Raw genomic sequence first — 144,179 nt, forward strand, 5'->3', positions numbered from 1 at the left:
TTGCTCCTTTATCAGAAAAGCTAATAGATTTAGCACCAACTATAGTTGATAAGGATAGACCCTCAAGAAATCATGGTAGATCAAAAAGATGCAAAAGAGACAGAGGGAAGACCAAGTAAAGTACATTGTATGTTCCCTCTTAAAGATCTTACTTTATAGATGCCAACCACAAGAATCCTCACAGATCTACCGCTTTTATCCCCATGCCACACAAAGCCTCATCTTCTCAATTACATGTCAGCTTTAGAACATTGCATGTGATAGAAGTACAGAGATGCAGAATCCTACATGAAACCCCCAACAAAGGAAGATGATAACAATTAGAAGCTAGTATCTGACTACCACATGTTGACTAGATATATATTGGATAGGAACCTACATAGGAGAAGAATACCATCTTGTGATGAGGAAGATCTAACATATATATTGGATAGGAACCTACATAGGAGAAGAATACCATCTTGGGATGAGGAAGATCTAACAAGAAAAAAAGAAGTAAAGTCGAGCAAAAACTCCATGAACAATAGCAAAAATATCAAGCTACACTGGAGGAGATGAATGCCCAACTTGATGTTATGAAAGCAACGTTTAACAAAATGTTATAAGAAAGTCTAGCCCACGAGGAAAAAATCCGAAGGCTGCAGGGATAGGTAAGCCAACATGTCAGGAAATTACAAGACATTAAGGAGGAGTATGAATAGAGATTATAAAAGGAGGTAGAGCAAGCTAATGAACTAAAGCAAAAGCTTCAGTAGACAGAACATGACTTTGAAGTAAGTAAAAAGTTTGTAGAAAGAGTATATCACGGAGCTCCGCGAAGCTGAAGGAATCGAAAAGGAAAGATCTGGAGAAGGAAAGAGAAGAATTGAACAAACATGCCCAAGCCATCTGAGCCCATCATGCAGAAATCTAGGTAGGTAAAGAGTAGTCAGAGTTGGAAATCAATAGCTACCATCAAGTTGTATCACACTTCACAGCCTCCATCCAAGATATGAAGACAAAAATGCAAAGAAAAGAGGAATTGCTTCAACGAACTATGCTACAAGTTCCAAGAAAGGACAAAGGCCAATGCCAATGCCCAAGGATGGGTCTATATTTTGATACTACTATTGCTGCTGCTGATGATGATGAGAAACTGCCAATAAAGAGGCTTTGTTTGATAAGCAATAGCTACCTCACTCACCCTCTGTTTTTCAAGGTATGGTCGGTGATTTGTTGTTGCTTTGAATGCTGAGATTTATGAGGATATTGATGTTGATTGGTATCATTTTGTTGTTCGCATACAAGGAGTTGTGACTGATTATGGAAAATGATACTTAGGGGAAGAATGACACAAAATATGTGGGTTGAAAAGATAACTGGAAGCTCTTGAAGAACCCACCCATATTTATATGTTATCCCCTCAACAAGAAGAAAGAATGCACTATGCTAGGCATCATCTAGAAAGAAATGCTCAAAGAAAGTTGGGAAAGTGGCAGGTCTGATCGACAAAAAACCATTTTTGGATAAGAGACGTTTCTCAAAAGCTTACATACATCAAGGAAAAATCAATGCATTTCTCAACTACAAAGGACAAAATGGTGAATGGATACATAATACCATGCAGTTAGAACAAGAATGTGTGACACATTTCCAACATGCTTTTGCAACACTCGCTCCATTAACACACAATGCTTCTACTGCTCGTACTGACATACTTTCTCATATGATAGGAATTATTGATGCACAAGAAGCACAAGACCTTGAACTTCCTTTTTTGGATTTGGAGCTTGACAATGCAGTTAAATCTTTGGATAAATGGAAATCCTCAAGATGGGATGGCTTAATTTCTTTCTGTAGTTTTCTGGGATATACTTAAATAGTTGCTCTTGCTTATGATCGATCAATCATGGTTACAAAGAATTATGCCATCCTCATGGCAAGAGGCTCTAGTTAAGTTGGTGCCAAAAAAACAAATATGTTAAAATATTACATATTCGAGACCTATTACATTGATAATGGTGGTCTACAAATTAAATACTAAAATGATCACTCATAGAATCAAAAACATCTTGAATAGGGGTCTTCATTTGGCACAATATGGTTCTGTCCCTAGAAGACAAATCACAGACAACATTTGCAATGTATATGTGGTGATAGAATATGTAAAATACACAAAGCAGGATGTATTGTTACTAAAGTTGCTAAAGCTTTTGATACTGTTCACTGGGATTATATTGCAGCAATAATGAAAAAACTTGGATTTGGAGAAAAAATGTGTAATGGCATTTACTGGCTATATAAAGATAGCACGCCAAGATGTATTTTGAGAAAAGGATTATCCTCTCTTTCGCAGTTGGGGAAATCAGCTAGCCAAGGAGGATGCCCTTTGACTGCCTGGTTATATGTGATAGCGCCTCATCCATTGTTGCTTTATATGCCTCACAATGGACATTTACATGGATTGCAATTGCCACATGGTTGGTTTCTCAAGCTTATGTTGATGATTCCTTCTTTTTCCCAAAAAATAACCCAAATGATCTATGTATACTTTATGCAGAATTTGGAGGTATTTGGTGAGGCTGCATGGCTGTTTATAAATTTTAAGAAAGCAAAATTGTTGCCTTTAAAGCAAGAAGACTGGGACAGTAATTTATGGCCTGGGAAAATTCTTCCACCCATTGAAATTATCAAATATTTGGGATATCCATTGGGTTGGAATCTCTTTCGCTGAGATGCTACTAAATGCGTAATGCAAAAAATACAAATAAAGCTAGATTATGAGAAATTGCCTACATGGCCACTTCATGTTAGGCTTTGCATTGTGCAATCTATTCTCATAGCATACATCCACCACTGTTGATATGGTCAAAAAAGTGAATTTCTTCTTTCATGTTACAGACAATGGAAGTATTATGGAGATAAAAAATCACAAAAAAGTATTGAGAGTGTTGAGGTATGAGGTGTGCTCACCTAAAATTCATGGTGGACTGAATGTCCTAAATATTCATCATGTGTCACTTTTCTATCTCAAGAACAACCTTGAATGCTCATGGTAGCGAAAATGTACAAAAAAATTTAAAACATCTTTCTTTGGTAAATTGGAGCTACAATAATGGGATATAGTCTTTGGGCATATACAAGGCAAGATTCCAAAGTGCTCATACACAAGCAAATTGATTGGTGATTGAAAAGAAGTGTTGCAATACTTACATTGGTCTTGGAGACCTCCACAAAGACAAAATTCTCTGAGGTAAGAAAATATACATTGGAGTAAAGTCTTTACTGTTCCATTGGCGATTACAACTCCTAGAAGAGCTTATTTTCTATCTACTAAAGGTATAAACACTGTGCAAGATATGATATCTCATGATGGAAGGGTCTTGTTATTTCCACAAACACAAATAAGATGAGGATTGGGTATGCATTATAGGACTACGTGGCAACAAATAAACGACCAAATGCAACCCTTTCAAGATGTATTACATGACCCTCAAGAGAATAGATTGCAAGATTGGGAATTACATAGAGAAGATCTTCATGCTTCTACTACAATTCGTTTTGCTCAAAATACATCATCAAAGTTATACATTCATCATCCCTTAGCCATGGTTGTCAAAGCATGTAAATAGGATATGGCAACAACTGAATAAAACAAAAAAAATAGTGGAAGATAAATTTGCAAGCGATATGAAATAGTAAACTCCCCCTCAAATAGAGACTATTTCTATGGAGTTGTATTGGAGGAGTACTCCTTGTTAGCACATATTCGACAAAAAGAAAAATTGCTACTATTAATACATACAATACTCATGCTTGAATGAGACTATTCCACTTGTTATGGAATTGCACAAATACCAAGGAGTTTTTACATCGCTTATTAGTGTGTAATTGCCAAATTTCCAAGCGTATATTTTTCTAGAAACTTCACGATGTTTGGCAAATTGGCAAGAAAATTGATAGACAAAGCTTCTTTCTTTGCATGGACAAGATTTTAGACACTTTGGACAATCTAGATTACTCGCAATCGGCTCGTTTTCTAATCGCCTCAAATTGACAAGTATTACTACTTCCATCAATCGTTTGATGACTATGTTCAGCTACAATAGCTACACCAATTGCTCTGGACTTATTTTTCCATAGTTTTCAATTGTACATATGAGAAGTGCCCTGATCTTGGGGGGTCTTCTCTTTATACATTAAAGAAATAGAAAGTGTGGTTTTATGAGGAAACAAAAGAGGGTAAGGTTTGTGTGTGCCCACACGTGTGCGCGCATGTAGTTTCAATATATTGAATACTCCTCAAGATCAAAGGTGGTGTTGCCTTCAAATATATTTTGTTTGTTGTTTAGTGAGTTTATGTCTACTCTCTTTCTTAGGGTTGAAATTGACATTCACTCATTCATGTTAGAAGTCAACAATAAAAATTCAAAACAATTCCAAGGCTTAAAAACATGGAAGGAGAGAGGCATGTACACACTGATGCAGAGATTTGTCCACTAACAACTCAGCTTTCAAACCACTCAATATGGTGGAAGGCCTATATTCTTGTGAGATTTAGTGATAATAGTTCTTTTCTCATAGTCATTGCCGTGGAAACATCTAGATCCAACAATTGGTAATTAGAATATGAAGCCTTGAATGGTAGATAAACTTGCTCTTGAAAAGGTGGTGCAACTTGCTCCACAATGTTCCCACCCACAAATGATTTCTCTCAAGTAAATCATGTTAGTGGTATAATATAATATAATGCTCATATTGACAACTATTTTTGTTTGGTGTGCATTAATTTGCTGCAAGATTGCAACAAATTAATGCAAGTACAGAACTGGAGTAAGGTTTCATAGTACAGTTTAGAAATAATTAACATTAATTCTTTGATTTTGGTCACTTTCCAAAAATTAATGAACAACGAGGACAAGAGTGAGCAACAAAAATAGATACGTTTTGAAAACCAAATTTATTAATGGAGAAATTTACATGTGGCAACACAAGATTACATCAGTAAAGAAACAAAACGAACAGGACAGTGAAAGCACACAACCTACACAAAGCATGCCTCTTCCACTATAAGGCGAACATACTTACAAACAAACGGTGATAGAGGCACAAACTCATCATCATTTATGATGGCTTTTTTAAAATTGTGCCAAACAAAAAGAAAAGATGCACTGTAGTGGGAGCTGTCATCATCATCATCTATAATGATAAGGCTACTGTAAGTTCAAGGCTATGTATCACTGTGTGTTTCATCATTCATTCCATTGTCGTCTTCATTGTTGCGTGGATGTCAGTATAGATCCAAATATCTACCAGGAGAAGTGTTTGCAAACAAAAACTCCTCAATGTCAATTGACTGCATAAGGTGAGATATTTTCGTTACTTTCCAAACTGATGCCGACCTTTTCTTACTCATCCCGTTTCCCGTCTTCGGTATTATCCACGACGCAGCGGGATAATACTTGCCTTTGCGGACCATTCTGAAAAGTGTGCTTTGAAGCGATGCACCCAGTTTATTAGCTACATAGTTGTCCATGAAGACATGCTCTCTCAAAAAGATTTATTGGCGACAAGCAAACTTTATTTTTTAAATCAGCTTGTCTGTACAATGCATAGAGTTGTCGCCCTCTAGTTATCTCTTCTGCGGAGATGATGTGCGAGAAGAATTTGAAATGTGCTTTATGCAGATCCTTCATGCAATAACTGACCATACCTTTGAATGTATGAATTCGAATCTGGCATAGACCTCTACACATGACAATAGCGCCTTCTGGTTTACAGAAGTCCCACCCCAGTTAACGTCTAATGACTTTGCCAATGCTGATGAATGAAGGAGCCATGAGAGTAATGACCATTTGAAAATGGAGATGATTTAGAGTACCTCCTCTCTATAGCGCGAACAAGCCCTTGAGGCATTCCATCCTCACGAATTCTTCAAGTGGTTCCCATGAGCAAACATTGATATCTCTATTTCCGATAGCAATAGTCAAAGAGACTTCGAATAGTTTAGTTCTTTTCTCTGCAAAGAAAATGCAAACTGATGGCTTAGATTCAGTGTTTTTTTCATTGGCCAATGGGTCCACAGAAGATGTTGGTGCTGCCTTATTGTCTTTCTTTGCAGCTTCAGATGACCCTGCGAAATATGCATCCAAAATATGCACCGAAAGTAATAAATACCCAACAAAAACAAGAAACATGCAGATTTAAAAAAATGCAATTTAAGTGTTGAAGACCTTCACAGACAATAGATATCTGAGGAGCGGGCTTTCTGCTTCACTGCACGGAGATTGCGAACTGCAAAGGATCCTTCTGGAGGTGTTACAATTTTGGAAGGCACAGGATAGCAGTCAACCCTCGGTACAGTGGATGTAGAAGGTTCACCCTCATCACACAGTAACGGGGTAGAAGAAGGACGACTGTTTGATTCACGACATAGCATAGATGAACTAAAGGGTCGCCTGTCAATTTTCGTAACATTACTAATGTCATTATATGGTCTTCTTCTTGATGAACGCAGAAAACAAATACCAGTACTGCAGAAAGAAGCACTGGAGCTCATTAAATAAGTAGGAGAGCCTCCAAGAAAAGAATATGCCACAGCTGAGCATGATCACATGCTGCATATAGCATATAATCATAAGCACACGAGTACTAGAAGCCACGTCCAGGAAAAGAAATACGTATGGTGAAGAGACATCACAGCAACGCACGTACATGAACCTTTTGAAAAGGCGATTAATGTACATATTTGCTCGTAATTGGATGTCATTAATTATTAATGCTATAGGACTATTTCCTCCCTGCCAACATGGAGCCAGTTGCCCCTTCCCCAAATCCTTTGAACTAGATCAAATGATGACAGATAGGCTGTCTAGGAAAAGCTTTCTACGTCCCTTAGCAAAGTTGGATAGGGAGTGTTCCACTGTCCTCATGGACTTGAGTATGTTCAAGTGGCCTTACACCAGCTTGCTTCACTCTGTTTCTGGCGCTCGTCCCCTAGTGGCTGATCTCCCACCCTTATAGCTCTTGTGTGTTGCTTGTATGGTGCCCACATGACATCCCATAATTCACCTTTGAAATAGTAACTATCTCTCACATGAACTCATATATATACCTAGATGAATCCAAGAACATGCCCAAATTCACCTTATAAGAATATGCCCAAATTCACCTTATAAGAAAGTGCAATTTATAACCTCATGGTAGTCATCCCCACAAGAGAATAAACCATCAACTCCATCATGCATAGTATAGACTAGATACTACGACATCCCCACTAACGTAATCAATGCTCAATAGTGGGTGTAGAATTTGGTATTAACATATGCTCCCAAACACACTCCATGCACGCGCGCACACACACACACACACATATAAGAGCATACATTTATACAGAGGTCTGTGTATTGAGTTTCTGTTAGAGCTCTGGAGACAAGGCAGACTCAGCCATAATGAAGCCTAGCACTAAGGATCATAACAAATAGAAAGAATTATTACAACCAAAAGGTAGTTGATAGGGCATATGCACCACTAAACATAGAAAGAATTAACACAACAACAATTGGCTGCAACTTGGACGAGAACTTCACAATGTGAAATTCGCATGTCCGCTAATACAGCATAAAGATATACCTAGATGAACATGACCATAGGACTGCATTTTTGGCTAAGGATGCTATGACGTACATGACTGATTGCCGATAGACTATGAGACATGAAAGCATAAATCTTTCAACATGAGAAACCTGACCTTCAATATGTGCCTCCTCAAGGACTTATATGTCAGATTTGTTGCTTCCATGAGCCGAGGAGCCTTTGAAAAAATCGCCGATGGTAGATCTCTTCACTACCCGCTGTCGTTTGAATCCAAAGCTCCTGCAAAGCTCTTCTTGTATTTCCTCTGGCAGCTCAGAGAGCACTGCCTCATCAATCTCTCCCTGCTTATAACCCCACACAGTAGTATTGACAGATGGATTGGATCTGACACACTCTGAAGCACTCCATCCTTTACAGTCCCATACATTTTTTAGTTTCAGAAAACCTGATGGCTGTTGATGGCTTCCTACTGCAGTGCTGGACAGCTGAGGCTCCTTCATTTTTTGAAGAAGAGATGGGTTTCCACTCCCAAGTGTGTTTATTGCTTCGAATGGCAGAGACTCCTTCGTTCTTTGAAGAAGAGATGGGTTTCCACTTCCAACTGTGTCAGATGTGTTCTTATCAATGGCTACAACACATGTGGCAGCAGCTTCCTGTTCAACTGGTGAACAATGTATAACAAGATGTGGATCTTGTGAACTCTTCTCGACTGAATCCATTTGCGATGGATTTGAGCTTGGACACAACAAATTCACCTCCGGAATGCATGGACCAGATGCTGAGAGCTGGAGAGTACACTCCATTGTGTTAACGTGCCCAAAATTACTGAAGGTTGGAGTACATATGACTTCACTCTCCCCAACACTATCAGAAGCATCCATTGCCATTTCACCATGGTTTCCAAGCCTTGTATCATAAGTTTGTTCATCATCACCTCTTCTGCCATGTACATCACCAATGCCTACATACAAAACACACGTAAAAAAAGTTATCAAAAAAGCTTTACCTCCAGTCAAGTGTGAGATTGCAAGTTGCTAATTTTCGGTATCAGGAATCAAGTGAACTCGCTGCCTTGTGATAAGAGGAAACAGGTGTACCGTTTTGAGGAACACAAGAGCTATCGTACGATAACCTTGTTGTTGCTGACTTTTCCATCAACTGATCAGACTGGTCCTCTTTTGAGGGCTGCATTGAGCTGTTGGATTCTGAACCCATTCCCATTCCCTTCATGTCAAAATAATACCTGTTTTTGGAAGCTTTTATCATGGTTTCATCCTCTGAACTTCGGTTTTCGTATGGAGACAAAGGCTCATCCAAGCTAAATGATTTGGAAGGTGATGCTGAAGGAGAACTAGGACTAACTCTGTCTTGCAAAGAGCTGGTGGAAGGCGAAGTTGGAGACGAGAAAAAGCGTGTTATGGGGTTCACACCCTGCCAATACAATAAAGAAAACAGATAAAACCTCCCAATAGTTATCATCTTAGTTTCACATATGCATGTGACATTATCACCATTTCAAACTTACCGCAGGTGTTGCCCAAATGTTGGAAGCTCCAATAAACAATGAAGTGATGGCCCAAGAGCTAGAGCTAGTGCCACATTTTTTTCGTGGTGACAAATTGTATGGAGCCAAATAGTCTTTCAACCCACGCTCAAAAAGCTTCAAAGCATCTTGAGCGATTTTTTCCTTCCCATAGCGTAAGACACATGATTTGGATGGAAATTTTCGGTCTTGGTTTATTTTATATCCCTGCAGACACCATTCAACTCTCTACATTATGCATGCCAAACGGCCCCTTGCAATGCAATAGCCACCTTTCACATTCACAATGTGTGTGTGTGTGTGTGCGCGCGCGCGCGCTGTGTATGTATGTATGTATGTACAGATAGAGAGAGAGAGAGATATTTACGTATATATCTACATTATGCATGCCATAAGGCCCCTTGCAATGCCATAACCACCTTTCGTCATTCATGATAATGTGTGCGCGCGCACAAGTATGCATGTATGTATAGATAGATAGATAGATAATGTGTGCGTGCGCACAAGTATGCGTGTATGTATAGATAGATAGATAGATAGATATGTATAAATATACATATAATATATACATACATATTACATACTTTTTTTTAGTGAAACTACATACATATATACATATATCATCTATACACACACACACACACACACATACATGGTACATACATGCATATATATATGCAATACTCTGGGCTTGTCCTACTGCTCGAGATTTCCTAGCTTGTTTGACAACTCTTCTCCATGCCTGGTTTCCCAAGCTTTCCTTTGGCAGGCACTTTTGGCTGTTTGGTAGATATCCCTCTACCCCCGATTATGCTCTCTTTTTTCCATGGTGCTGTTATTGTGCCTTATGGAGTTTATATCATGCCCGCAACACTCAGTTGTTTGGGCACACTTAGGATGTCTTCGCCTTTTTCAGATTCTCCTTGCTCCAGTCTCTCCAAGATGCCCACTTTCTTGGAGACCTTTCCATGGCCCAGTTGACGTGTTTTATCACTGTTTCTAGTTTTCCGTAGTAGCAGCTCCATGTTGGGGCAGCTATAAATGTACATTGCATTTATAATGAAACAGTGGTTTTCACAAAAAAAGTGTATATATATATATATCATGATGAATGCACCTATAAAATATGTACCATACAATGTACAAGGTTTGCGTTTCTCTGACAAACGGAGACTTGTTTGGGAATATGTACATAAGATGCATCATGATATCATGTTTCTTCAAGAACATAACGAGCATGAATTTGTTGGCAAGACAACTTTGTTTGGTGGTTACTGTATACACTACTGGCTTGAGTTTTTTCTCATGTTTGTGTGCTGGTCAAGCAAATTTTATAGCCTACAGTGGCTTATAATGATCCACATGGCAAACTAATTATTTTGCTGTGCATGCTCAATGGGGAGCTCTATGAGTTTGGCACTGTATATGCCCCTACAATTTCAGCCCATCGAACTCATTTGTGGCATTTTATGAGTCAGTACCCTTGGTTGTCCAATGTGCTTATTTGTGGGGATTTTAACAACTCCCCTTCTCCTCAAGACAACACTCGGGTTCATTCACATATGCTTGCTTCTCAAAAAGTGGCCTGGATAAATGTCGTGGTTGATCTTGGATTGAGAGATTTATGGACAGCCACTTCTCCTGATAAGAGAGGTTTTACTTTTCACCATAATGTGCACTCGGATTATCGTGCAAGATTAGATCGTTGGAACCTCTTGCATACAAATCATTTTGACACTTTTCCATGTCGTATGTGGATTGATTACTCTTTGAACCTTTCTAATCATGCACTCGTTTGGTTGGGTTTGTACTTTGATATGCCTCTTGATGAAACCGGCCTCTGATAGAAAACCAGAGTGCAGTAGGAGCAATCACCCGTCCACTTGTAGTCTAGATGAGAAACAAAACACAGATTGGAGCTAGAGTGCCCAAATCTGATAACACAACGACACCTGTTGGCCCCAAAGCTTGGCGCCCCTTGCGGTATTTCTTTATTCAATTAAAAATAATATGTATGGCTGAGTACAACACAAAGACCAGCCAAGAGTTTACACCTGTAAGTCCAATCTGACGGCCCACAAATCCTTCTCAACACAGAGGATCTATGCACACAGATCTGTGTCCTCAAGCAACACACTGTGCCTCCCTCTGATCAGCCAAGATCACAAAGCAGGCCAGCCATGGGCATACATCTGGCATATCTCAAGAGCATGATACATCTTCTCAGCTCAAACATACATGTGCTGTCCAATCTCTGTCTTAATCCCTTGTCAATCTGCCATACCCCTCCTCTCACAAGGGGGCCAGATAACACATATCTGCAACAGACATCAAGCAGTAGAAAGAGAGATAGATGAACAGAAACAGAGCTTACCAAGTTCAGCTCGTGAAACAACACTGGACGAAGCAACAGCACCAATCTGTGCCTGCAGGCACTTGAATCCACAACCCTCCTTCACACGTGTGCTTGCACTTGCTTGTATCCTCCTCCTGATGCTCACTCCTATGCTGTCCTTGAAAATACAGATCTGAAAATCAGCACTGTACCCGTCTGTACCGCCTCGGGATACGTGCCAAGAGTTGTACTTGCATAAACAGCCTGCTGTCCACTCCTGTACCAACCTGAATCAGAGTATTCAGGTCTGTCCAGCCACCTGACAAGCGCCGCCTGCAGCTTCAGAACCCAGAAAAGCATGCGTCAGCCCTGTCCGTACACTGTACGGCTGTCGTACAGGGCTGTACGGCCTGTGTACTTGCTGGTACAGCCTGTACTGGCCTGTGCGCAGAGTTTCCAGCAGCAGTTTCTGTGCGCAGCCAGCAACAGAGGAGAAAGAGAGAGAATGTTTGCCCAGTTCTGGCCGTACAGTGCTGTACGGCTGATTCCACTCAGAAAAACAGCAACCAGACTGGTCTTCAGCAGCCGCCTTCAGCTTCCCTGCTTTTCCACGCTAGTATTCAAGCGCATGAAGGAAACTCCTCTTTTGCTACACGATTCCCCAAAAAGGGAAGAGAGAGAGAGAAGAGAGAGAAAACTCCTCCCCAAATTAATCCCTAGGGCCCCAACTTTAATAAGTTCCTAGGGCCACTAAGGCCTAGGGGCAAACTCCAATAAACATTAAAACTTAATGTTTCTAGTTCCCCCCTTCACACCTAGGGTTGTCCACACATCTTAAACACTGTCCGGGCACCCCCCATGTGAATCATAAAATATTCTGACCCTGCAACCACCATGCCCACACTTGTCCTGCTCCATTTTCACAGGGCCATGACATACCCCCCTCTTGAAAGATGGCAAGTGTCCTCGATTGCATTCTGGTGATGCATCAAAATATCCAAAGTGAAATATACAATATGGCAAGATCAGCGTCCCAATCTCTCTGAGCCATACACATGTATCAATATTCACTGCAAACCAATGGCATAGTAATAGTCCAAGTTGTATACCACTGTGAACCATACATATCCACAAAAATTTCCATGTGACTAGTACACATATATCATAGAAGTCCCATAAACAGATGTACTGTCAGCCTCAGTACCTTCGGATGAGATAAAATCTGCACCAAGCGACCTCTAGATGTCATCTGAGCCTGTCTGTGTCAAGGGAGTGGAGGTGCTACCCCCCTCTTGAGCATCAGGTAATGCTCCAGACCCATGCTCTGCTGAACCTGAATGAGCCACAATAAGAGTCGGCTCTTAACTCAAAGGCATCGAGATAAAGCTCCAAAACCTGAGGTGAATCTGTTAAGTCACCTTCCTCCATCCACTTCGCATCCATCGGTGAATAGTTCGTGAACTTCACAAGATAGCGACGGGAAACTTTACCTCGTACCTTCCTTTCTTTATGTGCCAGTATCTGCTCTGGAATCAGAACCTCATCAAGTTCCTCAACTTCCGGCTGAGCCTCATCTGATACATCCTCAGGCACATCCCCACGGAAAGGTCTAAGAAGACTCACGTGAAAAGCATTGTGAATCCTCCAGTGATCTGGTAACTTCAAACGATAGGTTACCTCACCAATCTTTTCCAAAACCTGAAAAGGCCCATAATATCGCATGCTCAACTTAGGGAATAAGCGCTCTTTACCCTTCATCTTCTTGAGTCTAGCCTTTTCAAAGCGCAAAAGAACCCAATCACCCAATGCAAACTGTAAATCACGTCTGTGACGGTCTGCGGCTTTCTTTTGCTTCTGCTGAGTTTTCTGGAGGGCCAACTTAACTCTCCGATAAGCCTCATCCAAGCTCTCCACATACTGATCAGCCTCAAAGATCTTATCCTTTGTATGCAAAATGGGTGGTATCTTCTTCCCTCCTTCTACAATCTCAAAAGGCGCCTTGCCTGTCGAGCTATGTACAGTGTTGTTATATGCAAACTCCACCAAAGGAAGATACTTTTCCCATTGTTGCTTGTGCTCTGACACATAACACTTGAGAAGATCCAACACTGTAAAGTTAGCCTCTTCTGACTGACCATCTGTCTGTGGATGAAATGACGATGAAAACTTGAGAGTTGTACCCATGTTGTCAAACAACCCTCTCCAAAACAAACTCGTCATCCGTGGATCACGGTCACTAATGATAGACGTAGGCAAGCCATGATACTTGAAGATGTTCGCCATGAACAACTTCACCATATGATCCACTTTAATTGTCTTCCGCACGGGAATGAAATGAGCCTGCTTACTGAACCTGCATATGATTGTCCAGAGGCCATCATTTCCGGTTTGTGTCCGTGGAAGATCAAATACAAAATCCATGGCAATGCTCTCCCAAGGTCTATCCGGAATAGGTAAAGGCTGTAATAACCCTGGTGTCTTCTGACGGTCAAACTTTACCTTCTGACATACGATACATTGCCTCACAAAGGCATCAACATCTCTTCTCAGGGTTGGCCAATAAAAGAAAGTCTCCACTGCTTTGACCGTGGCGTCAATACCTCTATGACCTGCATACGGTGGAGCATGACTTTCAATCATAACCTTGAGTCGCAATAGCCTGGTAACACACAGTCTGCCATGCATCAATAAAAACCCATCTCTGAGAGTGTAATGCTCATGCCGCTGACCCTCAGACATCTGATCATGCAACCTTTCAAAATCCTCATCATGGGCATACTGCTCTTTCATTTCATCAAGCTCATGATGATAAGCAAGTGAAACTGCAGAGACCTGTGGCTTGCGTGACAAAGCATCTGCCACTACATTCTTTTTGCCTTCCACATGCACAATCTGGAAGTGAAACATTGACAAAAAGTTTGCCCAACGCATATGCTTCTCTGAAAGCTTAGTCTGCGTGAGGAAATAACGCAAGGTCTGATGATCTGTCTGCACAGTGAAATCAGCCCCAAGCAAGTAGTGTTTCCATGTAGAAAGAGCATGAATTACAGCCAACATCTCTTTCTCATACACCTGTAAATGCTTCTCAGCATCTTGCAAAACTCTACTCTCATAGGCTATCACATGTCCCTCTTGCATGAGAACTGCACCAATGCTACTTCCACATGCATCACACTGGACAACAAAAGCCTTTCGGAGGTCCGGTAACACCAATACTGGGTCCGAAGTAAGCTTTTCTTTGAGCTTTTTGAATGCTGTAATTTCCCGATCAGCCCATCTAAACGGAGTTGCTTTCTTCGTCAAAGCATGAAGAGGCGAAGCAATTTCAGCAAAGTGCCGTATGTAACGCCTGTAATAGGAACACAATCCTAGAAAGCTGCGTACATCATGCACGGTCCTCAAAGCTAAGTATTGCTTCTACCTTGGCTGGATCCATACGGACTCCATGACCAGACACAATATGCCCCAAGAAATGTATATCCTGCAAGAAAAACTCACTCTTCTTGCCATTAACCACCAACCTATGGTTTCTGAGTTCTGCAAACACAATGGCCAAATGCCTTCTATGCTCTTCCTCATTTTGTGAATGCACAATCATATCATCAAAGAATGTGCCCACAAACTCTCTATGAGGCCTGAAAATCCTGTCCATCATTCTGTTAAATGTGGCAGGCGCATTTGTCAAACCAAAGGGCATAACCAAGAACTCATACAACCCAAATGTGGTTCGGAATGCTGTCTTATACACATCCTCGGGTCTAATGCGTATCTGATGATACCCGCTTTTCAAGTCAATACGACTAAAAACTGTGGAGCCCTGTAAGCGATCCAAGATGTCATCGATCCTCGGTATGGGGAATCGATTCTTGATGGTATTCTTATTCAGCGCCCTGTAATCAATACACATGCGCCAAGAACCATCCTTCTTCTGCACTAAGAGCACAGGTGAGCAAAAGGGTGATGAGCTAGGCTGAATCAACCCCTTATTCAATAGTTCCTGCACCTGACTCATAATCTCTTCCTGTTGGGCTGCACTAACACGATACGGCGGTCTATTCGGTGGAGTACTACCAGGAATCAGATCTATGGCATGATCTTCTGGCCTCTCAGGAGGTAATTCTCCTGGCAATGACTCGGAAAAACAATCGTGAAACCCACTTAAGAAATCAGCCCTGTCCTTATCTAACATTGACAAATTAGACTTAGACTCATCATCCTGTGCATCCTTTACATAAATCAAGTACGCGGAAAGATGCTTTTTCATTACTGATGAAATCGCCGAAGCGGATACAATAGGAACAGATTCCCCTTTGAGTTTTACATCCAATACATGCTCTTTCCCTCTATGAGTCAGAGTAATTTTCCTATTGTAAGTATCCACCACCGCATGTACCCTGTGGCACCATGGCATCCCCAACAAAACATCACAGCCATCCAAAGGCATGATGAAGAACTCCTCGCTGTCCACGTAACCCTGCAAATGAAGCCGAAGCTTCCCAATGATAGGAGTGACGGGTTCTGCATACCCTGGACAAGCCATGTTAGCCTCATGTAACGGCCCCATCTCCTCTGCGCGAATCCCCAATCGGCCAGCCAAATCCGGTGAAATGAAGTTGGCTCTAGCACCTGTGTGTCAAAGAAGATCAAGGCATTCTAATCTCTCACTTTGCCCCATGCCCTGCACAACTCTGTAGCTTCACCACCTAGCTGCTCCCCCACAAGATCAGGAACTAAGCCTGCAGAAGGCTTTGGTTTCTTTGGCTTGGGCTCTCCTTTATTGTCAGGGTCCTTTTTGGACGTTCTTTTGGGACAATTGAATGACATATGTCCCTCTTCAGTACAGTAAAAACACTTTTGAGCATCTCTCAAAGCCTGTCTTTCCTCAGAAGTCCTCTTGGGCATTGGCAACTTCTTATACTTTGTCTCTGTAGACCCTTTAGCATCACGAGAAGCATGCCCAAATTTTTCAGCTTTCTTGCTCAATTTCTTACTGCCTTTAAATCCAGATGAACCACCTGTGAGTAACGCATTAGCTGTCATAGCATTTTCAATCATCTGTGACATGTTCGTTACTCTTGTCTTTATACAGTAATCTCGTACCTCCTTGGGCAGCCCACAACAATATTTCTCAACCTGCTCAGATAATGGCACAGCACGATAAGAAGTCACTGGGAGTAGAGCTTCCCAAAACTTCTTGTTATAATCCTCCAAACTATCACACTTTGAAGCATCCAGCTTGTGCCATGCGGTCATAACATCCACCTCAAATGTAGATGTGAGCCATACGGAAGAGAAAACCTGTTTGAATTGAACCCATGTGGTGGGTGCTATGCCCTGCAAAAGAAGAGTAGACCACCACTGCAAAGCATTGCCCTTGAGAAAAGTGGCAGCTTTCCTCACCTTCGAGGACTCTGTGTAATTCCCACCAGAAAAAGCAGCATCAAACTGCTGTAAAAAGGTAAGTGCTTTCAATTTATCCTTGGCCCCACTGAAAGTGTCAAACTTCACTGCAGCTCCCCCTTCCTTGTAATCCTTCGCCTTTCCCATAGGCGTTAGATTATCATATGGAAGTGGTTTCGTAAGATTGCTGCCCCCAACATTCATACCCATCATTGGGTCAACATTTCCCATTCCAACACCAGGCATACCATACATCCCAGCCATGTTTCCATACATTCCATGCTGCATACCTGGCTGCATGCCACCAAACATATTGCCTTGCATCCCAGGTTGCATGCTTCCAAACACATTTCCTTGCATACCGGACTGCATACCACCATACATATTCCCTTGCATGCCAGGCTGAAAATTAGCTCCAAAAGGCCCATACATACCCATGCCTCCCTGAGGATATCCCCAAGTCATGGATTGGAACACCGAGCCACCACCAAAATAACCTGGATGCATGTTCTGCTGAGGAATAGGTGGCTGTCCATAGTAGGAACTCTGTGGGTTTGCACCAAAAGCATGCTGCATATTCGGAAACTGTGCAGGAGATGGATCCTGTGGAGTGGTACCACTATGACGTTGAGGAAGATTCTTCGAACGAACCTTCTTCTTCTTTTTCTGGGGCTCTGTGCGGGGCTCTGAGCGAGATCTCAAAAATTCAGCAAATCTCTCACTCTGAGTGAGCTGCATAAAAGTATCCATAACACTAGCCAAGCGATCTTTGAACCGAGCATCATCATCCTCTTTACCATGCACATCTTCTGGCTGTGTTACATCTTCATAAGGCTCATCATCTGCAGCCTGTTCTCCTGCAAAAATATCCTCAGATAGATCTCTTTCAGGAGAAGACTCTTGCTCTTCTTCTTCATGATAGAAGTACTCTTCCTCTGTATCAGACATGATTGCTGAATTTTCAGCGATGGCTTTCTTCAAAGCAACCACGAGCTCACCCCCTTCAGAAAGTTGATGATTGGTCCCGGCGACGGAACCTTGAAACCGGCCTCTGATAGAAAACCAGAGTGCGGTAGGAGCAATCACCCGTCCACTTGTAGTCTAGATGAGAAACAAAACACAGATTGGAGCTAGAGTGCCCAAATCTGATAACACAACGACACCTGTTGGCCCCAAAGCTTGGCGCCCCTTGCGGTATTTCTTTATTCAATTAAAAATAATATGTATGGCTGAGTACAACACAAAGACCAGCCAAGAGTTTACACCTGTAAGTCCAATCTGACGGCCCACAAATCCTTCTCAGCACAGAGGATCTATGCACACAGATCTGTGTCCTCAAGCAACACATTGTGCCTCCCTCAGATCAGCCAAGATCACAAAGCAGGCCAGCCATGGGCATACATCTGGCATATCTCAAGAGCATGATACATCTTCTCAGCTCAAACATACATGTGCTGTCCAATCTCTGTCTTAATCCCTTGTCAATCTGCCATACCCCTCCTCTCACAAGGGGGCCAGATAACACATATCTGCAACAGACATCAAGCAGTAGAAAGAGAGATAGATGAACAGAAACAGAGCTTACCAAGTTCAGCTCGTGAAACAACACTGGAGGAAGCAACAGCACCAATCTGTGCCTGCAGGCACTTGAATCCACAACCCTGCTTCACACGTGTGCTTGCACTTGCTTGTATCCTCCTCCTGATGCTCACTCCTATGCTGTCCTTGAAAATACAGATCTGAAAATCAGCACTGTACCCGTCTGTACCGCCTCGGGATACGTGCCAAGAGTTGTACTTGCATAAACAGCCTGCTGTCCACTCCTGTACCAACCTGAATCAGAGTATTCAGGTCTGTCCAGCCACCTGACAAGCGCCGCCTGCAGCTTCAGAACCCAGAAAAGCATGCGTCAGCCCTGTCCGTATACTGTATGGCTGTCGTACAGGGCTGTACGGCCTGTGTACTTGCTGGTACAGCCTGTGGCCTATGCGCAGAGTTTCCAGCAGCAGTTTCTGTGCGCAGCCAGCAACAGAGGAGAAAGAGAGAGAATGTTTGCCCAGTTCTGGCCGTACAGTGCTGTACGGCTGATTCCACTCAGAAAAACAGCAACCAGACTGGTCTTCAGCAGCCGCCTTCAGCTTCCCTGCTTTTCCACGCTAGTATTCAAGCGCATGAAGGAAACTCCTCTTTTGCTACACGATTCCCCAAAAAGGGAAGAGAGAGAGAGAAGAGAGAGAAAACTCCTCCCCAAATTAATCCCTAGGGCCCCAACTTTAATAAGTTCCTAGGGCCACTAAGGCCTAGGGGCAAACTCCAATAAACATTAAAACTTAATGTTTCTAGTTCCCCCCTTCACACCTAGGATTGTCCACACATCTTAAACACTGTCCGGGCACCCCCCATGTGAATCATAAAATATTCTGACCCTGCAACCACCATGCCCACACTTGTCCTGCTCCATTTTCACAGGGCCATGACACTTGATGAGGTTTCCTTATCCACAAAACGGCTTCTATTGGTGAACAATTCCCATCTCTCACATGCATTGTTTCAAGATATGACTATCGATGTTATTGACGCCTTACAGGCTGAAATGTATGAGAACATAGACATTGCATGGTATCATTTTGCTGCCCATATGCAAACGGTTATCAATGAATATGGTAAATGGTATTTGGGGGATGAAAGACAACGTATATATCAGCTGAAAAAAATGCTGCACTTTCTGGAGGAGAACAATCATACTCGCATGCTATCTTAGCAAGAGGAGGATCATATTGTCTATGCAAAGCATGCATTGCCTCTCAATACTCTAGGATATTTAAAGGTTTGTTCAGTCCCCGAATGAACCTGGCCATCAGTTGTTCTTCATCCAGCGGTGGGAAAGCTTTCTTCAAAAGCTTGCATGTTTCGAGACAAAAACAATGTATATCTAGAGTGATGAAAGAGGATGACCATTGGACACAGGACATACGCCAACTAGAGTATGAATGTGTGATGCATTTTCAGTATGTTTTTGCAACACCGCCACAGATGACTCCTGAAGGAGCTTCTATCTCATGTTTCTAACATTCTGGACATAGATGAAGTGGTTGATTTGAGCCTATCTTTTCAGGTATGGAACTAAACAGGGCACACTTGGTAAATGGAAGACTCCAAGATGGGATGGATTGACCATGGAGTTCTTTTTGCAATTTTGGCCTATGCTTGAAGAATCACTTTTGCTTATGATCAATGAGGTTTGGAATTCGGGCGTCATAACTTTTTCTTGGCACGAAGGACTGATAAGATTGGTGACAAAAAAGAATTTGTGTCAAGACTCAAAAACTTTTTGATTGGCGCCCTATTACCTTGATGCCAGTGATTTATAAATTGATCACTAACATGACCACTAATCGACTCAAAACCATTTTGAATAGGGGTATCCATCCAACGTAATATGGTTTTGTGTCTCGTAGTAGACAAATAACAAATAACATTGCTAATGTCTATGTTGGCATAGAGTATGCAAAATATACCAAGCACAATGTGATCTTATTATTGCAAGTTGATATTGCTAACGCTTTTGATATAGTCCAGTGGGATTACATTGCAAAAGTTATGGCAAAGTTGGGCTTGAGTCGAAAAATGCAGAACATAATTTACTGGCTATATCGAGATAGCACTGCAAAATGCATTTTGGGAAGAGGCTTATCCCCTCGATGGGTTTTGGGTAGATCTATTCGACAAGGTTGGTTAGGTAGACTGCAAGCTTATTCTACAATATATTCAATGGTTAGGTAAACCTCCTGAGATTGTTAATACTTTGAGACAAGAAAGAAATTTTGGAGCCATGCATTCCCTACTCCTTTGGCTCTCTGTTCCCCTCGGCGAGCTTACTTTCTTTCTATAAAAGGCATTTGGGTTTGCCAAGATGTTGTTGATGTTGAAGGAAATGCTTTGTCCTTTCCTCAAGCTCAAAGTCGTTGGCAGTTGCGTATGCACTATAGACCTTCATGGCGCATGTTACAAGAACAATTGTAGCCTTTTACTCCTCTTACGGTTGTTCCCAATGGTGAAAGAACGGAGGATTTGATTTTCTATAGGGCAGATCCTGGACCTTCTCCTAGATTCTCTTTCCTCGGGCTTCGGCTGCTCTATAAGTTGATTATTCCTGCGCCTTGGTTTGTCGATCGAGTTAATAAGATTTGGCTTCTCACTAAGACAACCCATTGGTGGAAACAAAATCTAAACAAAATTTTCCATAGTAAATTGCCACTCAAATCTGGATTGTTTTTATGGCGATGCTTGTTGGGAGTGCTCACAGTGGGAGAACTTCTTGAAAAAAGACACATAGCTGTAGCAAAATGCACTTCTTGTCATTGCATAAAGGAAACAATGATGCATCTTCTTTGGTCCGCAGACCAAAAGTTTCCTTTGCTAAATTTTCCATTTTTTCAACTCAGATTTCCAAGGTATTCGTTCTCTAGATTTTTTTGGCTCTTTGGCCGGTGGCCTTCTACATTGGATCATGCACAGCCCTTTCTAATCTGGACTAGATATTGGGCTTTGTGGACAATATGGCATGCAAGAAATCAGTGGGTTTTTCATTCCATAGGATTGCACACTATCCCTACTTTTGTCAATCCTTGCATCAGTCTTTGTTTGACACCATCCACCCAGATGGGCAACTGGCTTTGTTTTTTTAGTGCTTTTAACTTCTGTGACTGCTCTTTAAGAAGTTTACATCTTTTTTGAGGACTTCTTTCTTTGCACAGTGAAGAAATAGAACATAGCTTTTTTTTCAAAGATATATGTATGTGTGTGTGTGTGTGTGTGTGTGTATTTGGTACAAGAGCTAAAAGTAGCAAGAAAAAAATTGATAATTTTTGTTTTGTTTTGATTTACATGATTTGTTCCCGCATGCACGGTCAGAAGATGGGCCATCCGATGATTCTGCTCGAGATCGACATCAAGCCGTTCTTGTAGCTCTGTTGCTAATTCTGACATCCAATGCTCGACCTGCAGAAAAAAAAAACTTTTTCACTCCACTAAGTACTTTAAGAATCTCTCTCTCTCTCTCTCTCTCTCTCTCTCTCCAGTTTCACGTTCTTTTTTATTTTTTCCATGGCACAGTATACCCACAGTATCATTGTACTATTCATGGTCTCATAGGCCCTTCAAGTCTTTTGTAGACATTAATCTCTCTCTCTCTCTCTCTCTCTCTCTCTCTCTCTCTCTCTCTCCATGGGCTGTATGATGATGGCGATCCCATTTTGTATCATGTGGCTCGGATTTGATGTTCCCAACTCATAGCTCTAGTCTTTGTTTTGTTTTGTACGATGATGAGATTACATGGACACTATTGTATCACTTTTCGTCTCATAGACCCATTGGGTCTTTTGAAGATGTTTAATATAACTCTCTCTCTCTCTCTCTACCATCATCGAGGAGAGTAGAGTACAACATCAGAGGATTTACTACTGCTTTGTGGATTTCCGCAAAGCTTTTGATACTGTAACATGAGCCTATCTTCTACGGCATCTACTGGAGATAGGAATCCCATCTGCCATGGTTTGGAGCATCATCGCCCTCTATGAATCTGTCATTGGACGAGTGAGAGCCCTAGTAGGTACATTGTAGGAGATTTCCAACACTATTGGGGTAAAACAGGGCTGCCATCTATCACCCACTCTTTTTGGCCTCTACATTGATGGGATCTCCACCTTCATTGACAGATTAGGCAGGGCGGGTCCCACATTCGCAAGCATATTGATCCCCCTACTATGTTCAGCAGATGACATCCTCCTCCTTTCAGATTCAGCCGAGGGGCTTCAAAGACATGAGATGCCTTACAGGACCTTTTCAGTCAGTGGGACCTCACTATTAACCTAGTAAAACCAAGGTAATGGTCTTCAATACCTCCCACGCCTTCACATCCAGATTGAGCTTCACATAGAGAGGGGATCCTGTGGAGATTGTCTCATCCTATGTCTACCTTGGTGTCACTTTCAGTGGCCCACACTTCACCATGCTTCCCGTAGCACATGCCAAAGTGACACGGGGATATGTAGCCTTGAGCTTACTTGAGTAGTAGTGCTTCCAACGACATTTCTAGGAGCCCAATATGAAGGGTTGGCTTTTTGACACCCTCGTCACACTAGCCTTGATGTATGGAGCAGTCTTCTGGGGGGCAAATTTATCCGATGAGGATTTCTCTGTCTTACAACACCCCATGAGAGAGATACTGAGATGAACAGATTACATCAGTCTTATGCTAGTTGTAGATAATGTAACAAAGTATTTTTAGGATGCACATGCACATGGGCTTAGGGTCATTTACATGTGGGATCAGGGCACATGGGCATTGGGACTATAAAATGCATGTGCTCTAGGACTATTGTACTTGTTGGATATAACCTTGATAAAGCTTTGCCTCAGAGTAGAGATTGGCAGAGCTAAGGATATCCCACATGAGGAGAGGACATGCACAGTATGCATCACAGAAGCAGTAGAGGATGAGGCCCATTATGTGCTCAATTGCCCGGCTTACTATGAGATATAGGGGAGATTCCATTGCCTCTTCCGAGAGGTATTCGGACCACTCACACGGGTGATACAGTTTGAGAATCAGCGGTGCGTGGGCATGTACTTGATGGAGCTCAGACGACACAAGGATGTAGTGTTGAGGCAGCATGCTCAGAGACAGCCCCGGCTCCGATAGGACACCTCACAGAGAGCCATCACAGATTTCTTTGTGGTACATACATCCACATCGGAATCTACTGCCCACAATAGTTCCTCTACTACAACATCAGAGCCCACCACCCATACCCACACTCCAACTCCACGCCCCAGAGGAGTTCTTAGTGAGAGAGCTCAATCCATTCTGCGAGCTAGATGTCCCCGACCCAGAGCATCAGGACCCTCTACCACACAGAGACGGATTTGTGAGGTTCTCCGCCGACATGTCACGCTCCCATCATAGAGGCCTGACATTCACTTCACCAAGGTTGCATCCAAACGCAGTTTGGATAGGATCCAAACGTTTACAACGATTGAAACGTTCACTAATGTTTGGAAACGTTAGTGAACGTGAGAGCTACTATGGCATATGCACAAAAAGCAATCAAGAAAATGGAGAAATGTCAAGACGAGTCACGACTCGAGGGTTTTAAAATATATTTCAAAATTCAAGCACAATACAAATAAAATTTCAGCCTGTGTGTAAGGGTCCGAGGAGGTGCAGCAGAGAGAGTCAGAGCCTTGTGGGGGTGAGAGAGAGAGTCTAGAGAGAGAGAGAGAGAGAGAGAGTGGTGGGGAGAGAGAGAGAGTGGCCGCTGGCGGGGGGAGAGAGAAAGAAAGAAAGATATATTAACGTCTACGAGAGGCCAAAGTCGGCCTATGAGACAAAAAATAATACAACTGTGTTCTTCCGGTCATCGGAAGAAAAGAAAAAGAAAGAAAAGGAAAAGAAAGAAAAGAAAAAGTGTGCATGTGTCTGGATACAACTATGAATCATCATGGATCGGTGGAGCCCATATACATACAAGAGAGAGAGAGAGAGAGAGAGAGAGAGAGAGAGAGACTCTTACGATGAGCGAGCGCCGAGCACGACCAAGCTACTAGCAAGCAGCGAAGCCCAACACGACCAGCCCACAAGTGCCCACCGCCGAAGAGAGAGAGAGAGAGAGCCGCACGCACGTAAGAAACAAAAGAAAAAAAAACGTGATGTTGACGTGCGTTCGCCTTTCATTTTTTTAACAAATAATATGGAGGAATATTTACTAGCACATCCACTCGTGTTATTTATCATGTTGGCCAAGGTACGGGGGGCGGCGTTGGACCATGTGCAAATGCACCACAAGAGGCGGTTGATGAGATTCGGCAGGAGAACCCACGGATCTTCATCGGATCACAACTTGGTAGGGATAGTAGAGTCATCATTGAGGATGAGCAGCTAGATACACCTGCGCATATGGGCCCCTCAGTTGTTGGGGGGCCAGCATGTTCATATGTGGGTGGACAGATGTCACAGTTAGCAGGCTCAGTGGAAGAGCCATCCACAGGTTCAGGTTCAAGTGCACGTCCTAGCCGAAAGAGGGCTAGAGTAGATGATGGACAGTCTCATGTGGAGAATATTGCAGCAGGTGGTAGTGCAAGACGACACCATCAGACCACTCTATGTGGTACATTGAACCAACCTCATGGGTGAAGAAGAGGCAGCGGAAGGCAGAGATAGAGATAGAGCGCACTCTCATTGAGTGCAATATCTCTTTCAATGTCCTTCGCACAGATCAGTGGAAGAGAATGATTAAAGCCGTCTCTGATGTAGGTCCATGTGAGAACTGGACTGGATTAGACTACCAGAAGATGCGGACAACCATGCTAGAGGATGAGAAACAATGCATAGAGAATGCATTAGAGCCAATAAGATCATCTTGAAAGAAGCATGGTTGTAGTATCATTTCAAATGGATAGAGTGATGTGCAGAGAAGACATATCATCAACATCCTTGTTTCTAGTTGCATGGGCACATATTTCTTGCGTGCAGTGGATTCAGGCAAGGCAGGGGAGAGGATCATTGCAGCATTCATCTTCCAGCACATCAGGCGGGCTGTTATTGATATTGGCCCAAAGAATGTGGTGCAGGTCATTACGGACAATGCGTCCAACTGCAAGAGCATGGGAGAGATGATTGAGGCAATGTTCCCATCCATTGTGTGGACTCCATGTGCTGCACACTGCTTGGACCTCATGATGGAGGACATAGGGAAGCTTTGATGGGTGAATCCGGTTGTGGATGAGGCCGTACGCATCACTACCTTCTTCAGGAAGAAACACCAGGCATTATCTATCTTCCGATCCCACTCACACTTGGACATGGTGCGGCCATCCAAGACAATTTGCCTATATCTATCTTGTGCTTAGCAGGCTACATGAGGTATAGGATGCACTTCGAGCCTCCGTGGTATCACCGGCATGGAGGGAGATGCGTGATTCGACCAGCGAGCCCACTCGATACATCCAACGCAAATTGTTGGATGAGTCCTTTTGGTTTGATATTGAGGGCTTAGCAAAGCTCCTCAAACCCATGCATATCTTCATCCGATTCAGTGACATGGAGGGCTCTACATTGGGACTCCTCTATCATCATTTTCATCGGATGAGAGAGATGGTGTCATTAGTCACCTCGCTGACTATCACTCCTACTAGGTATATCTAATATCTATTATGTAATATGATTTATGGTATGTGCTGTAATTTTGGTTATATGATGTACTTACTATTGGATATCTAATTTGGAATTTGGAATGTCAGATGTGGCGAGGTGATGGCCATTGTTGACTCGCGATGGACTTACATGCGTCATCCCATTCATGGGATTGTAGCATTACTCCATCCGATGTTCAACAAGGTCGAGCTCCAAACAGACACGCAACTCAATTTGCTCAAGGATGCTTATGTGTCTCAAGTGCTTAGCTACGATGACATGGTGACCTTCGATGAGGAGTTGGTCGTCTACCGCAATCAGGTGGGAGTTGCCTTTGGCAAGTTGAGTGCCTCAGCAGTTCAAGAAGGGCGGGCGAAACCACTTACGTGGTGGGACATCCATGGATACCAAGCCAAAACTGTCCAAAAAGTGGCCTTTAGACTGCTATCTCAGGTTGTCCCACCACTTACGTGGTGGGACATCCATGGATACCAGGCCAAAACTGTCCAGAAAGTGGTCTTTAGACTGCTATCTCAGGTTTGTAACTTTAAAGTTCTTAGTTTGTATAATGCAGCCAATGTGTAATCTTGTCTTTTGACATTTGCCAGTGGCAAGTGCTATGTGGCATGTGCAGAGTTGCTCTCCTGGTGCATGCGAACGGAATTGGAGTGCATACTCTCTTGTGCACACCAAGATCCGTAATCACTTGAGTACTTAGCAGATAGAGAGGTTGGTGTTTTGTCGATCCAACCTCCGTCTTTTGCGCACACTCAAGACAGCCACTGGTGTGAAGGAGGTAAATTACTTGCCAACTTGAAATGTTTATTATTAAATAATAAACTTCATGAGTAACCTCATGAGTATTGACTCTTGATACGTGTTATGTGCCATGTCACATCAGGTGGATCCCTTTATCTTTAATAGGCTCCTTGCTCATAGTATTGATGCGGAGACTCAGCTTCGGGAGGACTGGTTGTGAGACGAGCAGGAGGAGAGATACCGAGAGCTCCACAGAGAGCTACACGTGCTTGATCATGAGCTATGAGTATTCTAGATGCTGATGGCCCATAGATACGAGTGACACCATTCCTGAGTACCGGTGGTCAGAGAGCCTGACTATGTGTCGGATGGCAACATGTTGACGGATGGAGATGTTTCTTTAGAGTCCTCATCTGGTTTAGATGAGTAGCTAGATGCTACTATAGTTTATAGTTTATAGTTTTTTTTTTGGTGACTAGCCTCTAGGAATCATCATTCATGTATCATTGTATGACATATGTCTACAATCTTATGATTTCAGATTTATCATTTATCCATGATGATTGATCCATCTCACTTTCATTTATGTTCATTGTTTAATTATTTTATTTGATTATTGATATTTGCATTTACCATTGTCACTTGTGACTTGTAAGGTACTAAGTTGTAAGTTGTGCAAAATTGAAATTAAAGGTTGTATAGTATTAGTAAGTGCTTTAATGTTCATTGACGAATCTTCAAACTTCATGTTTCAAAAGTTTATAAGTATTAAGTATATATATCGGGGGGCAACGTTCACTACGTTTGGAATCTTTTCAACACGTTTTCCAAACGTACTGTACGTATCGTTCACTACGTTTGGAACCACCTTGCACTCCACCATCAGATTAGTTCTGGCCAAGGCGGGTATCAACATTAGCTGATCACAGCATATCTCACTCTATACAGGATCATCTGTTAATCACATGTACTGTCAGATGTTTTCATTTTACTTTTTCTTTCAGTTTTCCATGGCTCAGTATATCCATGGTACCATTGTATTACTTTTGGTCTCATAGGCCCTTGGGGTCTTTCTTTCTTTCTTTCTTTCTCTCTCTCCCGAGGGCTTAACGCCCCCGACCACGGTGACATAGCTGAGGGAGACCTCTCGGCCATACTCGTCAACCCCATGCTTGACATTTTGGAGAGTGGTATACCATCTACTCGGAGCTGATGTTGCTCCCATGTTTTTATGCTTTTAGTATTTTCCTTGGACAGTTTTGTATCACCCCAGTGAGATAGCTATATTTATGTTTTCATTCTGTTTTATTTTCCATTCCATGATGAGATATGCCATGGACATTATTGTACCACTTTGGTCTCATAGGCCCATTGGGTCTTTAGTAGACGCTTAATATATCTTTCTTTCAGGAGCAGATGCCCGACTGGCAAGGAGTCCACACAAAGACAGATTACTGACTTCTTTAGAGGGACTACCCGGGAGGGCACACAGTCGACAGCCCAGCAGTGGGCACCCCGTGGGACTCTAGTTGAGAGAGCTATCCAGTTGGGCACATCCAGACGCCCGAGGGTTCGCGGATCCTCACATCGGAGATGGTGCCTACATTGGAGGATTCAGAGCATCATTGCGAGGCATTGAGCTCGTCCGACCAGGCATCTCACTATGGCAGATATCCAGGCCATCCGGCAGAGACCTATCCTAGAACTCCTAGGATGATTACCACTCCAGCCATATACTGTTGTACTCACTGTCACTTTTGTATCCATGTACTCATGTACCCCATTTTGACTAGTAGCATTCGCTTCCCACTCTCCCTAGTTGCTGCTTCCGGATGCTCCCTACTGATGTATTGTAGGGCTAGATACTTACCTTCAGTTCTTTCTTTTCTGTTCCAGACAGACAGTGTATTAGATGTCACATGGTTGTAACTTTGGTCTCATAGGTCACTTTGGCCTTTTGAAGACGTTAATATAACATTTCATTTCATCTCTCTCTCTCTCTCTCTCTCTCTCTCTCTCTCTCTCTCTCGCGTGCGCGCACGGCCCCCCATGATGGCATGGCCCTCCGCCCCTAGCCTCTGCTCGTGCACCACACACAGGCGCTCTCTTCTAGCCGTGCATAGGGGCTCTTCTCTGTCCGCGTGGCGCTGCTCTAGTCTATCCGGGCTACACAAGCCCCCCAGGCAGCAACATAATCCTCTCTTTTTTCTTTTTTCTTTTCGTAACAAGGAGTTGTATTAACAAAACAACGTACAAAGGCCACTAGCCTACATAAATCTCAAGTAAGAAAGTGGGGCCACAAGGCCACATGCTAGAGTGAAGAACTGCCCTCAACCCCTATAAAACAGATAGAACCGTTGTGCGAATCAGCCTCAGCCATGGAAGGGCTGAATTCCATAATGACTTGTGCCGATACAATAGAGGAATTTCCACATCAAATCCCACGCACTTGTCCACCTCGGCACTCCAGTTCAAACCCTGATATCTAGTTCAATATATTACTTTCTCAGAAAAAAGGAACTGAATAAAGGAAACTACGCATCCATATCAAACATGTGTACCCACGTGGACATATGGAAGAATATTAGGCATGTTTCACACGTAAACAAAAGCTTCTCAGGACATGAGAACACGACGACTAAATGGCAAAAGTAAAATTACTTACATCTCCCAGGATCTTTAAAGCTTTAGGACCTGGAAATGTTTTGCCACAGCTGTGACTTTTTGGAAGAGTCCGAGCCTTCACTTCATCGCCACTCATGCCTCTTGCTACATTCCATAACCAGGCGCTGCATTACCAAAAAATATACCAGGTAAGGTTCAACAAACGCTATTAAATTGCAATTTAAAATTAAAAACAATCCATATTTTTTACAAATACTTCCTTTCAGTTCTCTTAGAGCCTCTCTGATTGTCGAAAACAAAAGAAGCCACCACCCCCACTGGCAAGGAAGGGGCCAGGTGGTTGTGGCTACAACCTCTAACAAACCAACAAAAAGTCCACACGTAGATCCGCGTGCCTAGGGGAAGTGGTTGTAGATTTTGCTGGAGTCCCCCTCAGCTCATGAGGTATTGGGTGTGGTTTGAACGTGGAGTAGAGATAATCCCCTGGATGTGGAGGAGCTCAGGTGGGAGCGGGATGGGTGTCTTCATGTAAGACCACTCGGCACTAGCCTGACTCCAAGCAACCGCAGGATTATCGCCCTCACAATGTAGGTAACTGGAAGTCCCCTACTATACTGCAACACTGAAGTGAAAGAAGATGAAGAGTTGGGCCACCTGTGCCTCAACATTGTACAAGCCATCCAGCTCTCTGTAAAATCAAGCTCCATGCTCACTAGTGGCCAAGACTAGCTGATGGCATTCGTAAGGCGCAGGTTACCAACCGACAGGGGAAATCCACTGACGTCGTCCCAAATAGTAGTAGCCGCCGGTACTCCAACAAGGCTCAATGAGGTGGTCTTTTCGCCGTGAGGGAGGCCAAGTAAAACTTGGACCCATTACCAATAAGCTGCATGTTGACGATGCACCAACAAGTCTGCTGCTAGCGAACTTACAAACCAAGGTGGTGGCCTCGAGGAAGGCCACAAAAGAGGCCAAGGGCTGGAGGTCCACAGCACGAAAATGGTAGTTAGCAAACACTAACCGAGGAGAGGCTGAAGAGGTAAGGAGCAAAGAAGGGCAGACAAAGAAACCAAGGCGGAGGGGGGGTTTGTAGAAAATGGGCAGCAGGGGTTGCCGCATGGAGACAGGGCCGGAAGAGAGTTAAGAGGATAGAGCTGTCAAGGAGGGGCAGAGGCGGGGATGCAATAATCAAAACAGAAGGAGTGGAAAGGGAGATTGGGGCTCCCCGAGGGGGGGAGGGGAGTGGTGGGGTTTGGGGGTGTGGCCAGGGAGGGAGGGAAGCACACTCACAACTAATGGGGCTTCTCAGACATGGACTGTCATCAATTTCCCATTTGAATACCAAAAAAGAATTGGGCAGAAAAACGAGTACCCTGTGTTGACACCATATAGATCCTGTAGTTTTGATTCTGAGAACTGCAACAAATCACCAACAAACGAGACTTGTAAATCAGCCTGCAGGGAGTCTCCAAGCTTTCCTCCTAGTTGTTTCCTGGATCAAAAGACAAAATCTCTATGTCACGCCATTGCCAACATGCATATGCTTTCTTGCTATTCTAGAGTATATCGATAAGGAATGTCATTTACATCTTCTTAATGGGCAAAGTTGCAAGTAATTTGGGTACTGATGATGAAGGCACCAAAGTCTGCTGTGCAGGTTTATGCATCCCACTTGTAAGCTTAGCAAGCATCTGCAAGACAAAGTCCATTAAAAATATTCATTAATAAAGCAACAACTTCTAGTTTAAGGAGATAACCAAGCCCTTTCCTGTTCTCTGGGGTAGTTTGGAGCTGTCGGGCCAATGGTTAAGTCAGTGAGTCCGTCAACTGCCTTTTGTGTGTGTGTGTGTGTGTGTGGGGGGGGGGGGGGTGGGGGAGGTGTTTTGGGGTGTCCCACTTGCAAGCTTAGCAAGCATCTGCAAGACAAGCTCCATTAAAAAATTTCATTAATAAAGCAACAACTTCTAGCTTAAGGAGATAACCAAGCCCTTTCCTATGCTCTGGGGTAGTTTGGAGCTGTCGGGCCTATGGTTAAGTCAATGAATCTGTCAACTGCTTTTTGTGTGTTGTGTGTGTGTGTGTGTGTGTGTGTGTGTGTGTGACCGTGGATGAAAATGGTTATGTTTTCACCTTTCCACAAGCCGTCTAGCAATGTAATTTGGGGATGCATCACAAACAGGCCAATCTCGAGAGTCGTTTCAGAAATGATGCAACCTTTTCAGCCAGTCCCAATGCTTGAAGAGACAAAGAGAATTCAATACTGGCATTTTGATAGGCAGCTTCCAGTATATACTCCTGTACCTTTTTACCAATTGTTTGCGACCAAGGCTTACTTATCACCTCCATGGCTCTAGGATCATGCAAATCACCTCTGGCATATGTCGAAATCTCTTGCATGGTGGAAAGTTGCATTGAAATAATCGGAAGAGCAGATTGCCCCTCAAGGAGCGACTATTTCTATGGAGATGTCTGGTTGGGGTATTCCTATTGGGAACTCTTTTGGCACGGAGGCATATTGCCACTGCATCTTGTAGGTGGTGCTCCCATCCTAAAGAGACAATGCCTCACCTTCTTTGGCATTGCTTTCACTCTCAAGGTTTTCTTGATGATTTATCTGGATACCTCGGGCTCATTTTCCTAGGAGGCATTTCAGGCGAATGTTTTGGCTTTTTGGCTGTCTTTCTCCTCCACTGCCTGATTATACAAACTTCCTTGACTGGACTAGTAGACTCTGGGCATTGTGGACCATCTACTGTGCTCGGAATCAGCTGCTCTTCTCTGGTGATACTGTTCAGCTCTTTGCTTACTTCTAGAGAGCCCTTTTACAATCCCTCTGAGATTCTCATGAAATCGGAACTCATTGTTCGCAGCCTCCAACCTGGAGGGGAGTTTTGGAAGGATTTTCCCTACATTGCCGACCATACTATCACCCACACGGCAGTCGACCCCTAGCACCCGATGGACTTTCACCAAGGCCCCTCTCCACAAGTTTAACACATCCTTCAAGAACAAATTTAGCATATTGATAGGGCAGCTCCAGAGATTGCATCCCTTATCCGAGCTAGGCAAAGGCAAGCTCTAGATTTGGTTCAGCAAAAAGTTGTTCCAAGGATTCCTGGCTTCCTGTGTGGTTCAGCAAGCGTAGCGCTGGATTAGGTTCCGCAAGCTCTGGATTCCGGGTTCCTAAAGGTTCAGCAAGCTCTTCCGAGGATTCTCAGCAGGGAACAAGGTTGGATGAAGCCCATTCAAAATGTTTGATTGATGCTGAGTCAATAGCCAATTATGCCTTCTATATCAAATTGATCTAAGACTGCAATCTTGGGACTAATGTCACTAGGCAACCTGGACTGAACGGAGCGTGTCACCTGGACTGAAGGGAACACAAAGGGAGCGGCTGCACAAGAAGCATATCGATCTAAGGTTTTGCTGCTGCACTCGGCATCTCTTGATGCGTGCAATAAGGACAGCTCTTACAGGGATTCCCTTAAAAGGGGAAGCCAAGGCCCTGAAGGTTTCAATAAAAGCAAAGCTGTATTGGCAATGCCAGGAGGTCAAAATCTATACTGAAAAACTCGAGCTGGAGCTCTCCCCCCTGCGCGCTAGCACCCCCCTCGCCTGTGCCCAGCCTTCTTCTACCCCCCCCCCCCCCCCGGCAGGTGCCCCCTGCACTTTCCCCGCTTACTGCCAACTCCCCTTCTACCTTCACTCCATTCCTCCACTCTGCCTCCCCTCTGCCATCTGCAGCCCTCGCTGCCTGCTCCCCCTCCGCCTTGCGCTTGCACTGAACATCATTGCCTGTAGGGAAATCCAACCATACCATGATAGAATCTTCCAAAGGAACCATGGGTGTTTCGGTTATTGTTTCAGCTTTCAGATCCTTTGTTTGTTTCATATTCCCATTCACTTTCATCCTCTGTTTGGGTCTCAGCTTTTTCAAGCGTACCCAATACGTACAGTGGCACACTTGGCACTCTGACAATTCTTAATGAGGGCTGTTTGGAAACTTGTAAATCCTGACAGTCTTGTTTTATGTAGTTCGTCCTTGGGTGCTCCATGTAAAGTCTCTGGGGATTGGACCTCTGCTATCCATTATAACTCAGGTTGAGCCCTTAAAGGTGCAAGTGTTGATATGATTCTGGCTTTGTCATGAGAGAAGAGCATTCCTTCGTATGAGATTTTGAGAGACTGTTTTAATCTTGTAAGGAAATTATCGAATTCCGTACGTGCTTTCTCAAGCCTATAGTTCTTTTCGCACAATCTATCTCAAATGACTCTTCTGTAGAGAGTATGTCTTCCTCTTGAAAGGGAAAGCGGTACTCCTCTAAGCTTTGTATCTTGGTTGCTCGTGTAGGTTTGGCATTATGAGGCACTCAATCACAATCGGTGACCCTGTAAGACATTCAACCATGCTAAGCATGCACTCCTGAGCTTGTTTGTTGCGTTCTGCATATATCATGTGATCATTATTATGCATTTGGGGTGGTTGGGTGGGTTCTAGTTTCTTGATTGGTCTATGTGGTGCACTGAGCGAATAGTAAGAACTTGTCTCATCCTCACTTAGTAATGTACTAGAACTTGTTTCATTTTTTGACTTTCTTTGGTTTGTCAGTTTTTCATTATGTTTACCCATGCAACGAGATCGGATTTTCTTTTGGGTTTTAGTATCCTGCGTCGTACATATGGGTGTTGAGGTTTGTGTGGTGGTCTTTGATGTGGATGCTTCTGCATCTTATATAGCTTTTGGCTCTTTCGTGTTTATGTCCCCTTTTGGGTTTATGTCCTGTATAGACTCCTTTTCCTCCCTGTCTTTTAACTCGACCTTGGTTTCGACAATTTGTTTTTTGTTTTTCTTGAATTTAGAAGGTTTTGTTTTCTCTTTTGGGTTCTGTTTTAAAGCACGTTCTTCTACCCATGTTGAGGTATTGTCTTTTGCTTTCCTTTAGACTATTTCACGTGCCATGGCTTGTAAACGTGTAAGCACATTCAATGGCACTCTGGACAATTGCCCATTTTGTACACTTAAGATGTTAAGAGTTGTATTTTGTGAGACAAGCACATTCAATGGCACTGTGGACAATTGCCCATTTTGTACACTTAAGGTATTAAGAGTTGTATTTTGTGAGACAAGTTGCATTGAAGCAACTCGTCTTGGGCAATCTTGGAACATGTGATCTATGCCACATCGTTCACACATTGGTCGCAAGGTGTCAGTGGCTATGGGCATGGAAGTATTCCAAACTGTGCAGTTTGCCACCTTGTGAGGTCCACAACAATAGAAATACTGAAGTGTCTGATTAACTGCTTCCTGAGCAGTTTCTACCCGTTGGACAGTTTCTATTCGGTGCACGGAAGATAGAGGTTTTGAGTCCATTGTGGATGAAGTGGGACACTTTTTAGTATCCTGGTCAAAGGTTTTACAATATATGCAGTATAGAAAAACAGGTACCTTGTATGTACAATGAGGATTGGGATGGTCGTAGTGATTGCATTCAACACAAGATATTTCGCTCGTCACTTTTATAGGTATTAAGGATGTTTGGTTTTGAAGATTTACATTCTCTCTTACAAATGTTGGCTGTAAGGTTTTAAACAAGGCTGCATAAAATTTTGGGAATGTCAATTCCGAGATCAATCTTTCTTTTGCCATTGCTTCACTTGGTTTAGATGAGGAACATCTTGTAGCATAATCATCTTCTAGCATATTGTCATCTAAAGGTATTGCTTCTTTGCAACATTGATCGAATGTTTCCAGATTGCTTACAATGATCAAGTTGTGTAAGCTATTATTCTTTAAGCCCATCATGAAACATCTCCTCAATTGAACATCGTTTAATTTTTCCCATGACTCACAACGTGAGTCCAAGAGTTTTATCCGAAGGGATAAAATCTCTAATGGATTCATTGGGTCGACGTTCAATTGAATAGAGTTCTGTTGTTGCACTCCACCGATCATCTTGTCTAGAAAAGCCATGTATAAAGGCTGATTTCAAGGTTTTGAAGTTGGGCTTGATCGCCAGCATCAATGTGATGAACCATCGACTAGCTTTTCCCTCTAAGCATAAGTTCAACGCATGTACCTTAGTGGGCAGTTGGGATTTCCAAAGGCTTCACATCTCTGTTCAACCATTTGAATGAATTAAACAGAGTCGATTGTTCCATCATATTTGCCCATAATTTTAGAAATTTGTACGGCCGTATTTTTGTAAGTCATTGAGGCCGTATGTGAGTGCTCTTGTTGGAAGAGACTCACTGAGTCCTTTGGCCACCCCCCTTCCTAGACTAGTCAGTATGTCCAAGGTGTGGGCATCCAAGAAAGGGTTGGTACTTATAGGTATGGCCGTATGTGAGTGCTCTTGTTGGAAGAGACTCACTAAGTCCTTGGGCCACCCCCCTTCCTAGACTAGTCAGTATGTCCAAGGTGTGGGCATCCAAGAAAGGGTTGGTACTTATAGGATTTTCGAGAATGTTAGGCAAAGGACCAAACCCCGGTTGAATCGAAGTGACAGGGGGTGTAAAACCCGATGACATACTTGTTATAAGCATGGCCAATGACATTGGGAGGTGAATTTGTGGCATGGATCTCAATGGCTCGAAGATGTCAGCCATTGGGTTTAGTCCTTGTGTGATCCCTCGTACTCTCTCTATTGTGGCCATGTCAGAGTGCCTAACTGCTCCTTAATGGACAATTACAATTTTTTTTTAACTTTTTATACTTTCCCACAGCCCGTTACAGCCTCAAGAGGCTTGCCGTACTCTTCGTTGGATTAAACAGGTGTCCGTTTAATTAGTTTAGGCGCTATACGCATATGAATGATCAGATATTTTTTCGAAAAAAGTGTATGCTAGGAACCTCCCAGATGGAAGAGGAGGTCCTAAAACCTATTTTCCATCTCTGTCTCTAAACGGAAAAAAAATTTGAGAAATTTTTCCCTGTTTTGCAACACGTTTTTTAGGGTGATCCAAAAGGAATTCTAAAAAACTTCGTATGAGAGAGTTATAGTATTTTTGGAGTACTACAACTTAGTTTCCCTGAGTCGTCCGTGATTTTGTCGTTTAGACCCTCAAAAAGTAGCCTGAATATGTCTTGTCGTCGTTTTCGCGCTGTTTTTTACGATTTTTCGTGGTTTTTGGGCTGTTTTTTGTCTTGATTTTCGGGTCAAATTTTGAGGCTACTAGTCGGAGGCCAAAATGATCGATTTCGACTTCGGACGACCAATCCAAAGTCAAAGAGCTCGATGTCAGCTTTCCGATGAGCCTTAGAGCGCCTTCATCGGATACACAGTTTAGGAAATACGGGCCTCCAAACAGGGATGGTTTCCAGAGTGTGTTTATTTTATTTTATTTTTTTGGTGTTGCATGAACTATTTCATGCCGTGAAACACTTTTCACACGTGAACTCTGACTTCACGTGAATATTAAATTTTGATTTTTTTTTCGTGCCGCGTGAACTGTTTCATGCCGTGAAACACTTTTCACGCTTGAACCGGACTTCATGTCGATATTAAATTTTGATTATTTATTTATTTATTTTTAGTACCGTGTGAACCTCTGTTTCACGCTCTGAAACACTTTTCACACGTGAACCGGACTTCACGTGGATATTAAATTTTAATTATTTGTTTTTTTTTTGTGCCGCGTGAACTTCTGTTTCACGCCGTGAAACACTTTTCACGCGTGAACTGGACTTCACGTGGATATTAAATTTTGATTTTTTTTAATGCCATGTGAACTTCTGTTTCACGCCATGAAACACTTTTCACACGTGAACCGCACTTCACGTGGATATTAAATTTTGATTTTTTTTTCCCGTGCCGCGTGAACTTCTGTTTCACGCTATGAAACACTTTTCACACGTGAACCACACTTCACGTGGATATTAAATTTCGTTTTTTTTAAATCTAGTAAAAAATACGAATTTTCCTTTTTGGGGGGAATATTTTTTGAATTTAGAATGAAAGGAATATGGGCATTTTTCCAAAAAAGGTAAGTGAAATAAAAAAAGTCAACCCTTTAATAACACACCTTACACCTTTCATAAATAACCCCCAAAATGGACAAATTGACAACTCATGAGCATCTTCTCATTGAATGCTCATTAGCCTTAATGAGTTATGTAAAAAATTGATCAAGGATTAATCCAAGATTAATTCTTTTTCCCTCTTTTACACTAATCAAGGACTCTAATTAGCCACTAATCCCTAATTAATTCACACAATTGAGCACACCATTGGATAGAGCAAGGAGAAACTAATCTTTGTGCATCAACCATTGTGTAAATTAGTCTAAATTATGGGACTAATTAGACTCTTCGCTCCCATTTCTCCTTTCCGCCTCTCCTCTGCCGTTTGCGGTCCTCGTTTCTTCCTCGCCTGCAGCGCCCCCCACCCCCCCCCCCCCCCCCCCCCCCCCCCGCGGGCGGCTCCTAAGCCTCAAGACTACTTCCCCACTTTTCGCTTTTCCTCCCCTCCGTTCCGATTCAAGTGTTTTCGCTCTCAAGATTTATTATCCGTGGCAAGTTTCGGCCTCTTCTGGTCTTGACCCCCCCAAGGAGGACTCCATGGCAGCCGCTCCGTCCTCCCTGACCGAGGCCGCCGTCCCTTGCCTCTCTTTCTCAGAAGCAGAGCTCCACCTCCTGGCTTTCGCAGTCATATCCTTAGACGCCTCCACCTTGGTAAGCAAGATTGTGGGTAGCCACCTAGTGAGCGGATAGCTTAGGATTTTGTACAGGCTAGCCTCCTAGGCACGCCTAGAAAGATCACTGATATCCTCCTTTGGGGCATGTTTAATACCACGTTGAGTTCGACTTGCCAGCAGCTTTGGACAGAATCATGCAGCTGAGCCTCATCGCACTGCGTATAGCCTAGGCCTTCTTTGCACAGTGCAACAGGGCATGTTTAACACCAGGTTGAGTTCGACTCGCCAGTAGCTTTGGACACAATCCTGCAGCACGGCTTCGACCCCCAACATCCAACCCTCTGGCTCGCGTTTCACGCTTTCCCGTGACAATCTGCTTCCCAGATCTTAGGAAGGAGTACCTTTTTCTTTCCCCAGTGATAGGTGGTGCTATCGAGAGAGTGATGGAATCACCCTCCACCGCCGCTTTGGTTCTTGCTCGGCAACTGGGATTCCATCCCTTCGTATTTGCGTAGCCTCTCTGGAGATTGTGCCTCGTGCCATATCTCTTCCTTTCCTCCGGGGAGCCCCTATTCTTCAGAGAGTGGAGTACTCTAGCCTCCCAAGCCAATGCTTCATATGCAAGCAAACGGGACATCTCACTAGAGCTTGTCCTCGCCGTCAGTCTAGGAGACCACATCAAGTGGTCCCCCCCCCCCCCCCCCCGGCGGTCCCAACTCAGATCCTCTTTAGGGGGATGGGGGGGAAGCTGGCCCCAGGCAGCAACGCACCCAACTACCACATATGTAACAAAGTGGCAGACCGTTGGCCCAAGACGGAGCCAACAGCAACCGACATCCAGAGTAGAGCGGATTGTCGGGCGCACCAGGGTGGCAGGACACAGGAGGATACGGTTTCTTTAGAAAACCATTTCGAGCATTTATCTCAGCAGCCCCCAACGGCGATGCCCCCCTCCCACCCCAACTTACCTTGAGGAACCCATCTCTAGCCCCACCTTTATGGAGACTGTTTCCTCAACGAGATCCCCGTCCAGTTTCCCCAATTCTCACAGCACCTCAGGCCCTACTGAGCCATCGACACATCCCCAGTCTCCCCCTCCCTCCCAAGCCAAATTCCTCCCCTCTTCTTCTCCCTCTCCTCAGTTGCCCTATCCCCCCCACCTTCGTCTTCAGCTCTCCCCTCAACAACTTCCTCTGATCCGACTCCTTCGGAGCCCCCCCCCCCCCCCCCCCCCCCCCCCACCCCCACCCCATTCAGCCCCTCCGGAGCATTCCCACCACCCACCAGCCATGCCAAACCTAGAGAAAAACCAATCAGCGAGCTCAGTCCGCCACCTAATTCATCATTTCTCAGAGCCGATAGAGATGACCATCGCTGCCTCTCCGGTGAGGGCTCTCCCTCAAGAGCACCCCCCCCCCCCAACCCCCCAAAAGGGTTCTGAGACAGTCAGTGGATTACAGTTTCCTCCGATGTCTCCTCGTCAAAGGAACTTGTATGTTCAAGGAGACGATGGCTCCCATTCGGATTTGTGTGGTGTTTCATCACTCTAGGCCCTTCGCGCCAGGGAGTGGTGCGATGCTCTTCTTCTTCCCCTTGAGTGCAGCACTGGGGATGGAATGGGGTATGGAGTCGGTGTCTGCCGCCATCTAGGGGCACACAGTTGAGCTCTCTTGTCACTTACATGATCAGCGCATCACCGATGTGCTTACCCATATTTGGCCCTTGGCTCAGATGAAGTTGGGAGGCTCAGGCCATAGAGATCAAGATGGGGAGGTGGTGTCCTCCAGCTTAGAGGTGCTGCTTTTTGTGTTCCTTCATATCTTAGTAGCAAAACCCCTTCCCCCTTCCTACAGATACCTACATTGCGACAAATGGCACCTAGATTATGCTTATTCCCGAGCTCAGACGGAGTGGCGTCATATGGAGGGTAGGATCCACACACACTTGGCGCATCTTCTGCCCCAGGACCAACTGTGACTACCTTTGAAACCCATGCCCAAGACTCTTCAAGTGGAAGGCAGTTCTGATAGTTCCGCTTCCCATAGAGATTAAATATGTGGATTGTCTCATAGAACATTCAGGGAGAGATTCATAGAGCAATACTTGGGGGAACCATTGATATCCTCTTCCTCGAGGAGCACCATATTTCAAGGGGCATACCCGCCGATGTGGGAAGATACTACCAGGCAAGAGTCACACTTTCTAGTCCCCCTCTTCTGGCCCTTCCGGGATGCAAGGGGGAGTTTGTATATATGTTAGTGAGCAGCTATTGCCGGCTGTAGCAAGCTCAGGCATCATTGACTCTGGTCGAGCTCAGTGGGTGACCATCAGGATTGGAGAGGACTGTGTGGGCTTTTTAAATGTATATGCGCCGAATGCACCGCAGCAAGCAAAGCCACCTCCTAGAGTACAGCTCGTCAATCCCTTCCACAGGCTGACTTTTTGGTGTATGGGCGGGGATAGAGTCAGGAGAGGATAGACTCAGGGGAGGCATGGCTACAGTTTTTGGCTCAGAATACTCTGCTTGGAAGGAGCTGATCATGGCCCTTAGGGGGCATGACCCTTGTCATTTACCAAAGTTTGGGCGCAGCCCTAAGAGTCTCTGCTTCTCGAGGTTTGACAGGAGGAGCACCGGCCCCAACTTATCCAGACTTGATAGGTTCTATGTGGATAGTGGGCTTGCGGTTGATTGGTATTCTCGCAAGCACTACTTTCTCCGATCATGCACTAGTTATTCTGTCTCTGGAGGATCCCTAGAGGCACGACAGACACTTGAGCAGTCAGATCCCAAACAACCTCATTCTGGACTCCGAGATAAGCAGCAAGATAGAGATGCTTTGGAAGGGGCTGGCTTTTCTCTCGGGATCAGCCACAAGCACCTTGGATGCATGCCTAGGTGAGATTAGCCATTTACTGCAAGAGGTAGCACATAGCAGATTGGCTAGATTCCGTGCGAGGGAGAGGAGCATCCGCAGAGGCCTTGCTTCTCTTTAGCGACTTCAAGAGAGCACCCTAGATAGGCCTTGCTTCTCTTTAGCGACTTCAAGAGAGCACCCTAGATAGCCCGTGGATTGAAAGTTGGTTGGTTGTCGCCCATATTGAGCTCAAATCCCAGGAGGGTGGAGTACAGATATCATGCCAGAGCTTCCTTTTGGACGCAGGCGCGAGATAGGGTCACCGGGGATTTCTTTGAGATTGCATGCCCCCACAAGCGGAGAGATGATATCCATAGGTTGAGGGACCAAGATTGATCTATAGTATCAGAACACCCCCATGTGAGAGCCATAGCCACAGACTTCTTCAGACCCTTCTCACACTGGTGTACCCATATTCTCACAACCGGTTGGTGCATGAGAGCGGGCCTAGCAGCATACGAGAAAGGTGGTTCCCCCCGCTCTCTGGACCTTCCTACTGACTTCCCTTCACAGCCGAGGAGATTGCCGAGGCCTTGATGGCACTTCCTAGGGGTAAATGACTGGGAGCGGATGGGCTTCCAATCTCCTTGTTTCATCACTAGGATCTCATGGAAGGCGGCCCTAGAGCAGCCTTCAACGAGATTATGACCACGGGTGCCATGCCAGAGAGGCTTTGAGAGGGCTTGATCCACTTGATTCCCAAGGAGGGTGAAGACAAACTGGAGATTCGGCAGTGGAGACCCATCACCCTCCTCGAGACCACCTACAAGATTTTGGCCAAGGCCATCAACACAAGACTAGAGCCTTTCCTCCCTGTCTTGATTCATGATACTCAGACCAGACAGGTTTTGTTCAAGATTATAGAATTCTGGACAACATCTTTACTTTCTGAGAGGCACTACTTCGGCCGGGATGCGTCAACAAGATCTCATTGTGCTCCTATTGGATTTGAGAAAGCCTACGATAGAGTTGATTGGGGCTTCTAGAGGGGATGATGTGCCGAATGGGATTTCCGGAGGAGTGGATTTGTGGTGTTTCTGGACTTTACTCGGCCTCCCACAGCCAGGTTCTCATACAGGGAGCCAAAGGTGACAGATTTTCCGTCCAACAGAGCTGCCCTTTAGCACCGTACCTTTTTCTATTTGTAGCTGAGGCCATGGGTAACTGTACACGGAAAATCTTATCAATCATGAAATCTGAAAATACACAAGCATGCCAGATAAAACAAGATGACAAATCTGCACAGTACACCACACTAGGGGCGGCTGACGCCACCCCCCCCCCCAAATGGTTAGATTACCAAAAAGGAGTCTACTTCAAATACAACTTTGTGGGTGCCCACGGTTCACCACTGGCTGCACCTGTTTCTTCCAATACAATATGAAAACAAGAAAACGTAACATAAACTCAATTTGCTATTCTCGGCACAAGTGAGCATTCCCGGCATCAAGCACATGCAGGACAACTATGGACAGCCCATAGCACTCCCACATCAGCCCGAGACAACTCAACATCATCGTCTTCTTCCTGTCTGGCTCATAGAGCAAGTCAACCAGCCCTCAAAGGCTGTTTTCAGCAATCAACCAGCCCTCAGTAGCCTCAGAAGAAATCGACGTTTATCGACTGTCCAGCCTCTGTTCAAGCTGTAAATCAGCCAGCCAGCAGTGGAGAACAGGTCAGCCAGCACCTCCCATGCACCTATTAGGTTTTTGTCGCGGTAGAGGGCTATAAACAGCCTGTAGAAGTAGTTGACCAGCTCCGATGCACCCGGAAAATCAGGCACCTCACATAAAACTAGAGTCTTACTCAAGATTAGAGCTCCTCCGCCAGTTTTAGCTCCCACGTGTGCTTTTTAGGTCCAGAAGGGGACACCTACTTGAAGGAGGCTCAAATATTGTCCAGTGCCCAGCTTTTGGCCGCCACGTGTATTAAATAAGTCCTACTCAATGTGTACTCACTTGTAAGTTGTCCGGCCACTTATAAGTGAGTGTGAACCTGCATCAATAATTATTAGCATGTGAACTCATAAAGCTGTAAATTGAGTTTTTGGGAATACTTACCACTTGCAAAACACATGTAGACCTCCTGTCAGTCCCAAACAGGTGTGCACCACATACACATCCACAGGGTGCCCAGCATCCCCGGCCCCATGGACAACGCATGCAAAAATCTCAGGGATTGTCCAGGCAAACAAGACAAGTCATCCAAAGATAAAATCAAAGTCATGCACACACATGAGTGCAGCTAGACTGGAAGAAACACCCATCTACTCAGTTGTATCCGATAAAATGTCCAAGGCTCATGATCCTTCCGGAACCTTCCCAGAACATAAATACAAAAGATCTCCAGGATAGCTAGTCCCAGGGAATTACATCATGTCAAGCTCCATGAGCCACACATGTACACCATGTCAGGCCCCACCAGCCACACATGTACTATCATCTCAGGTTACACCAGCCATACATGTACTGTCATGTCAAGCTCCATATGCCATACAGACACACCATGTTAGGCTACACTAGCCATACATGTACATGTCAGGTTCCACATGCCACACATGAACAATAGAAAAATAGAAGCTGTAAGGAATTTTGTGACAATAGCTTTCTCTCAGCTTAGGAGACTGGGCTTCAAGGATTGTGCCTCCCCATCCATACTCAAAAGGAGTTGCTAGACTCTGATTTCATAGATGATACAACAACATACTTATATCAGGTGACGAGGGGAACCTTCAGAGATTTGTAGAGGCGATAAGAGATCTTCCATCACGTATCCAGAGCGCAAATCAACTGGCACAAGTCGTGTGGATTTTGGGTAGGCTCTTTGCCCGCCCCAACTTGGCGTCTAGTTGATGCTTTCCAATGGATTCCGAGGGGCATTCCAATCCGTTATCTTGGATACCAGGTGGGCATCGATATCTTCACGGAGAGCAACAATTAGTCCCTCTTCTTTTGAGCATTCAGAAGAATCTGCTATACAAAGATGCGGTCTCATGGCTTCAATCCAGCTTTTGAGGACAAATTTGCAACCAGTTTATTACAAGCTTGGGATCATCTCAGGCTGGCCCTTCAGTAGTCTGTTCCATTAGCCTCCGAGGAGCGTCTTCAACAGCCCTTGGTGTCGAAACCCTTGATCCATCTACCTAGTGGTCACATGTTAGGGGCTCACCCACACAAACTTTGAGCACAGGCATTGCTAGGTCCCTTGGAGATTGGCTTACATTCAGACAGCTGCCCCTAGCGGCCCAGGGGAGGGGTGTGACTGGGATTCAGGGCAGGGACAGACTCAGCCTTCACATCAACTCTGCCATTCTGCTAGCACTTCATGGCGCGGATGATAGCTTCACCTTGCTCACTTTTTCGATTGGACCTCATGGCAGATTAGTGAGAGCAGAGCCCCCCATGAAGGACTTCAGGGGATGCACGTTACATCGGGTGAGGGTGATTGATTTCCATGCACATGAGTGCCACAGACCCACCACCGGCCAAGGTGGCCAAGGAGAGACTCTTAACGTTTATAAATCTACGAGAGCCGCCCATCACGTGCCTCGAGTGGGACCCAGGGGAGTGGACTTGGTGTGATCCGACAGACATGGAGGAGACTCCGAGTACCCCATTTTTTGCATTCAGTGCACGGCTTAGCCGTAGGATCCAGATGCCCGAGGTCGAGGGCATTCCGGCAGCACTGGCAATCCCATGGCCTTTCACCGCACTCTCTCTCAGATTTCTAGAAAAGGCCATGGGATAGTTTTCAACCTCCGAAGATCACACTATTTTTGTGGCTACTGGCACATAGGAGTTGTGGTTGGCCATTGGAGGTAGACCACCATCATGTCCAAGATGTGGCCATCCCTAAGAGTCTCAGCGACATTATCTTTGGGATTTCCCGAAGGCTCAGTAGGTTTGGCAATGGATTCTTCGCATCTTCGCTATGGACAGGGCCTCGTCCTGTACTATTACCTGGGGGACTGTTGCTTGGACCACTGAGGCCGAGGTTGTCATGGCTTACGAGGAAGGTGAGGGACTAGCCCTTTAGGTCTCTCACTTTCACATCTCGGTAGTGCCAGTTCCAACCCCATCAACTGGTCACTCGACTCCTGGTTCAAGCCAGAGAGGGGAGATTTGTTGCAACATAGCCACATGGCACATCTGGATAGCTCGATGCAACGAAGCCATTGAAGGCACCCACACTCCACCTGCGCAGTCTGGCACGACATCATTCATACCCTTTGCGGCCAGTGGGGGAAGCTTTAGGGTGGTTTTGACCGTATGCGGAAGCATCGGGAAGCCTTCTAAGGCTTTGGCGACCTAGTCCTTTTCTCACAAATAGTGGTGGTGAGCCCACTTGGCACGAACGACCACCTAAGTGGTTATCCCCCCCCCCCCCCCCCCCCAACCCATTGTATGACATAGCCTTCTCCTCATAGAGCGGCCAGCCAAAGGAGATGTGCATCCTTCCCCCCCCTTATTCTTCATTCTTTGATCCTCACCCCGTAGAGCTTGGGCCACCCTGAAATTGTCACTTGTCTAATACTCTTAGAAGAGCACCTACGGCAACCCTGATTTGAAATGCCTATTCTTCCCCCCCAACCCCTAATCTTCATTCTTTGATCCTCGCCCCATAGAGCATGGGCCACCCTAAAATTGTCACTTGTCTAATACTCTCGGAGGAGCACCTACGACAACCCTTGATTTGGAATGCCTATCCATCATCCAGTTGGCTCCCATGTGCACATTCCTTGGTGTTGTCTATGCTCGGGATTCGTCTAACACCCTTGGATCTTGGCTCCACTTCTCCCGATTTCCCCCACTGTTACACATAGAATGTCTTGCCAAACTTCAAGTGGGAAATGACCTCGTCATTGGCATTGGTGAGGCCATTCTTTCGAAGCAGCAGATTACTCTAGTTTCTTCTCCACACCCCCCCACCCTCCCAAAAAAAAAAAAAACTAGGTGGAAATCTTCTCCCACCACGACATTCCCTCTTGAAGTTCAGTCTACAAGGACCCCCTGTCAAACCTAACATACTACCTTGCACACAAGAGAGAGAAAGAAAGAAAGAAAGATATATTAACGTCTACGAGAGGCCAAAGTCAGCCTATGAGACAAAAAATAATACAACTGTGTTCTTCCGATCATCGGAAGAAAAGAAAAAGAAAGAAAAGGAAAAGACAGAAAAGAAAAAGTGTGCATGTGTCTGGATACAACTGTGAATCATCATGGATCGGTGGAGCCCATATACAAACAATATAAAGGGGGGTGGGGATGTGGATGGAGTGCTAAGGCAAGATGCATCTCTATATGCTGAAGGGGTAGTACAAGCATGCTATGCAGATCTATGTCGAACTCCATCTAGTGCCATAAGAGGGATATAAGATATCATACATCGCCGATGCTGAGGCTGTGAGTGGCGTGAACATGTACCCTGAGTCTGAATGAAAGCGAGCTAGCCTCTCCTGTGTCTCCATCTGGTGTCTCATCCAGATAGTTGCTATCTCTCGGTGACGGAGTCGGGGTGCTCTGTGCCCCGTCTGTCTAGGTCTCCTCCTGGCTCTCAATTCCTCTGCTCTCTGTGCGGTCACCCCACGTGGTACATCAGCTGGCACTGGCATAGCTCTCTGGAAGAAATCTGTGAGCTGGGACTGTCTCCCACCCCTAGTGGGAGCGGGTGTCTGGAGGAGTCTCTCTCGAGAACTATGAAGCTCTAGTAGTAGGCTGCCAAGCTGTCGCTGGTCCGAGGCCTCCATCAACTGATGTAGTGAAGAGTACTCCTCAAACAATCCTGCATATCTATCTCTGACCCCCTGGTGGGCTCTACATCTACATACAAAGTGATCCTCAGTCTCCACCTCCTCGCGGCACAATCTGCATATCCGCTCGGCCCTGGGAACCCGTGCCGCTCTCCCAGCCTCTATCTCTAGCTGATGTGATGAGACTCGTAGCTGTCCAATAGCAACGCGAGAGCTATGTGGCATGTTTATATCCATATATCGCGGTCGCTGTATAAACCCATCCCCTGAGATGCTCATAAAGTGGTCTCTGTAATACAGCATCTTCGGTGGTAGTGGGCTCTCTGGTGCTGTCCATGTCTCTTGTATGTAGCGTTGCCATATGTCCTGTCTCATCACTCTATTCCTCTCATTGAGAGAGAGGTAACCCCGTGGAGCAGACTGATCATACTGAAAAGGTGGCAACCGCTCAATGTCTATCCCATGATGTGAGAACCACTGTAGCATCTGTGCATACCAAGTTGTGTCCAGCCTCGGCCAGCTGTCTGGATGCCTCAAAAGCTCGGCGAGATAATCTCTCTGTGGGCATCTCCCTCATCCTGTATATAAAGAAGATCGTCTGGAACAATGCCTCCACTACCATAGGTGGTGCAACAAACTCAGCTCGAACAATGTCGTGCGGAACGGATGGTTTGTTGCGTATCATCCTCGAGAGAGACAATATGCTAGAGTCGAGTTCGGAGAGTAGCACTTAGCCAACCTTAATGAGGGTTAACTCCTCGATGTGAAGCCACTAGGGGCTCACTCCACCTCTACTTGTGTCATCCAAATAAAGATTCAATGGCTTAGTAGAAAGCAAGAAGGAGGGAGCTATGGAAAGCTCAACCTTCACCTCATGCCACATGCATGCAAGAGGGACTTGGTAGTGAGCAATGAGAGGGGAGAGGAGGAGAGGAGCTAGAGCATCACCATCCCTACAAGTACACACCGACAATCAAGCATGCGAGCAAGCAAACACAAGCAAGCATACATCCACAAGCTCAAATGAGAGAGAGAGAGAGAGAAAGAGAGAGAGAGAGAGAAAGAGAAGAGACAAAACTCAAATGAGACTAATGGGATTGTCCCTTTTCATATTTCATCAAATGTCTTATAGACAAGAGCTCATAGTTATTACAATGGCTGGCCACCCATTAACAATTAGGGGCCCAAAACTAGTCTTCCTAGCTCTATGTACAACTATTCCTCATGACCGGCATTACACAAACCGTAAGCTCGGTCATCCCATGTCTCTTTTACATTAAGCGCTTTGCGCGGTTACAAAAGATGAATACAATAAGCGTAGCCACGTTTTTTAAGTAATGTTAACCATAGTGATTAACACTCCCTCCGAGAAGGATTGTTGTGTCTCCCTCCAATGGGTCTGGGTCGTTGGCTTGCGTGGATAGGTGAGACACATTGACCCCTCTCCACTCGAGATCGCAAATGATATCTCCAAGAGACTTGGCTATGGGAGCTACATTAGGACCCTAGAGAGACCCCACAACCCCCGAGAGCATCCTAGATTCCCTTTTTTCTCTTTCTCCGCTCACCTAGGATGGAGGATCCATCTACACTGGATGGGAGTCACATTGGCCGTGGCTCGGTGTTTAAGAGCCCATGGTATTTCTCCCCACGTCCTCTCTAACTTTAATTGGGAGAGGTTGTGGAGCAACATCCATCCACAGAGAAGATCTCATCTTTCTTTGGCCAACTTCCCACAAGAGTCTAACGGTGGACACCTAGCTTGCGATAGCTGACCTCCCACAATCTACAACACATGTGGCACACACAGGGGTCCTAACAACATTGTCTTCAGGATTCTCAAAGGCACAGCAAGTTTGCTGGCAGTTCACCTATTCACAATGGACAGAAGGCAGTTGCTTCATTACTTTGGCACCATAGCTTGGGCCATTGAGGCAGGGCCCGTGCTTCTTTTCAAGGAGGAAAATGCAAGCCATCTGCTAAGACTCTCACACTTTCAGAACATTGCCATCACTTTCCAACAGCCCCATGGACTCCACTATCAACTACTAATCAGCCCTGGGATAGCACCCTCGCACATTTGGTGAGCATGTTGCAGCAAGACTATAGAGGGTGTGGTCACACACCACCACCCCCCCCCCCAAAAAAAAAAGACAATCTGACCATCTGTTTCATTTGGAAAAACAGCATCCACATCCTCGGGAGTTGATGGGAACATCTACAAGGTAGATCAAAGATTGCACTATCACCAGCCGCGATGGTATATTACTTAAGATCGTCGATGCTTTCTTTGATTGGCACAGGATTGCACGTAGCCATGTGTATAAAGAATGTGCCCATGATCCCCAACCAAATATAGCCCGATTAGATGGTACAAAGCTCTGGAAGATCAAGATTTTTCTTTATAATTTTTTGCCATGAAGTATGTCGTGTTGTACGTTGGCTAGGAAATTAACTATGCATATTGTCACAAATCCTCCAGAGTTGTGATATGCAAAAGGATCTCGAGGATGGTGTCTTGGGAGTATCCAGGAGCACGATGGATTCACTCATGGAAGGGTGGTAATCTTGGTGAGTGAGTATGTGAACTCATGGAAGGGTGGTAACCCTATCTCCATCATGAGAGTTTTATGGTTGCTCCTCTCACAAGCTGTCATGTGATGTTTTGTTGGGAATGCCATGGCATATGCTCACGTGGAGCCAAAGAAATCATACAAAGCCAAGAAGATCTGTTTTATGCATAGAGAGAGAGAGAGATTGTTATAGATGCTGGTACTCCAAGAAGTGCCATACCTATTGTCAGTCATGTACAGGTTAATAAAGTAATATAGAAATCAGCTTGTTCTCACTAAGTTTTTGTAAGAGAGAACACTGAGCATGAAAGAGTGAATGTTGACCAACTAACTTAAGAGCATGTAGACTTCTTACATCGCTATAGTGATTGTTTTCGAGATGCATTGTCTGGTGAGTTACCACCTAAGCGTCCTGAAGATCACCGTATTGATGTGATACCTGGAGGCACACTACCCGATCGGCCTCCATACAGAGTAAGTGTTGGTCAGCAAGAAGAGATTATGGTGCAAGTAAATGACTTGCTTGAGAAAGGGTTGATACAACCAAGCTCTTCTCCTTACTGTTCACTTGTATTATTGGTGCAAAAGAAAGATGGTACATACAGAATGAGCATGGATTATCATGCTCTTAATAAAGTAACAATAAATAATAGGTTTCCCATTCCACGCATTGATGACATTCTGGACAAGCTTGAAGGTGCAGCTTGCTTTACCCAAATTGATCTCAAAAGCGGCTACTAGCAAATACGTGTGCAATACAAGATGTACATAAAACTACCTTTCGTACAGCTTGGACTTTATGAGTTTTTGGTAGTTCCATTTGGACTTACTAATGCACCAACCACGTTTAATTGCATGATGGACAGAATTTTCAGCAAACATAGACAATTTACAGGTACTTTTTTTGATGATATCATTGTCTTTTCCAAAGATAACGAACAACACCGAGAGCACTTGGCTATTGTGTTCAAAGGGCTTCGTAGTCATAACCTCTACATTAACGACGATAAAAAGAGTGAATTCTTCTTATCATAAATCCACTATCTTAGTCACATTGTATCCAAGGAAGGGGTACTCATGGAACCCACCAAATCGCAAGAAATTAAGGATTAGCTAGAGTTGCGAACCGAAGTTCGAAGTTTTTTGGGACTATGCTCATATTACCGTCATTTTATTAAGCGCTTTGCTGAAATTGCTTCGCCATTGCATGATTTGACAAGAAAAAACCTTGCATATCATAGGGAGATGTACAAAATAAGACTCTTTATGGTTTAAAGCAAGCTAACGTGTCTCGACCACTTTTGATTGTATCAGATTTACATAAACCATTCTCCGTTGAACGTGATGCATGTGGAAATTGTATTGGTGCAGTATTAAACCAACAAGGACATGCTGTAGCATATGAAAGCCGCCGGTTGCAACATGCAAAACTCCACTTGCAAGTTTATGAGAAAGAGCTTTTAGCAGTGATTCATGCTCTCACAATGTGGAAACATTATTCGTTGGGCGCTGAATTTACCGTTAAGACGGATCATCAAAGTCTTCGATACTTTCTTACACAAAATAAGTTGTTTGAAAAGCATATGAGATGGAAAAATTTCCTCTCTATGTTTTTTAAATTATACATCCTCCTCGAAAGAAGAACGTAGTGGTTGATGCACTTTCCCAAAGGCCTCAAGTGCATACCATTACTGTCGCCTATTATCAAGACCTCTCAGATATGCGTGATGCATACGTATCATACAGATGATAATTTTCAGCATATATGACTGATTTGCAACGGGGTAAACTAGTCCCAAATTATTCCATACCGGATGAATATTTGATAATCCAGAATCGCCTTTGTGTCCATAAAAATTTAAGACAAAAGGTGTTGCATGAATGCCATACACCCTTATGCAAGACATAGAGAAATTCTTGCCACTACAAAGACTTTGGAGAAGTACTTCTTTTGGCCACAGATGCGTAAAACCATTGATGACTATGTACGCCAATGTCTGGTTTGCCACAAAGTCAAATTTGACATGCATAAGACTCCAAGGTTGCTTCAACCATTGCCGATTCTGAATCAGCCTCGGGAGAGTATTGCCGTGGATTTTATCAGAGATCTTCCAAAAACGCAACAAGAAAATGATACTATTTGGACTATTGTGGATAGGTTCAGTAAACATGCACATTTCATTCCAATACAAAAGACCATTAAACCAAAGCATATAGCGAATATATTTTTGGCCCAAATCTTCAAGTATCATGGCATGCCAAAGACGATTGTGGGGAACCACTAGTTTTTCTTGGCGCTCTTTATTTGATAATATGGAAACCAAATTAAATTTTTCTTATGCTTATCATCCACAAACAGATGGGCAGAGTGAAATTGCAAATTCAACAGTGCTGGATTTGTTGAAATCTTATGTCTCGGACTTCAAATCAGACCAGGAGAAGTATTTATCACTTGCTGAGTTTGCTTACAACAATACGGTGCATACTTCTATGGGTAAAGCGCCCTTTGAAATTATTTATGGCAAAGTTGTTTTGCCTCCTATTCTACGTAGCAAGGATGAAATATTTGTAGCGCATCAATATGTCAAGGATTTGGACACTGCTTTTTCACAGGTCACGATAGCCATACATAGATCCCAAGATAAGCATAAGAAAGTTGCAGATGAGCATCGGAAACAGTTGCAATTCAAGGAGGGTGATTAGGTTATAAGAAGATAGGCAAAGAGGCCATGTATCCAAAGCTATCTTGCAAGTACTATGGACTATTTCAGATCTTGGAAAAGATCAATGAGGTAGCTTTTCAATTGGTGTTACCAGACCATTGGCACATACATAATGCCTTTCATATCAATCTCTTGAAACCGTATATTGGTCCTGAGCCGGTGGAATCGGTAGTGGAGGACCAACCTGAGATTGATGAGTTGGAAGAGATCCTGTAGCATGAGCAGATTTTCTTTCACAAGGAACGAAAAGCGACTGGTGGCAAGCTTGTTCATAGATATCTTGTCAAATTCAGAAACTACCCAACACTTGATGTGAAGTGGGTTGATGAGGGTTACTTTAAGGACTACCCGGATCTCCATACTGCCTATATGAACGCTTTTAAAAGCCGGGGGATGTCACAAATCCTCCAGAGTTGTGACATGCGGAAGGATCTCCCGGATGTTTTCTTGAGAGTATCCAAGTGCATGATGGACTCACTCATGGAAGGGTGGTAACCCTGGTGAGTGAGTATGTGAACTCATGGAAGAGTGGTAACTCTGGTGAGTTATGTGAACTCATGGAAGGATGGTAACCCTAGTGAGTTATGTAAACTCATGGAAGGGCAGTTGCTCTCGTGAGTATTTTGGATCTTGCATGGGTGGTGACTATTTTGGTGTACAAGATGGCAAGTTGGGAGATTTAATCCAAATTATTGAGCACAAGCATAGGCCTGTGAAATACACTTGCATGTGTGACTTGTTTTGTTACCTGGACATTTCCTAGTATTTTGCCGATGAATGTCCATGGGCATCGGGGACGCCTTGGCATCCCGTGGATGCGTGTGTGCACACCTGATTGGGACTAAGGTGGTGATTTTATTTTTGTAGTGGTAAGTGTGCACACTTAACTCCATTTGAATATTATTGCCTTGTTTACTAAAGTTTATGGTTACAAGTTCAAACTCATTAAAATTTGGGTAGACAAACTTATAAGCTATAAGTGAGTTCACATCAGGGTGGACTATAATAATGTACCGAGGCTATTTATTAGTGATGGGCACCCGGGCATATGGTTTAAATCCCACAAGTTGCTAAAAGAGGCTGGGGAGATATTTTTGAAGCCCACGAGTTGCTTTTCTAGGAACCCTGGTGTCAGTGTACTTGCAAGGCATGTAGGTTACACACGTGGGAAGTCTGGTGCTTGACAGAGTTAGTTGACTTCTTCCACAGGTGGCACAGGGCTGCTGGACAGCAGATACTTGTGCCATAGAGCTGGTCAACTTGCTCTACAGTGTCATAGGGCTGGTCGATTGAGGTCTTTCTCTCCTTTTCTGCTGGTCGAATTGCTTACAGGTCTTAGAAAGCTAGTCGACTTGCACACAGGGTGCTACAGGGCTGGTCGACTTGCATACAGGGTGAGGGTACTCTAGGTCTGGATGACACCTTCTCCTACTTCTCTACAGGTTGGCTGAACTGTTTTCAGCATAATACCGGGGAGGATATAAAGGATTTCACTGACTGGAATAGATACAAGATTTGCCTGGCAACTATATTGCTCACAGGTTGCTAAACGAATCGGTCACTGTCACCAATTGGCCGACCATTTGGTCCATTCCCACATTTTTGCGTCTCGTTCACTTGAGGCCAGGCCGGTGTCTCATGTGAAGAGGCCAGTATTTTGCTGACATGGACGGGAGCCAGACTGGTGCCACCCGTGTGTTAGCAGGATGGTGTCGTATGGACGGGAGCCAGATCAGTGCCACCCGTGTATGACCTGGACTGTGTTCGATCCATGGGACTGTCACGCCATGGAAGAGCCAGTATTCGTGCCGTGTTTTACCTATGGGACTGTCACACCTAGGGAAACTCGTGCCTGGAACTGTGTCTTACCTATGGGACTGTCACTCCATAGGAAGACCAGGATTTTATGTTTTTATGTCGTGCCAGTTTTGTGCCGACAGATATTTTGTACATGTTCCATGAACGGGAGATATGTCCATGTTACTATTTGCACATGCACACATATTTTGCATGTTTGAAACTGTTTTCGCATGACATGTATTCGTGTGTTTGCCTGCCTGACGTGTTACTTACTGAGCGGGGACGCCTGCCAGTGAGTCGTGAAGTGTGCCCTGTATTCTGACGAGTTTCAGTGCATGTGAACAGGTGGTAAGTATATGGTACATGTTGTTTTAATGTTTTAAATTCTAACCCTTTGATTTATAAGGTTAGGGGTTCACACTTATTTAAAAGTGGGCACCCCCTTTGGGCACCCACTTTGGGGCCAAGGTGGGGAGCCTCACTTTTAAGTGAGTGTGGGGGTGGGCATGGTCACCAACCCCCACTAATCCCCCACATGCATGCGTAAGTATCTCTAAGGTTAACTTCACTTGAATTTTAATTAAAAGAAATCTCTCTCTCAAGCGTGGGGATCCATCGCTTCCTTCAGGCGCTTCTTTCACCAACCTGCGCTTCCTTTCTGGGAGGCGATTGTGGACTGGCTGCAGCCAAGCATGCTCCTCAGGCTGCGCTTGTACTCGGGCAAACCACTCTACACGGCTGTTCCCTCTGCTGCTGCTGGCTGCGCCTGATTCACTACAGGCGACTGAGCTTGCTGCTGCACTGGCTGCGCCTGACTCTCTACAGGCGATTGTCCCTGCTGCTGGCTGCGCCTGATTCACTACAGGCGGCTGACTCTGTGCTGGCTGCGCATGATCTTCTACAGGCGCCTTTCCCATCACCTCTCCTACTGGTGGGCTGCGCAGAATTGCAGGTTGTGTAGCTTCTGTACCCTCTGCTACGACTATACTCCCTGGTGGCTGCCCTACACCTCTCCTATGTTTGTGTTTCCACAAGAGATTGGCTGCAACAGCCTCTGTACCCTCCGTACTGCAGGCTGTACCTTCTTGTTGCAGGCTGTGCATTCTATAAGGTGGCTGTGGTTTTCTTTTACGGAGGTATCTGCTTTGGTGGCTCACCACGAGGCAACTGCTTCTTCATCACCTGGAAGACTTCATCATTCCACAAGTCTTGGTCTTTTATCAACCAACTACAAGTAAGTGATTTTCAGATTTGAGTAAAGCATTTAATGTTTAAATCTGGTAAAAGATTCGTCCCGCTCGGCCTACACCCGTTCGGTGCCGGGTTGTCCAAGCTATATGGGCGAACCTCGGTCCAAAGGTGCTGAGATCGGGAGAGCCAGGCGTTAGTACGAGAGCGCCTGTCTGTGCGTGGTCTCGGAACACCAGTGTGGTGCTCTCCGCGGAGTCCAGTGAAAGCACAGGACCGTAGTGATTGGACCACACTAGTGGTCGTTCTGCTCCGAGTTTTTCTACATCGAAATTCGAGCTATTTGTTTAGTACTGTTTTCATATGTACATGGACATCATCTGGTTCTCAGAACCCATGGAGCATTGTATTCTTTAAATACTCCCAATAAATATAACATATATTGAGGGGGGGGTCGGCCCGTTCCGGCCCCAGTGCTGGTGTCCATCTTTCCATTTCTGTTCATTTAAATTTCAAGTTGTTTTAAGTTGTCCTTTTCATATTTGTGGTTTTAAAGTTGTGCTATTAAACGTGTAGGTGTCCAATAGAGTCTTTCCCACTTGACGGGATCGGTTTCATTGGTATCAGAGCACGGTTGTTTCCCTCTTCCTAGTGGGGAAACGAACCTGTGTATTGGACATCCCGCTTTTAGCAAACTTTGAACACAATGGACAGCCAAGGCAACCCTTTGGAAGTGCCAAACTCGAGGGGTCCATCTAGTGCTTCTCGTGGGTCTGATGCCCTGCGAGGTAGACACAAGCCCCTTGAAAGGGTTATGGATAGTGAATCCAAAGGTCAACTGTCTCCAGGGAAGACAGTTATGCTTGAACAAGACCCTGATGCTATGAGGGCTGAAATGGAACATATGAGAAAACTTTTGCAAGCTCAAGAGCAAGAATTGAAGTTTTTGTATGAAGATCCTCATCTACAAAGTGCTATTGAAGCCAGGAAGGCTGAGGCTATGGTTGATGTAACCTTTGAATCTATGGCTCGTGAAGTGGGCAAGAAACCAAGGGAGTTGGCACTTGCCTATCTCCTTCGCAAAGGTGATATCAAAGAGGGGGATGACGGAGAACTAAAATTCAGAAATCCACCTCGTTTAAAGCATGGAGATCCCGCATCCCAGAGGCTGAAATCTTATATGCAAAAGGAAGAGGTGACTGTCACCTCTCGTCATGCATCCTCTCCCCAAGGCACTAAGCCTGACAGATTTATGTATGCCAGTGCTCATGGAGGGCACGAAAGTCACATGCATGCAAGATATGTATCTCATGGTGACAGGTCTCCTTCCAGAAAAATTTTGCCTTCTGAGTTGTCTCATGGAGAGACTATGCCATATGCAGGTAAGTCACATGCATCTGAGCTTCGAGTTCGTGGAGCACATGCCACCATGCCCCATGAAGCTTCTTTGACGGCCCATGGAGCCCATGCAGATAGGGCTACCCCGTTGGATAAGGGGAAAAGAAAAAGAGAGGACCATGAGCCTCATACCAGGAAGCTCAAGGAGTTCAAAGCACGTGATAAATCTGTCAAATTTGATGTCTTTCATGGTGAACACGATGCTTCTAAGGTGTTAGCGTTTGTGGCACAGTTCGACATTGCTTTTAGCGATGAAGACTTTACAGAAAAGTCGAAGGTGCGCCATGCTAGCATGTTTCTGAAAGGCACTGCTGCCCATTGGTGGATCACCGAAAAGATCACCAAGGATCCCATCTCTACTTGGAAGGAATTCAAAGACAGATTTTATGCTCAGTTCTTGCCACCCAATGCAGAGCAAACTCTCACTCAAAAGTGGGATAGGCTGGAACAAAAAGATAATGAGAGTGTGCAACAGTATGTGAACAAATTTTGGAAAGTGTTGCTGGAAGTGACTCCCTTCATGCTAATCTCTGAGGAGGAAAGAAAGAGGAAGTTTCGTTCTGGATTGCAACCTGCTTATAGATCGGGTATTGAATTACACCCAAAACATACATTGCAACAACTCACAGCTTCTGCCCTTGCTACAGAGCAATTGGTGCTCAAGATCAAGCAGGATCAAGGAGGTTCCAAGGCGAAGGACAAGGCTGTCCCAAATCAGCAAAAGGGCGGACAGCCATCTAAAAAGAACTTCCGGGAGCCTTACAAGGGTGGTAAAGCTGAAAATAAAGATCAGGGCCCAAGAAAGAACAAATTTGGATTAACCCCGGAGCAAAGAGAGCAATATGCTAAGGATGGAAAATGCTTTTCTTGTGGTAGCAAAGACCACATGTTCCAGCAATGCCCAGATCGCAAACCAAAGCACGAGGACAAGCACACCAAAGCAAATGTTCATGCAGTTCCTGATGTGCAAGGTAATACAGGTCATGATGCTAAAGAGAGAATGGTTTGCAAGGCTTGGGGGCAAATCAAGGATCAGCCCGCATTATTTATGTTTGACGACTGTGCAACTGACAATTTCATCTCTATGCAAATGGCAGCTGCATTGGGTATTGAGGTTGAAAACATGGGACCTCAGATTGAAGCTGAAGCTGCATTTATTGGCAAAGAGGTGCAGGTTACCCCTTTGATTGGGAAGTTGCGTATTCATATTCAGGGCTATCTTGATAATGAGCATTTTCTAGTTGCTCCACTGAATGGATGTGATGTATTGTTGGGCAAGCCGTGGCATCATAGGCTTGAGCCCCGCAAAGACTACAAGTCTAATATGATTTCTTTTATGCATAAAGGCCGCATGCACTTTATTGATGCTGGCAAAGAAGGGGATTCTATCCCAGTTGTATCACACATCCAAATTAATAAAGCAATGAAAAAGAGTCTTTCAGCGTACTTGGTTTTTGTGCGTGATAGTCTTGTGCCAAATCATCAAAGTGTGGATGCTATGTCTAATGATAGGCTGAATTTTCTTAATGCATTCAAAGACTGTTTTGCTGACTCATTGCCAGGTGAATTACCTCCCCAAAGGCCCGAAGATCATTGTATAGATCTTGTGCCAGGTAGTTCTCCACCTAACAAACCCGCATATCGAGTGAGTGCTGCACAACAAGAAGAAATTATGAAGCAGGTAAACGAGCTTTTAGAGAAAGGTTTGGTTCAGCCCAGTTCCTCACCTTACTGCTCTCCTGTGCTTCTTGTTCAAAAGAAGGACGGATCATTCCGTATGTGTGTAGACTATAGAGCTTTGAACAAGCTTACCATCAAGAACAGATTTCCTATTCCACGTATTGATGATATCTTGGATAAGCTTGATGGCTCAGCTTGCTTTAGCAGACTTGATTTGAAGAGTGGTTATCACCAGATCCGAGTGGTGCCACAAGATGTCCATAAGACTGCATTCAGGACAGCCTTCGGATTATATGAATTCTTGGTAATGCCTTTTGGTCTCACCAATGCTCCTGCTACTTTTAATCGAATGATGGATAGGATATTCCAACCCCATCGCAAGTTTACAGGAGTCTTCTTTGATGATATCTTGGTTTTCTCCAAGAATGAGCAGGAACACAGAACTCATTTGGTCACAGTGTTCGAAGAGTTGCAGAAGCATAAACTTTTCGTCAATGCCAAGAAAAGTGAGTTTTTCCTTTCAGAGATTCATTATCTGGGACATATTGTATCCAAGGATGGAGTTACAATGGATCCTGCAAAGATAGAGACTATTCGGAATTGGCCCGAATTGCAAAACGTACATCAAGTACGTAGTTTTCTGGGATTATGTTCGTACTACAGGCGTTTCATAAGGCATTTTGCTATGATTGCCACTCCTCTACATGATCTCACGAAGAAGAAAACTGTGTTCAAATGGACTTCAAAGGAACAGGATGCTTTCTTGCAGCTCAAGCATGCGATCATATGTGGTCCAGTATTGATTGTTCCTGACTTGCACAAGTCATTCGTGGTTGAATGTGATGCTTGTGGTGATTGCATAGGAGCTGTCCTAAATCAAGAAGGGCATGCAGTTGCATACGAGAGCCGTCGTTTGCATGATGCTGAGCTTCATATGCATATCTATGAGAAAGAGCTCTTGGCTGTAATTCACGCCTTAAAGATTTGGAAACATTATCTTCTTGGGGCTGAATTTGTGGTCAAGACAGATCATCAAAGCTTGAGATACTTTCTATCTCAAACCAAGCTTTCAGAGAAGCAAATGAGAATGGCGAATTTTCTTTCCATGTTTCATTTTCAGATTGTGCATACTCCAGGAAAGAAAAATGTCGTGGCCGATGCACTATCTAGGAGGCCTTATATTGCTGCAGTCTCAGTGGCCTCTCATGGAGATCTATCTGCTATGAGAGATTTGTATCATTTGGATGCTGATTTTTGCCATATATGGACTGATTTGATGGCTGGTCATTCACATGCCTCTTATGTTATCAATGAGGGTTATCTCATGAAGGATAATTGCCTATGTGTGGTGAAGGATTTGCGTCCAAAGGTTATGGACGAATGTCACGCTCCACCTTATGCTGGTCATAGAGGTATTATGCCTACTACTCGCATGATTCAGAGGTATTTCTTTTGGCCAAGCATGCGTAAAGACATTGAGGCTTATGTGCGTGCATGTATCACTTGCCAAAAGGTGAAATTTGATAGGCAAAAGCCTCCAGGTTTGCTTCAGCCATTGCCTATTCCCTCGCAACCTTGGGAAAGTATCACGATGGATTTTATTATGGATTTGCCTAGATCCCAGCATGGGAATGATGCTATTTGGACTATTGTGGACAGGTTTAGCAAGCAAGCTCACTTCTTGCCCGTCAAGAAAACCATCAAAGCTGATCATATGGTAAAGCTTTTTCTTGCTAATGTTTTCAAGCATCATGGTATGCCCAAATCCATTGTTGGGGATAGAGATCCCAGGACTACAAGCCTATTTTGGAGGGCTTTGTTTGATAATATGGGTACTAAGCTTGAGTTTTCATCAGCTTATCATCCCCAAACGGATGGCCAAAGTGAAGCTGCAAATTCAGCTGTGTTGGATTTACTGAAGTGTTATGTGGCAGATCAAAAGAGTGCATGGGAGAAGTATCTTCCACTTGTTGAGTTTGCCTACAACAATACAATCCATGCTTCCACAGGAAAGGCTCCATTTGAGGTTATTTATGGCAGAGTGGTCTTGCCACCCATCCTTCGTACCAAGGATGAGATTTTTGCAGCTGATGAATATGTTCGTGACTTGGATGTTGCCTTTGGTCAGGTGCGGACAGCCATTGCAAGATCTCAGGATAAGCATAAAAAGGCTGCTGACAAGCATAGAAGGGACATGGAAGTCAAAGAAGGTGATTGGGTATTGCTGAAATTTGAGAAGGCTAGGCTTCGGAAGAGGCCAGGACGAGAAGGATCATATCCTAAGCTTTCTCCTCGCTATTATGGACCCTTCAAGGTGATTCACAAAATCAATGAAGTGTCCTACAGGCTTGCTTTACCTAGTCATTGGCAGATTCACAATGCTTTTCATGTGAGTCTATTTCGGAAATATGTGGGGCCAGATCCTGATGAGCCTGTCACAGAAGATCCGCCAGAAATTGAAGAGCTTGAGGAGATCCTCCAGCCAGAACAGATTGTTTTTCACAAGGAGAGAAAGCTACCTCCAGGAAAGCTTTCCAGGAGATACCTTGTGAAGTTTAAGAATTATTTGCCTATTGATGCCAAATGGGTAAATGAGGATTATTTTGCAGATTATCCGCAATTGTTGCAGGCATATCTTGAGGCTTTTAAGTTGAGGTCAACTCTTTAGAAGCCCGGGGGGATGTCACCAATTGGCCGACCATTTGGTCCATTCCCACATTTTTGCGTCTCGTTCACTTGAGGCCAGGCCGGTGTCTCATGTGAAGAGGCCAGTATTTTGCTGACATGGACGGGAGCCAGACTGGTGCCACCCGTGTGTTAGCAGGATGGTGTCGTATGGACGGGAGCCAGATCAGTGCCACCCGTGTATGACCTGGACTGTGTTCGATCCATGGGACTGTCACGCCATGGAAGAGCCAGTATTCGTGCCGTGTTTTACCTATGGGACTGTCACACCTAGGGAAACTCGTGCCTGGAACTGTGTCTTACCTATGGGACTGTCACTCCATAGGAAGACCAGGATTTTATGTTTTTATGTCGTGCCAGTTTTGTGCCGACAGATATTTTGTACATGTTCCATGAACGGGAGATATGTCCATGTTACTATTTGCACATGCACACATATTTTGCATGTTTGAAACTGTTTTCGCATGACATGTATTCGTGTGTTTGCCTGCCTGACGTGTTACTTACTGAGCGGGGACGCCTGCCAGTGAGTCGTGAAGTGTGCCCTGTATTCTGACGAGTTTCAGTGCATGTGAACAGGTGGTAAGTATATGGTACATGTTGTTTTAATGTTTTAAATTCTAACCCTTTGATTTATAAGGTTAGGGGTTCACACTTATTTAAAAGTGGGCACCCCCTTTGGGCACCCACTTTGGGGCCAAGGTGGGGAGCCTCACTTTTAAGTGAGTGTGGGGGTGGGCATGGTCACCAACCCCCACTAATCCCCCACATGCATGCGTAAGTATCTCTAAGGTTAACTTCACTTGAATTTTAATTAAAAGAAATCTCTCTCTCAAGCGTGGGGATCCATCGCTTCCTTCAGGCGCTTCTTTCACCAACCTGCGCTTCCTTTCTGGGAGGCGATTGTGGACTGGCTGCAGCCAAGCATGCTCCTCAGGCTGCGCTTGTACTCGGGCAAACCACTCTACACGGCTGTTCCCTCTGCTGCTGCTGGCTGCGCCTGATTCACTACAGGCGACTGAGCTTGCTGCTGCACTGGCTGCGCCTGACTCTCTACAGGCGATTGTCCCTGCTGCTGGCTGCGCCTGATTCACTACAGGCGGCTGACTCTGTGCTGGCTGCGCATGATCTTCTACAGGCGCCTTTCCCATCACCTCTCCTACTGGTGGGCTGCGCAGAATTGCAGGTTGTGTAGCTTCTGTACCCTCTGCTACGACTATACTCCCTGGTGGCTGCCCTACACCTCTCCTATGTTTGTGTTTCCACAAGAGATTGGCTGCAACAGCCTCTGTACCCTCCGTACTGCAGGCTGTACCTTCTTGTTGCAGGCTGTGCATTCTATAAGGTGGCTGTGGTTTTCTTTTACGGAGGTATCTGCTTTGGTGGCTCACCACGAGGCAACTGCTTCTTCATCACCTGGAAGACTTCATCATTCCACAAGTCTTGGTCTTTTATCAACCAACTACAAGTGATTTTCAGATTTGAGTAAAGCATTTAATGTTTAAATCTGGTAAAAGATTCGTCCCGCTCGGCCTACACCCGTTCGGTGCCGGGTTGTCCAAGCTATATGGGCGAACCTCGGTCCAAAGGTGCTGAGATCGGGAGAGCCAGGCGTTAGTACGAGAGCGCCTGTCTGTGCGTGGTCTCGGAACACCAGTGTGGTGCTCTCCGCGGAGTCCAGTGAAAGCACAGGACCGTAGTGATTGGACCACACTAGTGGTCGTTCTGCTCCGAGTTTTTCTACATCGAAATTCGAGCTATTTGTTTAGTACTGTTTTCATATGTACATGGACATCATCTGGTTCTCAGAACCCATGGAGCATTGTATTCTTTAAATACTCCCAATAAATATAACATATATTGAGGGGGGGGTCGGCCCGTTCCGGCCCCAGTGCTGGTGTCCATCTTTCCATTTCTGTTCATTTAAATTTCAAGTTGTTTTAAGTTGTCCTTTTCATATTTGTGGTTTTAAAGTTGTGCTATTAAACGTGTAGGTGTCCAATAGAGTCTTTCCCACTTGACGGGATCGGTTTCAGTCACAGGGCTGTCCGGGACTGTTTTTGGGACTGTCTGGACAGTATGCAGGCTGAATTCAGTCATGAAGACAGAGAGGAAGTCATTCTGGGCAAACATGGAGGACTTATGTATGATTTGGTAGAGCCTACAGGTGGCCAGAAAGCTTGAAACATAGCTGGTTGTGTGAACAGCTATGTGGACAGCTTTAAGCTAGAGGCTGTGATCACGTAGTAGCACTCGGTGGGCCTAACAGGTGCCCTGGGGTAATCAAGACAGCAGTTGTTGATTGCTTTGCCCTGGGTTGGTGACCAAGGGTTTGTTTTTCTTTCCTGTTTTTCACTGATTTAGATAAATCAGGTGCTGCCGGTGTAGTATGAACTCCCAGGCACCCGTATGTACAAGAAAATTACTCTTTTGTTAATAAAGATACCTCGGGAGGAGAGGGGGGATGGGGGGCTGGCCTAACTTCAGCCCCTAGTGCTGTGTCATGTGCAAGCTTGTCGTTTGGTGATTTTAGGATTGATATTTGTGACATATGTATTGGAATATATCAATGATGTGATGGATGCTAAATGCATGCTGTGTTTTGGCAATTAGTTTCTGTATTCACATGCCTGTCTGTGACACATATGATGTTATTGTGTAGACATTGCCTGGATTCATGCATATCAATATCTACGGGTTTTTAACGACGCCTGAAAACCCAAGGCGTGTTTGTGGGAATGGGAAACTAAGCTTATGGTTCAGTGTGTGCACTTAAGATTTGGTCCTATAGGTTTTGCAGGTGGTAGGTATAGGAACCCACCCTTATTTAATCATTATTGATAAAACTCATGTTTGGTTTGTAGGTATCAAAGATTATAGCAAGAAAGCACTTAAATCCCTTGATTCAATACAAGCATGGAGGGAAATGAACACAAAAAGAGAAAACGATCAAGAAAAAGCAGTCTGACACCACCTTAGAAGCAAAATGGAAATCCGCTCACGAACAGGTGTTTTCTTTTTAACTAATGGAAGGATCTCTTCTGGAAAAACAAAACTTTCCTCAAAGTCCAAATGTGTGGAATGGATGAAAAATCACGCAAAGCTGATTCCTCACCCTTTCAAGAAGATTGACTACAAGCTGGCCCTTAACCACAAGGTCTATGAGCTTTTGCAGTTCCTTGGACCAATCACCCCTTGAACTCTAATTTCAGTTCCTTGACAGCTTGTCCCTTGAACCGTGATGTCATGGATACAAAAATTCAATGATGAGTGTATGCAGGGTATACAATCATTAGTTCATAAGGATTTTTTCCCGTGAACCTGACTAAAACCTTTATCCTTTGCCTTGATCATCTCATCCTTGCAAATAAACTTGAATATGACATTTTTATCAATATCAATCAAGTGCCATTTATCCTTTAACCTTGATCATCCAAACTCAACCTTGATTCCACAATCCTTGCCATTAATACCACGCACATAACAAATAGCATCCCATGAGACCTTAGGAGATTACAGAATGGTTGTGAGTGCAGAAGTTACTGCAAGTTTTGTTTGGCCTATAGAATACCATATTCGGTGCAGGTGAAAGTTAATACAAGTAATAATGTCTGACAGTTTATCCCACATTGTAACCAAGAAGCTGGAGGACAAGAACAACTTCCAAGCATGGAAGTTCAAAATGACAACCTTCCTCATTTTCCGGTTATCATCTTCCCTCACCCAGCACATACAAAAGCGGGAGAATAACCAGCATGAGGTGGCATACCACCTCGTGGCAAGCAGAACTGGCCAGGCAAGGAGAGATGTGACATGCTTCCAATACACAAGCTTGTTGCAAATGCTTGGAAGAAGTGAGGCAAACAATTCTTCCTCTCCACTCTAACATAGGTCTTCTTGGAATCGTAAAGAAGAACAGCTAGGTTCTACCCAAAAGAATTTGCTGGCCCATTGTAGCCTCCAAGATGATTTTATCCAAGATTCTCCTATAAAACCTGTCTAAGTGCCATGGATGAGGAAAGGCCAAAGGCAAAGACTACATTTGGCCAGGATCTTGTATGTTAAGCCTAGCACACCAGTGTCAAATATCTTGCCAACCCCCTTTCAAGATTAGGTTAATGCGTCCCTCCTAAAGGCTTTCAGCCAAGTGTCACCTGTCTGCATGATCTAATCACATCAAAGGCTGTATGGAAGTCACATCCTGCAAATCAATAGCAGGAAAACAAAAATACATAGATGCATTCCAGTTGAATATCACATATAATCTCAATGGTATGAGACAGAAAATTAGAGTAGGAAACGACAAAAAAAATTGTGATATTGGAAAAGAAACTACCTTATTGTGTGCAACGCCTGCTGAGCATGTAAAACCAGTCTCTTCCAAGACAGCCATACGAAGCTCTGCTATCACAACAGCTCCACGTGCCAGCATGCGATCTTTGGGATCCCCTTCACTTCTTAAAACCCACTGTCTGACCGCACTGCTTTGCTCCTCAGCACCCTTGTAGCAAGAATGAAGACAACTCTCAGGACAATAAAATGTGACATGATGAGACACCAACCAGAAAGAAGAAAAAAATCTCAATTTGAAATTCTCATGTGACTACTCAATGAGTCTCCATCTCCAGGGGCATGGGGCCAAGCATGCTGTAGGCATATCTTTACACTCTGTTTCTACCTCCATCTATTCTAAGTCACCGAATTGGCCATTTCTACCCTGAAACTTCTCTGAATAAAGTCTTTATGGGGTGTACCCTAATGCTATCACATGCCGTCCTAGATTTAATACATGGTCATGCTTTTCACTCCTTGTTCCCATAGTTCCTATGACCTTCCATGTCAAGCCCTTGCATTTTATGTAGAGCTTATAGCAACCCATGGACCACCATGGCTTAGGGCCAATCAAGGCTCTTGCTATGATTAAGATTTTGAGCTTGAAAATGAAAACCTTCCTTTAAGAACGTGAATTAGAGAACCAAAGAAATATTTATTCTTAGGGCATGCCCATTCCTCTCTTCATCCTCTGAAAGTTGATAACGTCGCTCTGAGTGACAACTTTTTTAACTACTCATAGCATCACATGTGACAGCCTGCCTCCACCTGAAAAAGGTAAACCAACCTCCTGAACAAATCTCAATACTGCATTGTCATGTCCCCAATAGACTTAACTAGTTTGACTTTAATGATGAGGCTAGGCTACTGCTAATCAGTGGCACTAATGATGGATTTACAACATTAATTGATTATTAGTAAAAGTTTTGTATTTAATGACCCTTTGTTAACTGATTAAGTTACAAATACCTCACTTAATAAGATTTACAAGCGAGAAGAGGGTTCATTAATTGCCACTTCCTTCAATGGGGAGAATCCACGGATGTCAACCTGAAACAAGCCTTTGCCACGATCAAGCCTAACACCTCCAAGGTGGGTCCTGGTAATATGGGAAGCCTGACTTGGATTAGGAGTTGTGGGATGGTGTCAGTCTAACCTCAGGCTCAAGGGAGCTCCTAGACAGAGCTTCGGCTAGTGATTTCCCTTCCAATTGTGCGCTTGGACTAATCTATTTCTAGGATAAGTATTTCCACAAACTAAAGCTGGTTGAGAGATCCTCATAATGCATATATGGTAATGGATAGGTAGCCCTATAACCCCTTTGTATATGTTTCATGCATCCACCTCTAAAGGCCCATAATTTTTTTCACATACTTCTATAACTGAACCTAAACTGTTCATCCCTCTTTTTATTAAGTACCCACAAGTATAAATGCTTTGAGATTTATCTTTCTTGTGCATCTCAGATACACGTCTCTCTCATTTATTCCTGTTTACATTTCACCTCTCATCTAGGATCATTTTTTAACAATTCCCTTGGGGAAGAATGTAAGTATTCCCCTTGGGATGAATGTAAGTATTCCCTTGGCGATGAAGAGTAACACTCCACATAATGTAGGATAACTTTTTCTTTCTCTGGCTGTCCTCCCTTTCTCTTGAGGAGGATCCCTGCGCAAGATCTGATTTTCTGCTCCACATAGACCTCTCTCTTTGGTGCTCTTCCTAAAGTCCCCAAGACAAATACCCTCGGCTCACCCTGAAGTCCTCCAAACAGCTGGCACTAGATGGAGACACACAGTGCTGGTATCCACAGGTGGGCACTTGGTTCAGTTTACATGGCATGCAGATGGAAGCACTCCCCCCTTTTCAGTACAGCATAGAGGCACCTTCATTTGATCTCAGCCGCACAGAGCTGAACAGGGTCATTAGGAAGGACATTGTTGGACTGGATACATAGAGGACCTTGCGCTCAGCCACTCAGCCCCTGGGGACGAAGATGGCCTTCTACAGAGATCACCTTCTTCACTTGACGGAGGATAGCTTTATTACACGCCCACACTACATGGAAACACATCTGTCATTAGGAGTGAGATGTGCGATTGGCCAGATCTGCACATCATCCCACCAATTGACACTGGAGACAGCCAAATATGGGCCAGGGACGGCTGCACCAGAGGATAGGATGTGTCAGCTTTGCCATCCACCAGTTGATGTCCAGTATACTATGAGATCAGGGGGAGGTCCCACTGCCTCTTCTGAGACGGGTTTGGACCACTCTCCAGGATCATGGACTTCCCAGATCAAAGATGCCTACGGCTTTTCGTTCTAGAGCTTCGCAAACACAGGAAGTCACTATTGCAGCCCAGACCAGTATCACCTACCCAAGGACCAGTGCAGAGAGCTCTCACTGATTTCTTTCAGACTCGAGCTTTGAGGGCAGACCCACCCACCCTACTCAGACCCCAGGCTGATGTAGGAGCCCAACCGAGAGGAATGACACTGGACAAAGCCACTGAGCTATGCAGAGGTCAACGACCTCGACCCGGAGGCCCCCACCCATGCCCGCATCACCATACCGGACTCCCTCAGACTGGCTTAACTTTACCACTCTGAATGCCATGTTGCAGCACCCCATGTGGGATATCTTAGGATGATATGCGAGCCTATGCGCTTTGTACATGGATCAGCTCTAGCATTTTAGCTTTGTCATTTTCTTTCATTTCATTTTAGTACCCATGATGATGTATTCCATGGACATGATGTAATCCTTTGTCTCATAGGTCATTTTGGCCTTTTGTAGATGTCAATATAACTTTCTTTCTTTCTTTCTTCAGCTTATAGAGCTCCAACTGCATCTAGCTTAGCACTCCAATTTGCATTTCTTTTCCAACTCTCTATTAGAGGTTCCAACATCACCAATTCCTTGAGGGTGGACACAAACAGTTGTTTGCTTGCCTCTGAAGCTGTGATTGCACTCAAACAGTCTACACACAGGCAATCATCCTATCAATCACAAGGTCAAAAGGGAAGTACGAAGCTAGCAAAAGAGCTGAGGGCAGGGGGGTGGGGGGCACGCATGGTGAGGGTCACCAAAGGTGTCCACCGTTCAATTTGGCCGCCTCCAAGAGCCACCCTTCTCGCAAATGGGTTGCTACCAGAAACCTTCCATCTTTCATGTCCAATGTATGTGTACATGTTGCCAAGTTTGGAGCTGTATACCTCTGAATATCCGAGTATGTGGGACTTGAGAACCTCCTCTGAAAAAGGCTCTTGAAGCAATAAAGCTGCTGAAGCGTCTGTGATATCCAAATAAACCTCATCAATTGAGGCTCTTTCACATGTTCCCATTCGAGAAAGGACGGATACGACCTTCAAAACAGGAAAAACACTCATTAGGACTGCAAATGGTTAATACCTAGGCCATTGTGTTCACTACCAGCAACAATAAACACCCAAATGTAAGATTGAAGACAATCCACCTCTGAACCGGCATCACGATACTGTGTCAGATCAGCTTTCCCATGGGCTACAGGGACCTGAACCAGTTCTATTTCTGGGCAAACCTTCTTCGCCTCATCTCCACGCATGTTTCTTCAAGGAACAAAAGCTTAAAAATGACCATCTGTGCCCTCGTACATATGCTCACAAAAATTAAAGTCATAGCACGTTTACAGGACAAACACACAATCACAAACACATCTACCTTGATATTAAAAAATATGTTCAAAGCTGCATAGAATTGAGACCCTTGTCAATCTCTCTGATAGGAGCTCAGTTGCAACAAGATCTTTAGGTCCAATCGACATTCTAAGAAGTGCAGATTGTGGAGAAGGATCAACTGGAGCTCCCCACATTCCCGTGTGCAGTACCCCACCCCCCCTTACCCCCTTTTTCCCTCTCCCCCAGGTGACGAATGTGCGTTACTAGAAGCCTGGAATCCATGGCAGCATAGGACGACACATCACCGATTTTAATGTATTAAGTGTGAACACTTGTTTGTGCTGTTGAGGTTCTTGAGTGACAGTTGTTATGCCCAGGGACTCACTGATGTGTAGAATGGGAGACCAGAAAGACACAAGGGGCATGTAAGTACGCTGTGTCCAGTGAGATGCATATTGGACACCCAGAAGCCACTAATATATATATATATATATATATATATATATATATGGGAGGTTAAACAATCTATGCCATTCTAGGGTTTTGTGCTCTTTCGAGTTCCTCATCTATTTATCCATGTTTGAGCTTCAATGTCTTGCCTAGGATTGAAGCTTGCTCGTGTGAATCCTTACATTTGGTATATCAAGAGTCCTTTAAGCATTACTCTTGTGTGAATGCTTACATTTGGTATCAAGAGTCTCTTAAGCTCCACAGAAATGGGTTGTTTGCTTTCCTTTCTTTTTTCCCCCCAACCTCTTCTTCTCTCTTGAAGGGGTACGGCCCGAGAGCAGTAAGCCGCCATCATCTTCATTGCCGTCAACAAACCAGCTTGGTCTCAGCAACCCAACAGCTTATACGGTCTCTTCTGCTTGGTGTGCACTAGTCTGGCTAAGGTCGCTGTCAAACTGCCACCTTCCCCACAATCATCATCACCTTAGCTCGTCCTTGCCGCCTGTCAAACCATGACAGCAACATTGTCGAGCAACAACGTGGTCAGTCCACCTTCTAGTAGTTGCTGATGCCTAGCAGTTCCAAGCAACCATCAATCTCTCCGTTGATCTACGTTGTGGTCGCTGCGTAGATTTTTGTGGTTGCCACCATTTCCGTCTACAAAAGGAGATTTACAGTTATTTTTTTGTCAAAGCAACCAAACTTTACTTGCCTAAGGTTTGTGTAGCAGCAGCTCTTCGCATCCAAACATGCATGGCCCAGTAAACAAATAAATCCATGGAGAGGTTGCTTAAATTTTTCCAATTTCCCAATGCTTGAGATGAAGCTACACCAGATGAGCGGGTTGCCTAGCCTTCTCCATAATACCGAAGGCAGAGTTTTTACAACCTAGAGACGGTCTATTTGGCACCTGCTTTGCTTCATGGCAGACAAGGCAGGTTCTTACTCTGGGCAGCAGGAGCTTCATGGCATAAGGAGTACTTGGGCCACACAACAAATATTTTGGCAGACGACTTTGGTTTTGGAGGCTAACTCAACACTAGGAGCGATATTGTTTGATTTGTTGATTCATGCAATTTTCTTAAATGGTTACGCTAGTTTGTTGTGCTCAAAGGAGTTGACAATATCTTGTGTATATTGTTAGACTTCAACACATATAACATTTTGTACAAGTAGATTTTAATGTTTATGAAATAACGAATATGTCTGATGATATGGGATGCCTTGATTTAATGAATGTTGTGTGCAACACGATTTCGTTAAATTCTGCACCCGAGATGATTTCCTTATGTCCATGAACAGGTCCTCCAACTGGCCAAAGAACTGATCGAGGCAAGCAGGCAAGCACAACCTGTCGGGAACCATAGAGGTGGCTTGATACCCCAAGGCACTGCATTCGAATGGCGGAGACCTGAATCTCTTTACCGCCATCCGAACGTAGTGTCTTGGGGTTAGGAACAAGCAAGCATGGAGTCGAAAGTCAAAGTTAGCATACAAGTCGTCACTACATTGTTAAGAGACGCTGGCTAAGTTTAAGAGCACCTGAGGGGAAAGACAAGGAAAGAAACAAAAAGACAAGAAAGCAAATGGAACAAGTGACTACACAGGGAGAAAGAGCAAAGAACTGAGATCAAAAGAGCATAGAACCAAGATCAAAAGAGAGAAGAACAGGAAGCTGGGAAATGGACGGCTATGTAACTAGCCAGGATGAGTCCGAGGGAGTGTCGAGGCAGAGTCCGAGGGAGTGTCGAGGCACTCGAGAACCACATAGCAAGAACAAGTAGCAATCCACCTAACAACTCAGGTGAAGCTCGAGCTATCACACTACAAGGGGGACAAGAAGAAAGAGCAAAGAACTGAGATCAAAAGAGCATAGAACCAAGATCAAAAGAGAGAAGAACAGGAAGCCGGGAAATGGCAGCTATGTAACTAGCCAGGATGAGTCCGAGGGAGTGTCGAGGCACTCAAGAACCACATAGCAAGAACAAGTAGCAATCCACCTAACAACTCAGGTGAAGCTCGAGCTATCACACTACAAGGGGGACAAGAAGAAATAACCATGAATCCATGTCCTAGCATATGAGACATTGGCTAGACTAAAGGAGTGGTCTCGCAAAGTACTCCACACAAACTTCAGAGGAGAAAGCAGAAAGATGGCATTATCAGTATCGTGCAAAAAGGATCCCCACCTATGAAGTCATGCGGCAAGCATTCATCACGACATACAGGGATCCAAGGAGTGATCAGGATTTGTTATGCCAGCTTGAGAAATGAAGCACGGATTGATGTCCACAGGGAATTTATTGAGAGAATCAAGGAATTATCTCGGAGGTTGAGTTCCACACAACCAAGCAAAGTTTGCGCGATTGGTTCATCAAGAGTTCAAACAATCGCAGGATCCGAGAAGCAGAATGCTACCATCCAACCAGGAGTCTATTGGAAGAGCTAGTGGAGAGGGCTCTGAAGATGGAAACCAGTAAGATAACGAAAAGAAAAAGAAAGAATGTTCCGGTAATGAAGAAGACAAGGAGGAGGAGAAACGAAAGAAGAAAAAGAAAAGCAAGATGCATGCCAACTCACAGTGCGAGAAAAGAAGAGTAAGAAGAAAGAGAAGGATTTGAACAAGAAGCTTGAAGCAATAATGAAACAATTAGAAAATTTGAGCAAGAAAAGATCTAAACCCCCAAGGGTTAAGAGAGGTGTGGTGCCACCAATGCCACAAGGAAGGGCATACAGAAGAAGCATGCCAAGCACCTTGGTGTGACACCTGCATGAAGCCGGAGCACGCTATTCAGTTCGGTGTCTTACCTTGCAATACAATGATGTGGGGAATTCGCCGCCGAAGAGCCACAAGTTGCAACTTCCTTTGTGGATGCACTAGCTCCTCATCTGGATCTCCTCTCTGTTGTTACACAGGAAAGATCCCCTACTAATGACGTGTGGAGGGAGAGCTTCTTTTCTTGACGGAAGTAAGAGGAGATCCATACACTTGGCTCTAATCAAGATCTGAAGGTAGGAAAAGAGCAGCTCTAAGCAAGAATGAGGCCCAAGCCAAACCCAATCATGCAACCATCCATCAAGCTAAGAAAGATTCAACACCGAGGCATGCAAGCGAGTGAGAGAGAAGAAGAGAGCTCACACACCATGTAATGTCAAGGGGAACGACTTGTTCTATCGCGTGGTCGCATGCACTCTGCACTGTAGTGCACGGTGACAAGATGGCTTATCATCATCAGTGCAACATTGTACATTATTAGTAACTTTTAGGACGATAATTGTTGTATGCCGTGACCCCATTGGAATCCTCAGTTCAGGATAAGTCAGGCACGAGCTACGTAGGTCATTCCTCAGCCATAGCGAGTCAGTCGGCCAGTCAAGTCCCTTAACCCACTTGAAGAGATTCATTCATGCATGTAGAGTCGGTAGAAACCTTAGGGTTTGCATTAGAAAGCACTCTGCATATTGCATATCATTCATCCATTGCATATAGATCATTGCTGAAGCCTTGAAATAGCATCTGGTATCCTTATGATATTTATTAGTATTTATCTGGCATTTTTTCCATAATTTCCAGCATTTAATACCATTTATCCATCATATGCAAGTCGTGTAGCGTTTAGTGTCCAGTCGGCCAGCATTAAGTGCCAACCGACCAGCCCTCAGATTAGTATAAATAGGCTTGCTTTGCACCATTCATTCATATCATCTCAGCAATCAGCATCAAGCGCTTCAACGCTTCAGTATCCAGCCCATAGATCACATCAGCCTTCAGCGTTTTGGAGAAGCGTTTCATCCTACAGTCCCAGGAGCATCAATGCATGAGCATCCAGCCCTCCATCAGCAAAACGCAGCAGTCTACAACATTCAGCCATCAGTAAACCTTGCGTTTTCTGCATACAACCAAGTTTCAGCATTCATCCCTTCATCGTTCTGCTACAACCATCCGGTGAAGGTAACCCGCATGCATTCATACATAGCCTAGAACAGTCCCAAACACCCCCTATCTCAGCCTCAGATTGGCAGCCTTCCCTCGTTCTATTGGGAAGAGTGCATAGGCTCGAGATTGGACATCATTGGTGCTTCTGCAACCGTGTACAATTCAGCCCGACTCTTGGTCTTCCTAGATCTTGTGTTTGGCTTATCGTCAGTCCACCGTCAGTCTCTTCAAAGTAATAAAGCAAATACTATTCAAGTAACGGGATAGGGGGCCTTTCAGTGGGTAATTCAGGAACCCATACTGTGTACAGTTTCCATCTCTCTCTCTCTCAAATCTCTTAAAGTTTGAAGTCTTAAAGTGGATTGCTAAACTCGCAAAACTCAAGATATAGAAGACGGTGTGAGCATTTGTGTAACAGGATCCTCAATTACGAATACTTCCGCTGCATGTTACATCGATATCAGATTCAGCTTGTCCACACACATCGTATCCTAGCGTGAGGGCATCCTTCGATGGTCAGATTGCGTTCTGGCACGGCCAACGACTTCACCATCATGTCTACAGAGGAGAGTACCCATCAGCCAGAAGACGTCTCCCCATAAGGAGACCTTGCTCTTCCGACTACAGCAAACACCATAGCTCTACTCAGAGCTCAGAACCAGCTTCTCATGGAGCGCCTCCAACTCTTGGAGGCAACCGCAACACGTCCTCCTCCACCTCCAACAACCCCTGACTACATCTCCCTCTTCTTTCAGATGGAACAAGAAAGAAGAGAAGACAAGGCTAGACGGAGAGAAGAAAAAGTAGACGCTGAAGCAAGAAAAAGCAGATATACGGGCCAACACAGGATCGAAGAGGGCCGGCAAACTCACTGCTCGAGAGCACCAACAAGAGCTCGATCGATAACGTACGTTACTCGAGCACCAAAGGGAAAAGGAGGCCATGCATTTTAGATACCAGCACCTCTCTTCAACTTCCCTAGCCTCAGGTGCCACCAGCCAGCAGTCCGTCATCGACTCCCGTCATTCAAAGTCAACCGAATTTTAGTAAGTATGATGGTAGGTGTGATCATTTAGAGTTAATCAGTTCAAGACTTTAGAGGGCGAGCTAGAAAGACAGTTATCTGAGCTCCTCCAAAAATGGGCTCTACATAAACGCCAAAAAGTCTATCTTCGACGTTAAAGAGGTTCAATACTTGGGCTATATCATCGGTTCCGAACGGATTTTCGATTGCTCAAAGGTTCAGAATCTTAGATTGGGACATCCCTGAGACTCGTAAACAAAAAGTCCAGAGAAATTTCTTTTACCTTGTGAGGATTAGGCATCCATAGGCACTCCAGTTCTTGTGCACATATCTCGGAGCTTTGTTCTGCTCACTCAAGTATACATCATGTTTTTTGGTATACTTTCACAATCGCATCTTTTATCTCGTCATATCTCGGTGTAGTGTGTGCACACGCTTGTTTTCTCATGTTTCCAGTAAGCTTTGAGTGCACAAAAATTCTAATCCAAGGGTGGCTCTCTTGTTCATTGCACCTCATACTGCTTTGGGAAATCCCGTATTGTGAGGATGTCGCAAAGAGCACTTGTTTCACACCTTTTTGAGTTTAGTGGATTCATGACAACCGAGGACTATCTTGACGGTTCCGACTACTCACAATGGAACTTCAAAATAAAGAGTCTTTTGATAGACAAGGGACTGTGGGGGATTTTTATTACGAGGCAAGAGCCTCGTCCTGCAACATTAGCAACTACAACCTCTTCAGTAGCATCAACCACAACAGGAAAGGGGGACCCAAACTACAACTGGTGGCAAGAACTCAAGCACACCCCTCCGCTCACTCAAGATCAAAGATGGTGGGATGCTCATGATGCACAAGGAATGGCCATGATCACTCTTTCAGTCAAGCAATCCGTTATTCCTCACATCTGATCCTACACCTCTACAAGGGTAGCTTGGGTGATCCTTGAGACCATATTCCACTCCCATAATGAAACACCAATCATGTAATTGATGCGGAAGATGGACAACCTAACCATGAACGAGGGAGATTCCATATCGGATCACCTTACCAAGGTAACAAACCTTAAGGAACAGCTGTTGAATATTAATGAGGTAGTTGATAACAGAAAATTAAACACCACTATTCTCAACTCGCTACCTAAGTCCTATCAGAGTTTTCACATTTCTCTAAATCTCTCTATGAGGAGAGGAAGCAATCCTATTACCTTTGAGGTGCACTCCCACATGAGGAGCAGACAAGGAAGAACAGATCTACATGTGATGCCAATAGAGGATACCAACAAAGTGGGCTTGTCACAAGGTGACACCATGAAAAAGAAAGGAAAGTGTCATTAATGCCACAAGCCGGGGCACTACATCAAAGAGTGTCGGAAGAGACTTGCCAAGTTGATATTCGACAAACTTTGATACCTCTATCTCCAACAAAAAGAAGAAGCAACCAAAATAAGAAGCAAACCTAGTCCATGATGAGTGGGCTTTCTAGCCACATTATCATTATGGAGGGAACACTAAATATTAATAATGATTAATGTGGGAATAAACAAGTGCCAGGTGATTGTGTAAACTGGCACTTAATAACTTAGTATTCTAGGCTTTAAATAAAGCGGTTCTAGTGTGTGTGAACTGTTGGGTGTTGGACTCACACACTCACACACACAAACCTGCACATTAGGGTTAGGTGCAAGGTTGAGAAGCTCACACACAAAAATGAGAGAGAGAGAGAGAGAGAGAGAGAGAGCCAAAAGTGTGGTATCCACAAAATGCAAGTCAACCCTTGCATGTGTGCCACATCCATATAATATAGAAGTACAAAATATTATATGTTAGAGTGTCCTTTCACACTTGATGTCCAAGGGGAAAAACCACATGGGAAAAAGTGCCCTTGGTTAAGCCTTGTTCACACATAGCACTACCATAAGTGAGCATATGCCTACAAATCCCCCCTGTAGTGGAAGTGTGAACCTGTACAAGGTAGCAGATCACTCTCTGTATGAGAGTAAGCCCAAAGCTTTGCGGAAAGCTTCAAACTTTTCTCGAGGTAAAGCCTTTGTGAATAGATCTGCAACATTATCCTGTGTAGGGCAATAAGATAAACTGATCTCCCCTGCATGTAGCCTCTCTCTGACATAGTGATAATGAATCTCTATGTGCTTGGTACGTGCATGAAATACTGGATTTCGTGCCACGGCCATAGCACTCTGGCTATCAGTGAGAATGGTGGTGGGTGTCTGCTGACACTCACGAAGATCAGCCAATAGTCTCCTCAACCATACACAATCTACTGTAGCTGTAAAGACTGCCCTGTACTCAGCCTCACAAGTAGATGTAGCAATAGTGGGTTGCTTTTTACTCAACCAAGATATGCATGAGCTGCCAAGAAAAAAACAATTCCCACTGGTGGATTGCCTGGTATCGTAATCACCAGCCCAATCTGAATCACTGTATGCATAAAGCTGCAAGCTGCCCCCCCTGGGATAGAACAAACCAAGATCCAGGGTACCCTCTCGTGTTACACAAGTAAAGGAGGCATCCCACTGCCTGGCTATAAAGGCCGGCCTCAAAAGGCTCTCCAATATCATGCATAGTAAGCCTTACACCTGGTTCTACCGGAGTAGAAATGGGCTTACATTCATCCATGTGAAACCTTTTTAGCAAACTTTTTATGTACTTAGTTTGCTGCATAACAATGCCATCATCTGTATGCATAAACTGTATGCCAAGATAGTAGTGTAAAGGCCCCAAATCTGACATATCAAATTCAGCTTTCAAATCAGCTTTGAAATCTGAAATTTGTGCTTTGCTTGTACCTGTAATGAGCATGTCATCTACATACAAGATGACTATGAGAATATCGGCATCGGTTTTCTTCACATACAATGTGCTTTCAGCTGGACTATTCTCATAACCTTGGCTGGTTAGATGAGCATGTATCTTATCATACCAAGCTCTTGGAGCTTGCTTTAACCCATACAATGCTTTGTGCAACCTGCATACTTTATGTTCCTCACCAGGAACTACAAAACCAATGGGCTGATTTACATATACTTCCTCCTGTAAATCCCCATTTAAGAATGCAGTTTTGATATCCAATTGATGCACTTTCCATCCTTTATGGGCAGCCAATGCAATCACAGATCTTATTGTGGTCATTCTCGAAGTAGGAGCAAAAGTCTCTTCATAATCTATTCCCTTTTTCTGGGAGTAGCCTTTAGCCACAAGTCTTGCTTTGTACCTGTCAATAGTACCATCAGACTTTCTTTTGACTTTGTACACCCACTTTGTGCCAATTACATGCTTGCCTTTAGGCAATTCCACAAGATCCCATGTATTATTCTTCATGATAGAAGAAATTTCAGCTTGCATAGCTTGCAACCAATGCTCATTCTCATGTGCTTCTTCATAAGAAGAAGGCTCTTCTGAATCAAAGAGACCACCCATTGCGAATGCAGACTCCCCACGATGTACATTCAAGGCATGGCTGGAACTAGCCCTTGTTCTACCTGTGAGTGGAGCTGCAAGTTTGCTTTCTTGCAAAGTTTTCAGCAACCATCTTGGCACTGACTTGGCTGTGTCTATGGCTGTTTGCTCTTCCCTGACAAGATCTTCCACTTCTTCCACAGAAGGGGGCTGAATGGCTGGCTGGTCCACATGTTCTACATGTGGATTTTCTTGTGTAGGGGCTGGCTGATCTGAATCCCCCCTAATTGCAATGGGTAAAAGTCCATCAAACATGTCCTGTATGCCTGTATCATTATTTTTATACAAGCTGACCATGGGCTGTTCTGAATTTTCAGCAAATACCACATCTCTACTCACAAAAATCCTTCGTGTAGTTGGATTATAAAGACGGTATCCTTTGCTTTCATTGCTGTAGCCCACAAAAATACATTTAATTGCTTTGTCATCAAGCTTTGTTCGGAGTTGTTCTGGCACATGTGCATATGCCAAACACCCAAATGTACGCATATAATCCACTGTTGGCTTTCGGCTATACCAACCTTCAAATGGTGTTATGGTTTTCAAAGCTTTTGTTGGACACCTGTTCAACACATGAGTTGCACACATTATAGCTTCCATCCAGAATTTGTGAGGCAACTTTTGTGCTTTCACCATGCATCTTGCCATCTCCATGAGAGATCTATTTTTCCTTTCAGCTACACCATTCTGCTGCGGTGTATAAGGCACAGTACATTGGTGTTTGATGCCCTTTTGAAGCATATAATCCTTGAATGCATTTGACATGTATTCTCCACCTCTATCTGAGCGGAGTGTTTGGACTTTACATGCACACATATTTTCAGCCATTGCTACAAAGTGTCGAAAGCATGTAAACACATCTTCTTTTGCTTTCAAAGGGTAAGCCCAAGCAAACCTGGAGTAGTCATCAATGAATGTGACGAAGTAAAGATGCCCCCCTATGGATGGTGTCCGCATTGGACCACATACATCACTATGTATGAGGTGTAATTTACTTTCAGCTCTAACAGGTCCATCTTTGGGAAATGGTTTCCGATGCATCTTTCCCAAAATACACCCCTCACATACATGTCTTGGCGGAGACTCAAGAGGCCGCATATTATCAACCATATGATGCTTCTGCAAAAGCATCAAACTCTGAAAATTTACATGCCCAAAACGAGCATGCCATAGCTCTGCATCATGCATAGCAGGAGTGTGGGCAGCCACTGTATTTGCATCATAAGTGCGCTTGTCATAGCTGTCCAGCTTATACAAGCCTTTGTATCGTGTTCCAGAAGTGACTATTTCATAACCCTTTGATGGGTCTTTTACCAAACACTTCCCATCTTCAAATTCAACCTTTAAACCTTGGTCGTTTATGGCTGAGACGGAGAGCAGATTTTTCTTTATCCCTGGAACATACAATACATTTTTCATACATATATTGGCACCATTGGCTGCAATAAGTATGACATTACCAATTCCCTTTACTGGATATGTGGTATGATCTGCACATGATACAGTGCGGCCATTTGAAGCATAAACCAAGTGCTGAAATACATCTTTGCATGAAGTGATGTGGCTCGAAGCACCACTATCAAAATACCATGATGCATTCTGTCTGTCAGATGCAATGCAAGACATATCAGTGTTCGAAGCACTTGGTGTGTCACTAGTGCATGTGACCAAAAAAGTGTACTCTTCCTGGATTACATTAGCTGATTGCTTTGCTTTGTCATCCGAAGAGTCTGCTACTGCATTGCCTGCTTCTTTCTTTTTCTCTTTTGCAATCCGCTTCCTACATTCACTGATGTAGTGTCCAAGCTTATGGCAGTAGTGACATTTGCCCTTCTTTTTGGGCTTGTTTGCATCCCCTTTGTCAGACTTTTCACCACTAGAAGAGGGCTGTCCATGACCAGCCTTGCTAGACTGTTGTCCCCCATGCTTAAAGCTCTTTGCTTTACCCTTATCCTTGGCTGTAAATGCCTTTTCTCCACCACGGTTGCTCGATATGTTTGCTCTTGTTTGCTCTTCCTGCAAGAGTAAACCCACGAGCTCTTCAAAAGTGACGGGATCACCACCTCCTCTCATCGAGAGGTTGAGAGAGGTGTGAAAGCCCAAGTAGGAAGGCGGTAAAGAATGAAGAGTGTTGGTGACCATCTGTCTGTCTGGGATAACCTCATCAATGTTGAGCAATTGTTCCTGCAAATCTTTCACTTTGGTGAGATGATCTGCCATGGAATCACCCTCATCCATAGAAAGAAGATCCAATTGCCTCTTCAAGTAGGCAACTCTTGCCTCGTTGCGTACCTGATACATTGCTTCCAATGTGTCCCATGCAAGCTTCGATGTCTTGCATGAACGAATGTGCGGAATAATAGTCCTTTTCACTGAAAGGGCTATCAATGACATGGCCTGTGCATCTCTAGAGTCCCATCTTTTCTGCTCGTGTGGGAGCAGGATCTACATCAGGAGCTCTTTGAGCACCTCCCCTTTGAGGCGTGGCTGGCTGAATGGTATGTGGGCGTGTGTCATCACCACACACGATGCCCCAAAGCCCTTTGGCTACCAGCAAATTACGGATCATAAAACTCCAGAGGGAGTAATTAGATCCATCCAGCTTGTCCTCCTGGGTGAGCACACCAAATACATCTGTAGCATTCTGTGCCATGTCAACAAAATATATCTGCAAGCAAACCAAGCACCAATGTGCACTGCCAGGCAACCAAATGTCCTGTGCAAATGTATGCCTGCAAACCAAAGCAAGTGTAAACCTGCACCAAATTGTCCAATTACACTCAATGTGTATACATACGCGACAAATCGCAGCTGTAATGCCCAATTACATGCTCCAATCAGAAAATCCCCAATTTTTATGCACTCCAATCGCTTCAATGTGCATCTAATTGGCCAATTTTCACAAAAGCCCCAAATTTCTGCAAGTGAAAGAGGTTCAATTTGCCAATTTTGACCTCAATTTTGAAAACCCCCAAATTTCTGCAAATTAGAGAGGTTCAATTTGCTGATTTTGACCTCAATTTCAAAAACCCCCAAATTTCATCTGCAATTTTCTTTTCAATCTGATTGCACAGTATTTATTGTCTGCAAAATCGGCATATGACCTGCACTACAATGGTTGCAGATTTGGTATTTGACCTAGAAATTTGTACAGAAAAATACCTTCAGGCAAGGGCAGCAGGCTTGAAGCAGACAAATTGAAAAAGAACTTGGGCAATGGACCAAGTCGTTGCAGGTGGCCAGTCGTTGCAGGTGGAGAAGGCGGATGAGGCGTATGGCTGTGTTCTATGGAATTGCCGTGGCAGCTCTAAGGATGCTCAGCACTGTTGCGCGACTGATCTTGCAATTGATGCATATGGACCAATCACAGGTGCACGATATGCACACAGGTGCTCGTCAGGGGCCAGGTGTGTCGGGTTAGGCAAGCGCAGAGGCGGAGGGTTGTGCAGCTGTCGGGTCCCAGCGGAAGCAGCTGTCGTCGACTTGCGAGCAGGCGTGAAGCGGTAAGGGCTTCAGACGCAGGCTCCCGGCGCTGGTGTCAGGCGAGCAGGTCAGAACGGGAAGGCGTTGTACCAGCTGCAGGTGTCGAGCGAGCAGGTGCGAAGCGGAAGCCGGTGTAGTCGCTGGCGGGAGTGAGGCGGAACGGAACGGCAACGCAAACGAGCAGGCGCGAACGGCGGCCGGAGCAGAAACGTCGAGCGCTGGGGAAACGCCGGTGCCTGGGGACGACGCTGGTCGGAACACCGATCGCTGACGGAGACGTGAGCAGACGGCGACTGGAACGGAGAGGCGTGGACGGGAGTGGTCGGCCGGAACAGAATGGCAGGTCGAGGCGACGCTGGCCGGCGGGTGCTGTGTGACGGAACGGAGGGGGGGGCCTGGGCGGCGGCAGGAGCAGGCGCCGGCTGAACCGCCCGCGAGCTGGGCGGAGGTGGTGGGCTCCCCACTAGTGCCGCCCGAAACTGGTGGCCGGACGGAGGAGCTCCGACGGACGGAAACATAGCGGCGACGGAATCCGACGGACGGAAAAACGCAAGCGACGGAATTTGGCAGCCTGTGGACGGAATTTCACAGAAATTTTTCCAGCAGCAGTTTTCCAAGGCCAGCTCCCAGCTCCCAGCTCTGATACCAAATGTTGGGTGTTGGACTCACACACTCACACACACAAACCTGCACATTAGGGTTAGGTGCAAGGTTGAGAAGCTCACACACAGAAATGAGAGAGAGAGAGAGAGAGAGAGCCAAAAGTGTGGTATCCACAAAATGCAAGTCAACCCTTGCTTGTGTGCCACATCCATATAATATAGAAGTACAAAATATTATATGTTAAGAGTGTCCTTTCACACTTGATGTCCAAGGGGAAAAACCACATGGGAAAAAGTGCCCTTGGTTAAGCCTTGTTCACACATAGCACTACCATAAGTGAGCACATGCCTACATGAACAACCACTAGTGTGTGGGTTCATTTATGTGTGGGAACTGTCAGAATACGCAGCGGAGATGATGACCAAATCTGGGAACACAAGAGCAAAAACGCAGGCAGAAAAACAGCACAAGAGAGAGAGAGATGTAGGTGTGTAACTCTGCTCTATATACACAAGAAGATCCCGAGGAATGATACAAATGAGGTATGGGGGCTGAGGACCTATATATACCTCCCTAGAGGGCAGTCGGCCAGCATAAGGAAAAGCCCACGATTGATAAAAAGGTCCACGACTGCATAAAAGCAGTCGGCCAGCAATCTGGTGCCCAAAACTGATCAAAACCAGTCGGCCAGCAGCAAGAGTGCCCACGACTGATAAACATCCAGTCGGCCAGCACTGTACTGCTCTTGGCACCCTCTAGCAGCCCTCCCAAGCCTCAGAAAAAATGGGAAAAAATAGGGGAAAAATGCGGAGAGTGGGGAAAAGTGGGAAAACACCTCATAAGGGCGGGCACACCCAAAACAAAGGCCCTGGTGTTTAAAACTGGACAGGAGATGACTTCTAACACCCCCTCTCAGCTCCTGGCTGTGAAATCAACCACTGGGAGCTGGGGTGCCGCCTGAGCAAGTCTTGAGAGAGCGACTTCGTGAAGAGGTCCACCGTACTGTCCTCCGTCGAACAGAACTCCAACAAGATGTCATCAGCAACGATCTGTTCACGCACAAAGTGCCTCTAGATGACCATGGGTTCCTCCAGTGGAAGCCCAAACCTGCAATGTAACCTCCTCCTGCTCCGTAAAACTGCTCCTGGGCCATAAGTAGATCTCCTCGTGTCCGGATCTCCTCCCCAAACCGAGTCACTCCAACCGCGGAGTCAGACTCCATCCAACAATCCCCCTCCTATGTACAAGAGTCCATGATCCTTCGCATGCCGCAGAAACCACAGGAAACGCAATCCTGCCTCACAAAGAGACATCTGCAACCAAGAGCTCAACTGCCTCATCAGGAAGCTCCCGTCCAATCCGGTGTCCATCAACCAGATCCATGAACCATACAGCTTCTGAATCACAGAGACATCACACTGCTCACGAGGATCAACACCTGTTACGGTGCACAAACAAGTCCTGGAAACCTTCTGAAGACCACGCAAGGCCTTCTGAAACCTGTCAACCACCCCCTCTGAATCCGGAACCACAAAGCCTGGAGAAACCACTTCCTTCTGCAAGTAAGCACCTGTCACCTGCCGGGCTTTCCGAAAGGTCCCCGTGGAAAGAACATCCTCATCTACTGGAGGTTCTTTGTCCCGAACACGACGAGACATCAGAGCATAAGTGACCTGTTTAGCTTCCTCTGACTCACGAACACAAGAACTACCAACCTCAATACTGGAAAGTTCCTGCCAACTGCTGCCATCTACTGGCAAGCTATCCACCACCTGGTCTCGGAAAGCCCGCTCCTGCAGCGTATCCACACTTGAGTAGCCATTACGAGTCTGCCACTCATCACAATCCTGAGGACCTAGGAGAGAGAGTGCTGAAAGCCTGTAAACTCCATTCTCCACTCCGCCTTCCCAAACCACTTGGCCTGTTGCTTTGTCCCGGAGAGCAACAAAATGCTCATCAAACTCCACCCGTACGCCAGTCTTGCACACCTGATGCACTGACAACAGATGAAAACCAAGTGCCGGAACATACAACACCTGGGAGGAATGCTTCCCCCCTCTGCCATCGAGAACTATCTCCATCTTGCCCTCACTGTGAACTGGGATAGTGGACGTATCCCCAGTAAGAATATGACCAGAACACCTGCAGAGATCCTGTAAACCGGAACGGGAAGTAGTCATGTGCCTGGAAGCACCACTATCGAGAATCCACTCCCGAGTATCCGTTGCGGAGAGTCCTCCAATCTCCTCCCTGCCTGAAGAAAATGAAGCATCGGTGTCCATCACCTCCAGGTGCACAAAAGCCGGAGTCTTTATGATTGCTGCTGAGGAGTCTTCACCCTTCTCGGTCTTCCGCTTGGGACACTACCTCCAGTAGTGGCCTTTCTCGCCACAATCATTACAGGTCCTCTCTGCCTTCAGCTTCTCGCAGTCAGCGTCGGACTTCTTCTCAGAAGACTTCTCCGATGAAGCCTTCCCTTTGCCCGAGTTACGGCCTTTCGACCGTTGGCCAGTAAAGGCCTCCGAACCTCCACCCTGAGGAGGGTTCGTGAATCGTTCCTCCTGGTCCAGGACCATGGTCACAAGCTCCTCCCACCTGATGGTGCTGAGCCTACCACTGGTAATCAAAGACGAGTAAAATGCTGGGTACGAAGAGGGCAAATGTGACAGCAACGTGATGGCCATGTCCTCTGACGATATCTCCTTCCCAGCCTGGAGAACTTCCTGTTGAAGAGCCTGCAGCTTGTTAATATGCTCCCGCATCGTCGACGACTTTGCAGGGCTCATAACCCGCATCTGTACTTCCAAGGAAATCCTCTTCATTGGTGATACCCTGTTGTAAAGTGAGGCCAAATGCTGCCATATACCTCTGGCCAGCGTCATGTGCTTTACAATATTGATTACCTGTGGTGTGCAGTTGAGAAAAATAAACGAACGGACCCTGGCGTTGACACGATCCCACATCTGTGTCTGGGCCTCCCGGTCCTTTCGGATCGACGGTAACTCCCCTTCCTCTACTGCCGGCCGTGGAACACCAACAACGACGAAATCGGCGAGGTCGTAAGACTCCAGAACGGATTCCATCATCACCTTCCATATGCCGTAGTTGCTCCCGTCCAACTGACGGTCCACCGGGAACGTGGGGAGTGTCGGGATCTTCACATGTCTCTCGGCCATCTCAAACAGATCTGCCATAGCAGGGATGTACTCTGAAAAAGGGTGGGTGGGTGGGAACAAAGAAGAACTGATACCTGCAAGTGGCTGTCCAGCAAATCAGCCCGCCTTCCTCTTGCTTCTCCTCTTCCCGAACAGTCCAAAACAGCACCAATCAGCCACAAAAACAGTCCCCCTCTTGCTCACACAAATCCCAAGACCTATCTAGAGCCTAGGGCTCTGATACCATGTCAGAATACGCAACGGAGATGATGACCAAATCTGGGAACACGAGCAAAAACGCAGGCAGAAAAACAGCACAAGAGAGAGAGAGAGATGTAGGCGTGTAACTCTGCTCTATATACACAAGAAGATCCCGAGGAATGATACAAATGAGGTATGGGGGCTGAGGACCTATATATACCTCCCTAGAGGGCAGTCGGCCAGCATAAGGAAAAGCCCACGACTGATAAAAAGGTCCACGACTACATAAATGCAGTCGGCCAGCAATCTGGTGCCCAAAACTGATCAAAACCAGTCGGCCAGCAACAAGAGTGCCCACGACTGATAAACATCCAGTCGGCCAGCACTGTACTGCTCTTGGCACCCTCTGGCAGCCCTCCCAAGCCTCAGAAAAAATGGGAAAAATAGGGGAAAAATGCGGAGAGTGGAGAAAAGTGGGAAAACACCTCATAAGGGCGGGCACACCCACAACAAAGGCCCTGGTGTGTAAAATTGGACAGGAGATGACTTCTAACAGGAACAAGCCCTTAGAAGGATCTTATGTAAGCAATAATGTGTGAAGGTGACACCTCTAAGGGACACTTGGCATCATGCCGTGACATGTGGCATGTGTGGTGGCAGCATATGCACCACCTTGTATAAGGGGGTCTCTCCTATTAAAAGGGCCATTATTATAATGCCTAATCGTTCCATCTAATCACGTGCCCTTGTTTAATCATCTTATGATTAATCCCTAATCCCATCTAGTTAATCAAGTGCTAATCTTGTTTTAAACTCCATCCGGGTCTAACATTATCTGCTGTTTTTGCTGATAATGCTGATATCTTCTCTGTACCTACATTGTGTACCTCATGCTGGTCACCCTGTCTGGGATGCTGCTGAAGTCATCATACTCCTATATGTACTTGCAGTACCAGTCCTCCTACATGTGTTCTTATGAGTACAATGTTATTGAATTGCATCTAAAACTGGCTGAATTTAAAGAAGTACTTGCCGGGTATTGTGGCTTTAAAATTTGTTATTGCATTATTTTCAGCAGAGTTCTCTATTTTAAACTATCCACGAAAAGCTATGAAAAAGCAGGAAGATCAATACCCACACATAGAAGATTCATTTTTCTTATGTTAATAAAATTTTTGGGGCAGGAATTAAAAGGCCTGTTGTATATATTATTATGGTGATTGTATATATATCCCCAGTGGGAAACCCCCAAAGCTTTACACTTGAAATACTCCTTGGTAATAAAGATATCCAAGGGGGATATGGAAGAGTATGGATTTTCCCATATTCTCACGTCACTAACCAGTGTGAAAATCCATACTCTCCCATATCTCCTCTATCTTGCTACATATCTCGGAGTTCTAAATGAGGCTGTCTAGAATCCAAGTGCTCAAATTTATGTCTTGCCCCTAGGGATAAAATGAGGTGCATGATTGGAGAAAATAGTGCCTTCTGCCAGAATACCGATCATTCATCCACAAGCCCACTCATTTACATAAAACCAGGCTAATCCTATTCTTGACGGTCCTTGGGAAGAAATTTCTATGGATTTCATTACTGGTTTACCTATTACTTCTGCATGAAATGATACGATTTGGACTATTGTTGATAGATTTAGCAAGCAAGCATATTTTATTGCATGCAAAAAGACATTGTCTGCTTCACAAGCTGCACATCTTTTCATTAAACATGTCTTCACACATCATGGTCGACCAGAGAGAGAAAACTATGTTTTGTGCTTGGTTTTCTAGGGGTTGCCTAATCTTTTGAACTAATTAGAATTTAGCTAAGCTACCTAATCCTAATGGAAGAGTGGATTGAAAAAAACAATGCCCACCCTACTATGAGATCCAAGGGAGATTTCATTTTCTCTTTCGGGAAAGTGTTAAAAAGAGGCATTGCTTAGGTAGCGCTCCAAGAGACAAAGTCAACGAGGTGCCTCCCAAACCTCCATCACAGATTTCTTTAGATCACAACCACCGGCTATAGTGGACCAATAGCCTAGTGCACTACGGCCTACACAGACCCGTGATCCTCGGGCACCACATACACAAGGTGTCACTAGTAAGCGTGCACAATCCCTTCTGAGAGCCAGATGCCCCCAACCTCAGACCTCATCCCTCCACCCCCGGCAGTTGCAGATCAAGGATATCCTTCAACGGTACGGCGAGCTTCCATCACAAAGGGAAGATATTATGGTTGCTTTGTGTCCTAGTGTGGAGGAGGATGGTATCAATGTATGATCGTACATTGTCATCATGTCGAATAGTGCCAAGTGGGCTCACCATCACTATCACTGAGAAAGGGACCGTGACGCCAAAAAGTCTTTTTACGCTCTCGTCATAGTCTTGTTCTTCTTCTACAGCTAATTTTGTTGAGCTCTTCTTTGTGCTCATTCTACTCTGTGTTTGGCTTGCTCCATTTCTTTATTATGTTAAAACTTTGTTACACCACAGCTACTGTTGATTCTAGCTTTTGTTGAGTAGTGAGTATCGTTTCCCTATCTATGTCCCCTAATACTCCTAGTTCTCATTCCTATGGATGCAATTTTTAATCTACAACACCTTTTCTAGATCTTTCCTAATGTCTCATATTCTCCCTGATTATCTACATTAAAAAATTCTTAACTCCTACTAGTTTTGGTACGAATCGGCTAAAATTCTGTGGATAGTGGGGAAAGCTTCTGGATGGCTGTGACCGCATGCGGTAGCGCCGGGAAGCCCTTCGAAGGTATGAATGATACCGAGCCAGATGCTCCGGATGGACTCTGTTGGCGGGGTGAAGGTTCCCTCAATGGCTTCTCGCTGCATCAAGCTCTCCAGATGTGCTACACAGCAATACTGTTGCAAATCTCCCATCTCTCTCTAGAACCTAGAGTCTAGTGACCAGTGGATGGAGCTAGGACTGGCATTGCAAAAATACAAAGGTGAGACTTGAAGGGCTAGTCCCCCACCCTCCTCCTCATATGACATGATGGCCTCGGCCTCAGTGGCCTAAGCAACTGTGTTCCCACGTAACTATGCGAGAGGGTGCCCAGTCCATAATGAAGATGCCAAACCTGCTAAGCCCTCTGGCAATCCCAAAGACAATGATGCTGGGACTCGTGGGGATGGCCACACCTTGAACAGATTGCTAGCCTACCTCCTATGGCCAGCCAAGTGCCAACCACTAGGCTCCGATGTGCCACCTACCACAAAAGAAGAGTGATCTTTTGTGGCCGAAAACTATCCCACAACCTCTTCTAGAAATTTGAGAGAAACTGAGGAGGGAGGCCCTGAGACTGCTGGACATGGCATGATACAGATGACAGTGAGGAGACTTTTGGCACCCCCTTCTTTGCCTACACCACATGGCTGGGCTGCAGAATTCAGATGCCAGAGGTTGAGGGCACTCAAGTAGTAGTAGGACACTAGTGACTACTCCCTTGGGTCCCACTAGAGGCACGTGAGAGTATGACCCTCCCAAATCCACAAACTCCAGAATCTCTCTCACCACCTTGGCCGATGGAGGTTCTATGTGCCACTCATGCGCATGGAAACCAATCACCCTCACCCTCTGCAAGGTGCATCCCCTAAAATCCTCCATGGGGGCTCTGCTCTCTCAAGTTTGCCATGAGTGCCGATAGAGAAGGTGAGTAAGGGGGTGCTCTCATCCGCGCCATGGACAGCCAAAGGTACGTCATGACTCGTGAATACTCCCAACCACTGCAGGGGGGAAGGGTCCGAGATCAGGGCTAGCCACTCCAGCGCAATGGAAGAGTCGATGTCAAGGCTAAGTCTATCCCTACCCCCAATCCCAGTGAGGATCCTCTCCTCAGCCACTTGGGCCAACTCTCTGAATGTAAGCCAATCTCCAAGTGATTAAGCAAGACCGATGCTCAAAGCTCCCCAAGACACATGCGAGGAAGCCCCCAACATGTGACCACTGGGCAAACGGACCAGGGGTTCCAGATCCTCAGACGCAACAAGAGTGGAATGCTAAGGAGCTGGCCTAAGATGATCCCAAGCACGCAAGAGGCTAGCTACCAATCTATCCTCAAATGCAGGGCTAAAGGCACGAGCCCGCATCTCCGTGAAGATCCATCTCGTACTCTGGGAAGACGAGGGCTGAGGCTCCGTGGGAATCTGGATGCCTGGAGTGGAATCATCAGGAAAGGAGGGGCCGGCGGCAGGTTTCTCGAAGGTACGGCCCCGCGGGAGGGATCACTATCGGGGGGTTGCTGAAACAAGTGTTTGTAATGGTTCTCTGACAAAACCGTGTCCTCCTGTGGCCTGCCACACTAGCGCGCCTAGCAACGCTGCTTTGCTCTGGAAGTCCGACGGTGGTTCCACCTCAGACCAGCGGTCTACCACTCTTCTGCACCAAGGTCCTTCGAGGCCAAGCCCTGGTCCTCTGACGCTTGGTGCCGGTATCTCCCCCTTACCCCTGATGAGGATCTAAACTAGGGAGGTGTTCCATCTGCAGACAAACGAAGCAAAATAGGAGCTCCTCGGAGGCAAGGAAGCAATATGACGTGAGGAACTGACTCCGGAGAGGCTATGCAGATACAAAGAGATGGAAATCCCAACCATTTGAGCTACCATAGCGGCGGTTTTTTTTTTTTGGGGGGGGGGGGGGGGGTCACTCCCCCGATGACACCACCTATCACCGAGAGGAGTGGAAGGTATTCCGTCCTAAGACCAGGAAAGCAAACTGTCATGGGAAAGCCTAAGACGCCACAGCCAAAGGGCCAGATGTTGGGTCAAAGCCATGCTACCACCTCGGAAAGAAGGCCTGGGCCATCCGCAATGCATCGGGGCTCAACTGCATGACTCTGTCCTATGCTACAAGCAAATCAAACTCATCTTGGTAGTATCCACGCCCCAATGGATGAATATCCATGATCTTTCCAGGCTCGCCAATAAGGCTTGCACTAGCAAAAGATCCCTAAACTATCCACATGCCAAGTGGCTACCCACAATTTTGCAGACCAAGGCGGAGGCCTCTAGGGAGGCAACTGTCCAAGCGAGGAGTTGGATGTCCACTTCTAAGCAGAAATGGCAAGGGACTGGCCTCGGTCAAGGATGATGGAGCGATTGTCATGGAGTCCCCTTGGAGGTGTGAAGCCCAGAAGATGCCAACATTCACCGAAGAGAAAAAAACAGCCCAAAAGCTGAAGACACCTGCCAAAGGAGAGGATAGGGTTGGGCAACAAAGGGCTCAAGTGGAGCGGGGCGGGGCGGCGGGGGGGCAAAGGCAAATGGCACAGGCAAAAGCGAGGGCTCAACATGGCAGGCGGGAGCTGGGGGCAAACCGGGCAGTTGGGAGGCGGAGGGTTGGCAGGAGCAAGGCAATGGCAAGGGCAACAGACGTGGGGAGCTTTAGCGCTCACGCTCGACAAAAAACTTTTCTTTGAAACCTCCAAACTTGCAAACTAAAATGAACTTTTCTAAGAAAACATAAAAGAAAACAAACACATCACACATTCAACACTCCAATACGAATGTTTTTCAAGGTGTGACCCTCTAATGAACACCATGCAATATTGGGTGTGTCCAATAGTTTGGAATCGAGTTTAAGCCCTAAGACTATTTCCTGGCAATGGCACCATAAATGTTCAGTTCGGTGTTTTACCTTGCCGATACAATGTTGTGGGGACTTCGTTGAGGAGCCACAAGTTGCAACTTCCCTTGTGGGTGTGCTAGCTCCTCGTCCAAATCACCTCTCTATTGAAAGCTCCACTGTTAATGGGGTATAAGTGTTTCCTTTGCCGTGATGGAAGCAAGAGAAGATCCCTACAGTCAGCTCTAATCAAGCTAGAGGATGAAAAGAGAAGCTGTAAGTAAGAAAGCCCAAGCTAAATCCAACTATCCATCAAGCTAAGCAAGATTCAACACAAAACATGCAAGAGAGTGAGTGAGGAGAAAAAGCGAGCTCACACACCATGTATTATCCAGCCGAGTCTAAAAATAGTCCTTAGCTCCATAGTCTCGCTTCCAACAAGTATATACATGGAGGTCTTTAGACTTCCCAATTTATCTATTAAGCTCCAATGCGGCCACTTTATAATTCCAGCGTAGAGTCCTCGAGACAGCTAGCACTAGACGGAGACACGCAATGTTGGTATGCCCAGGTGAGCACTTGGTTTAGTATGCATGGCACTCCCTCCATTCCAGTATAGCATAGAGGCACCCTCCTTTGCTCTCAGCCGCACAGAGCTGAACAGGGTCATCAGGAAGGACATCCTGAGACTGCACACAATACAGCACCAGTCGACTGCAGTGCGATCAGTCAGCCCCTCAAGTGCACAATTTTGAACTACTGTCCACTGTTGTACAGCCGAGAGCCTCTGACGTCACCCTGCTGCCCAACAGCATCCCGTCACCAAATGTCCCACAAAATGTTCTGAGCTGGTTGATATCTTCACTCCATACATTTACTTGGGTGTCACTTCTACTGGACTGAGAGCTTAGTCGGTTGGCAGCTACTGTGCAGATCACACGCTATGGCAGTGGTACTATCAAGTAGTGGGGCACCCTATAACCTCTCATTTGACTTTGAAAAAATTTGTGCGTGTGTGTGTGTGTGTGTGTGTAAAAAAGAGAGAGACAGAGAGGTCGCCCTACCTTTAATTATTGTTGATTAACCTAGTGAGATTAGAAAAAAGAACAAAGCCAGCATTCAGAAATACCACTAGAACGTAACTTTTGCAAGGTAGGGAAAAGAAAGGTTGTGAAGTTAACAACATGCAAGACCAACCGTGTTACTCCAAAGTGGCGAGCTTCATAGCCTACAGCAATAAGGCCTCCACCTTTCCATGGATTATATTGCACTACTCCAGTTGGCTTGCCTCGTAACTCAGGGTGTTTTCGTTGTTCCACTGCCCCCAAAAAAAAAAGGACAATCAACACGCATATATAATCAAGCCAATAGGCCATACAAGTTAATTTGTATAATTCATATAATAATTTTAAAAGTGACTTTTTTGAGAGTTTTGTACACTCCATTTTTAAATTTTATATTATTAGACTGAGCACAAAAAATAAGTATTCAAGTATAGAGTCTGATTATCGATGATTCAACATAACATCATTCTCAACCTCATACCTTCTACCCGAAGACACCAAGAGATGGCTTGTAGGCAGGAGACTAGAAGATCAGGCAGTGTACAAGGATCAGGTTGGTGGCTGTGCTGCTCTGCTTGCATATATTACAAAGATGGTACATGTGGTGAAGCATGACATGAAGTACATGTGGGTAAACATCAGAAGACATAGTTTTTGATGCAGCATATTACTTTCTCCCTCCCGGATCACCACACATTGGCACACATTAGAGAGAGTGCATCACCTTACCACCAAGATGGACTTCTGGCAACTAGGGGATGCATGCACTGCTAGCAGACAGGCACATGCATCTAAAACCTGATGCATGTCGCATTCCCTCCTCCTCTTTCAACAGACGATTAGAATGCTAGCTTCAACCATCCTCTCTTTCATGATTCTTCATGCCTTTGCAAAGCCTTCCCTCTAGAACAAGAACTAACCCTGCTAACCCCCAACCCACTCATGCCCCTCCATGAAGAGTATCAAATAGGGCTCACGTTGCCAACACTCTCTAATCTACCCTATAGACGGGCCCAGCAATCATGACATGCATGTGAGACCTACTTCAGGTGACATCCTCACACATGTCTGCGTGCTCCACCTCACAGTTTCTCCATCAAGTGACTAATATCTGTCCAAAGAGATGGCTGCCTAAAGCACCTTGAACTTCTTCTGAATTGACCACCTTGATTTCTGGTTTCACACAAGTAAACTCTACAAGGCTTTGCCTTAAAATATATACAGTGAGCCACACCCCCCTTCTCCGTACATGCTCCATACTGCCCTGAATGCTGCTCGGTGCTGTTTCTCATCTGCCCGAGCTGCCCATTCTGTTCTAAACACTGCATGTGCTGCCCTGAAGCTGATCATGCTGCCTTGAAGCTGCCTGGAACTGCCTGTAGGCCGCCCAAAAATTAATGGGAATGTTCACAGCTGTACACCACTTGTATGATGCTGCTTGGTAATGTCTACATGCTGCTCAAAAATCATTTTGAGCTGCCTCAAAATGAAGGTCACTGTTTGTTAATGTTCAGTACTTGTCTTGGCCACTTAGGAGTTGACAGGGCGGAGCTCTATTTTGTTGCCGATTGTTTAAAAAATAGGAAGAACTATTTATTTGGTGCCTAGCTTGGGTAATGCTGCATCGAGAGTCAATCAGCCTGGTAGATTGCCAATTGATGTCTCTAAAGCTATAGATGACATGTGCATCACATAGGTGAGTACCACAGGGACATGGATCTCGATTCTCAACATTAGGAAGCTAAGGGGCAAGTTTACAGGCAGGATCACAACTGATCAAGCCACGACCAAGTGCCCCAGTGTGGGGCCAATTGGACAACTCACCAGTTCGCAGTGCCAACTACGGGAAGAGGGGATTCTGAATCATCTGCAGCAATCAACAAATCAAAGAGCTTCAACCAATCAAGAAGTAAAATCAATTTGGGGCTTTTTTAATTTTCTGCAAAATCGTGCTTAATTAGAGCAATTAACCCTAGTTACTCCATCATTTTAAAAAATTAAGGGCACAAATCAAGCATTTAAGTGTTGCTATAGCATGCTAAAGCATCATTGATCAAAACCCCCTTGTTTGGAAACCCTAGTTTTTCAGGAGGCATTTTCTGTAAGGGATTACTCACTGGCATTGGAAACCCTCCTTTGCTAAGACCTTCCAAGATTCATAGCATATCATGGCTACCCACATGTTCATTGACAAATTTAATGGGAGAAAGTTTCCATACCTAGCAGACTAAACCAAAATTTAGTCTTATGAAGGAGAGAAGGACTTTCATTGAAGGAGAAGAGAAGATGCTCGAGACTGAAGATGTAGATCAAAAATCATCGAAGTTTAGGGGTCAAAGAGCCTTTGGCCTCATAGCCCTTGGCCTCTCTAATAATTTCATACACCATGTTGCAGATCTCCCAACCTCCAAAGAAGCCTATGAAAAGCTAGACAAGCTTTTTGGGGCTCACGCAAAGGACTCCGAAGTTTCTTTGCAGATAGACTTCTATGGTCTTTTGATGCAACCACATGACAGCTTTGATGCTCATGGGAACATGATGAAGTCCTTAATGAACTAGCTTGCACGTCTAAAGGTACAAGTTGAAGATTATGTGTCCCTCGCAATACTCATAAAGTCCATGCCTAAAGAGCTTTAAGGGAACCTCATCACCACACTGAAGAACCTGCCAAGTCTTACCTTGGAAGGGGTCATAGCCTCCTTAAGGAAGAAGAAAGGAAGATAAAAAAAAAAGCGGAGGGGGACAGGAAGAATCATGGAGAGAAGGACTGCTATGCCAAGAAGCCTTGTAAACATTATGGAAAAACAAACTACAATGAGAACAATTGCTTTCACAAGAAAGTAGAGACCAATGTCACACAAGAAGAAGAAGAAGCCTGCAAAGAAGTTGCAAACTTTGCACAGTATGAAGACTCATGGGTCTTTCAAAGATCTACAACACAGAATGTGGCTTGACTACAATTGTACTCTACTCCATGGACAGAACCAGGCACAACTTCTAGTGAAACTATGTCATAGACATAGATTTATCCAAAAAAGTGTGTGAACTAGGATAACACGTGAGGGGAGTGTTAGAGAACAAGCCTTATCTAAGTACAAAAAGAGTAAATGTGTGTGAACAACCTCTAAAAGGGCAACATATGTATGAGTGTGTGTGTTAACCCACTCTTAGAGTAGTGCACATAAATATCTAGAGATTATACCTGTATTGTTACATGCAGAAGCTCTGGGAGTCTTCATTCAGTACTTATAGTCCGAAGCACTGCATAGGAACTCTTGATGCAAGAACAATCAACATAGACACAGAGAGGAGAGAGAGAGATGGTTGTATATTCAATATATTGAATTCATATGATACAAAAAGGTGTATATGTATGTACAAATCCCATGGCCTTTGGCCTACCCAAAAGGGTGACTAATGACCTAATTCCTATCTAGGACCTATCTCCATATGGGAGAGAGCTGAATGAATGACTATATGGCTTAGCCTTTTATAGGCTCCCAAACACCTAATAAGTTGGCTGACCAGCAATCAATCGGCCTACATATGCTATAAGGTGTTGCTGACCACCATCATAACATGTTGCAAAATGGCCAATTGGTTCTGAGGCCTTCCGGTGCATACTTGAGCCTGTGTTTATCTGCTGCCCACCAAGTATTACTTGGATTAGGCATGTCCATGTGCATGCACATGGCATCCCCTCCTGCTAAACTTGATGATCCTTTGAACTTGGATGACTGTCATCATCCCTTTGCCTCCACATGGACTCCCAAACTTGTCATCCTTTCCTTCCTGGAAACCTTTTCAATGAAAACCTTGCTCTGTCTCTGATTCCACTCCAAATCTGGTGTAGAGATCTATGCATCTGTTCCACTTTGTCCCCTTGCCTTCTTGCCTTGTCCCTAAACACAAACATGAATCCTTCTTCTTGAAACTGATCATGGTACCCTTGGCTCTGCCTCTTGGATGAACATCATCCACAACTCCATAAAAACCTTCCTTGAAAGCCCCAACTGGCTACCGACTCTCATGAAACCCTTCTCTTGGGTTTCCCTAACACGAACCAGCTTCTGAGGGTCTTGACACATTCTGAGTTACTCTCCTTGGACCTATGCAGTTTTTCTGGGACACTTTCAGCACTTAGCCTTGCTGAGCCTGATGCACATACAATGTTGCATGGTCACCACACTACCAAAAGATCAAGACGCGGGTGACGGTTTCATCCATGCGCGATGCAATAAGGGCAGGTGGGACATAGGCAGCAACGATACCTTAAAATCAGCCTGAAGCTCTGATACCAATGTTACATGCGGAAGCTCTGGAAGTCTTCTTTCAGCCCTGAGTACTGCCTAGAAACTCTTGATTCAAGAACAATCAACATAGACAAAGAGAGGAGAGAGAGAGATAGCTGTGTATTCAGTATATTTATATGATACAAAAAGGTGTATATTACATGGTCTTTTGGCCTGCCCAAAAGGGTGACTAATGACCTTCTAATTCCTATCTAGGACCTATCTCTGTATGGGAAAGAGATTAATGAATGACTACATGGCTTAGCCATTTATAGGCTCCCAAACACCTACTAAGCTGGCCAACCAGCAATCAGCCTACATATGCTGTAAATTGCTGCCGACCACCATTATAGCATGTTGCAAGTGGCCGATTGGTTCTGCGTCCTATGGGTTGCCTTCGGGTCATACTTGAGCCTATGTTTATCTGTTGCCCACCAAGGATTAGCCTTGGATTAGGCATGTCATGGGTGCATGCACGTGACATGTACTGACCTAAGCAGTGGTGTCATGCAGGAGAGGCTCTAAGATAAGTGTTTCTCGGATGGGACTGCAAGGAGGCTTGAAGGCTCTTCCAGGATCGTCGCTCACCGACCCCGTTCACCTCACCCGACATATGGCATGCATACGCCACCTCCCTTTACCACGTCCCCGGACAACCACCTTTCCCCACCCTCCTAAGCCTCGCCCCCCCACTCCTCCTCTTTCCACTTGAGCATGGTGAGAGATGCTATTGACAAGATGTAGAATGAGAGAGCACAAGATCATGACAGGCTAATTGCCAACGAGCACTTCTCACATGCAAGGGATGTATTGGCTCCACTTCTAGTTCATATGTTTAACAAGGCCCCATGCGAGGGTTTCCCCGACAATTGGTCTTCTACTATCATTGTGCCCATTCTCAAAGTAGGTGACCACATGGATCCCGTGAACTACAAGACTATTATGATTGGTCACACATTGGCCAAGATTTATGGATCGATCTTGGAGCATGAGCTTAGCAGATGGGCCGAAGCGCAAACACGAGAGCACCAGGGCAAGCAGGTTTCCGGCCAATCAGAGTCCACATCTGCAAGGTCTGGGTCAATATGCCACTTCCGAGAAGCAGCGGCCACTACCCGTATCCTCTGAAAGATGCCCTCTGCAACCAAAGGCGACTCCACCTCCACTCTCTGAAGTCTGCCCTCATCCTGGATCTCATAGTAGAGGCATCTGCCATCCTCAGTGCAAGCTCTGACAGCAATCAGGATCTCCAACTGTGTAAAGGCTCCCATCCACCGTGGGGCCACGGGCTCGAGAGGCGTGAACCACTCCTCTGTGAGTGCCTCTTGAATGTCATCCCTCATAATCAACCCCCCTCTGAAGTGACTCAGCCTCTCCACCTGGATCTCCTCTGGGAGACTGCAAAAGGCCTGCCAATCTCCAAAACTACGTGCTAGGCCTGCCGCCAATGGTCCCCAGGCTAGACACGGCTGAGAACCCAGCATATGACCCTGCTCTGTGCGAACCGCTGGGCTCCAGATGAGCGGTTGTCTCGCCCGCTCCTCATCACAAGAAGGAGGTCTCTGAGAGAGCCCCGGTCTCAGCAACTCCCAAGCTCTCAGGATGCTCAAGGCAAATCTGTCCTCCCATCCTCTACTAAGGCTTGTCCTCCTCATCTCTATGAAGATCCATCGTATCTCTGGTGCCCAAGTGCCCCCTGCTGGGGGAGCCCAAGCCTGCAGCCGCTGCAAAAGAAGCTCTTTCCAAGGCTCAGCGCCTGGAAGCAGCCCCCGAACAATCAACTCGATCTATAATGCCCAAGCCTCCCTGGGCCAACGGAAGTGTAATAACTGCCCAAGCAACCTTTGTCGGGCTGGCTGACCATCCCGCCCAGACCAAAGAAAGTTCCTGATCAGCCTCTGTACCTAGCTGATACAAGAGCTCGAGAAGATCCAGTAGGACGTAATGTAACACATGGTCGCTAAAAGCACCTGATTTGCCACCACCACCCTCCCAGCCAAGGATAGTCGAGCTGTACTCCAATACAAAAGCTTCTTCCGAATGCTCAGAAGAAGCGGGGCAATCTGCTGCTCAGGTGACAAATCTAGTCCAATATGGCATCCCAAATATCGCACTGCTGTGCCGGGAGGACTCAATCTAAAACCCGGGTCTGGGCTCCATGCCGGAGTGGGAGCGCTACTGATCCGTCTTGCGCCAATTGATCAATGCGCCCGAAGCTGCACTAAAAACTTGGAGCGACTGCTCTGCCCGCTGAAGATTGGCCTCCTGGCCATGCAAAAATAAACCCGTGTCATCAGCAAACTCAGCATCGAGCAGGTCCTCCCCCCGGACTGGGAGCTAGAGTCCTCTCAAACCAACCTCCTCTGCCGTCAGATACATGCTCATAGCCTCAGCAAAGAAGAGAAAAAGAAACGGGGGGAGAGGACACCCCTGACGAACTGATCTGGTCAACTCAAAACTCGGCCCCCGTCCTCCTGCAATCAGCACCTGGCTACGAGCTGTGGAATATAGAGCCGCCACCCCTCGAATCCAACCTGGCTCAAAGCCCAGGCGAAGCATAGTGCCCTCTAAGAAACCCCAATCGACTCTATCGTATGCCTTCTCAAAATCGAGAAGCATCACGACCAAGTAATCCTGTCTGGGTAGCATGAATCAGCTCCCCCAGGAAGGGCTGGATCCTCAAACTCAAGGCCTTTGCTAAGACCTTGTAGACAGTATTGAGGATCGTAATAGGTCTCCAATGCCGAGTATCATTTGATACTCCCTCCCCCTTGGGGATAAGAAAGATCGAGCCCTCTGAAAAGCTCTGTGGCATCACCCCAGTGTCCAAAACATACTGAAAGCCCCTGCGGAGGCCTAGCCCCAAAAGGTCCCAATAGCGCATAAAAAAGACAGGCGTCAATACGTCCTCCCCGGGGCAACGATGGCGCGGAAGGACCCTCAAGGCCTCAGCAAGCTCAACCTCTGAGAGAGGCTCACCCAGAACTCTACACATGGGCCCACACAGTCTGTCTGCAAGCATCCCGAGCCTCAGTGGCTCGCTCCGCTGAAAGCAGGTCTCTATAGAAACCAGTGGCAATGGCTCTGGTCTCCCCGAGCTCAGTAGCTACCGATCCGTCCGGCCTCCCAAGCTGGCGGACTCCTGCTTGAGCATGGCGGGGTCCAGTAATCTCAAAAAACTCCCCAGTCACTCTATCACCAAGCTGCGTTCACTAAGAGGCTTGGCGACGATAGTAAAACTCATGCCTCTGCTCCTCTGCCTCTCTAACCTCCTGGCGTGCCTGGCTCAGCTGGGACGCCACCCACTTACATGTAGGCTGCTGCTCCTGAAGGCGCTGAAGCGAAGCGAGGCTACGTCTCAGTCGACGCTCCCGCTCGCAAGTCTCTCCCAGCCGTGTCAAGGCTGCAGCGTGCAAAAAAGAGCTGAGCTCGATGAGTCCCTAGGCACACTGGCCTGCTACATCCTGGTCAGAGCTCTGACTATCATGCCATATCCTCTCAATGTCCTCAGCGAGCCTAGGATCTGTAAGTATCCTCTCTGGGATCCTCAACTGCAAGCTGGTCTTCCGTGTCCTCTCCTCAAGTGTCAAAATAACTGGCGCATGGTCTGAAAAAGAGGTGCCAGCGAGAATGCCAACGGAGCCCCCTCGCTCCCCTAACCTGTCGCCCACATAGAAGTGATCAATTCGTGATAGATTAGTCCCTCCCTGCCGGCGATCCGACCAAGAGAAACTAAGACTGTCCTGAGAGCAGGAGAAGGCCTCATGCTGCCATGCATCAGTGATCCTCAGTGTCATGCAAAATCGCTCCCAAGCTGCAAGCTCCGTACCGTGCACTGTATCATGACTGCCTCCCACCCTATCGGCCGGGTCCTCAAGCATGTTGAAGTCTCCCCCGACACACCAATGTGCTTCCTCTGGCAATGCATCCGTAACCTGGGTCCAGAACTCTGCTCTGGCACTAGCATGGTTGGGCGCATAGACATTGAGCACGCCAAAGAGCTCATCATGCGTCTGCGTCCTCAGAATGACATACTGTGCTCTACCAGGCACAATGATCCCGCGATCCACAATGGCCTGCCGCCATACATCCGCAATGACCATACATACTCCTCCTTGCCCACCCAAGGGGCAAAACCCTGCTGCAAACCAAAAGGTGTCCCATCTACCAGGCATCACCGAACCATATCTCCGGATCCTGCTCTCACCCAAATGGTGCTCCTGCATCATCAAAATATCAATACTGCCCCCAACCAGGCATCTCTAAAGCTCCTGCCTCAAGCAACCACGATAACGTATATAATGTGCGCCGCCAAGGCCCTGTACATTCCATGAGATGATCCTCATAGATGACCTGCTGAGGTGGATGCTGTCTCAGCCGTACAGCGGGCCTTCGCAAGCGGCTTGGATGGAGAATAGTCCCCATCCAAGCGGCTACGAATCAGCCCACCCGGTGTGCTGCAAGAAACTCGCATCAGGCACCAGTGGCTGTCCCATGGCGACTACCTCACGCTCAAACAGAGCAACCTCGTGTATGCATACATATCCAGGGTCGTGTGCTAAGTCTGCCACTATGCGAACGACCAAATGTCGAATCCCTGAGGCATCCACACTCCCAGGATCAAAGAAAAAATGAGCCAACTCCCATAGTCGGCCTATCACATCTGTCACCTCCAGATCGCTCACATGGTGAGAAAACTCAACTGCCTGAGTCTTCAAAGTGCTAAGAGCAAGCTCCAGAGTCCACTCCCGGTCGCATGGGCCACAGAGAGGGAATGAGAAGGCCACCGCTGAATCAAGTGCCTCCTCCCCGCGGGCCGAAGGTATCACTACATGAACTCCGATGGGTGCTGGCTCATGGGGGCCCTCTGCTCCAAAAAGCCGTGTGAAGGAGTAATCAAAAGCCTCTGAGCGTTGTCTAGTGTCGAGACGACTCAGCCGACTGCGGATAGAGGATATCCGTGAAGCCCGAATCGGCATGGTAAGTCTCCTCTGCAGCGGTGCTCCAGCAAGGTCGGTGCTCAGAGCCTTCCGGACTGCAAGTGAACGCCAGGGGATTGCCAGGGCCTCCCGGGGAGCTGAGGCGAGGGGGGGGGGGAGGAGGGGGGGGAGAAGGGGGTGGAGAAGGAGCCGCTGCCGAAACCGGGGCGGGGACGGGAGGAGGCGAAGGTGGAAGCGAGGCGGGAAGGGGGGACGGGGGAGGGGGGGGTGGGGCGAAGGAGGGGGTGCTGGCATCTCCTGGTCCTCAGTCAACGCTGGGGTCTCCTCCTGGAGGGGAGCAAAGCTGTTCCTCACGGGAACCCAGTGATGCTGAGACTGTGGCTGCTGTTGCATCAGTCTCTGGGCGTGCTGCTAGGGTTGTCTCCCTCGACGGCGCCCCTGTCCAGGCTGCCACTCCGAGGTCTCTGTAGGCTGAGCAGGTGTCCCGGAGGCTGCCTACCGAGCCGCATCTGTGGGCGGGCCATCAGAGGCCTGCTCTGCTGCGGTGAAGGTCGGGGTCTCTTGCGAGGGCAGGCCTTGGCCAGGTGGCCGACCTGTCTGCAAATAAAGCACTGGTTCGGGAGCCCCGAGAACTCCACTCTCTGATCAATCCATCCCCCCCCATCCTAGGTAGCTGAATGACCTTCGGAAGGGAGGAGATGTCAGGAACCAAAACTCTGACTGAAGGTAGCCCAGCTGCTCTAGCCACCACTGAAGCTGCTGTGGGGCCAGTCTCGAGCACCGAGCCCACCAGTGCTCCTAGCCTCGAAAGGAGCGGAAGGTACTCGCGGCGGAGTCTAGGGAAGCAAACTGTAACATGGAAAAGGCGCTCCCCTGCTCGGCCGCTGCTGGGTCAAAGCCATGCTGCCAAGGTCTGAAGAATGCCCGAGCGCCCCTGATGTCAAGGGGACTCATGGCTAGGACCTGGGCCACGCTCTGGGCTGTCTCGAACTCGATCTGGTAGTGTCCACAGCCCAATAGCTGAACGTCCAGGATCTTGCCCACATCTGCAAGAAGGCAGGCCTGGAGAAGATCCCGGATCTCCCCTCTGCTGGGGCGAGTGCCGACTATACGGCAGATGGTGGAATGTGCCTGGATGCGTTCCACCTCTGCGGTGAGGCTCGCTTCCTCTTCTGGCGAAAGAGAAAGCCTGATGGGGGTATCCTCAGGGGCGGGCGAGGAGACTGCGGAAGAGTCCCTCTAAGGTGGGGCGGGAGGAGCCTCCATCAGAGTCTGAAGCTATGGCGAAGGCAGAGCGAATGCGGAGAGACCTGCAAGAACCGAGCTGCACACAAAGGGCGGAGGGGGAAGGCGGAAAGTAAAAAAAAGGAAAGAACCCCCAAGGGGCGGAAAAAACCAGAAAGAAGGGGGGGGGGGGTAAGGCGGCGAAGAAAAAAACCCTAGGGGGGGGGGGGGGGGGCGGAAGCAACGCGAAAGGAGGGGTGGGGGGAAAGAGAGGGCTGGCGGAGGGGGGGACGGGGCGCTGAAGAGGGGAGGGGGGCGCGAAGGCGAGAAGATGGGGGCGGGCGCTTCAGCGCAAGAGAGCCAGCGGAGGGGGGGCACATAAGCGAGGGCAGGCGGGGGGGGGGGGGGGGGAAGGGCGCGTGGGTGGGTGGGAAGGGGGAAGGGCGTGCAGGCAGCGCGAGCAGGGGGGGAGAGCGGGAGCTTCAGCGAGCGGGTCTGGCTCTTGCTCTAGTATGTGTTGTGTTTGTTTCAGCCGCCCATATCTCTTCCTACTAGTGTTGGCATACATGCAGTCATCACTGCCTACACCTCCTTTGGGTCCTACGTATGGGTTCTACCCATCCCAGTTATCTTTCAACACTATGCCCTCTAGCACTGCGGTACCACCCAGCATTCTAGGGTATCAAGTGGTTTACCAACCCATCTCTGGCACTGGTGTTTTTCCCAATTATATGTCCTCTCCAAGGTTTGTCCCTCAACCAGGTATTCCACCTATGCTGAGTACCCAAAACTTTATTCCATCTTATGGAGCACCCTCGACAAGTCCTTCACCCATGCCTGGTCCTGGTGGACTGTCTGGTTTCCCTCCTCAACACTTACACTCTGGATATGGACACCAGCCTTCCTAGACTCCCCCACCATCTTCCTTTCATGTTTCTATGTCCAGAAATGCTTTCACAGAAAATACTCGTTTTAACGGATCTAATTATACAACCTGGGCTAATCTTATGGAACAAGTTTTCACTTCCCAAGGTTCTTGGAACCTAGTAAAGGGATTTGAACCAAAACCCCACCCTTCCCTAGTTCCTCCTGAAGTCATCAGCCATTGGGAAGCTAGAAATGCCACTGCTATAGTGGAGCTCATGCAAGGCCTTTTGCCCGAGTTCCATTCACAACTCCAACAGTTCCCCTATGTCTCTGACAAATGGGCACACCTTGCAGAGAGAGATGCCGCACGTGATCGTACGCGTCGCATTGATCTTGAGCATCAAATTCAAAGTTTCTCTATCAAAGAAGGGGATGACTTGACCGTCAAAGTTGCTGAATATCAGCACCTTAATGCCGAGTTTGCCACCACTGGTTCTGCCAAGTCCCAGGAAGATCAGGTTATCACTTTACTAAACAAGCCGCCTAGCTTCTTTACTTTTGTCACACAGACCATTAGTTTAGAACCTATGCCTAACCTATATGAGTGTGAGTGCCAACTCTTGCGCTTCGCTCGGTTGCATGACCAATTTCATCCCAAGAAGTCATCCTCTTCCTCCACTCAAGAGGGGCCCTTGTGTCCAATACCACCTTTACTCAAAAAGGACAACAAGGGAAAGGGAACAGCAACTTAGGAAATCAGGGCAAACTTCTCGGCAACAACATTGATTCCAAAAATCCTGCCTCAACACCCATTCCCCACTGGTAAAATATTCCCGAAAAGAATAGATTTTGCACTTATTGCCAAATACTTGGACATGTTGATGATGAGTGTGTTTTTAAAGCCAAGGAAAATAGAGGCAACACCTCCGGCCCCACTACCTCCACCCGCCAAAACAACCAAGGTGGTAGCAATGCCCCAAATTGGCGATCCAGAGGGGGTAGCAATCCAGCACCTACTCTACCAAGCTCTCCTCCAAGGACTCAGCAACAAGGGAATGGTTCTACTTGGCTGCGTTCCTCCCAGTGGCAAGCCAATAGTCAGGTTGCTCAAGCCCCACCTTCCTAGTCAGTTTCTTTCACCACTCCTGAAGAGATGTCTGGCTGGTCTTCCCTTACACCTCATCCCGGCCCCTCGACCAATATTGCTCAGGTCACATTTAAGGTTGATTCTAGCCACTACTCCAAAAAAAAGAAGAAACAAAGGCCTAAACGAGGCCATCCGCAGGGGAAAGCCTCTACCCTCATTCAGATTTGTCAGTTACCTGACAATCCCTCTGTGCCCATCATTGAGGCCCATCCAACTCTTCCCTGTGGTCATCCTGTCACTTGGGTAGTTGACAGTGGAGCTACTCACCATATGGCACGCAATGCTGGCATTTTCATCTCTCAACGTCCCGTTAAGAGAGAAGTTCGATGTGGCAACAACATAATGATGAATAGTGAGGGTTCAAAGTCGAAAAAGAGTTGTTTTTCTACACTTATTAATTTATAGTATTTATTTATTTCATTTTTAGTCCCCACAAGGGCCTCCAGGCACGGCCCCTCGACGGTACGTCCACGGTTCACGGATTTCTCTCGGATGTGTGTCAATGATCCATGGGCACAAGCTCCTCCCACGTGATGGTGCTGAGCCTGCCATTGGTAATCAAAAACGAGTAGAATGCTGAGTACTAAGAGGGCAAATGCGACAGCAACGTTATGGCCATGTCCTTCGATGATATCTCCTTCCCAGCCTGAAGAACTTCTTGCTGAAGAGCCTGCAGCTTGTTAATGTGCTCCCGCATCGTCGATGACTTTGCAGGGTTCATAACCCGCATCTGTACTTCCAAGGAAATCCTCTTCATGGGCGATACCCTGTTACAAAGAGAAGCCAAATGCTGCCATACCTCTGCCCCAGCGTCATATGCTTTATATGATTGATTACTTGTGGTGTGCAATTGAGGAAGATGAATGAATGGACCCTGGCATTGACACGATCCCACAACTGTGCCTGTGCCTCCCGGTCCTTACGAATCGATGATAACTCCCCTTCCTCTACCTCCGGCCGTGGAACCCCAACAACAATGAAATCAGCAAGGTCATAAGACTCCAGAATAGATTCCATCATTACCTTCCAGATGCCGTAGTTATTCCCGTCCAACTGACGGTCCACTAGGAACGTGGGGAGTGTCGGGATCTTCACATGTCTCTCAGCCATCTCTAACAAATCTGCCATTGTGGGGATGTAATCTGAAAAAGGGGTGGGTGGGTGGGAACAAAGAAGAACTTAACCTGCAAATGGCTGTCCAGCAAATCAGCCCGTCGTCCTCTTGCTTCTCCTCTTCCCGAACAGTCCACCAATCAGCAACACAACAGTCCCCCTCTTGCTCACACAAATCCCAAGAACTATCAAGAGCCTAGGGCTCTGATACCATGTCAGAATATGTAGCGGAGATGAAGGTCGTCCTGATATCTATTTTATGTCAGTATTTCAATGCTCCTAAGGGGCCACATTGGAGTTCAGCAATGAGGGTTGTTCGCTATCTAGCAGGTACCTTTGTATAGACTTCACTACAGTCGTGGGATCACCTTGCGTGGTTACACGGACTCCGACTGGGCTGGTGATCTCGATTCCCGACGTTCTCATGGAGGTTATTTGTTCTCCGTCGGATCTGCCCCTTTCTCTTGGTCTAGCAAAAAGCAAGACACCGTTGCAGGTTCTTCAGCAGAAACCGAATACTGGGCCCTCTATGACGCCACCACTCAGGCTATGTATCTTCATCAGCTTCTTTCCAACATACGCGTCCCCATCGACACCACCTCTACGATCTTCGTCGACAATCAGAGTGCGATTGCCCTTGCTGGCAACCCTATTTTTTCTAACCGTACCAAGCATGTGGGTGTTCATTTTCACTTTACCACGGAACAGGTTGAGCTTGGTACCATCCGACTCCAGTACATTTCCACAGCAGACAACCATGCAGACATCCTTACGAAGTCCGTCAACCGCCCCATTCTCGAGCGTCTTCGCAATCAGATCGGCATCGGTCCACCGATAACTACATAACCATCATGATCGGCAATATCTTGGCAAAGCTCTATGGATCTATACTTGAGTCTGAGCTTAGCACACTAGCAAAGAGAGAGGGATACACGACGCCGGGGTAGGCAGGATTCAGGAAGACCTTCTCCACGGTGGATCACATATTCACGCTTCGGGCTATCATTGAGCAAGCCAAGGTAGATGGCAGCCGACTATATTGCTACTTTGTGGACTCTCGTTTGAATAGAGTTCGCACCTCGAGCACCTATTGTTCTTCTTCCATGCCTCTCTCTCAAAACCCTAGCACATAGGCACAAGTGTTCTACATTCTGTTTCTGCTTCTCATTCACCTCACCTCAGCTCACCTCAGCTTCACCTTCTTCTTTCTCTCTCTCCTCACTTTTTCCTTCTTCTTCCTCGTTCTCTTTATACTCATCTTCCTCCTCCCTTCAATTCCTCCTCCAATTTCCAAATCACTTCTTAGTACTAGGGCATAAATTTAAGGTATTGCTTTGAAGTTTTAATTCAATTTTCAAGCCTCAATGCATTGTATATGTTTTCTTAGTAATTTAAATCAGCCCGTGTTGTGAGCTCTAATTTGTAAAGGGTCAAAATCATTACAATAGCATAGATGATAATGGCTTACAAGCACGGGAAGGTAATGTTTTCAATAGAGAAATGGGTGTGGTTGATCATTGATTTGTCTCCAAACTTGCAAATCCAACAATCTCTAGAGATATAGAGATTCCCTTACACATGAAGTGGACACCACAAGTTTGTACGAGTTTGTGGATAATTTATATCGAGCCCACCATCGTATTATCCACACACAATTAGTCACGTGACTTTATATCTCTATATCCACATGTTAATCATGTCGCGCTAGTTAGTTTGGTTGATGTTTCTTTTACATGATCTAGTTAATTTATTTAAAAAGAAAAATAGCAACAATTTAAGACAGGTTGCTTCACACAAAATTTCTACCTGTAAACAATACTTTACCTATACTTAGTTAGTAGTAGTAAGGTTATTTCACATGACATATGGAAACTATATTTGTGGTATGTATGATGCATTGGTCTCACAGGACCTGGGGGCTTTGTATGGAAGTTAATGAGCATGTGAATGTATAGCTCCATCTCTAAGTATCCGAGGTTTCTTTCTCTAATTGAAGCTCCTCATAGAAGGCTTTGAAGTACAATCAGAGAAATGATAAAGGCAGCAGATTACCTTGAACGTAGAAGCAATCGAGGTCGACGTGGGCGATGACACGGGTTTCCGAGGGCTCGGGTCGAGCCACTGGCATCTTGCGTGAACTACTTCTACGCACTGCACATTCCACAAGTTACAACTCGCGCCCAACACACACACGCACGCACACAAACCCTCGCCCTTGATTTTGCCTGCCCACGGGGTTCCAAACCAACAAATGAGGGGATTTCTTGGGCTGTAGTGGGAACATCCCAACCGAGCATGGCCTGTACCTTTTCAGGATCTAGGACACACACACACACAATGCACCTAGGAAAATGCCTCCTCGAGTTTTAGTAATAGTTGGATAAAACTCTGATGAAAATGCTTGTTCAAACTGGGGTTCGATTCCGCCCACTAGCCACAAAGAGATGTTGAATGGGTAGCCAACCCCACGCTAACTTGTTGCTTCGGCAGCAAGAGCCATCTCGATTACTACAGATCAACCTATCTAATGGGAATTTGAAAATGCTTGTTCAAACTTTGCCATTTCGCCTTCAAAAAGGATTACTATAACATCCAGTAAAAATAGTTCTCCCGAACACACAAGATGTCAAGCACTTCCGATCATCTTTACTAGAATATGATTTCCTTCCACTCACATGTCATCAAAGGATGCAATTCCCTCCCATTGTCGATAGCTTGCATGTCTATCCCTCCCTCCTCGATGGCCCGTTATCGTCATGACGCTCCTAACTATTGCCTCCACCTCCTTTCCATGGACACTTTGTATCCCCAAGGCATGTCACTGCATCAACGGAGGTGTCTACAATACATCCGTATTTTGATATCATAAATTGATCACTTTCCACTAAGGAAGATTATTGTGCAAGAAGGAGAGAATATACTACATAATTGACAACAAGGGGAATATTCGATGAAGATATTACCTAATTATACCTTATTTCCCAAACAAAAATACATGAGGCCCTTGCTAAGAAACTCCTTTATCTATGAGATCCTTTTAAATCTTGTCAAGATCCCTCCACATAATGAACAATGATAATTACTTCTCATGTGCTCAAAGAAAACATACAATTTTACATTGAAGGGGTTCCTTATAAGACCACCAATACTCACAAAATATGTGTCAATTTACTATTAAGGAGTCTATTTTAGCCCATATAATGCCTTGTATGGCCTGCAAAATTTGCTTTTGAACCAAGGATCATATACTTATTCCACATATACCTGCTCCATGAGATGTTCATTTAGGAAACCATACTTCACATTCATGTGCACATCTGTTAACCACTTTATTGGTTAACATGGTTCCACACACTGTCCTACTGTAAGGCAATTTGCCATCTTACCTGTGTGTAATGGAAGCCCATCTTTTGTAAGATGGCACTAGACTTTATAAAGCAGTTTTGCCCTAAGCTTAATGCTAAAAAAGCGAAGTTACAAACTTCATCTACATATTTGCTTAAGATTAGATAGAATTAGTGCCAACATTGTATTTTTAGTTTTTTTCGGCCTAGTGTGAAAGCTAATCAATTTTGACATTAGCAATACACATTCATGCCCTTACATTAGAATACTTGTGAGATTTACCTCGTCTCAACTCTCTTACTTGCTTGTTTTTTCATGGATCTTTGTCTTCTTGATGGTTTGCTTGCAGTATTGAGTGTAGGTTTCTCATTGCTTGAGCTTCTTATTTACCACCTCTTGTGAGAGATAACCACCATGAAGGTTATCTCCTCTTTGTCTCCATCTAGGCAAAGAAATCTCTTCCTTCACCCCCATAATAAACAGAGCATTCTGGTATGACAGGAGTTAGGACGCGATGATTAGACTAGCACACGAAAATTGGGAAGTTACATTTGTGGCTCTACGGCAAGTCTAAATGACACTTGTTTTGGCATAGGCTAAGGCAAGCTCATGACTTGAACATATTTAGTGTGGCCAATCATTTTCTCGTCAATTTCAACCTATAAAGATCACCCAACATTGTCATAATGTTAATTAGGAGGTCACACTCCAAAAACTTAAGTCTTGAAGCTTTGGTGGATGTGTTAGAATTATTGTTTTATATTTTGTTTCGAAGCTTGTTTGCATTAGGTCATTCTATTTTCATACTTTAGAAGGGAAACCCTCATAAGCTAAAAGCTCCAATTTGGTGTGGATTAGAGTGAGAAAGTTATAAATTTTATTCATAAACTTCATAATTTTTGCTCGTGAATTATTGAAATTGGTAATTTAGAGCATGTACAATCAATTGGGAAATTTTTAGAGCTAGGAACAAACTATTATCCTAGGAATGGAACCAAAAATCAAGAACTTGGAAGATAGATTCTTGGATAAGTAGGTGTTGCCTAATGGCATGGAGCTATGCTAAGTATAGGAGGATGAGGAGCCATAGGATTTTAAGAATTTTGATAGAGAGTAACATAGTAGACAAGAAGAAACACAAGACACTCATAGAAGCCAGGCAAATCCAAAATTGACAAGTAGGCATGGAGCTATATCAAGTACAAGAGGATGAGGAGCCATAGGATTTCTATAATGCTAGATAAGATTTTGAGAATTTTGATAGAGAATAAGAGATCAGACAAGAAGAAACATAAGACACTCACAAATGGTAAGAAAATCCAAAATCAACAAGACATGAAGCAAAAATAGGAAGATATGTAAGAAGAAGACACAATTGTTATAAGACACTCACAAATGGTAAGAAAATCCAAAATCAACAAGTGGAGGTTGGAAGACATGAAGCAAAAATAGGAAGATATGTAAGAAGAAGACACAATTGTTATAACCATGCAGTGGTAGTCGCATGAATAATAATAAAAAATGGATCCAAGTGGGAGTGGGGTGAGATCATCAAATCAAAATGAAAGGTCAAAAATGAGAATCTAAATTGGAAAATTTCATTTCCCATTCTTCTCCTCTTTCACCTTCTTCTCTTTTAACATTAAATCATGAAAAATGTTCACTAAATCACGCAAATGTGCACTGAAGCCAAAAAAAAACTTAAATGGCTTTTTTTTAATGAGAAGAAATTATAAATTGGTCTATATTTTTTAAACACTATTTTTTAAAAGCATATTTCATCACAGTAAATCAACAAAAACTATAAAAAATGACCAACTTTATGCAAGAAAAACAACTTTCTGCTCCATGTCAGTAAAAATACAAGAAAATCTTCAGTACACGAACAAATCATATTCTCTTCCTTAGAACTAGGAGAGATCTTTAACCTTTTGCTTTAAAATCTCAATGGTTTTTTGACGTAAGCACATTTTTTCAAATCAAACAAGGATTTCTACATCCTATAGATTGAATATGTCTACACGTTGATGACTACCACTTTTCTTTCCCTTTTTGCTTTATTTCAACATCTCTGGATCATACTTTCCTTTGAGTAGATCTTCTCATATTGTTTGGTACCAGTGCACTTCCACAGCACTCAAAACATTTAACTCCTAAAAAACTTTTGTGACTTTTGCCAACTAGAATGAATAGTTGTTCTCATTGTTAGTGGCAAGAACGGCAATTATTGTTCCTTCACTCAGCTGGTTAACATTTCCTTCCCACATTTCTTTCTCTTGTTTCCAGCATTTTGTGGTCTTTCTAGGTCCTACATACATTTCCCGTGTTTCTCCATGAACCATTGCTCTAACGACTCCTCTAAAATTGCCAAATCATTGGAACCACTAGTTGGTTTGGCAGTTATATTGGTTTCGGCAAGAAGTCCACTTTCACACCACACAAAAGAAACAACTAGTTGAAAGACGTTATTTTCTAGCCCTTCAATGAGTTTCTCTTGCTTCACAAAAAATGTTTCCCACCGTTCTAGTGGCCTTGCTAGAAAATACACATCTATAGCATATATTGTCTCCTTAATTTTAGTCAAGCACTAAAGAAAATCAATCAGGCAATTCTCCTTCTCAGACTTTAGCGTCTCATTCATGGAAGAGATTAACATGTACTTTTATCGGTCAATTTAATGCTATGGAATAAACAATAAAAATTAAATTTGAGACCTTCCTCTGGGAGCCATGCATCAGAGTTTGAGTGCTTTTTGCACCACGTGAGGGTTTCGTCTTCCCTTTGCTCAATTTTAAACCGATGCTGAAAACTATAATCATTGAGTTGCACAAATGAAGACGTATTTGTACCATCTCGTGCTGCAAAAGATTTGAAATCGTATGTTTCCTCTATAATTTCTATACTTGGCTGTGGAATGTATGCATCCTGTAACATAGAGCAAATTTAAGGAAGATCAAAAGCACTTCTCTTTGCCAATTTGACAGAGAATCTACTGAATATGTGTGTGTTGTGATGACATTTTGGCACTTACCATGTGAATGAGTTTTCTCCTAATCATGCAAACACATATGGTACCATGTACGAGACGCTTAGCTAGCTGAAGAAAGAAGAAGACCACGAGATGAAAGCGCCTTGGGAATGTCAAGACATCTAATGGCCCAACCAATTCCAATTTCTTCACTCACATGGGCGTACAAAGTCCACAGTTCAATGGATACCAAAGAACCAGACTCTTGTACCTAGTGATATTCAAGATGGGTACCATATGATCGCATCGACACTCGGTGCAAAAGACCCTCAAGAAGCTAACGCAAGATTCTATCATAAAGATCCCGCATTGTTCTAACAACATTGCCGACCCTATTGTTAAGCTAAGCACGAGGGGGGAGTCACTTGCATCCATGCCCTATTTTTCTTCTCACCTCACATTCACCTCTGGTACACATTAGATAACATAGTTTAGGACTCTTGTGTGTGTTGTGAGTGATTCCACTGCAGTCGTCTTTTTATCCTTGAAAACCCTAGCACATAGACATAAGTGCTTTGCAGTTGGTATCAGAGCCTAATGAGCCTTCTTTTCTAGCACTCATGTGTGTTGACTGCTTGGATAGGGTAGTCCCTAGGCTCTAAGAGTGGCACAAGTTTGGGTTTGTGAATAATAATTATTTATATTCTTTCTGTTATTTGTAGTGTTTGTGGTGTAGGTCAGCCCCCTTATACTACCCCACCCACCCTTTCTCAATGTGAAAGGCTTTCATCCTTTGCCTTCATTCTTTATCCCTAGTTTCGAGCAACTTGTTATGGATCTTGCAGAGCTTGCAGAATTATTTCAAGGTCTCAAAGGAAGCATGGAAGCCATGTCTAACCATCTCTTGTTTGGATAGAGTCCGCACCCTGAGCACCTATTGTTCTTCTTCCATGCCTCTCTCTCAAAACCCTAGCACATAAGCACAAGTGTTTTACATTCTGCTTCTACTTCTCATTCACCTCACCTCAGCTTCACATTCTTCTTTCTCTTTCTCCTCATTTTTTCCTTCTTCTCCCTCATTCTCTTTATACTCATCTTCCTCCTCCCTTCAATTTCTCCTCCAATTTCCAAATCACTTCTTAGTACTAGGGCATAGATTTAAGGTATTGCTTTGAAGTTTTAATTTAATTTTCAAGCCTAAATGCATTGTATATGTTTTCTTAGTAATTTAAATCAGCCCATGTTGTGAGCTCTAATCTGTAAAGGGTCAAAATCATTACAATAGCATAGATGCATACTTATGCAGCACTATTTTAGCTTACAAGAAGGGGAAGGTAATGTTTTCAATAGAGAAATGGGTGTGGTTGATCATTGATTGGTCTCCAAACTTGTAAATCCAACAATCTCTAGAGATATAGAGATTCCCTTACACATGAAGTGGACATCACAAGTTTGTGGATAATTTATATCAAGTCCACCATCGTATTATATTGCATTACCATACACTATTTAGTCACATGGATATCTTATAACTTTATATCTCTACATCCACATGTTAATTGTATCGTGCTAGTTAGTTTGGTTGATGTTTTCTTTTACATGATCTAGTTTATTTATTTTAAAAAAAATATCAAAAATTGTAATAGGTTGCTTCACACAAAATTTCTTCCTGTAAACAATACGTTACCTACACTTAGTTAGTAGTAGTAAAGTTATTTCACATAACTATATTTATGGTATGTATGATACATGGGTCTCACAGGACCTTGGGGCCTTTGTTGGAAGTTAATGAGAATGTGAATGAATGTATAGCTCCATCTCTATGTATCCGAGGTTTCTTTCTCTTTGATCAATTGAAGCTCCTCGTAGAAGGCTTTGAAGTACAATCAAAGAAATGATAATATATTTGAAAAGGTAGCAAATTGCCTTGGACGTAGAAGCAATCGAGATCGACGTGGGCGATGACACAGATATACACACACACACACACACACATAGAAAATCCCTCCTTGAGTTTTAGTAATAGTTGGATAACACTATTTTGCCTTCAAAAAGGATTAATATAACGTCCATTAAAAATAGTTCTCTCGAACAACCCAAGATGTTGAGCACTTCTGATCATCTTTACTAGAATATGTTTTCCTTCCACTCAAAGGATGCAATTCCCTCCCACTCTTGATAGCTTGTATGTCAATCTCTCCTTCGTCGATGGCCCATAATATTCATGAGGCTCCTAACTATTGCCTCCACCTCCTTTCCATGGACACTCTATACTCCCAAGGCATGTCATTGCATCAATGGAGGTGTCTACAATACATCCGTATTTTGATGTCATAAATTGATCACTTTCCACTAAGGAAGATTATTGTGCAAGGAGAGAATGTACTACATAAATTGATCACTTTGACATCAATAGAGCAGCTGAAGTTTATAGAGCAGTTAATGTGTACGAATCAACAGAGTAGCTAAAGTGTACACATCAACTTTAGCTGCTAATGTGTACGAATTAATAGAGCAGCTGATGTGTACACATAAATAGAGTAGTTGATGTGTACACATCAATAGATCATGCATAAAATTGGAGGCTCGTTGCATGGCCATGATTTTAGCTATGAGAACTTGCAACCTTGATGTAATCAAAAAGATAATGTGGGCATTCAAGAGTTCCTATCAGAGCATGGATGTTGTTGATTCCAATAGAAAGTTACAAAGAATACAAGGTCCAATGTGTCGGGATAACCTTGATGATCAAGATCAAATATGTCATATGTTCTAATGGATACCATGATGATCATCAATCATTGCAAGAGCTTCAACATGTGAGTTCCATTTATAATCATACGTGTTTTCCAAGAATGTAACATTTTTACATGGATACAACATTTAAAGCTCAATCAGCCCTTCACATTTGCTTATAGATAGTGGATTGGTTATATCTGAGAGTTTCATTTAGTGGGAGACCCTAGAGCTAATTTAGTTTATTGAATAGTCGTTCCATAGCATGAGATTGTTCGTAGCTATTAAAATGATAGTGGTGCATGATAATAAAAACTCTATTTACTACTAGTACTAAAGGCCATAAACACCTATAACAAGTGCAAATTCACATCCTCATAATCAAGCTAAAAGTACAACCAAGAATTTTTTTGGAAGAAACTCCTCCAAGAAATTACAAACATGGGTATTAACCTAATATGCAAGATCTTCATGTGGGGAAAGAGTAGGCACAACTTGCAACAAATGAAAAGTACTAAATTACTTTTGCAAAACGGATGATTACAATTGATGGCAAGTGCTTCCCACTTGTGCTATAGTCAATGGGAGCTTCGATGGCGTATATAGCCTTCACCAATGGGAGCCATACTATATAGCCTCCACCAATGGGAGTCGTATGTACAACATTATATCTTATCAATAAGTTGTGCTACACATCTATATATAGCCTCCACTAGTGGAAGTCGTATTATATAGCCTCATATATACATATTCATCATCTGTTTGTCGACCATTGAAAATTGTATATACAAACATTATATCTAATGAATAAGTTGTGTTACCTCTCTATATATAGCCTCCACTAGTGGGAGTCATATTATATAGCCATGACCACACTTACAACTAAGAGAGATCTTTTTGGGAGACTTTGAGTACCCAAACAACCGAAGGTGGCTTTGAAAGCTTGGTTCTTTGTGTAGTCTAATACTACCCAACTTAAGTGATATTGCCGGTTGGGCGTGACATGGTCGACAAATGATGACTCTATATATACAACTCCCACTAGAGAGAAAATCTTTCCACACTTGCAAGTAGCTAATTTAACTTTTTGGCAAACCTTTCAAGCCATCTCAAGTACCACAAAATTAATTGGTGTTTAAGCCAAGACTATTATTTGGGCTACTCGTAATAAAAATGGCTTCTCTTTATAAAAAGGGGGCCTTACAAAAATGGCTTCTTTATATAAAGCGGGGTTTACAAAATAGAATTAATCAAGATCTATGAATTATAACGATGAGGGTGGAGCTTTGATTTCCAACCCCCCTCTCAATGTTCACTTGTTGGTGAACTACGCTTGGTTTAATGCTAAGTTGATGAAGATACCATTTCAAAAGATCTCTTCCAAGAGCCTTTGTGAAGATATCCATATGATTCTCCATTGTTGTGTAATAAACCATCTTAACCTCTCCATCCATGGTAAGCTCAAGCACAAAGTGATACTGAATCTCAACGTTCTTGGTGCGAGCATGGAACATGAGTTTCTTCACAATCACCATGCAACTTTAGTTCTCGTAATGCTTCTTTGTGGCTACTCTTACACTGCAACTTTGGTGGGTTCTCCTGCACTTCTACCATGTCTCCACCAAGAATCATCCTCTACCATACATGAAGCATGCTTTGCTTACTTGAAGTCTGTAGTAGTAGATAGGGAAGAAACATCTAAGATCTATTAAATAACTTGAGATCCAAGAGAGAAGAAATAACCCATCATCAATGAAGCATGCTTTGCTTACTCGGATTTTGTAGTAGATAGGCCAAGAACATCTATGATCTATTAAATAACTCAGGATCCACGGGAGAAGAAATAACCCATCAATGAAGCATGCTTTGCTAACTCGGAGTCGGTAGTAAATAGGGCAACAACATATATCATCTATTAAATAATTTGAGATCTAAGAGAGAAGAAATAACCCATCAATTGAGCACTTGGAATTTTAATCACCTAGCCAATTTTTAACTCAAACCCAACCAATCATATCACTTGACTGTGGGGGATTAGGGACTACACAATAGATCATTGACCATGGTTGGCACAAATTTCAAAGCCATTCGATGCCCATTTTGGAACTTGCAACCTTGGGACTAAGTGTACTATGAAGACCTTTAGTACAGTCATATATAAGAATATCATCTACACTTTGCAGTTAGCATGTCTAGTTATTAGCCACATCCATACCCAGACCATCTCACCATAATCGACTACCCAAATTGAGACCTATCAGGCATCCATTACAAGCTCACCAACAAAATGATATCAAATCTCACTGTGATTAGTGCGAGCATGAAATACGGTGCGAGCATGAAATTAGTGCGAGCATGAAATACGGTGTTCTTTGTGATCACCATGCAGCTATAGTTATTTCTCTACAACTCCATTGGTGGTTGCTCTTACTCCTACTCCCATGTATCCTAAAGTCCTCCTTAACCACATTACTTCACATGAATCAGAGCACATTGCTTTTTATCAAGACTCCATAGAAGAAAGGGCAACCTCCTTTTTACTAATCCATGAAATAACTCCACATCTAAGAGAGAATCTACAACTTGTCATTGAGCATCTAGAACTTGAATCATCTACCCAATTTGAGTCATAAAACCTAGTCAGTGTCTTTCTCAAGGTGTAAGTGATACCATATTCTTGTGAACCTTTGAAGTATCTCAACACCCACATCATTGCCTTTCAATGGTCCTCTCATGTGGCTTATTTGAGAATATGATTAACACCCTAATTGCAAAGTTGTTGTCTGCCTCTATCTTGCTTTAGAAGATTAGACTCCCCATAAGCCTCTTGTATATCTACCAATAAAGTATCTTTAATTGATATCTTTACATCGACCTTCACAAGAATGCCTACTAAATTACATTTAGCCATCCCAAGGGCCTTTAGTATCTCTCTACTTTCACTAAACGATGAAGATACTACGTAATTGTACCTTGTTCCCCAAACAAAAATACACGAGTTCCTTGCTTTTTAGCAACTGCTTTGTTTATGAGATCCTTTTAAATCTTGTCAAGATAAGTCCCTCCACATAATGAATGATGATAATTAGTTCTTGTGTGCTCAAAGAAAACATACAATTTTACATTGAAGGGGCTTCTTATAAGACCACCAATACTCATAAAATATGTGTCAATTTATTATTGAAAAGTCTATTTTAGCCTATATAATTCCTTGTATAGCCTGTAAAATTTTCTTCTGAACCAAAGATCATACAATTATTCCACATATACCTCCTCCATGAGATGTTCATTAAGGAAACCATACTTCACATTCATGTGCACATATGTTAACCACTTTATCGGTTAACATGGTTTCACACACCTATTCTACTGTAAGGCAATTTGCCATCTTACATGTGTGTACTAGAAGCCCACCTTTTATAAGATAGCACTAAACTTTATAAAGCAACCTTGCAAAATAGCAAGGTTACAAACTTCATGTACATATTTTCTTAATATTAGATAGAATTAGTGCCAACATTGTATTTTTAGTTTTTTTCGACCTAGTGTGAAAAGCTAGACATTTATATATAATCAATTTTGACATTAGCAATACACATTCATTCCCTTACATTAGAATAATTGTGAGATTCACCTCTTCTCAATGCTCTTTCTTACTTGTTTTTTAATGGATCTTTGCAGTCTTGATGGTTTGCTTGCCTAGATAGTATTGAGTGTAGGTTTCTCATTGCTTGAGCTTCTTATTTACCACCTCTTGTGAGAGATAGCCACCATGAAGGCTATTCCTCTGTGCTCCATCTAGTCAAAGAAATCTCTTCCTTCACCCCCATAATAAGTAGAGCATTCTGGTATAATAGGAGTGAGGACACGATGATTGGGCTAGCACACCAAAATTGGGAAGTTGCATTTGTGGCTCTAAGGCAAGTCCAAATGACACTTGTTTTGGCATAGGCTAAGGTAAGCTCATGACTTGGACATATTTGGTGTGGCTAATCATTTTTCCATCCATTCCAACCTATTAGGATCACCCAACATTTTTTCATCCATTCCAACCTATTAGGATCACCCAACATTTTCATAATTTTATTAGGTCACACTCCAAAAAACATATAGTCTTGGAGCTTTGGTGGATGTGTTAGAATTGTTGTTTTATATTTTGTATCGAAGCTTGTTTGCATAAGGTCATTCTATTTTCATACTTTAGAATGGAAAACACCTTTTTTCCTTAGTGATTTTTAATCTTGGAGATTTGGTGGATTTGTTAGAATTGTTGTTTTATATTTTGTATCGAAGCTTGTTTGCATAAGGTCATTTTGTTTTCATACTTTAGAAGAGAAAACCCCTTTTTTCCTTGGTGATTTTCATGATTTTGAAGCCTAAAGGCTTTGATTTAATGCAAGAAATAGCTTAGAAATTGTTATTAGGAGCGTAATCCACTCCGAAAACATAAGCTAAAATCTTCGTTTGGTGTGGATTAGAGTGAGAAAGTTACAAATTTTGTTTATAAATTTCATAATTTTTGTTCATGCATTATTGAAATTGGTAACTTAGAGCATGTAATATCACTGAGAAATTTCTAGAGCTAGGGACAAACTACTATCCGAAGAATGGAACCAAAAATTACGAACTTGGAAGATAGATTCTTGGATAAGTAAGTGCTACCTAATGTCATGGAGCTATCCTAAGTATAGGAGGATGAGGAGCCATAGGATTTTAAGAATTTTGATAGAGAGCAACATAGTAGACAAGAAGAAACATAAGACACTCATAGAAGGCAAGAAAATCCAAAATAGACAAGTAGGCATGGAGCTATTCCAAGTATAAGAGGATGAGGAGCCATATGATTTCTATAATGCCAGAGAAGATTTTGTGAATTTTGATAGAGAGTAAGAGAGTAGAAAAGAAGAAACATAAGACACTCACAAAAGTTAGGAAAATCCAAAATTGACAAGTGGAGGTTGGAAGACAGGAAACAAAAATAGGAAGAGATGCAAGAAGAAGACACAATTGTTATAACCATGCAGAGGTAGTCACATGAATAATCAAAGAAAATGGATCCAAGGGGGAGTGGGGTGACATCATAAAATCAAAATGAAAAGTCAAAAGTGAGAATCTAAATTGGAAAATTCCATTTCCTATTCTTCTGCTCTTTCACCTTCTTCTCTTTTAACATCGACTCATGAAAAATGTTCACTAAATCACGCAAATGTGCACTGAAGCCTATTTTTGTAAAAAAACCTTAAATAGTTTTTTTTAATGAGAAAAAAACATAAATTGGTCTATAATTTTTTTTAAACATTATTTAAGAATTTTTGAGCATATTTCATCATAGTTAATCAACAAAATTGTAAAAAAATGACTAACTTTATGCAAGAAAAACAACTTTCTATTCCATGTCAAGAACAAGAAAATCTTCAATACACAGACAAATCATATTCTCTTCCTTAGAACTAGGATAAATCTTTAACCTTTTACTTTAAAATCTCAATGGTTTTTGACATAAGTGACCATATTTTTTCAAATCAAATCCATACACAAGGATTTCTACATCCTACAGAGATTGAATGTGTCAACATGTTGATGACTACCACTTTTCTTTTCCTTTTTACTTTGTTTCAATATCTTTGGATCATACTTTCCTTTGAGTGGATCTTCTCATGTTGTTCGGTACCAGTGCGCTTCCACGGTACTCAAAACATTGCACTTCTAAAAAACTTTTGTGACTTTTACCAACGATAATATTGTTCTCATCGTTGGTGGCAACAAGCACGACAATCATTGTTCCTTCACTTAGCTAGTTTACATTTCCTTCCCATATTTCTTTCTTTTATTGTCAGCGTTTTGTGGTCTTTCTAGGTCCTACATACATTTCCCTTGTTTTTCCATGAACCATTGCTAACAACTCCTCTATAATTGCCAAATCATTGGAACCACTAGTTGCATCTATATTGGTTTTCGTTAAGAAGTCCACTTTTGCGCCACATAAATGAAACAACTAGTTGAAGGTGTCGTTTTCTAGCTCTTCAATGAGTTTCTCTTGCTTCACACAAAAAACGTTTCCTTGCTAGAAAAAACACATGTACAACATATATTGTCTCCTTAATTTCAATCAAGGACTGACTTTTCGCGGGCATTTTGATGATGTGGAATAAATAATAGAAATTTGAGACCTTTCTCTGGGAGACATGCATCAGAGTTTGAGTACTTTTTACACCACATGAGGGTTTCTTCTTCCCTTTACTCAATTTTAAACTGAAAACTATGATCATTAAGTTGCATAAATGAAGATGCATTTGTACCATCTCTTGTTTTGCAAAAGATATAAAATCATATGTTTCCTCTATAATTTCTATATTTGGATGTGGAATGTATGCATCCTATAACACATAGAAAATTAAAGGAAGATCAAAACCACTTTTCTTTGCCAATTTGACGGAGAATCTATTGAACATTTGGTCGATCTGATCATGTGTGTGTCCCACCAGCAAGAACCCAAGCTTAATCTTTTTGAGATCTTCTTATGCACTAACATATGCAAGTATGCAAGCAACACTTGATTTTCGTTCTCTCTACTAGTGTTATCTAGTAGAGAACATACGGTAGATCACTAGGCCACTCTCCAATGATCTTTTCAATAATTGTATTTGTCAAGTTTGGATCATTGTGAATGTTGGGAAAATTTATGAAGACTTTAGATGACATGATGCTGTTGAAGACTAATGCTGGATAAAGTTTTCTTCTTTCAAATTTTTAGGTGAACATATGAAGTGAGGCAACATGGTTTCCTTTTGATGCTCTATCCTTTGTTGTTCTCTATGAATCTTCAAAGCTTGTAAAACGGGCACTGTAATAAATATTCAAAGGTTTAACTAGCTTGGAAACAAGTGTAAAAGAAAACTATGATTCATTACAACACAAGATGAAACTCTAAATTTAATTATTTGAACTTACCTTTTTCTTGTGCACTCTTTGATGTATCCAGCTTTGCTTTCAGCTTTGCACAAATTTGACAAACAACCATCCTGCTCTTCTTGGGAATTTTCACATGCAAAAATATTATCTCCATATCCTGAGTAATGAGGGAAGTGAAAGAGTATAGTTCACTCTATCTCTCATTGACTCCGCATAAAGATTGTACACTTCTATTTTGGTAAATTATCTGGCAAATGAGTGAAGCTAGAGTTTGGGAGCACTTCCCCATTAAACAATACAAAGTTTTCTAGCCCGCTGCCTTAGAAAACAAAGTTGTGTGTTTCATGAGTATTGAAAGCCAAAGGAAAACCCTCAAGTGTTGTAGTTGAGATGACACTTTTAAGTGCACAATCTAAAACGAAAAATGAAAGCAAAACCTTCAGCCATGGTTTTACCTCTTCTTATTTTGGTAGATTGAGAAATGTGTCGAAATAAGCAAGCATGGAAAAAATCAAGAGTATAGTCTTATAAATACTGGGTTCTTGGTAGCACTTTGATTGCCACAAGAAAGAACTTAGTTAAGAGTATGAACACATTGAAAGATTCAAAATTTCTCTTTGTTGGGTGTATGTTGCTGGATTGATTGATGGATGAAGAAGCAAAGGTTCTTATCCTTGACCACAATTTGGACTCAAATTTTAGACTGCAAATGACTTTTTTGCAAAAGATTAGGTTCTTTCACAATGACTGGGTCGTACACATTAAGGAAAGGAACAAGGTAGATGAGAATTTTTAGCTTGCTCTTTGTGACAAATGTGGTTTGGAGACCAAGAAGAAAGGTGCTCGAGGTGCAAATCAAAATCCCAACACAAAGGGCCATGACAACTTCTTTCAACTTGCTTTTCAGGATGGTGAAGTTTGGGATTTGTAAGAAGAGATTTTCAAGCTATGGGAGGAGGGAAAGAGTATCACTGATCATAATCCTCCAAAATATCCGGTTCAATTCTAATTTCCAATCATTCCTTCATCGGTGTACCTATGGCATCATTGGCAACTAGAACACTCACCACCTGTTCACTCAGGGGCCTTTTCAATAGTTCCTAGCTCATAGTACTCGGAAATATATTCACTTATAAAAATCCAGATAGACTCTCCATTTGAAGGTTAGTAAGATCAACCAACAGATCCATATAAAAGAGCCATGGACTCATCCGTTGAGGACCAACAAGGTCAATCAACCAGATCCATGCCCGAGTTCAGAAAACAACTCTAACACCTTGTTCCATTTTCTTCCTCGACACATGTGTGGGTATCTTCAAGGACCCAGAGCCCGAGCACCGTATGGTCATACCCTCTAGGATCCATTGAGTCACTTAGCACTTCACTCATAGGCCGCTTCCTTGGTCCCTCATCCACCGTACTGAAAGCTCACCATTTAAATCAAACCGTACTGAAAGCTCACCATTTAAATCAAACCGACCTTGTTACGCGAGCCGTCCTCCATTGACTCTCCGTCAGCTGTTACAACTTTATCACTTAGGTCTCCACGACCTCATTCACAAGATGGTCAAAATGCTTTCCCAGCATTCTTGACATAAAATAGTCATTTAAAAACAGGTTTCGTAAATACAGTTTCTAATGAACTCTCATCTTTCCACATCGTTCCACCTCATTTCTCGTTATTCCACATTCTTCTAAATCAATTCACTTTGCTTAATCCACATCCAATCATATGTATTCCCATCGTCCTTCATCCATTCTCATCCAATCACATCATATTACATCTCATCACATCTCATCACATCTATCCACATTTATCCTCATTACATCTCATCACATCTATCCACATTTATCCTCATCACATCTCATCCAATCATATGTATTCCCATCGTCCTTCATCCATTCTCATCCAATCACATCATATTACATCTCATCACATCTATCCACATTTATCCTCATTACATCTCATCACATCTATCCACATTTATCCTCATCACATCTCATCCATTTTCATCTACCCATATCCACATCACATCCATTCACATCTCATCTCATCCATTCACATCTACCCCAATCCACATCACATCTCATCCATTCACATCTATCCCAATTCACATCACATCCATTCACCTCACATCTCATCCATTCACATCTATCCCGATTCACATCACATCACATCACATCTATCCCGATTCACATCACATCCATTCATCTCATCCATTCACATCACATCCATTCACATCACATCCATTCACATCACATCTCATCCATTCACATCTATCCCGATTCACATCACATCACATCACATCCATTCGCATCACACCTCATCCATCCACATCTATCCCGATTCACATCACATCACATCCATTCGCATCACATCTTATCCATTCACATCTATCCCGATTCACATCACATCACATCCATTCGCATCACATCTCATCTATTCACATCTATCCTGATTCACATCACATCACATCACATCACATCCATTCACATCACATCTCATCCATCACATTCATTGTATCCCCATCCCATCACATACATTCTATCCACATTACATCACATCCACATTTATCCACATCATATCTCATTCATTCCATCCACATTACATCACATCCACATCCATCCATATCTCATCACATCCATACACATTCCATCTCATTCATCCACATCTATCCAGTCATTCACATGCAAGTCTATCCACATCCATCCATTCATTCACATTCACATCCACATATATTCACATCACATCACATTTCATCCACATCTCGTCACATTCACATCCACATCCATATCCCTTTACATCACATCACATCTCATCCACATCCTCATCCACATCCATTTACATCATATCACATCTTATCACATCCACATCCACATTCATTTGCATCACACCACATCTTATCACATTCATATCCACATCCATTTACATCACATTACATCCTATCACATCCACATCCACATCCATTTACATCACATCACATATCCGCACACCTCATTCTCATCTCTTCATTCACATCCACATCCATTTACATTACCTCGCATCCTATCACATCCACTCACATCGCATTCACATCTTATTCACATCGCATTCACATTCTTATTCACATCTATTCACATTTAGTAACATTTTCTATTTTCGATACCGATGGGACTTTTCTAAATTTCTGCCAATTGTTTGGCCTACTTAAAGGTACTTTTTCTCAACGGATATTTTCATATTCTTTCTCAAATTTCTTAAGTGAAATATATTCAATATTCTTCTTTTGAGTAAAAGATTCATGGGATTTACAAAAATCAATTCTACCCATATTTTTCAATAAAATTAATAATGCTCAAAATTTCACTTTTGATAAATACTCATAATTTAAATTATGCTAAAAATTTCTCTTTTTCCATTTAATTTATTGGATCTCAAATATCATGGGAATTACTCTTTTTGCATTTAATTGATTGAACTCCAAATGTCATGGGAATTCCTCTTTTATCGTAAAATAAATTTATCTAAAATTTCTCTTTTCTTTAATAAAAATATCAATTATTTCAAATATGTCAAGAATTTCACTTTTACCATTTAAATGATTGAATTCCAAATGTCATGGGAATTCCTCTTTTATCATTTAAATTTTCTCATACATAAAATAAATTTATCTAAAATTTCTCTTTAAATTAAATATTCATTATTTTAATATACCAAAATTTCTCTTTTTCCATTTAATTACATGGATCTCCATTATCATGGGAATTCCTCTTTTTGTATAAAAATAAAAATACTAAAAATTCCTCTTTTCTTTAATTAATTATTTATGCATAAACACTAAAAGTTAGTTTTCCATGAATGTGATGAAAATCATTCTTTTAGCATAGGATGACTAATCCTAGAATATGGTAGGAAGTCTTCTTTTCACATTATGCATAAAAATGAGTTATGTATTAATTTTTAAAAATTTTACCATAGCTTTGCTGCTATTACTGATAATTTTTAATATTTCTATAAAGAATAAGACTTTGTAATACAATTAGAATAGAAGAACTATCCTTAATCTTAAATCTAAATTATGAAATTAAATCATAAATTTACCATAATTTTATTAACATAAAAGCATAAAAAGCCATTTTCTTAACCTTTAGCTTAACAAGCTTAGAGATTGATTTTGAATTAAGAATTTATCAATGAGAAGCATTCATTTGCTAAAGAATTAGCCATAGGAATGACTATTCTTTTGGGAGAGAGAGATATATACATAAAAAGCATTCTAATTAAGCATAAAGATTAACTTTTTTGTGATCAATCATTAGAATTCTTATAGAAACCTTGCATTAAAAATAATTAATTTGAAACTTCTCAAGCTTGAGAGGGGTTGAAAAGTGAAATCATTGAGAACATTAATGAAAACCATGAAATTACTTCTTACCTCTAGATTTAGCTTGCTTCTTCCACCAACTCAATGATGTTGAGAGAAATTATACCACAACCGAAAGAGAAGGATTGGATATGGTCTACACTGTTAAGAAGTTTTGCTATTATCTTCTAGAGACAAGTTCATTTTCTTTGTGGATCATGAAGCTCTTCTATACCTGGTAAGCAAGCCCTGTACGACAGGCATAGAATCACCAGGTGGCTGCTTATATTGCTTGAGTTTGAGTTCACCGTTTCAGTGAGGAAAGACTCACATCATGTTCTCGCAGACCACATGTCAAGGATCCCTAATGGCAAGCTGCCCCTGGGAGTCGAAGATGATTTATGAGATGCCACCCTATTCCAACTATGCTTAATTCCTGAGTGGGGCAAGAAGGTGTTTAGCCATGTGGACTTTGTGTTACAATCATTTATTACTAGAACATGATTGCTATTTATTGTACTAGTTATATAGCAAGCATGACTGCTATTTAGTATTCTCTTAAAAAGACTTTAGACTGCTATAAAAGTGTATGCATTTGACTTATAAAAGTGCATGCATTCGACTTATATATAGTAGTTATATATCATACTAAGGCTGCTATACCAATGGAAAGACAATGATGCTTAAGAAAGGGTGTACACACCTTTGATTCTTGAACATTTTTTGTAGGGTTTGTGATATCCATTATAGTAAAACTAGGCTATAGTTATTTGAAAAGGTTAGAGGTCACTTCAATTTCAATTTAGAGGTGTATGAATTTTTCTAAATCTGGATGGGCTTTGCTTCTAAATATATTTGTAAAGAAGATAGCTTCTCTTCAAGAAAAAAAAACTAGAGACACCATAAGTATTGTGAGCTCCCACTGCCCCCTCTGCGCACCGGATTCCCGGATGGTAGCAGTAGCAGCGGAAGTAGCTTCCTCTTGTGCGGGGCAACGTTTCTCACTCGGGTACTCGCCCTCGAATGTTCGGGTATGAGACTAAGCTGGTGGTCATTCTGAAAACCAAAACCAAGAAAATTTTCCCTGCCCAGAAAACGGGGATGATTCCACCATTTTTATTTTCTTAACAAATTTCTCTAACGAGGTCAAGATACTGAACTAACCTTCATCTGATTAAATCGGATAGAAGGGAAACTATTAAAGACTTAACTTGAAGGAATCAACGCTTTTTTCCTAATTGAATCAGGCACAGTCGTTGATCTATTCATCAGAGAAGTCTTCAGGCTTTTAATTAACTACTCGAGTTCTAAGCGTATTGCTATTGATCAATTTTATTATTAAAACTCTACTGACCCCATCCGGCCCATGGGTTAGCCACTGCCCAACCACTGGAATTGGTAGAACCAGACAAGTACTCACCCACCCATAATTGAATGCCTTTCTTAACTTTTGCTTTAGAATACATATATGCACACACTCCTCTTTAAACTTTAACTTTTAAAACAATCCATTGACAAACAATTATTGGTTATAGATGTCATAACTCAAAATTTTCATTCAATCCTTGTTTCTCACAAAACAGTATCACTCTGGACTCTCCGTTGAGACCAGCAGGTCAGCAACGACATCCAGTAATAGATTACAATAATTTTCTCGTCATCATACATATATATATCTTCCACGACATACGCATGGGTGTCCTAAGCATCGCGAGCCCATGCATCGCCTGGTCAGAACCCTCCAGGATCCTCCTTAGGTGTCCTGGCACTTCACTGAGGGACCACTTCGTCGGCCCTCGCCCATTGTACTGGAAGCACACCATTTTCACCATACCCAGGCTGGTCAAGACCTGGGCAGGTTTTTGCCGCATGAGCCATCCTTTGAACACTCCCCACTAGCTGTTGCAACCGAAGTTTCCTTAGAAAAACACATATACCAAATGCTCCCTCCAGCATTCTGGCGTAAGATAGTCCTTTAAGAAAAGAGGGTTTCTATGCAAGTTTTCAGTTTTGATTTTCTTTTGAATACAATGAGTATATCTTAATTTCGTATCCCAAGACTTCTAGATCACAGGTCTGGATTCCCAAGCAGAATTCCTCGAATTCTGTAATCTTGATCCTCAGATCAAAATCAAAGGTCTCAATTTAATTTCAGATTCGGTGGGTGATTTGATTGAATTTTCCTGAACTGGTCACATCGTCTTTTCTTGAAACTGACGAAGGAGATTAAGTCGTGGTCATAGTTTGATTCAGGGTTCGAGTTTGGAAAGGTTCTCCCTGAACTATCTTTCTCAAAGGGTAATTTTTCAATTACTACTTTATTGAATTTCATTCATTGAGTATTTTGCTTAACTAAATTCAAAACTAAACATGTATTCCTATGAGGAATAAATTAATCATTTATCTAAAATTCTGACTTCGATAGTTTTTCTGAATTTTCTCATTACCATCCTAGAGAATATGAAACGGTAGAATTTTCTCTCACAGAGTATTTACTTATTCATATACCAATATTCATGGGATTTAAACATAGGATTAAAGAGAACTCTTATTTTGATAAAAAAATTCTATATGTATCTATTTATGCATAAAATCCAACTTCTATGGAAATAACACTTTTATATAAAAGAAAATACTTTTATGCATCTATTTGTGCATAAAAATCAATTTTGATGAAACTAACACTTTTATAATTAAAAAAATCTTTTATGCATTTATTTATGCATAAAAATCAATATTGATGAAAGTAACACTTTTATAATTAAAAAAATTCTTTTATGCATCTATTTATGCATAAAAATTAATATTGATGAAAGTAACACTTTTATAAAAAAAATAATCTTTTATGCATAAAAATCAATATTGATAAAAGTAACACTTTTATAATTAAAAAAAATTCTTTTATGCATCTATTTATGCATAAAAATCAATATTGATGAAAGTAACACTTTTATATAATAAAAAAAATCTTTTATGCATCTATTTGTGCATAAAAATCAATTTTGATGAAAGTAACACTTTTATAATAAAAAAAATCTTTTATGTATCTATTTATGCATAAAAATCAATATTGATGAAAGTAACACTTTTATAATAAAAAAAAATCCAATATGCATCTTTCTATGCATAGAATTTAAATCTAATAAAAATCACTCTTTTATAATAAAAAAATAACCAATATGAATCTTTCTATGCATAGAATTTATTTTTAACACTTTTATAATAAAAATATTTCTACTATGCATTTTTCTATGCCTAGAATGAAAATAACACTTTTAGAATACACAAACGGTGGAGATTACTCTTTTTGAATAATAAAAGATAAAACTTATTTCACAAAATTTAAGAAAATTTTGCCATAACCTTCTTTGTATGGCTGACCATTTTCAAAATTTCCTATCCTTAACTCACTTAAAAATTATCCCCAAATGGTTTAAAGCATTCTAAACTAATCAAATTCCACTTTTAGAAGAGAAATAATATGAAAAGTCTAATTCCAACAATTAGATTACTTATCTAGGATAAAGAAGGGCTGAATTTAAGAATGAGAGAGGGGGAAAGCCTCTCCAACAAGGCATAGCATCATTTCACATTTCAAAGAAAACAAAAATTAGAAAACCATTAAAAAAGAATAAAGAAAAAGTAGGATTTCTAGCTTAAGATGAATTTCTTAGAGCTTTCCTTTGGCTTGATGGTTTGAGGGATCTACTCTTGTTTGCAACAAGAGTGGCCACCAATTCTTTAGAAGAGGGAATGGTCAAAAACTAATGAACTATTAAGAAATTCACAGTTTTTGGCTCTGGGGGAGGAGTAGAGTAACAGTGCATAAAACACTATTAAGTTTCTACAAAGGGGGAGGCTTCTATTTATAGGAAAAAGTGAGCTTCTAAACCAAGCAAACTGATTCTAGAATTTTCCAGATCAGTTTGGTCAATTTTTGACCATTTTTGGGTCAGTTTAGCTTACTTTTTGGAACTAGACTTGAATTAAGAGAGAGGAGAGATGAAATATCTCAATATTTGAGAATTTAAAACTCCACCACACATGTAAAATAGGTGCCTCCTTCATGAGGGGGAATCCCCACTCTGAGGTGTCAAAAATTCATTTTTTTAGTATTTCCTTTGGTCCTTAGTCCACTCTTCATCTTACGTGAGTATTTACTCATTTTTTGGGGGGGGGGGGGGTTTCTTTATTTCTTCTATTTATCTCCTCCCTACATTTGGATGAATCTGATTGGCCCCTCAGAACCTTAATTTAAAATTTTTCGAAAATCTGGACCCTTAGAATAAGGCCTTTTGAACAAATTGTAATTGATTTCTAATGCACCTTCTGAAAATCTTTTTGAACTTTTGTTTCAGGGGAATTTATTTTAATAAGAAGAGATATTTTTCCATCCAAAAATATCTAAAATCTGAATAACCTCTCTCTAGAACATTTTCTCTCTCTAGGTAAAAACAGGTAGAAACAAGATCTTTTATATTTCTGAAGAGGGATTTGATTACAGGGGAAGATATTGGACATCTTGAGGGGATGGGGAGGAATCTTACATTCTCTCCCACACTTGAAAAACGCGAGATGTCCTCATCTCGCAAAACTGGGAGTAATCCCGCAACAGTTCGGCTTCTTTCTCCCAGGTGGCATCTTCAAAAGGATAGAACTTCCATTTGACCACCAACAATTCTCTCAGAATTCTGTTCCTGAGAACCTTTTCTCGAACATCAAGGATTTCTTCAGGTTGGAGTTCCATCTACCCTTGGGTTGAAGAAGTTAAGACTTCATCATCAAGCACATGACTCGGGCTTGGTATATACTTTTTAAGAAGGCTGACATGAAATACATTATGTACTTTGAGATGAGGAGACAGAAGAAGCTCGTAGACTAAGTCAGCTACTTTCTTTGTGATCAGATATGGTCCACAATATCTGGGGGATAACTTCTTGTACTTCCCAAGAGATAGAGAACTTCTTTTGGGGCGTACTCGAATGAAGACCATATCTGCTTCTTCAAATTTTATGTGTGTCCTCTTCTTATCTGCATACTGCTTCTGTCTATCTTGGGCAGCTTTTATATCTTTGCGAATTGATTGCATCTGCTACTCCATGTCGTCAAGCATCTGTTTGGACATCTCGACCCTAATCAATGGGTCGGACCAAGTTAATGGAGTTAAGCAATCTTGTCCAAACAGAGCTTTGAAAGGGTTCATCCCAATACTTCGGTGTAAGAAGCATTGTAGGCGAACTCGACTAGGTGCAGATAGCTTAACCACTTCTTGGGTTCCCTGCCCACAGCATGACCGAAGTATATCTTTGATTACTTGGTTCACCCTTTCAGTTTGACCATCGGTCTCGGGGTGGTAAGCTATGCTGAGATCCAAGAAGGTTCCTACTGCTTCGAAAAACGCAGTCCAGAATCTTGACGTGAACTTGGGATCTCAATCACTTATTATTCTCCTGGGTAGGCCATGTAATCTGAAAATTTCCTTGAGGAACACTTTGGCCACATCCACTGTAGTGTAGGTTTCTTTTACTGGAATCAGATGGGCAACTTTGGTTAGTCTATCAACTACCACGAAGATGGAGTTGTAACCTGATTGCACTAAAGGTAATCCAGTAATAAAATCCATACTGATACATTCCCACTTTATCTCGGGGATGTCTAATGGATGTAACTTCCCATGCATTTTTACTCTCTCGGCCTTGACTTTCTGACAGGTCAAACATTGACGTACCTGATTAAGTACATCCTTTTTTAGACCAGGCCAAAAGAAGCTTTTCTTCACAGACATGTAGGTTTTGATGAAACCTGGATGTCCTGCAATAAGGCTGTCATGGGCTTTATTCAGAATTTGACCCTTAGTTCCCTCATCATTGGGAATGCATAGCCTGCGATTGGGAATGTATCAGTATGGATTTTATTACTAGATTACCTTCAGTGCAATCAGGTTACAACTCCATCTTCGTGGTAGTTGATAGACTAACTAAAGTTGCCCATCTGATTCCAGTAAAAGAAATCTACACTACAGTGGATGTGGCCAGAGTGTTCCTCAAGGAAATTTTCAAATTGCATGGCCTACCCAAGAGAATAGTAAGTAATCGAGATCCCAAGTTCACGTCAAGATTCTGGACTACATTTTTCGAAGCAGTAGGAACCTTCTTGGATCCCAGCACAGCTTACCACCCCGAGACCGATGGTCAAACTGAAAGGTTGAACCAAGTAATCGAAGATATACTTCAGTCATGCTGTGTGGCAGGGAACCCAAGAAGTGGCTAAGCTATCTGCACCTAGTCGAGTTCGCCTACAATGCTTCTTATCACCAAAGTATTGGGATGAGCCCTTTCAAAGCTCTGTTTGGACAAGATTGCTTAACTCCATTAACTTGGTCCGACCCATCGATTAGGGTCAAGATGTCCTGTAAGGTTCCTCCCTTCCACAAATGGGAGAAACACTTAAGATAGTCCACTAAGTCTAAACTTGGAGAAAATTTCCTACTCATCGACACCTTGACCATGCAGAGATTCAAGGATACGATTCATAGGTAAGACCTAGTTCTATCCCGCAGGGGGAGCGTGGTCTTCTAACAATCAAATCACCCATAGGGTAATTGATCATAATGTTGGCAACTACTAGTCTTGATTCCTAGAGACAACGCTTTTTTCCTCATCCATGTGCAAGGCACAGCCGCTGGCCTAGTCTTCTAGAATTGAGTTGCCCAAGAACCTAATTATCTAGCGTAGGGCTTTCACTTAATCTGTTGGAAAGCTACCCGACTAATCGGGTCCACCCGTCCGTAGGATGGTACCATCGGGGCATTCCATCCTCCCACTTTCCACCCTACTCACGCGTCAATTTGTTTTCTAATTAATCCTACCACACTGTTTGACATAAACAAACATGTTCCTTAATTAAAATCCTTTTCACAAGGTTTGTTAAGATAGCCTTTTTACACAATATAATCATGTACCAAAGACAAGATATATATAAAGTTTATACATGAATTAATTCCATACAGCCAAATCGGCTCTCTTATTCTTTTCCTTTATACCGTCGATGATCTAGAATTCGGCCTTCCAGCCTCTACATGCTGGGCAAAACCCTACGGGACCATACACCTCATCGTCGGCCGCTGGCGAGGACTCAAGCCGGCCTGTCGCCCTCTCAGGCTCCATCGCTCGATCCTCCCGCCCCTCAGAGGGATGTCTGCGCACTAGGGTGGGCTAATTCACCGCACTAGCCTGGGCCCTCAGAACTAGGCAGCATTATCACAATCACTTGCCTCAATCGGCAAACCTCATTCTCCCAATGGTATGAGGGATACCATGGGCCAACTTCGGGCCTTACTAACGTCTCCGCCGTCCGGCTATACAAGCACAAGAACGGGGCAGCGTCAAGGCAGGGAGAAGTTATACCTGTACCTTAATTTAACCAAGATAGCAATCCATTTATTCAACTAAACCATAGTACTAGAATCCATGTTATCTTCTCAAGAAAACAATCCTTTTCACAAAGATTTTAGCATTTCAACTTGAGATTGCGATAAGACATTCTTTATTCAGGCATATGCTATTGCTTAAAAGAATACAAACTTTAAATGGTAAATCAATCAAATAGATTACTGTAACAATCAATAGAGAAGCCGGGGCCATACCTTAACCCCTAAGAATGATATGTAAATGAAAAATAAAATATGTATATACCTTATAGAAATTTGTCGTTTATCGTTGCCTTTGCTCGTTATTAACAAGAGCTTTAGAATATAGAGTCTTCTAATACCTTCTCTTATGATTGAAATCATCCAATCATCTCCAAGCTTTATCTCCTCTTACTCATACTGTTACTCTTCTCTCTTTCTAAGATTTATAGCAAAAAAGCCTTCTCTTACAGGACTACGGCATACTATTCTTTCTCTAAAAGAAAAGCTATGGAGTTTTGGTCTCTTCCTCTGAAAGACTATAGCAATCTAAGCTTCTTTTTTGAGATATTAGATAAGAAAGAAGGGATATATGCATCTCAAACTCTAGGATTACCTTGAGCCTACTTGCTGTCTTCTCACAGTTTTCTCTATGTAGAGACCCTGACAGAAACAGCAAACTGTTTCGGCCATAACTCTCTGATCAAAACTCAGAATATGGTCATGTAACCAGTCAAAAGAACGGGAAGGCATCTGGTCTACAAGCCGACGCGAGCAGAATAGGCAAAAACGTCTGTATATAGCCACAAACGCACCATCTTTAGAAACGCGTTGTTTTTCCATATTTTTAGTATGCATGGACTCTAAATGTGTAAAAGTACTCTAAATATGACCTCTTATCACTTAAAATCGAAATTCTATTTTTGGGAATACTTATCTCTTAATAGAACTATTCTTATGTTCTTATTTCTTTTAAGATTTTTGGAGCTAATATTTTTATTTTAACACTTTCCTAATGTTTCTAGCCTTATTGTCTCACTCTTCTCTAAGTACACTCTCTTTCCTTATTGAAATCTATATTACAAGAGACACATACATACATGGCTTGGGAGGGACATTACATGTCCAGACAGATGCTTGACGACATGGAGCAGTAGATGCAGTCAATTTGCAAAGATATAAAACCTGCCCAGGATAGACAGAAGCAATATGCAGATAAGAGGAGGACAGACAGAAAATTCGAAGAAGCAGATATGGTCTTCATTCGAGTACGTCCCAAAAGAAGTTCTCTATCTCTTGGGAAGTACAAGAAGTTATCCCCCAGATATTGTGGACCATATCTGATCACAAAGAAAGTAGGTGACCTAGCCTACGAGCTTCTTCTACCTTCTCATCTCAAAGTACATAATGTATTTCATGTCAGCCTTCTCTTAAAAAGTATATACCAAGCCCGAATCATGTGCTTGATGAAATCTTAACTTCTTCAACCCAAGGGCATATGGAACTCCAACATGAAGAAATCCTTGATGTTCGAGAAAAGGTTCTCAGGAACAGAATTCTGAGAGAATTGTTGGTCAAATGGAAGTTCTATCCTTTTGAAGATGCCACCTGGGAGAAAGAAGCCGAAATGTTACGGGATTACCCTCAGTTTGCGAGATGAGGACATCTCGCGTTTTTCAAGTGTGGGACAGAATGTAAGATTCCTCCCCAGCCCCTCAAGATGTCCAGTATCTTCCCCTGTAATCAAATCCCTCTTCAGAAATATAAAAGATCTTGTTTCTACCTGTTTTTGCCTAGAGAGAGAAAATATTCTAGAGAGAGGTTATTCAGATTTTAGATATTTTTGGATAGAAAAATATCTTTTCTTATTAAAATAAATTCTCTTGAAACAGAAGTTCAAAAATATTTTCAGAAGGTGCATTAGAAATCAATTACAATTTGTTTAAAAGGCCTTATCCTAGGGGTCCATATTTTTGAAAAATTTTAAATTACGGTTCTGAGAGACCAATCAGATTCATCCAAATGTAGGGAGGAGATAAATAGAAGAAATAAAGAAAATCTCCCCAAAAATGAGTAAATACTCACATAAGATGAAGAGTGGACTAAGGACCAAAGGAAATACTAAAAAAATAAATTTTTGACACCTCAGAGTGGGGATTCCCCCTCATGAAGGAGGCGCCTATTTTACATGTGTGGTGGAGTTTTAAATTCTCAAATATTGAGATATTTCATCTCTCCTCTCTCTTAATTCACGTCTAGTTCCAAAAAGTAAGCTAAACTGACCTAAAAATGGTCAAAAATTGACCAAACTGATCTGAAAAATTCTAGAATCAGTTTGCCTGGTTAGAAGCTCACTTTTTCCTATAAATAGAAGCCTCCCCCTTTGTAGAAACTTAATAGTGTTTTATGCACTATTACTCTACTCCTCCCCAGAGCCAAAAGCTGTGAATTTCTTAATAATTCATTAGTTTTTGACCATTCCCTCTTTTAAAGAATTGGTGGCCACTCTTGTTGCAAACAAGAGTAGATCCCTCAAACCATCAAGCCAAAGGAAAGCTCTCAAAAATTCATGTAAGCTAGAAATCCTACTTTTTCTTTATTCTTTTTTAATGGTTTTCTAATTTTTGTTTTCTTTGATATGTAAAATGATGCTATGCCTTGTTGGAAAAGCTTTTCCTCTCTCATTCTTAATTTTTGTTTTCTTTGAAATGTAAAATGATGGTTTTCTAATTTTGGTTTTCTTTGAAATGTAAAATGATGTTATGCCTTGTTGGAAAAGCTTTCCCCCTCTCTCATTCTTAAATTCAGCCTTTCTTTATCCTAGATAAGTAATCTAATTTTTCCAAAAAGATAAGTGGGAATAAAAAAAGTCAACCTATTTATGACACCTCTTACACCCTTCATAAATGACCACCAAAATGGATAATTTGACAACTCATGGGCATCTACTCATTGAATGCTCATTAGCCTTAATGATTTATGTAAAAAAGTGATTAAGAGTTAATTAAATATTAATTATTTCACTAATCTTGTCCTCTTTTATACTAATCAAGGACTTTAATTAACCACTAATCCCTAATTAATTCACACAATTAAGCACATCATTGGATAGAGCAAGGGAATGCTAAGCTATATGCATCAACAAATGTGTAAATTAATCTAAAATAGGAGATTAATTGGACTCTTAATTTTGGTCTCTTCTTTTAAGGCAAATCAAGTAAAAGAGAGTGAAATTCCTCCAATTGATGAAGAAATTGATGTAATTAGGTGTTTTGAAGCATGTAGATGCTCTCAAAACACTAATTTCAACTACTTACACGATCGATTTGAACCCCAATTAACACATGTTCAAATTTTTTTTGCCTTTTGAACAAGATTAATCATCCTTAATGACAAAAACCAGTCCATTAAGAGAAATTAGTTATTTTCAAGAGTTTTTTGATGTTTTTGAGAAATTTTTGAAAGGATTAATCTACTCCTAATGGTTGCTAACACTCTAATGCATACAATTCCAACAAAAAATACATAAATTAAGCTAAAATTAATGATTTTAGTTCTATGTTGAACACGAAAGAGAGCTAACATTCACTAAAAATTACATTCTATTGCATTGTTTGATGTAATGGATGCAAACTAAGCCTAATACAAACTATGTGCAAGCCCTAAGAACATTAAAAACCACATCAACAACAACAAAAACAACAAATTAAGCTAAAAATTAAGCAAAAAAGCATTCTTTACAAAACAAAAAAGAGAGCTACTTCTCACAAAATCACACACAAATCTCCATCAAATCCACATCTTTTTCATGGGAAACCATTAATCAAGATAATGGGCAATGGGTAATGCATAGATTAGAGGAATAATGATGGAAAAAGCCAAGGGATGGCTCCTCGACAACAACGACGCCAAAAAAGTTATGGCTCAGCCTAACCCCCCTTGAAACACATCTAACAAGAGATTACCAGGTGAACCACAACTGTCATGTGAGGATCTTCCCAATGGCCGAGCTCGTAATGCTTGAGGTCTCCAAGATCTACAACTCCTTGAGAAGCAATTCCACTGCGCCTCCCGAAGCGTTGTCACACTGCCGTGTTGCACTACGGGTACTCGTCCCTCCTCTCACCTCACATCACTCACACACTCACTAGCATGCATTAGATAGAGAGATTAGTAAGAGTATTAGCAAGAGCAAGACTCAATTGCACAATGGGAGAGTCTATTGTATGATGAGAGAAATTCACTTATATACATGGCCATAAGTGTTCACACTCACTTAAACTGTGGTGGCCGGTCGGGCACTTTAGGCTCATAAGAGGCCTAATGCTATTACAATGACTACTCTCATAATATATCCATAAAGTACATCACTTGGGACTTCATCCTATATGCTACCACACGCTCTTGAGAAGCGAGAATCACCATAATTACTCCGTCACACCATTACGAGCACCCGTCCAAGTTGTAGATTTGCACACCATTGCTTCATAGCTTGAATGTATGACCCTTTGGTGTATATACCTTGATTCCTTTATGTAAGATAATGGCGGTAGCTCTTGCTAACCCTAGAAATGGGTTAACATACATTGCTTGAACATTCTCAATTGTAGGTTCAACAAACTTAACTCAAGAAATTTGCATACTTAGACTTATTGATGGTGGCCAAGTGGGCCACCCTACATTGCTTGAACATAAAGCCATGTGAAAAGGTAATATTTGAATCCTTACAATGAGAAACAACACCTTGACCAAGGTGGATTTCACCTTTAATCTCCTCTGAATGTGTAGCACCTTAAATACAAAAAAATCGACCACTTCAAAACCTATACGGTTGTTGATGGCAACAAGGGTTAAGGAGGATGGGCTGTCCACATCATACGATGGCCTGGCAGAAGTCAAGGAAGTGGATATTGCGGGTTCAGGGGAGGAAGCTCGACCCCCGTATAGATTGCTAAAGACTTGAATTTGGCTGAAGAAGATGAGCTTGTCACTCTCCTTAAGGAATTTAAGGACTGTTTTGCGCCTAGAATTACAAAGAGATGAAGGGGGTACCACCTGTGAGGTAGTACAGCATACGATTCTAATCATGGGAGAGTCAAGACCAACATATAGGTGTTACGAATTGTCCATTCATGAGTTTATTGGGGATATTATATTTTTAGTTCTTGATGGGAGGCCGTATGAATTGTGCTAATGGGCACATATATTATTTTGATACTAGTTAAATGATCAGTGGGGTGGATGGATTTCCATTAAGTGGGTGAACTCTCATGTTTATGAGTGGGTGGACACCTGTAATGAACTACGCTAATGGGAACACATATTATTTTGATACCAATTAAATGATTAGTGGTGGATGGATTTTCATGAGTGGGTGGATGGCCATATGAACTATGTTAATGGGCACCTATATTATTTTGATACCAGTTAAATGATCAGTGGTGGACAGATTTCCATGAGTGGGTGAATTCCCATGTTTATGTTGACATTGGCTATTTGGTGTTGTATTTTTATTATGTTGTGCCTATTTCTCATGATCTTGTTGGGATTTATTGATGTGACTTCAATTGACTATTTAATTGATATGGGTCATGTTTATGAGTTTTAGATTATGAGCTGTACAACGAGGGTGTCATAAAATGCGAGTGTACTGATTGAGGTATCACATGGATGATGTATTTAAATCGGTGGTGTGAAGACTGAGATCCAAATATCAAATACAATATTTTGTGACCATATTGTAATAACATTGGAGTATTTAATTCATATGCTATATGCATAGCCCCATGTTATTGTGCATGTGTGCACAAGTTGATTTATTTTACCTATAAGTTTTCCCAAACCTTAGAAGGTTCAAGGACAATGGATATTTATATATGCGAAGGTCCAAATATGGATATTTACTCTATTATTAGCTCCAGTTCTTATTTTGGAAATACATTAAAAATACCCATGTCGAGAAGAGAGCCACTCATGTTTTGGGGGGGAAGGTTTGCAACCAATTCTTTTTGCATTTGTTTTGATGAATATATTACTACCTTATCTATGGTTTCGTGAGTTGATCTATGCTTATTTATTACATGCCTACTTGTTAATATTTACTTTGCGTTTAATTGGAGTAACGATCTATATAGTGGTATTTGAGCTTAGGCCAAGCACAACAAGGAGGGTATGCCTTGGAAAATCAAACTCAATAATTTTTGGGATTTTCTACAAGGTTAAGATAGTTTTGAAAGTGTCTATGTTATATAGTTTTGAAAGTGTCTATGTTATATAGTTTTGAAAGTGTCTATGTTATATAGTTTTGGTATAATTTTTTTTAAAAGAATGTAAATATTTGTATTATCCTACAAAATTTGCATAATTGGGTAGATATAAACACCCAAGAGCAAGGATAACCTTGGAGAAACTTTTGGGCAAAACTTGAAAGCTTTTTGGACCATTGGAATTAAAGAAGACTCTTAAAAGCATAGTGTAAAGTTTAAAGCCTTGTAAGCTTCATCAAAATGGGAAATCATCCCACAAAATGGCACCTCCCATTTTTAATAAACAGACTTTAATGTACCTAATCTTTCAAGATCTATAACTTAGAGATGATTTATCCGGTATCAGTTAGGCCTGTAATATGCCAAAAAACCATGTTGTTGTGTGTTAATTATGTAAAGCTTTCTTCTGTTGCATGCATGGATTAGTGGAGAAGAAAACAAGCTTAATTAACCTTATTTGATAAGCTCACATTACTTTTTCCATAAGATAAATTAGATGTCACATCATAAAAGTGACCATTCCTTCTAAACCCCAAGCCCAAGACCAAGAAGTTGTCGCGGCCTATTAAAATTTTAAAAATTGATCCATTTAATCTCCAAATGACAACGAAAATTTGACCCTCATTTAAGAACTTAGTTTTTTTTAAAGAACAAATTCTTGTGATTTTATTGCTCTTAATTTTTTTTTCAAAAATATCATGTGTGTACTTCTGCCAAATGAACCCATGGAGGCTCAAACCAAGTGTCATGGGGAACTTGCGTATCGCTCTCAAGAGCATGCAAGAGCATGCAAGAGCTCCAATTGAGACCTAATCTACCCCATAGGTAGCACACAAAGAGTCGGTGGGGTCTATCACTCACCTCTCATGAACACGCTTGCGTTTGGTCGATCCTCATAGACTCGTAGTAGGTAGTGTTGGCAAGAAGCATACGTGAGCTTGACTTTCACGTCACCTATAAATTCCTTGTAGCTTGATCACACTCACCACTCGATCTCACCTGTCACACACACACTCACACATGCATAGATGATCACATTACACTAGGCAAGCAAGAAGGTGAAAGAGTAGGAGCAAGAGCACACAATTTATTCACATAAGAGCACACAATTTATTCACATAAGAGCATACAAGAGAGAGGTGTGAGAGGTACAATTTGGCCTTTATACCTAGCCCATAGTGTTCATCCATGGTCATGTTCAAAGTTAAAAAATAGGTTCTTAGGTACTTAAGGTTGTTGTAGAGGTAAAAATGCTAAGTGATAAATTTTTATTTATGTAGCTGTCTCTTTTTATGTAGCTGTCTCTTTTTTGTTGTTTTTTTAAAATAAATAAGTATAAGTAGGAGTAAGGCACCACCCCCCAATAGGGACGAAGGAAATGGCCCAAAGAACTTTGCTCTTGTTTTTTTGTTGTTTTTTTAAAATAAATAAGTATAAGTAGGAGTAAGGCACCACCCCGCAACAGGGATGAAGGAAATGGCCCAAAGAACTTCGCCACCAAGAGTATTCAAAAACTGAATCTCCTGATTCCTAGTGATGGCTTAGCATCTTCCTTTTATTAGACTTATTTGAGATCCAAGGTCCCACCCCATAAAGACTAAGGAATCGGTCCCAAGGCACCATCACTTGTGTTCAAGAGACCTATCAAGACCCTACATGGTGAGACGATAATTATTTAAACTATTTATTCACTCACAACCTATCTAGAAAGTAAGAATATAAATGAGCTTAGTCCTTTAAAAGTAAAGTTTGAGTACTTAGCATACCCCCTTGACATACCTTAACGTTAATCTAGGGATAGATAAGGCTCGAACTATTCCTAAGAAAAGGATGCTAGCGTTAATGGTCATCTAACTAGCAACTATAGGAAATTAGTTGGAAATTTTGAACATGTAGGCAACTAAACATTTAAAATTAAAACCAAAAAACTAATAGCATATAAAAGTTAGTTTTGAATACACTTGTTCAATTTTTCAATTGGAAGAGACTGCACGTGTCGTCATTGCTTATCCTTTTGGTTGTGTCCCAAAGTCTTTGTGAATCCTGACTTGTTTGTAGCATTTTGGAAGACTTCATTTATTGCATCCTGTTAGACCTGTAAAAATTCTCAAATGATGCCATTTAATGGTTTGATCACTTAACCCTTTGTGATGTAGGTCTTTATTCTCCAAGGATGCGAGATACATACCCATTGCCAGGTTTTCACACATTCTCTTCTTTTGATGTAGTGTGCACTTCTTTCTTTTCTTTTTTCTTTTCTATTTTTTTCTTATTTTTTGTGTGAGTATGTTTGCTCTATTTCTATAAAATGTTGGGGTAATACCATTTCCATGGTATTAGTTTTTCCTTACGAGCTCCCTTTTGATGCAAGCATTGAAAGATATTGGGGAGCAAATATATCTCTAGGGGTGTTGATTTGTAGTTGATGTGCACTCCCCCCTTCTTGAACCATGTCATATCTCAGCTTCTCTCAGCATTGAGAGATGTTGGGGAGCAAAGATTCGAGGTATTGATATGTAGTAAGTTGATGTACACTCCACCCTTCCTGAACTAGGTCATATCGTAGCTCCTCTCAATGTTTGGTAGGCCTTTTGTAGCCATCCTTTCTAGTATTTTCTTTGTGTGGTAAAGCTTTCTTTGGTGCATAATCAACCACCCTAGAAGTATTAACATTGGGGTCTAAAGGTGGCATGGGGCTTTCATAGGAGTGAATCTGGATGATTGGTCCTTGGAGAGGTATTGATGTTAATGGAAGAACTTGTGTGGAAGTACTAATCTCTTTTGGCTTTGATTGTGCTTGAGAGACCTTAGGAGATTTGGCCTTCCAGATGTGGAGGCTGTGGATGAAGAGTTTTCAAGTAAGCATGGATTCGCTGCTTGGATATTTTACCACAACTGTTGTTTCTCCATTTTTGTTGTGGACGCGTTTGTTGATGTTGAGCAAGTGGAGAGACTATAGATGTCACTTGAAAGGCAGGTTGCAGTGACTTCTTTTGAATCTTCCTACGGTTCTTCTTCTTTGGAGAGCTAGATGTGGATGTTGAGGCTTGTGAACTACTAGAGGTGAAGTTGGTGTGGGTAAATTCAAGGAGGTGGCATTAGATTTTCTTGATGTTGAAGCTTCCTCATTGCAACTCTCTAGGTGCAGAAATTATTTTTGTGTGGGGTGTCTAGGTTTAGAGTTAAAAATTCTATCTCACTCCCACTTATAATGGCCGCATCATTTGTGGATTCAGTGCTTGTTTCCTGACACTTTAGAGTATGATAGGCTCCTTAAGCACACCTACGACAGCATTACAAAAAAGTTTCCCACCACCAAGAGTTGGCTATCATGGTGGATAGGACTTTTTAGGAGACCACACACTTTTAGGTTCTTCTTATTGAGAAAATTTAGTTCCACATCACTTGGTTCAAGCTGAGGTTTACCTAGTTGATGCCATTCTGCAAAAGAAAGAAAATTATTACTAGCCTCCTTATTTAATAAATCAGTGTAAAGGATGTTTCCAAAGGGGGTAGGAATTTTCCTATTGGTTATTGTGGTCATGGATATTGAAGCTTGTTGTGGTTCTAGATAGCCGTAGTTATGGAGTCCATCGCATTCATGGGCATGTTGCTATTTGGTAGTGGTGGGTTCTTATTAGAGTTCGTGGTGGCAAGGGTAATGGCTATTCTTTGCATCCATTGTTTTAAGAGATCAAGAAGCAATCAGCAAAACTTGGTGGCTCTTGGCTTATTACTGGTCTTTGCAAGGGTGCTTTGCTTTCTTGTGGCTTTGCAAAGCCCGATGGTGGCATGTTAGAAGAAATACATGATGGCCTCTGAGGTGGTGTTCCCACAAGTTCTGGCACCTGAGTTTCTACCTTATCTCCTTGAGCTAGTGGCATGGGCTCATTTGTAGGTAGGGTGGTTGCAAGCAAGTGTTGCTCAGTCTGAACTACCCTAGCTATGCAATTGGTAACCTCTTGAAGGTGCTTAACTCGTTTCATGGTACTAGATATAGCTTGCACAATTTCTTGCCAAATGACTTCATAGATTTGCTATGCGCACAAGTCCTTGAGTACTTGGGTCTCAATGTTGTATTTCCAATCTAGGCTTTTGAGTATCCCATCCATCCATGTGCTCAGATATCCTTTAGAAGATGGAGTACCATTGGTCAAGCTCTTTGGAGCCTCTGAGGCAGGTTGTGTTGGTTGTGGTTGGAATTGCTTGAGCTATGGGCACTAATAGCTCTATTTGGTCATTATGTCCTATTGCGGTGCTAGATTCATTGTAGAGCTTGACACTATGACATGCATTTGTTTTTCATGTGCTACCTATGAGGGCTATGTAGATCGGGTGTTCTCTGACTCTTGATTTGCAAAGTCTAATGAGGTTTGGCTTAGTTCAGCTAGTTGGGGTGCCGGATCCACCAGGGATAGGGTAGAGTTGGTTGGCTTAGTTTCTTGAGCAGGCATAAGGCTTGTCAATCATTGCTACTCACTTTGTACTACCATGCTCATGAGGTAATTGGCAACCTTTGGCAAGGGCTCAACACTTGTTTCAGAGACACTGATAAACAATAATATTTCTTGCCAATTAATCCTATATAGCTGCGGGGAAGCCAAATCCATGAGAATTCGCTTCTTATTAATATTGTACTGCCAGTCTTGGGCCTTGATCAATTCATTTGTCTAGGTGCTTAAGGGTCCTCTAGAAGTCGGGTTAGCATTGGAGGACATAGTTGAAGGGCTAGCCTCTAGTTGAGATTGTGTTGGTGATGTGGGAGCTATGGGGGTGGCTTGGGAGGCTGCTAGCCTTCGCTAAACATGAATCTCGACTTTTGCTTTCATTGCATCAATATCTTGCCACATGGCTGCTACTCTTTCAACTTCCTCTTT

General features: G+C 43.4%; 1 protein-coding gene across 12 annotated transcripts; it reads right to left on the reverse strand.

Moving 5' to 3' along the window:
- Positions 1-4,922: 4,922 nt before the first annotated feature.
- LOC147613543 (DNA polymerase eta-like) lies at positions 4,923-107,683 on the reverse strand. Of its 12 annotated transcripts, none has more exons than XR_015263212.1 (15): positions 107,377-107,683; positions 91,875-91,995; positions 68,587-68,698; positions 68,327-68,476; positions 65,112-65,276; positions 31,018-31,121; positions 30,803-30,922; positions 29,471-29,594; positions 21,741-21,854; positions 9,101-9,325; positions 8,673-9,006; positions 7,730-8,536; positions 5,861-6,112; positions 5,693-5,749; positions 4,923-5,471 (listed from the first exon to the last, which is right to left on the reverse strand). XR_015263212.1 is itself a non-coding variant. In XM_086781519.1 (13 exons), the coding sequence occupies exons 1-12, from the start codon at positions 107,450-107,452 to the stop codon at positions 7,755-7,757; spliced, it is 2,427 nt and encodes an 808-aa protein (XP_086637645.1). In that variant the 5' UTR covers positions 107,453-107,683; the 3' UTR covers positions 4,923-6,112; positions 7,730-7,754. The 12 variants fall into 12 exon arrangements, 8 of the variants coding, with proteins under 8 accessions (XP_086637645.1, XP_086637652.1, XP_086637648.1 ...); XR_015263213.1 differs by having other exon boundaries at positions 91,862-91,995; positions 107,377-107,568; XR_015263210.1 differs by having other exon boundaries at positions 4,923-5,459; positions 5,693-6,112.
- Between the last annotated feature and the right edge of the window lie 36,496 nt (positions 107,684-144,179).

Source organism: Cibotium barometz, chromosome 43, assembly GCF_041138505.1.
Source record: "Cibotium barometz isolate CiBa-2024 chromosome 43, ASM4113850v1, whole genome shotgun sequence".
Lineage (NCBI taxonomy): Eukaryota > Viridiplantae > Streptophyta > Polypodiopsida > Cyatheales > Cibotiaceae > Cibotium > Cibotium barometz.

Coding starts and splice junctions, on each gene's coding strand:
- LOC147613543 (XM_086781519.1), bottom strand. CDS start 107,452: ATGCCAGTGGCTCGACCCGAGCCCTCGGAAACCCGTGTCATCGCCCAC. Junction 65,277..68,326: donor ACATACTCGGATATTCAGAG/GTATACAGCTCC, acceptor TCTTGCTACAAG/GGTGCTGAGGAGCAAAGCAG. Junction 8,537..8,672: donor CTCTTGTGTTCCTCAAAACG/GTACACCTGTTT, acceptor TTTTGTATGTAG/GCATTGGTGATGTACATGGC.